Raw genomic sequence first — 123,445 nt, forward strand, 5'->3', positions numbered from 1 at the left:
CTGGACTTGCACTTTCTTTTCAAACTGTGGACTTATTATCCAAAGCAACCTATTACAGTCCAACTTTTATTACTATTACTCTCCAAGCAATGAAAGCTGAGTGCCCGTTGGTTGTTACATACAAGAGTTATTTTTCTCTTCAGAGAGATCTGATAAACGTGGTCCAATGTTTTCTTGCATCCCATTTAGATCACACACAGACAAAATACTATGTTATATTCTGAAAGCTAGCGACTTGTTGGGAGCTGTTGCTCCGAGTTCATTTTATCCCAACCTACAATTTCAGTAAATGATCTTCTATGTATATCATGTGTCAGTTTTAGTTCTGCATGTAGCACAAATGCCAGATATAACATAATAACTTCATACATGTTCTCCATTTTTAAAATTCCCCATTTAAAACATTTGCTCTTATTTTCTGCTCTCTTTGTTACCATAGAAATCAGCTTTCGCAAGTAGCTGTGTGTATCGTGGAACAAACGTGTATGCAGAACAAACATGTCCACTTTGATGCAGACCCTTTGGAAAACAGTTTACATAGATTTATAAAAAATACATTTAATCAACCAAGCTTTTATTCCTACTATTATATTAGAGACGCACTACTATTTATATTGTGATGTACATATTTTTACGCTTATCTGTCAAATTTCACAATCTTGGCTAATGTCTCCCCGCATCTGACTAAATACCAAATCATTCCTGGCGGTGTATAGTCTACAGCCCACACTGCATATTATTGAAGATACATGCCATGTAATATGACTGCATTCATTATGATGTCACAATTGCTCTTCCTGTCCGCATCTGTTCATCAGATGATATTACTTCCGATCTCACTGAGCCTATAATTTTAAATCCTAGCAGACCTTACTGTTGTGGTCACAGACAGTAATGCACATAGGTTCTCAAGACCAGTGAAAGTTATGGAAAATGGATGCCAGTCCTCAGCTATGCTGGAGGGGAACCAGGCACAGTTGAACTAGATGAAGAGGCTAGGGATATGCTATTTTGAAGAGGACCTATGAAATCAGAATATCATTTTGTAGGTTCAACCAACAAATCACTACATTTCTTATTACTGTTTATTAACAATCTAGTTTTGATGCATTCTTTTAATGCATTTTAGGAGTTTTATATGTATTGTCTATTTTGGATAAATATTGGCTAAAAGAAAATGCAGACAAAACTGCTTAATTGTGCTTACTATAATTTTACATTAATAATGCTGGGGATTTTTTATATAAAAATGCATGCTGGCTGATGCTAAAGAAAATGGTGGCACAGATATTGGTGCATGACGCACAGCATAGCACTTTAGGACACGCCCCCTGGTATGCCCCCCTTTTCGGACCCGGCCGAAAAGTGTCTCCTAATGATAAATGCAGAGAAAAGTCCTGGGTACATCTAGGCTAGTGTGCATATATGCATTACATACGCCAAATCATACTCTTGGCAAAAAAAAACATTCCACACAGAATTCCAAGATATCTATGCAGTAGACATAACCCAAAAGTGTGTCCATTTGGCATACATTTTGCAAGTTTACTACTATATATCTGTTATTTTGGAACAGTACTCATTTCAAAGCTAAAGAAAGTTAAACATGTATATTAAAGTACACATATTTTATAATGGAGGTTATTACCAGATAGATTAATCCAAGTAATGTAGATCAAGTGAGTGCCGCTGCTTTATCTACATTACTTGGACTGGACTTGTGGAGCTGAGCACCGCCGACTGTCTGGCGACCAAGGTGTGTAGTGGGAGTTGCATAAACAGAGGTCGGAGAGCCCACTTTGTTCTTTGGTTGTGGTACAGATAGATTAATACATCATGGGTTTAAATTTGCATGGTTTGGATTTGCCGAAAAACAATAAACACAAAAAACGTTTCTTTCTATAACAAATTAGAGATGAGAGAACCTCAAGCACATTTGGGTTTACCTGAACCTGAGAGAGCTCTAGGTTAGCTCATCTCTATTAGAAATGAAAAACGGACAATCCATCAGTAAAGCAAACATTGCCATACAGTGATATATCTTTTAATACAGTGTGCCTGAAATAGTTAAAAAGTAATAGACCCATTGAGGTCAGAGTTAAAGAAAGTGATGTACAAGGTAGACACTTAGACTACTATAGAATTTACCAAAATAAACCATTTATAACTACAACACAGGGTATAGCATTGTACTAAATTTATACGTTTGTATATGACAATGTATGTCCATGTCTATTACCAAGTGCAAGTCTAAATTTGCATAGCTCATACACCGGATATCTCGAACATAGAGATAGTGTTAAGTGTGCTGCTTTATATTACTGTTGTGATAGTATGGATACTATTTCATAGTATTTCTTACTGGAATGATTTTCCAGTAAATAATGTTGTAGAGTGAAGGCTCAAAGCATATACCTAAATAAAACAAAATCTATTGTTTTATCTTTATACACAAATGAGTGACCTTTAGGTTGAAAACAAGAGATGACAGAAATATTAGCAATTCTCTGTGGCTCTTAAACCTGGTGCACGGGGTATCTGTATAAGGAATGAACAGGTAACAGACACACATATCCTAGAGCCTAATGAGGCCCAGCGGCCCCCATGCCACATAAGACTAAATGCATGACACATGACAGGTAGGGGGTCCGGTTGTAGATTTTGCAATCAGGTCCGCCTCTATGAGTGAATCTTTTCTATCTATATATTAAAAGGGTTATCCAGTGAAAATCTTTTATTTTTTCAAATCAACTGGTTTGAGAAAGTTTTATATAGATTTGTTATGTACTTCTATTTAAAAATATCCATTCTTCCCATACCTATCAGCTGCTGTATGTCCTGCAGGAACTGTTTCCTTTTCAGTCTGACACATTCCTCTTTGCTGCCACCTTTGTCCGAGACAGGAACTGTCCAGAGCAGGAGAGGTTTTCTATGGAGATTTGCTGCTGCTCTGGACAGTTCCTGTCTCGAACAGAGATGTCAGCAGAGAGCAATGTGTCAGACTGAAAAAAAACAACATTTCCTGCAGAACATACAGCAGCTGATAAGTATGGGAAGACTTGAGATCTTTTAATAGAAGTAAATTTCAAATCTATATAACTTTCTCAAACCAGTTGATTTGAAAGATAAAGATTTTTTGCTGGCTAACCCCTTTAAAGCTCTTTGTTAGGAAAGAAGAAGATGGAATGGGATGATATATTTTATCTCAACTCAGTTTTGAAGTACAATGATGACAATTGAAATGAGAAAGGAGGTTTAAAACCCCAAAAAGTTTGAAAACTTTTTGAAGGACTACAGAGACCAGAGAATAAACTACACCAGTCAGGGCCTGGAAACACTACTCATTCTATTCACCATTGTCTGGGGTAAAGTTTAATTACAACCATGTTTAAGGTTGCCTGCCATATACATAGCGCTGCAAAGGTATCACTGTAAATAGTGTAAAAAGAGATTTCTAACCACAGACATGTCACAATCCTCTAGGCTGCAATATTAAGATTTCTGGGCTATGGAACATGAAGAGGAATGGAGAAATAAAACTGTGACCTTTTTACGAATTTGTGTTTGTTCTGAGGTTATGTGGACATTGCTGGCCTCTTTTGTTATATCTCAGGAACTGGGCAGATGTATTAGATGTATTACTGGATAACAAAGCTAGTTCAGTAGTTACTGATCAAACCAGAGCTATGGAAACTGTGCTGTAAATAAATGTCAAAACTACATGGGTTCTTGCTATAGTGCCGCTAAGCCCAACCAGTGTACCCCGAGAAGAGATCTTTTCCTTCATACTACATGGGCATATTTTGTCTCCTCTATCTGGGTACCTCCAATGTTTTTCTTGCAATGCCCAGTGGATGCCTGGCACATACTCTGCCCATGATGAAATGGTTTTATTGAGGATTAAATGATGAACCCACTGGCAAACACTGCTTTTTTATATTTAGATGTGATTTGTGTCTCCTGCTATTTCCTGTATTAATCTTACAGCATCTTGTAATACATGACAACAGTTGGTACCTATGTCACTGGAGAAGGTGGCAGACATAAGGAAAGGTTAAAGGAGTATTGATGCTATAGCAGCCATGTTATTCTTGGTGTAAATAAGAGCAAGGTGTTTGAGATGAACTATTTGCTAGATGTATTATTACCTCAGACCTTGAACAATGAAGACGTTTTCTTCATGTACATAGCTTTGTCATTCACCAGTTCAGTATTGCTCTGTGCTCCTGAGTAGCCTACAAAATTTTGCATGTAGTGTATGCCATTCTGCCCACAGGCTTGCAATATTACGTTGCATAGGAGCATTATGGCATTTCACACAAGAGGTGGTTATGTCTTATATAGTGTAATGTATATAATATTAGAGACAGACAATCAGGGGTGGGGTCACTTGTCTGAGACACATAAAGGTGGTCAAACTGTAATGTGCCTCATTATTTTAGCTGATCAGGTAACAATGCAAAACATTACAGGTTTAGCTCATAAGAAGTTGTAAAGTGCCCTTACAATACAACAAGAGAAGGAGCCATCAAAGCCTTGGCTCCTAGTGATAAGGTTCTGCACTAATGTTATATGTATGTTTATTGCTTCTAGGAATATAAGGAAACATTGAAATTTATGAAAATGAGTCATTAGTTCCATCTTATAATAAGAATTAATTTACTAAATAAATGTTACATAATGAAATGTCCCCTTATTTTTTTTATTCTATGGGGCATGAGCAAAGCACAACTTTTTCTCCATGAACAGTATTGTATGAAGGCTTTAATTTCGGTGTACCCTCACTGTCTACTCCATACTGTAACATCACCTCGGTAATCTTGGTTTATTTCTTTACAATTTGCCTTAGCCCCAGTGACAGATTGGTACCAGCCGGGCAGCTGTCTCTCTTTCTCTCTTTCTGATGTTCTTGTAGTTTTTAGCAGTTGTTACACATTTCTTCTGCGCTGTTCTAGTTATGATGTGGAGTTCTATCACGTGCCATAGACTTTTTATTTAAATGTGATATAGTGATATACTGTACTCTTGTCTTTTTCCTTTACTATCCATTTTCTTCTGGGTAAAAGTTGTAGAACTGATGTTGGTTAATAAAACATGGAAGAAAAAACTTGACTTATGCAATCTTTATCATGTGTTTACTTATTTTTCTTTTACTAAACAAATGGTTTCTACAGTGGTTTCCGGGAACTCTCACAGGATCAGCCACATGGTCCTCAGGGTTCTATGGACCGCACCCTAATGGTAGATATTGGGTGCCAACCTAGCCTACATGTTGTGCCAGCAAGTGGATTCATACAGTATATCCATATAGCCATTCCTTGGTTGCCTTATTCTACCAGTTCTGTGTTGTAAAAGGTTACGATATTAGCAAATATACTGCAACGAATATGACTATTATAAGCCAAACTTCCATGTATCTACAGACAGTGGATGTTCAGTTTGCTATTTCATGCTTCTTTGTTGAGTTTTGTTTAGGTGTGATGAGTTTAGTGACCATACTCTGAATCTACCCCACTGCCCCTACCTACTTGAATGATCCACTCTAACTGGTGGCCCACAACCAGGTAATGGGCAATAATACCATAGTAATTGTATGGGCCTCACATTATACAAGTATAGCCAGACAGGGTAAGAGTCAGACAGACATGTGAGAGAAAAAAATCAGTCCAGAGAATAGTCAGAGAACAGACCACAGGTCAGAACCAAAAGATAGCATGATCAAGTGCAATCACTCAGCATTTGAATACCGGTGGCTAACCTAGTTGGATGCAGACCTAGGGAATCCTGAAAAACATGGATACAGCCTTTGGATGTATCCATGTTTTCCAGGACTCCCTCGTGCTGCATCCAGCTTTGTCAGCCACCGGTATTCAAATGCCAAGTGATCGTACTCGAGCAACGCTCATCACTATTTATCAGATGGGGGCTGCGTTCACACTACGTATATTTCAGTCAGTATATTTCAGTCAGTATTGCAACCAAAACCAGGAGTGGATTAAAAACACAGAAAGGATCTGTTCACACAATGTTGAAATGAGTGGATGGCCGCCATATAACAGTAAATAACGGCCATTATTTCAATATAACAGCCGTTGTTTTAAAATAACAGCAAATATTTGCCATTAAATGGCGGCCATCCACTCAATTTCACCATTGTGTGAACAGAGCCTTTCTGTGTTTTTAATCCACTCCTGGTTTTGGTTGCAATACTGACTGAAATATACTGACTGAAATATTCATATACTGACTGAAATATACGTAGTGTGAACGCAGCCTAAAAGTCACTGGCATTTGAGCTGCTGTCAGTTACAGGGATTTTCAAGTACAGTACATATACACAGACGAGTCACATTTATAACCACCAGCTAATATCCAGACTAACCACTGTATGAAGCACAGACTAGACAGGTTGGGAGTGACTCAGTAAGGTCCTAGTAGCTTGTCACCGGTATCTGGAGCCATGCTGACTGCAGTGCATCCCACAGCTGCTTGAAAGTATGTGATAGAGAATCAATAGAGCTAAGGGCCCTATTCCACTGGACGATTATCGTTTGCATATCATTAACGATTAACGATCGCAAACGACCACTATTGCGAAAGACCTGAAAACGTTCACTCATTTCCATTGAACGATAATCGTTACTTATGATCGTAATTGCGATCGTTTTTTCTTCGCTATTTATTCGCTATTGCATTCGTATCTATTGCGAACGACCGAACGATGTCTTATTCAACGCGAACGATTTGCGAACGAGCAACGATAAAAATAGGTCCAGGTCTTATAAAGCGATCAACGATTTCTCGTTCGGTCGTTAATCGTTAACTGCATTTCAACCGAACGATTATCGTTTAGATTCGAACGATTTAACGATAATCTGAACGATAATCGTCCAGTGGAATAGGGCCCTAACACACCATCCAGGTGGTCCCACAGGTGCCCAATTGGTTTCATGTCAAGGAAATTCCAGGGCCACGGTAGAACCTGGAAGTCTTGGTCATGCTGTTCCAACCAATGTCAGAATGCCAATGGCTTTTTACAAGTGCTCAGAGTCAACGTAACAGTACCCATACACCAATAGTGAAACTTATCATTCAGAGCCCCATTCCTGGCCAAAATTGCAGCAATAATTAATGCAAAATTACACAGCCTTTCAAAATGAATCATTGTTAAACTGTCAGTGTTTCATGCTGTCTGTAGTTTGGGTAACATTAAAGGGTTAACAGGTATAAGAAAATTATATTTAAATAAAACTAATAAAATGCACGTCCTGATGCGGGAGGGGGCGTTCAGAGGGGGGCTGTGCAGCGACCCCCCTCTGAACCACCGCAATCCCAGTCGCTGTTTGTAGCTTGGGACCGCGGCGATTAGCGGGCGTGGGCCAATTGCCGCGCCTGCTAATTATACTTTTAAATGCAGCTGTCAAATCTGACAGCTGCATTTAAAAGTATTACTGGCCCCCTTTCCCTGTTGTCTAGTGGGGGATCTCCCCCTCGCAATGCAAGGGGACATCCCTTCTGCTTACCGAGCCAGGACTGAGCGACGCTCCGACATTTGATTCCTCTGGTCTGCTGCAGACCAAAGTAATACAGCAATGATCTGATTAATCATTGCTGTATAAAGTATACTGCAGTAATCTCTATGGGAGACCACTGCAGTGATACTGAAAGTCCCCAAGGGGGACTAAAAGTTAAAGTATAAAGTAAAAAAAAAAGTGTTTATATTAATTAAAAAAAAATCCCCTCCCCTAGTAAAAGTCTGAATCACCCCCCTTTTCCCATTTTATAAATAAAAATAAATAAATAAACATATTTGGTACCGTTGCATGCGTACTCACCCGAACTATTGAATAATTACATTCCTGATCTCGCACGGCAAATGGCATAAGCGCAAAAACCCGCCAAAGTGCAAAATTGTGCATTTTTTGTCACATCAAATAACATTTTTGATAAATCTCTTCCTTATTGTCTAAGTCCCAGGATGCATTGCTTTCCTTCTGCTGTTAATAACAGTCTTACCACCCTGTCTACTCTCCTCCCCCAACACTCCTACCAGTTCCTCACCCAAAGCTGTTGCAGAACATCTCATTTCACTGCAGACTTAGGGCTTATTCCCACATCCTGTATTTTATGGGCCCTATGGATGGGAAAACCCTGTAATGGATTGTTTCCCTGCCCGGTCTGATGTATCAATATCATGCCAGGAGCAGGGAAACTATTTGAATCTCTGCGGTACTGTAGTGACAGAGCCGTGCAGCTGCTTCATTACAAATGCCACGAAGATCCAAACAGTTTCCCCGCTCCGGGCATGATACCAATACATCAGGCCATGCAGGGAAACACTCCATTACAGGGGTAGTAATAAGCCCTAAGGTTTTATTCACGTCAGTATATTTTTGCGGATCCCTTTTTTTTGCAGATGTTCCTGAGCTAACATCTGTAACACCTGCAAATAATGAGGATGCAATTATGTCTATTGACGTGTCTGGGCTGCAAATAGGACATGTCCTGCAGAGAGAGTGATGGGGGGTGAAGGATCTGATCACATGTCCATAAGGTCCTCAACCTTACAGTGTGGAGAGAGGAAAAGGGGCCCACTGAGGCTCTGTTGCCCACGGGCCCACAAAAAGCTGGAGCTGCCCCTGATACTTGGTAAGGTTGAAAAAAGACAAATGTCCATAAAATTTAAACAAGGAGGAAATGGATGTGTAAATTCTATATTCCTAAGCATTAATGTTATTTTGTTTACAAGACATTGGGGGAGATTTATCAAACAAGGTGTGTAATGAAACTGGCTCAGTTGCCCCTAGCAACCAATCAGATTCTAACTTTTCATTCCTCATAGACTCTTTGGAAAATAACAGGTGGAATCTGATTGGTTGCTAGGGGCAACTGAGCCAGTTTCACTTTACACCATGTTTGATAACTCTCCCCCATTGTCTTTTGTTTTAAGAACTTGTCTTTTAAGAACTTTAAGAATAGTTAAACTTGTAGGACTCATCAAGTTAATTATTTTCCTGATATGCCCACTCTTTCATTTACATTGTTGACAGTTCATTGTTTAGGTTACCGACCACCACTGCACACAAGAACTGGAGCACACAGTCCAGCAGCACAGGCATGGGTTCTGGTTAGTGGCCAGGTCCCTGGAAGATGATGCTATGGATACAGCTGGGCTTATATCCACTGGACCAACTATCAGCATGAAGACTGGAAACACAAGACAGAACTAACCTCTGAGCTCATCAGGTCTGCTCCCCTCACCGGTTTATACTACAGGGAAAGGGCTCCTATTGTTTGAGGCCTGAGGTAACTCAGGGGATTGGTCAAAACAGATGGGGAGATTTTTGGCAAGGCCCTAACAGGCTCAGAGGTATGGGAGGAAATCGACAGACTGCCTCTTTAAGCAGGTGGCAGGCAAGAAATATGCAACTAGCCATGTACACACTTAACCCCTGTCCAATGGCGTAGCTAGCATGGAGGCAGGACTGTGGCTACCTCCATGATGCTAGGACACTGGCAGCCAGGGGCAGCATTTCAGGGCCTCCTCACATACACCCCGACACAGCATGTCAGAGCGGAACCAGCACCCCTCTGCCACAGTCGCCTCCCGATGCACCTCTTCCACCGCCTTGGGGGACCGTGCTGGGCCAAGTGAGTATGGAGGGAGGAGTCACATGAATTCTAGTCAAGCCCCTGTCCCTGTCCTTTGGCATATGCTTGTTGTCAGTGAATGAAACAGTAGAAAAAAAACAGAAAATTGCAGTACATATATATTCTTCATCCACAGAATACTAAAGATCAAGATATTTCTACCCTACACATATGCACATACAGCAGCAGCTACAAGCAGGGTTCTAGGACACTGTATATAGATATAGATACACACTATAGCTATATATACACCAGCTTGACCACTGCTGGAAGCTACTGGGGAAAGAGCTGAGAGAGCTCCACAATCCATTTAGAAAATACAGGTTAATAACAACCAGCATATCATAATTTATTTTATATATTTACTCATCATATAAATACTTTTGGTGTAGCTGCTGCCATGCTGTGGCCTGGAGAAAAAAGATACTTACAATGATTGAATGCACATTGTTCAGAACTAAAGCAATATTCGCTGATAGGTAACTGCAGCCACTCATTATGTTGTGGACCCTATGTCTTCCCCATTCTGTGAGAGCAGCAATGGTAAGTGTAATACCATGTCCATACTTGTGTCGTTTGGGGGCAGCCTTCCCCGCCGGTGGTGCTGGCTGGGTTTTGGTGGGGCTTTTTGGGTCTGGTCCTGTGACATGGGGGTTGCAGGGCCGTTCCGTGGCCTCCCTTCCCTGCATGTGCACGCTTTGCGGGGTTGGCGGTCGCTGACCGACACGGTGTGGAGTTAGCGTAGGGACCCGTGTGGACCAGAGGACCTGCGCGGTGGTACACGGGGCAATATGGCTTGACCAATTCATATACAGACACTCTGGTGTTGATTTTTAATATAGGCCTAGCGGCATTAGTATCAGCCATAGATGGGATGTGCAGCCGTTCCATTCTCTCCAGTTCATTATGTTGTGGATTTGTGATTTCACCACTTTCTGTGTATATTGATGAGATCCATGGTGAATCTGCAACAATATTCACAAGTAATTCATGCAGTTTTTGCTAATTATTTAAGACAGATCTGCATGAATAAATTCTAAAGCTTCTGGAAACACCTAATAGGGTGAAAAAGTGTTTAACCCCTAGACGACCCTGGACGTACCTGTACGCCCCAGCCGCCCAGAGTGCATGTCCTGCTATGAAGCCTGCTCAGGAGCAAAGTGTGCTTCATAACAGGTGGGGGTTGGCTACAATCAGCTGGACTCTCAGTATTAATGACAGGCTGCACCGATCGCACTGCAGCCTGTCATTAACCCCATAAACAACACAATCATAGCGTTTAAGTGTAAGTGACAGGAGCAGCTCCTGTCACTTACCGATCGGAACCCCTGCAGTGTGATTTTTCCAATTTCACCAATTTTTATTTTCATAAATAATATTTTGAGGGCCTTGTCATACATGCTATGGTAGATTGAAAGGCACCATTATAAAGTACACTTGTTTCTAAATAAAATAAGCCCTTGCATGGCCCTGTAGAAAGATAGCTCTTAGAAGGGGAGGAGGAAAAAATGAAAATGCAAAAATAAAAAATTGGCGCAGTCCACTGGGTCATTTTGGGCTTGGTCATGAAGGCAGCACCAGCTGTAAATAAGGCCCTGAGAACAGAATATGATAATAAATGGACAATTATTTAACTGGCAGTCTTTCATGCCTCATTGTAATTATTGTTTTGTAATTTATAATGACTATTTACAAGAATTTTATCCCATTCCAAGATACAAGGCAATATTTTCAGATGATCTATTCCTTTTATTATTTATATAATATAGGTGGAAATAACAGTGATATAGTAAGTATTTGTAAACAACTCACTCATATATATATTTTTTTTTTTAAATGCTTTTATTTGTATAGCAACAACTGATTCCGCAGCACTTTACATGTTTTGGGTGTGGAAGGAAACCCACGCAAACGCAGAGAGAACACAGATTTGAACCCAGGACCCCAGTGCTGCAAGACTACAGTGCTAACCACTAAGCCACTTATTTTTACTCTTTATAAATATGAAGGCTGTAAGAAGAGTTATTCATAATATTATTTGCATGCATACACATTCTGGAGTTTCTCAGTGCTATAGACAGGCATGATTATGTAGTGATGAGCGGCATTGGAAGACTTCTTCCTTTCTGTCAATATTCCCATGGAGAAAGATTATAGTCAACCTCAGTACAACATGATGAGGATAGTATACTAGATTGCATTAAGCTGTGCTCATTTGTAAATTGTTTCATTCAGATATACTTTCGGCTTAGCGTCCATTATACTGATAGATCACAAGTCAGTGGTGTCTAGAGCCATGTTACTATAGGACATATTTTCTCTGTCACTGAGAGCAGCTGCCAAAGGCTCTTCCCCATTTCCATTATCTTTATATAAAACACTTGCATCTTCTCTAATTCCCTGCATATAAAAATGGAAGTGTTAGAGAATCAGATATTAACATAGCACTTATAACATAGTACTTATAAGGACATTTCTCATGACTAGAGATGAGCGAACCTCGCGCATGCTCGAGTCCATCCAAACCCGAACTTTCGGCATTTGATTAGCGGTGGCTGCTGAAGTTGGATGAAGCCCTAAGGCTATGTGGAAAACATGGATATAGTCATTGGCTGTATCCATGTTTTCCAGACAACCTTAGAGCTTTATCCAAGTTCAGCAGCCCCAGCTAATCAAATGCCAAACGATCGGGTTCAGATGGACTCAAACCCGAACCCAGTTCGCTCATCTCTACTCATGACTAGATTAATTAAATAAAAGTATTACATTTAGAGGGATTGTCCTCAATATATGATATTTTATTTAACTCTCTGGTACATGAAAAACAATAGTAATATCAGTAGGTTTGTTTTTTAAAAAAAATCCCTGCCTTCTTATGATGTACCCCCTCAACTAAACACTTCTACGGGTATACATTGCAGCAAAGTTTAAAGGGGTTGTTCACCTTTTTTTTTTTTTTTTCAAATCAACTGGTGCCAGAGATTTGTAATTTATTTCTATTAAGTACTTGAAGACAAGTTTTTTTTATCAGCTGCTGTATGTCCTGCAGGAACTGGTGTATTCTCTCCAGTCTTGACACAGTGCTCTCTGCTGCCACCTCTGTCCATGTCAGGAACTGTCCAGAGCAGTAGCAAATCCCCACAGAAAACCTCTCCTGCTTTCCAGACTGGAAAAAATACACCACATAAACATAAGCATGTTTCTGTGTCTTTATTTATGTAAAAATTGCTGGTTTATTGGCCTAGGAGAGAGTCAGATAAACATGCATATCGTTTTCGGAGAGACCTATAGAATAAAGCTATTATGTCAGTTTTACTGTAAAGTGCATAACGTAGACACGGGGAACCCTCTAAAGTTTCCCAATTTCACCCCAAAAATAAAGATGCCATTACAAAGTACACCTGTTCCTGAAAAAAACTAGTCCTCACATGACCCTGTAGATGGAAAAATAATGTCGCTATAGCCCTTAGAAGGCGAGGAGCAAAAATGAAAATCAGCGTGGTCATTAAGGTCATTTGGTGTCATGAAAGAGTTAATTTATTGTCACTCACCTGGTATTCACTTACGAGTATATTGTTATAATCCGAAGTGACACTGTTAAAACATATTACATTATGTCAAAATACTACATACATTATATGGCTGGGTTCACACACAGTATATTTCAGTCAGTATTGTGGTCTTCATATTGCAACCAAAACCAGGAGTGGATTGAAAACACAAAGGCTATGATCACACAATGTTGAAATTGAGTGGATGGCTGCCATATAATGGCAAATATTTGCTGTTATTTTAAAACAACAGCTGTTGTATTGAAATAATGGCAGTTCTTTACCGTTATATGGCGGCCATCCACTCATTATGAGGACCACAATACTGACTGAAATATACTGTGTGTTAACCCTGCCTATACATTATAATATATACACACACACACTATATATATATATATATATATATATATATATATATATATATGTATATATTATGTCACTAATGTTAATTTATGGGGCTACTCACATATGACTATAAAATACACATATATCTTAAATACATGTGCTACTTTTATCAATTTTGTGGATGGAAAAAACTAACCCAAGTCAATGGAAAGGTATTACTATACATATTTTTCCAGATCTGATCCATATTGCATCCATATTTCATTTGTATTTTTGAAGTGTCCTGATACCTGCATCTCAGCTACCATCAGCCTAGAGTTGTCATGTGTGTGAGTAAAATTTTTAAGTGTCTTAAATTATGTCTGGGTATAGTAGGTCCTCTTGTGTATACTGTCATTTTGTTTGGAACGCTGCTATACAATGCTAATATTGTATACCCTGAGGTATTATGGACATGCAATGGTTAATACTGTTTTGTATTGGTCACACACTCTTCTGTGAGTTAAGGTTTACCTATCAGCACATCTGCTGCCTCAATCAGCAGTGAATGCCACTTTTCGCCCGGAAGTTTGGGTATACATGACTACCCTCATTGCGATCCAATGCATTACAGTCTTGGCATGTTTGTAACCATAGATACTTCTGAGCAAAAAATTGAATTTACTGCTAATCGGGTCAGATGTGCTGACAGGTACACGTATAAACTCTTTGTCAGCTTACAGATCACTACTGTCATTTTTTATACACCCTTCATGAAGGACTGTGAGTACCATATAGTACCAAAAGTAGACGTTATATAAAGCAAGTTTGGATTATACATTCATTATTTATTTTTTCGTCCTCATGGAAAACACAGCACTTCCTGTTTTCTGACTATCTTTTTTTCTCAAAGAACAGGAAACAGTCAGAAAACAGGAAGTGCAGTGTATCCCAGGCCATCTGAAGGATCACCGAGAGAAGGCAGTCATGACTCTCTGTACTGGCCGGAATTCCTTTGTTTAGTCTGTTTTTTTCAACAAGCACAAGTCTGCCTTCAGGAAACTGGACCTGGATTTCTGGTAAGTACAGCTTTGTTTTACAGCATGATAACAACAACAAAAAATTAATGTATATGGCAAACTTGCTTCATCTACTGTTAATTTAGATTTTGAAAGTTATAACGACAGGTACACTTTAAGTGATCCAAAGCTTACTGATACACTATACACAATACACTATGGGCATAAAACAGACATTTTCACAAGTAGACTACGTTTTAGTTATTCTGAACTCTCTGGCTAAACTGCAGTATATGTCGGAATACCTTGACCAGTATACCAACATATACTGGCAGGAGATTATATATATATATATATATATATATATATATAATCATGATGTAAACATCTCCTCACTCAAACACATTTTATATAAATATAAAAGGTTCCTTCAATGACTTTGTATATAATGTAGCAGAATGTGTTATACAATATAACCTAAGAGAAATTTTAGTTCTTACCTAGCACTGTCACTGGTAGAGCTTAACGTGTCTATGCCCAGGTCCAACTCAACATTCAGAATAGGATTGGCTCTACAGTATAGTTCATAAATTATGAAAATAGTTCAACATAGAACATTATATTACATTATATTACAGTAATATTAATAAAAATATTTAATATACCACTTCTTATATAGTTTTATCACAACTCTGCAGGAGCTCTGTAATAATGTACATTTGGTTTATGGAGTGCAGATTTTGCAGTAATGGCCTTTGGGCTCCATATAGCATTTGCATAGCCTCGCCCCCCCCCCCCCCCCACAGTGCAACCACAATTTGGAAACAAAATACTTTGAGGCATTTATCTAAGGTGATGTAGTATGCATTTTGACCCAACAGGTATTTTCCAGAAAGAAGTGCATATGTTGGAGAATGCAGATTGCTATGCCATTTCAATACCCAATAAGTTCCTGGTTTTAGGAACACTTTATGTGACCCTATACCTGGACAGGGCTCAGGGCTCATAATTCTTAGGAGTTGCCTAAGCTGTTGTCTGGAGTACCTTTGCAGGGGTTCTTCGAAACTAAATTTGCTACTGCAGATTTGTAATACATTGACTTATTTAATTTTAAAACTCTTATATAACTATAGGGGTCTCAACAATAGCAGATGCAACAGGGCCAGAGAGGCCCCTACCATGTGAGACATGGATCTAGTGGGTTCCTCCACCACCTCCAGCTGGTTCACTATGTAGTGTCCCACCAAAGGTGGTTCCATAAGTCTTTATACCACCCAGGTAAAGTAACTCTCTCAGGTATCACACCAAGTGCTGGTAGCTGCTGATTTCCACTACAGCCACTAGGTGTCTCATTCTCCTGGGCACCGCTGCAGTCCTACAAAAGGTTTAGCCTAACTGTGTTATATGTTTAAACAATCACAGGTGCCTTCACTCTATCTTTCTTGCACTTTCTCACCTTTACTACCTGTCACACCACCCTATATAGGATAGAGGGGTTTCTTGTTTAGGAAAGAGTCAGACAGGTAGGAAGTCAGTCAGACTTTGGAGAGTTAGTCAATTCAGTGAGGTCTAACAGCCAGTATGCAGAGCTGAACCCTAGAGATGGGGTAACCGACTAACCCTTGCCTACACCGAAGATTCTTCTGTCAGTACAGTTACCCCCAAAGGAAAGGAAAGGAGGTTGGTCTACCTGATTTTATGGTTTGTACGGTTTTCTTTCCTCTCTCTCTCTCCTTTCTTTTGCATTGTTAGTTGCATAGTTTATTGTTGCTTTATATGCCATCTCATGTTTAGCCTTTGTACATATAAATGCCTCTGTCTCTTTATGATTCCACAACTGATGTGGGTGTTATTGCCTGTTTGTATTTCTTGAAATACTTAATAAAACATGAAAGGAAGAGGGATTGATCCCCAGTAAAGCAAAGGTGCACTACGCCGAAGTAATTTACTGACACTAGGCTCAACTAGTTGGGGAAATCCTCACTAGTCAGCCCCACTCAGAAACAGAGACCTGGGACTCGTACTACTGTACCTCACTTGGTGGTCTCCGAACTAGTGCAGGCAGAAGGCAGTCAGATACAAGGAAATCTAAACACGAGTATGTGGATTTTTCCGTTAAAGTATTCTATCTAACACACATGCTGGCAGAATACTGTTACTAATAAGACCAAGTCTCCCACCCTGCCCTCACACACGAGTCTTAACTTTTCCTACATTCTCAAGCGTTTCTGAAAGGTCTATCTAAAGTATTATTGTATTTTGCACTAGACACTGGGAGCAGTGTTTTTGTTATATTTTGTATTGCAGTAAAGCTTTTCAAGTAAAGTTATTTAAGTTAGGACTCTGTCATCTATTGCGCTTCACTTTTTACACTGATTTTACACTGTGCTGCCCTCTATGGAATCTCGGACAGAATGTATACACATAGTATACACTCCAGCCGGGATCCCTAAAGGCTCTGCAAGAAACTGACATGTCAGTTTTCTGCAACCGCTATTCATTGAATAGCAGCCACAGAAAATCCTGTCAGTTCAGACAATGGAGCGTGCATCTCCGGCCACACACTCAATTTTATGCATCGAGAAATTTGGATGCGGGCGTGCACAGATGCGCCCTTAAGCGGCACTAAAGATTATTCAGCCGGGATGATCTTATCTGACACCGGTTGTTCCGTGACTCGGCTGGTTCACGGAACTGCCAGTGTCTCACGTTGTGTGAACATAGCCAAAGCCTTCATTGCAAAAAAGTGTTTTTAGATTACTCACCCTTCAGCATTAAATTTATTGGTCCCAGGTATAACTTCCACTCCTTGTGTAATTTCTCCAGTTAAGGACTTTGCAACTTTTGAAGCTTTAATAGCTCGTATTTTTCGTGAATGGCTGTTAAATCAAAAAGGGAAAATGTTAGTCTTTTACATAAATTTTCACCATACTATACTGTGCTATTTTAAACTAACCCTTAGATTTAAATAATTTCCAAAATTCTACATTTATTTTCACATTGACCCTTTAGAATTTGCAGAGACTGCAGGTGCACTCCCCAGTTCTCCCTCTCTCCTGCAAAGAGCAGTGCTAAGCACCGCCCCCACTTCCTGCTTTCCATCCTGGTCTCTCTGTTACTAGAGATGGATTTCCTCTAACCATAAGCAATGGCAGGCAGATTGCAGGGAAGTGAGACAACTAATGGCCAGGGCCTTAGGGGGTACAGAGTCATTTTTGAAATATGAAGTGATTTACAAAAATGTTAGGAATCACATAGGCTATTAAATGGACACAAGTTGCTTGAACGGCATTTAACATTTCAGTGACAAAAAATATTGAGGAAGATAATCTGTCTGAAGAGGGGGGGGGGGGTATAAACTGTCTGTTTTGGTCATAGCAACCAAACAGACCTGTACTTCCAAATAGCAAATGTAAGGAGTGATCGGCACTACAGATCCAGTAAATCACCACGAAATTGGCTGCAATAATGCAATGGCAAACAAGCACAGGATGGTATCACGTCTGGTGGTGCTCACTAAACATAAGAGAAACCATGTCGGCAAATGCAATTCATCCAAAGAGATAGCAGTGGCAACTCACCAATAAGATGACTTGTGCAGATATTTTTATTCAACGCTTGGACATGAACATCGGGCGGACGCCAGACAGGTGCAGGTTACAAGCTCGTTTCGCGCTGTCGCGCTTCAACAGACCCCTCCCACTGGCTACGTCACCCCTGTATAAATACTCCCAACAACAGTGACGTGAACAAACATGTGATCACAATTAAACAACATATACACACAGTTTAAAAACAATGGTACTTGGCAGCTATTCATATTAGGAAGCTACGATCTACCTTCTCGTTAAGGCCGCCTGGACCCTCTGCCCCTGTTCACAAGATCCAAGCCGAGACTGAATGGATCTTGCGAACAGGGGCAGAGGGTCCAGACAGCCTTAACGAGAAGGTAGATCGTAGCTTTCTAATATAAATAGCTGCCAAGTACCATTGTTTTTAAACTGTGTGTATATGTTTAATTGTGATCACGTTTGTTCACGTCACTGTTGTTGGGAGTATTTATACAGGGGTGACGTAGCCAGTGGGAGGGGTCTGTTGAAGCGCGACAGCGCGAAACGAGCTTGTAACCTGCACCCGATGTTCATGTCCAAGCGTTGAATAAAAATATCTGCACAAGTCATCTTATTGGTGAGTTGCCACTGCTATCTCTTTGGATGAATTGCATTTGTGGACCTGTACTTCCACCTGTACTAGGGCTGTTTAAGATATAAAAGCTTCGTTCTGATTTGCTGTTATGGCCACCATTAAGCCAATAGCACCTAACAGAGAATACATCGTTATGAGTCTGCTGTATTCATGAGGGAAACACTCCTCCTGACGCCCTAACCAGGGATTTACAGCTGCCATGTATACGTGCAGATATCACAGCAGCCTTTAGTAAAATATGGAAAGATGCTCCCCTTATGAATACAATGGAGTTATTATAATAAATCTGCTGCATTCTTTGACAGTTCTTTTGTCCTGTTTGGAGACAGCTGACCTCCTCCTATCTCTGCACATGTCATGTCACATCACAACACAGCAAAATCCCAAGTCAGGAAGTCTTTTCTGACTGATATTTCTTATGTATGAGCCTGCCAAAAAATAAATCTCTGGAACTGCTGTGCAAGGGTAAGAACAACAGCTTAGACTTATCAACACTTTTACAAGAAAAGTGGTGTATAAAGGTCACACATTATTTTCATTAAAATATATAATTAAATAAAACCCTCAGGGCTATATTTACATTGACATCGCTAGCTGTTGCATCAGGTTTGCATTGCTCTTTGACAGACAGAATGATGGTATTTTATTTTGAAAACAAAAAGCTAGATAGAAACCTAAGAAACCCATTACACATTATATATCATTATTATTTATTACGCAACAGATACATGATAGTCATCAAGCTTACTGTAATAGAAACTTTGAAAAACGCACATACATTTACATAAATAAAAAAGGTATATACCTTTTCCTCATGCAGACTATGGTGGAAACCATAATGATAATAAGCACAGCTAATACAGCAGCTAAACCAGCAATTATTCCAACAAATATCTTATTTTTATCTTGTATTACTGGCTCTCCAGATCCCTGTAGATGAATAAAACATAAATTATTTTATCATATAAAAGGAGGTAGCCACATATCCCACATGTGACACGAAATGCAAACGGAGAGCACCGCACTAACACTTTTTCACACTGTGCAGTTTGCACACTGCCTTGGTTAACATACAGAAATAAAATTGAAAAATGCTGCAGCACACTGCAAGTGTCAGGACTTAGTGCACAGCACATACTCCCTCCAGTGTATGTACGATAAAAACCTGTTTTAAAGTTTTTTGGTATTGAACTCTGGGGTCACCTTACCGTGCTGAGTTGGTACATTCTATTTGTTCAAATGGTTTGCTAAGAAATATATATATGAAAAACTTTAGAACAGTTTTTTTTATTATATGTACACTGGAGGGAGTATGTGCTGTGCAGTGTGCCCTGACACTTGCAGTTTGCTGCAGCATTTTTCTATTTTTGTCTGTAAGTTAGCCACAGCAGTGTGAACAAGTGCTAGTGGAGTACTGGCTATATGTTTGCTTTTTATGTCATAGAGACATGTCAATAGTTTTGATCGGCCTGAGTGTAAAGACCACAACTGATCAGGAGAACAAGCAGGGAGAAGTTGCATTCAGTGCATTCCTCTCCCGGCTATGTGTCACATTATGTGATGGCTGCATAATGGGAGTCTATGAGACACAGAGCCGGGAGAGAATAACACGGCAGCACAGTCCTCTCCGCTCATTCTACTTATCGGTCAGGGCCTGAACACTCAAACCCTGATCAATAAAAACTTGTCTCTCTGACATGTCAAAAGTTTTTTTTTTCCATGACAGGTACACTTTGAATGTCCTGTATACTAATGTTGGGGCATTTTCAAGATGAAAAAAAAAATTGGCACTGAATGTGAATACTCACAATAATATAGAGACCAAGTTCTAAAAGGCTGGCCAAAACTTCACTGTTATCCTGAATAATTCTATAAAAGATTAAAAAAAAAATAAAAAAAAATCCATAGGGGGAGATTTATCAAAGGGTGTAAAAAAAAAAGACAGAAAATATAGACAAATTTAAGGGCTTAAAATTAAAATAGGGAAGTTAACATTAAAGGGAACCAATCACGGCGAAAATGCCCCTAATGATAAGGAAACGTGCTGGTACATCACCCAGCACGCTCCCCAAACATACCCCTGTACCCTCTGTGCCCTCCTTGATTACACCGTAATCTTACATTTCTGAAGTCCCGCGCTGTATGGTAATTAGGTGTAAGTAGTCACGGTGGGTGTAGCTAGGCAGGGTCCTGGGAAGGTTGAGAGCGCTGTAATCACACAGAGAGGGGCGTGATTGAGACCTGCGCCCCACGTCGGCATCGTGACGACGTCTTTAGCACGCCACACATGTGCAATATGTCAGCGTCTTCTCCCGTCATACAGTGCATGCGCGGCGTGCTAGAGACGTCGCCGCGCTGCCAATGTGGAACGCAGGCCCCCGGGTGACGTCAGCGGAGTGCAGGTCTCAATCAAGCCCCTCTGGGCGTGATTACAGAGCTCACAACTGCCCAGGACCCTGCCTGGCTACACCGACGACCGTGACTAGATCAGACCACCGTGACTACTTAGAGCTAATTACCATACAGCGCGGGAATTCAGAAATGTAAGATTACAGTGTAATCAAGGAGGGCACAGAGGGTACAGGGGTATGTTTGGGAAGCATGCTGGGTGATGTACCAACACGTTTCTTTATCATTAGGGGCATTTTTGCCGTGATTGGTTTCCTTTAACATCAGTTGGACTTTTTCCTGAAAACGTAAAGATATTTCACTATTCATTTCATCCAAGTGGCCTTATTAGTGATGTGAAAAACACTGATATACAGTACATCCTATCTTTCAGGGTGGTGTGGTACTCTCCCCATTATGGAGGCACCCCGTGGCAACAGGCTAGAGATATCTGGATATCCCGTGTTTTGAGACTCGCAACCGAGGCGCCACAGACTCTTGTTTTGCATATTTAAATTTTTGGGGACATCAGTGGAGACCCTTGATTGAGTACTTCATTGAAATTTTTTCACTGATCTCCTTGAGTTCAGTGATTACTGTGTTTTGTTAGCTACAACTATTAAGGCTTTACTGCTGTTTTAATCAGAGACCACCAGTGATCACTATTTATAGCTGGGTTAGTGCTAAACTAACCGACCAGCTAACGCATTGAAGGAGATAGGCTCCATGGACTTATAATGGAGCCTAAAGAAAAGAAGGATGGTACGAGATCTACTACAAATGGCCCTTGCCGAGGTTAACCTCGTGCCCTTTATACCAAAGGGTCAGAAATGGATATACAAAATAGAGAAAGTGGTGCAGTGAGGTCCTCAGGTGTTGGCCAATGTTGGATAATGATATTGTAAACACTAGAGTATAATTAAAAGTGGCAGAATAATAACACAATTAACCAATGTCACAGTATTAAAATCATTTAGTAGTAAGAGATCGGTAGTGTACACAATTATAGAATATAAACACAATTAATAATCATATTTAAAATGTATACGAGATATAGACAATAAATGTAAAGAAAAAATTCACAAAAATGAATATGCACTAAAAAAAAAAAAAAAAAAAAAAAGAATGGGAAAAATAGAAAAAATAAAAATAAAAATAAAAAATGAAAAAATGAAAAATGTCAAATAAAAAATGAAATAAGGTGCGGGGATCGGATAGGTCTCAGTTGATAGGTCCTGATATAACTAAAAGTTTCATCCAAATGATCACTTAATCAGTTAGTTACAGTATTTGATTAGCAGCAATGTATATACTGTATAGCTGTTATGGAGAAATTAGTTGTGAAATCGTGATGCCGTAATTGGATAATTCATCGTTTGTCGGCTTACACGTATAGTCTTTGATTATGCCGGTTCGGGTGAAGTATATAGTTTTAGCAAATAGTCAGTACCAACAGTTGGTTTATTAACTGTATACGTGCTCTTTGTAGTTAACTGGAGAGATACGCTGTGATGCGTGTGGCGGTAAGTTATAGTATTCAAAAGCCGCTAGCTCTGTTAACTTTTGATATAAGTAGGCCACATTGGGTCCGTAATGATAGAGTTACTGGAGAGTGGTAACAAATAATAATGCAGTGTCATAGACACATCTCACCCGTCCTGTGCGGCCGCTCCGTTTCGGACTGTGGAGGTTTAGATGCGAGGTTCGTCCTGGCGGCAGTGGTCCTTGTGCTGGCTGTATAGCGCTGGGAGCGCAGGTTGGCGCTCAATAAGTAGATAAATCGTCTTGCGCTTGCGCAGATAGGACTGTTGCCCGCGGGACCTCGTGTCAGGTTTAGCGCCAGCTACCTTTTATACAGCCCATTTTTTGCATATATATTATTTCCTATGATCATCCATTTGAATCACTCAAATCATCTATACAAATAATAGCACAGAAATTGAATTTTTTGGCGCTAAACCTGACACGAGGTCCCGCGGGCAACAGTCCTATCTGCGCAAGCGCAAGACGATTTATCTACTTATTGAGCGCCAACCTGCGCTCCCAGCGCTATACAGCCAGCACAAAGACCACTGCCGCCAGGACGAACCTCGCATCTAAACCTCCACAGTCCGAAACGGAGCGGCCGCACAGGACGGGTGAGATGTGTCTATGACACTGCATTATTATTTGTTACCACTCTCCAGTAACTCTATCATTACGGACCCAATGTGGCCTACTTATATCAAAAGTTAACAGAGCTAGCGGCTTTTGAATACTATAACTTACCGCCACACGCATCACAGCGTATCTCTCCAGTTAACTACAAAGAGCACGTATACAGTTAATAAACCAACTGTTGGTACTGACTATTTGCTAAAACTATATACTTCACCCGAACCGGCATAATCAAAGACTATACGTGTAAGCCGACAAACGATGAATTATCCAATTACGGCATCACGATTTCACAACTAATTTCTCCATAACAGCTATACAGTATATACATTGCTGCTAATCAAATACTGTAACTAACTGATTAAGTGATCATTTGGATGAAACTTTTAGTTATATCAGGACCTATCAACTGAGACCTATCCGATCCCCGCACCTTATTTCATTTTTTATTTGACATTTTTCATTTTTTCATTTTTTATTTTTATTTTTTCTATTTTTCCCATTCTTTTATTTTTTTTTTTTTTTTTTTTTTTAGTGCATATTCATTTTTGTGAATTTTTTCTTTACATTTATTGTCTATATCTCGTATACATTTTAAATATGATTATTAATTGTGTTTATATTCTATAATTGTGTACACTACCGATCTCTTACTACTAAATGATTTTAATACTGTGACATTGGTTAATTGTGTTATTATTCTGCCACTTTTAATTATACTCTAGTGTTTACAATATCATTATCCAACATTGGCCAACACCTGAGGACCTCACTGCACCACTTTCTCTATTTTATAATGAAGCCTATCTTTTGTAATATGGCGTAGGGAATGCACTTCAGCACTGAAATTCGACCGATCCTAAAGAACCCTGGGTTTTCTTTGTTTTTTTTGCTTATATAGTGCAGCAGAGGCTAAACTATGAAAATAAAGCAGGGGTTCATGTGTATACCCGTGGCCTTCCTGTCTTAGCTGTCATACAGAATGCAGTCTCTTCACTGCCATTCCCCTAATGATCTCATCACCTAGTTTTGATGCATTGTGTTATTGTTATAAAGTTATAGTTTATATCAAAATATAGAACTATTTTATATTTTTTATAGAACTATAGAAAAAAACTCTACAAAACTATTGCCATGAAAACATGCTCATTATTTACCACCTACAGTCATTCCTTTTCATCTGTTCACACATTGTTTTATTTTCACTAAAAGTTACAGCTGTATTTTCCTTTCATTTAACGTTGTTCCATTTAACGTTGAACATAGCCTAATTCAGTATTGATGTGTGATGTTACATGCTCCTCCTCAATAAGTATAATCTTCTGATACCTAACATAACCCTAAATCTATTCTTCTGTTCTCAATCTCTTTCTTTATTCTTTTCACTCTCTCTTTGCTCCACTTGTTTATTCATCTCTTCTTACTATCCACCTCCTTTTTGTTAAATAGTTTAGATGACAACTTTATATTCTTGTACTAGTCTCACAAGAATAGAAATGTAACAAGTTCTATTTATATATTGTTCCCGACTTTGATTATAAACATAGGCCCATAACATGCGGCTATGTGCTTGCTGATGAAAATGACTACTTTTAGAAATGCAATACTCTTAAACACCAACCTGTATAGTTCGTCAGGAGTTATGGCAGTGCCATTTGTGTATATGCAGTAAACTGTCAGGATACTCTGCTCACCAGCTCTGAGAAAGACAGAGAAATTTAAACAATGTTTTGTGGTAATACAAGATAACTTCAAAAGGTTTATTGTATTACAAGTGCTTTTGTTTACATAAAAAAAATGTTCTTTTTGAATCCTTATGATAAACTCACTTGACTTACATAGTCTCAGCACACTAGCATTTAACAAAAGGTATGTTTGCTTCAAATCTATTTAAAATCAGATGCAGAAAATGTGTCTGCGCAAAAACAGATTAATTAGACTAGTGTGCTAGTCCACTATGCATACTAGGCGGGGCAGGCCAAGTGGGGGTTCTCTGTGCGCCCGGGCAATGCCTCCAGTGCTCCTAAGGAGCCAACTTGCCTATCAGTTTTGGTCAAAAGGCTGAAGAACGTCGGGAATAACCACACTGCTAACATGAAGTAGAAGCAACAGGGGAATATCAGGAGGTTCGTTTTGATTGCCTAACTATAATAACTGATTTACAATTCATGAATTCTTCAATTTCTCTGCATGGTCACATGAGTCCTTTCTTTCTATCTTCTGCTGATGTCATGTCTGCTTAGCGTGCATTGCAAAGCACTGTACCTATACATCAGCAGAAGAGAATAAATGGGCAGATCCTTCATAGTCTCATACTGAGCATGTGCTTCTAATCTTGGCAGACACATGCACTGCATGAACAAGCCAGTGCTCCCGCATGATCTATCATGTTGATATACAACACACTCACATATCCAGGTACCATTCTGTCCTACAAATTGCATGCTTAGGTAGACTAAAAGGTCCCCTAGATATGCAAGAACTCACATATCAACATGAAAAGTGCCACATGTGACCTATGCAACTGACTAAACTGGCAGTGCATGCTCAATATGACACTATGGAAGACCAGCCCATTTCTACCTCTTAGATCAGGGATTGGGAACATTCAGCCTCCCAGCTGTTGCAAAACTACAATTACTATCATAACCCCTACATCAAAAAAATCCCCCCAAAAATTATATTGTCCACAACCATAAGTTGGAAAGTTCATCAATTTTATTTCAACAAAAACCAGCCCCCCCATAAAAACACATACACTGAAGACATTTAAAACCCAGGTGAGACTTGGCATATAAAAAGGGCCCTCCACTCTCCCACTCCATTCGCTGGACAAAGCGGTAGCGAAACGCGTTGGAGTGTGGAGGAGTGGAGTCAGGACGCATGGCCACTGGGTCGGTATAGTGTGAGAAGTGGGACTAGTTGGGAGATGTTTGGGCCTGGTTGGGTCTGAGTACAGCTATCGGGACTCCATGCAATTGAACTATTGAGGGACTAGTGCAATACTGCACATGTGAGTTGTTGGTCGATAAGGGCTTGTGCAATATAGGTAATGTACTGATCTATGTGCAATATAACGAATATACAGGCTATGTGCAATTTGATTGGGTTGTTCCCTAATTTTATGATGTTTGAATAGTCCTCTTTAACAATAATCATAGACTTGACTTGATTTTTCACTCCCAGTAGGATCTATCAATTCCCATTTCCCACAAATAGACTGTATTTATTGTGTGTGATATCTATTTCATTGTTTGATTTAATGTTCCTGACTCCCAATTGATGTGGTTTTAAATGTCTTCAGTGTATGAGTTTTTATGGGGGGACTGGTTTTTGTTGAAATAAAATTGATGAACTTTCCAACTTATGGTTGTGGACAATATAATTTTGGGGGGATTTTTTTTGATGTAGGGGTTATATTTATGTGTAAAAAATCTCAGATTGGAGTATTTGGTTAAGGTTTGATGTTCTTATGTAGGTGTAATTTAATACAATTACTATCATGACTAGACAGTCAGGGCCAAACTTTCATGATTATAGTATAGTGGAAAGGTCTTTAATTATTGGAAAACATGTTTCATTTATGGTAAAGAAATGTTATTAATCGGTCATTTGAACAAATCACTAGAGGTTCAAAATTCTTAAATTCAAATTATAATGTACAAATGGTCCCCCAAGTTACAATTCTTTGAGCGGAGAGTATTGGAGAGCTGAGGTGCCTGTGGCATCACTTTGGTGGGACTCTGAGCGGAGTCCGCGGCGGGGGCTCTGTGCGGAATTCCACCTGTTTTACAATTGACATAAAAATGCAGTTGGTACGCGTGTTCCGCAAATAAATTGTGACTGGAAGCTAGGAGATGAATTAGTACCATTGATTGAGGTTAAATTAATGCCCAAAACAACAACAACTAATTATGTGGCATGGAAATGACATTCTGCAGCGGAAATCAGAATCAATCTATCGGATTGCTATCACTGATTAACATTTATTTTTTCCTATGAAAAACCCATTATGTGAACATCCCCTTACTGTATGTTTGGATATATCTGCCACTGACCTCAACTATAATAAAGAAATAAAAACTCTTTACATATCAAATTTGAAGATGCAGGAAACTTCTCTATCATGTACTGAGGTCATATGGATACATTCACTTTACATGCCAAATAATGAGAAAAATACCTTAATGTAAATATATATTCTCTGCTAATCCAAGAAATAATTGTCATCAATATACCTAGATATAAAGTGACACATCCTTTGCATGCTTAGTATATTCTTTCTAAAAGAATCGGAATGTGTAGGCGTTCAAACAGTGGGACCCCATGATGTAAGCTTACCTCTAGCACACCTTGAAAACGGGTTATTCTCACCAGGTAAAATTTCTTTAAGCCATTTTACACAATTACCTGATCTGACATAAACAACTCTGTTTGGGAAAAAACTAATTGACTTACAGTATACCCATAAACTTGTCAGGTACAGCGCCTTTATGAACAGATGGTGGTAAAGTTGTTATTTTTCTCAAACATTGTTAAATTTTTATTCAGTTTTCAATTTGTAACCTATAACTGAATCACACATACTTTGTACTGCCAACTGTTCCTTTCCAAATTTTGAGAACAATATGGTCCGTTTTATATCAAATTAAATCTAGACACCTTTGTTACATATGATAAATGTGTGCTAGTCTACAAATATCACATTTTATTTATTACTCAAGCATCTGAAACAAAAATTAGAGTTTATAAAATGCAGACATTTTGAATGTAAAACAAACAAGTAATCATACCATTTCTGTACTATTTATTTAGCTTACCGGTTGTCTCTCTTTGAGGAGTCCGCAGATTCAATCCCAGCCACAAGCACTGTAGAGCCAGTTGCTAATGTAAGCTGCCTGTTGCATAAATATTACATATAAAATATTACATATAATGCAAAGAAATGGTAATGCAGTCCATCTGAAGAAATCATAAAATGACTTTAAAGCGGGGGGGGGGGGGGGGGGGGGAATTTAAGTTTTAATAAAAAACAGATATGTAAATGAGCTCAGGAGCACTGGTGGCGTTCCTCAGCCCACCTGCTGCCTCCTTCGGTCACTACTACTTATGCATATTCAATCATGCATAAGCGGACGGTCTTTAGGTAGGTGTGAACCAAAAGAGGCAGAGGCCAGGCCAAATGGTGCAATTGGGGTACCAAGGAATACCCCCAGTGCTCCAAACCAGCGCATTTACATACTTTTTTTTTTTTTATTAAAGTTCACAAAAAAGTAGAGCCAACAAAGAAAAGAAGACCGGTGCTAGAAAGATGAGGGATGGCATGCAGAGATATATCAGCAGGTTCATTTACATAAAGCTGCTAATAGTTTCCCTTTAGGGGTCCATTTACACAGAAAGATTATCTGACAGATTATCTGCCAAAGATTTGAAGCCAAAGCCAGAAATAGACTATAAACAGGGAACAGGTCATAAAGGAAAGCCTGAGATTCCTCCTCTTTTCAAATCCATTCCTGGCTTTGGCTTCAAATCTTTGGCAGATAATCTGTCAGATAATCTTTCTGTGTAAATGGGCCCTAAAGAACTAATTGAAGTTCAAGAGAAAAGCATTTTTAATAAAAAAAAAAAACTAAATACAAGAACAAGGGGCCACAATCTTAGGTTAGTTAGGGGGAAAAAAATCAGAAACAACATGGGAAAATATTACTTTACTGAAAAAATAGTCGATGCTTGGAACAAACTTCTAGTAGATGTGGTTGATGAATCTACATTAACTGACATTTAAGTGATATTGTACCCCCCTTTCCAAAGAAGTAGTTCTCCGCACCATTCTTAATCTTATATTTTGGACATTTCATGTCTTACTGTATAAAGGATTTCTTTGTGGTCTCTCCCCTCAAAAATGTATGCTATTGTTGGTGTACAGTGTCGTAGGGGCGGGGCTTAACGGCCGTGGAACCCCCATATTTCCACCCACATCAGAGCATAAATCTGTCCGCGCACAGACTGTGTTCTGTGGACCAGACCTCAGAGCTCCCAGCATCATTATTAGTTATCATGCCGGAAGCTCTCAAACTGTTTAAAAATTTGTACTAGTGTACCGTGCTCTGTTTTGTAAATTAAATTCCACTCTTAGGCTGGGTTAACACACAGTATATGCAACCAAAACCAGGAGTGGATTGAAAACACAGAAAGGCTCTGTTCACACACTGTTGAAATTTAGTGGATGGTCGCCATTTAATGGCAAATATTTGCTCTTATTTTAAAAAAGCGGCTGTTGTATTGAAATAATGGCAGTTATTTACTGTTATATGGCGGCCATCCACTCAATTTCAACATTGTGTGAACAGAGCCTTTCTGTGTTTTCAATCCACTCCTGGTTTTGGTTGCAATATGAGGACCACAATACTGACTGAAATATACTGTTTGTGAACCCAGTCCAAGTAAGATTTTTTTTCACCTTTTTCTCTAACATCTGTTACCTGTTTGATCCCTGCATTGTATAATGTTTTAATCACTCCAAGCTTTCTAAATTCCACCAAATAATTATTATGCCAAAGAGGTGCAAATTCAAGTACTTCTATTTTTAACACTTTTTTTTATCTCCTTCCACCTAAAGATTGTATCACCATCCATTTTTACAATTCTTCTTCTTCTTCTAACTTTCCTGATTGCAACAATTGAAAAATGTCTTGCACTCCATGCTTTCACTTAGCATCTTGTAAAAATTATTATTGTTTCCATAGATAAGCCAAAAGACCTGCAAGGCCAAAAATTACCTATTTATATCTGGTCCCCCCAATGCTCCTCTTCCCATTGGTGCATTTAGTCCTTCTAATTTCATACAAACTCTTCTATGTCCCCATATTAATGTGTTATAGGCCGTCTTTATTCTCTTAAAGTGTCGCTGTCGTTATAACTTTCAAAATCTAAATCAGCAGTAGGTGTCATATAAAGCAAGTATGCAATTTACATTCATTATTTATTTTTTAGTTATCATGGAAAACACAGCACTTCCTGTTTTCTGACTCTTTTTTTTTTTTTCTCAAAAAACAGTCACAGTGAAAAGGCAGTCATGTGATTGACGGACACATTGAGCCATGACTCTCGGTACTGGCTGGAATTCCTGTGTTTAGTCTGTTTTTTTTAACCAGCAAAAGTCTAAAAATCTGCCTTTAGGAGACTGGACCTGGATTTCTGGTAAGTATAGCTTTGTTTTACATCATGATAACAACAAACAAAATAATGAATGTAAATTGCAAACTTGCTTTATATCACATCTACTGTTGATTTAGATTTTGAAAGTTATAACGACAGTGACACTTTAAGAGATTTTACCTCCATCCATACCAGAGTGGAGGCGAGAGATATAGCAATTTTTGGAAACAGACACTTAACCCCCTGATCAGACCTTAACCCCTAGCCTGTGGATAGAGGATAAGTTTTGGGGGCTACAGGACCCCTGCAAAGCCTGTATATTAAATATACATATTCTTACCTGCTGATCATTTGCACATTCTCAGTAAGCTCATCAACAGACCTGGAGAACTGCAGCACCAGTCTATAAGATTCATCTACTGTAAATATCTAGTTTAGAGGGGAAGCATACAATAAGTAAATTATATATTTTAGGTAAAAAAAAAAAATATGATAAGGATGCAAATTAAGTTATTGGGATCCTGATTGGAAACATTAAAAAGCTCATCTTTGCTATTGAGTGATGGCTGTCCAATAAAAACAGCTGTCATTTTGACGGTGTCCAGTATTGTTTTCAAGTCCGTAGAGTGCTCCCACTATCCATCCATAAAAATTACACATTGGGCATCCGTATTGCATCCGTATTTCCGTAAATCTGTTTTTCTGCGCAATACTAGTTAATAAAGTTGATTAGGTTAAAAAAAAACTAGTACCAGTAAGCCCAACCCCTAAAAAAAGTCACAGGATCGTTTGTCAGCCATTTTACTTTGCCATTTCCGGTTTGCTTTAGTGTGACACAGTTCTGTTAATTAGTTCATTCTCTGTCTGTTTGCAAGCACATGTGCTTCTGCAGCTCCTTCTTCTTGGTTGTAGTTGCTTAGAAGCACAACCTTATGACCTATGAGTCATCCGTATCTTTTTACAGAAATATGGAAATACAGATGCCAAACAGGTCACTATCTGTAAAAATAGCTGATCCCATTGATTTCTATGAGAGGAGGATCCTTAACCCCTTAAGGTCAAAGACAATTTTCGTTTTTGCACTTTAGCTTTTTCCACTTTATGTTTTAAAGGCCATAGCCAGTGGCGTAGCGACCGCGGTCGCAGTGGTCGCCGCCGCAACCGGGCCGCTACCAAGGGGGGGCCCGCGAGGCCCCCCCTTGCCACTGTACTGCTCCCCTCCCACTCCCTCTCGTGACCACAAGCAATGTTTTTGCTTGCGATCACAAGAGGCAGGCTGGGACAGGCCCCCGGCTGTCTTGCGGCTCCCCAGAGAGCTCTGTGTGTGCAGGGTAAGTACTTCCGGTGGAGGGAGCATTGCGTTGAAAAAAAAACAGGTCCTGCGAAGCTCCACCCCCTCCACGGGAAGCCCCACCCGCCAATGCGTGTGACTAGGGGACTAAAGAGAAATCATTCAGGTGAGTATAGATTTTTTTGTTTTAAAGGGGATGATGAGGGGTGCAGTGGTATGATGATGAAGGAACAAGAGGATGATGGGGGTGTGGTGGTATGATGATGAAGGAACAAGAGGATGATGAGGGGTGTAGTGGTATGATGATGAAGGAACAAGAGGATGATGAGGGGTGAAGTGGTATGATGATGAAGGAACAAGAGGATGATGGGGGTGTAGTGGTATGATGATGAAGGAACAAGAGGATGATGGGGGTGTAGTGGTATGATGATGAAGGAACAAGAGGATGATGAGGAGTGTAGTGGTACGATGATGAAGGAACAAGAGGATGATGGGGGGTGTAGTGGTATGATGATGAAGGAACACGAGGATGATGGGGGGGTGTAGTGGTATGATGAAGGAACAAGAGGATGATGGGGGATGTAGTGGTATGATGATGAAGGAAAAAAATGATGATGAGGGGTGTAATGATATGATAATGAAGGAACAAGAGGATGATGGGGATGTAGTGGTATGATTATGAAGGAACAAGAGGATGATGAAGGAACAAGAGGATGATGAGGGGTGTAGTGTTATGATGATGAAGGAACAAGAGGATGATGGGGATGTAGTGGTATGATGATGAAGGAACAAGAGGATGATGAGGGGTGTAATGATATGATGATGAAGGAACAAGAGGATGATGAGGGGTGTAATGATATGATGAAGGAACAAGAGGATAATGAGGGGTGTAATGATATGATGAAGGAACAAGAGGATAATGAGGGGTGTAATGATATGATGAAGGAACAAGAGGAGGATGAGGGGTGTAATGATATGATGAAGGAACAAGAGGAGGATGAGGGGTGTAATGATATAATGAAGGAACAAGAGGAGGATGAGGGGTGTAGTGGTATGATGATGAAGGAACAAGAGGATGATGAAGGAACAAGAGGATGATGAGGGGTGTAGTGGTATGATGATGAAAGGGCAGGAGGATGAAGGGGTAGTAGTATTATGATAGAGGAGGTTGTAGTATGATGATGGAGGGGCAGGAGGATGAAAGGGGTAGTAGTATGATGATGTAGGGGCAGGAGGAGGGGACAACATGGGGGAATCTGTAAGGGGGATAAAATGGGGGGCCATCTATATGAGGGGTAATGTGGGGGGCGATCTATATGGGGGATAACATGGGGGCATCTATAAAAGGGACAACACAGGGGGCCATCTATAAGGGGGAAACATTAGGGGCCATCTATAATGTGGACTACACGGGGGGTGTATACAATAGGGGGATATGTACTATAAGGGTGATCACATAGTGTCAGGGCTACCTACTAAATGAGGGTGTAAAGGGGCCAATACAGATGTGTAGTGTGTAGAGAGATGAGGATGGTGAGGAGCGAGGAGCCTAATATCTTTCTCTGGCAGATTCTGTGGATTCGTGGTTCGGAGAAGTTCTCATAATGGCCCAGGGCAGATGGAGAAGATGAAGACGTCCCCTGTGAGTCACTTGATATAACTGCACTGTAATATATATGGTGTATAGAGCCTGTGTACAGTGCGTCCACCTCTATATGACTGTATTAAGTGATATTGGTCTATGTACAGAGGATTTTATTCAGTAACAGCAGTGGTGTTAGTCAGTATGTGGTAGTGTTAATCAGTAGCAGCGGTGGTGTTGGTCAGTATGTGGTGTTATTAGTTAGTATGTGGTAAGGGGGGGCCCAAGTTGACCTCTTGCACCAGGGCCCAAGAGACATTAGCTATGCCCCTGGCCATAGCACTTGCATTTTTTCACCTAGAGACCCACATGAGCCCTTATTTTTTGCGACACCAATTGTACTTTGCAATGACAGACTTTATTTTCCCATAAAATATGCTGCGAAACCGGAAAAAAATCATTTGCGCTGTCAAATTTTAAAAAAAGGAATTTGCTTTTATTTCAGGGAGTTTCATGTTTACGCCATTTACCCTGGGGTAAAACTGACAAGTCGTTACAATTACAACGATATATAAAATGTATAACTTTTATTTTATTTGATGGCTTGTAAAAAATTCAAACCATTGTTAACAAATATATGTTCCTTAAAATCGCTCTATTCCCATGTTTATAACGCTTTTATCCTTTGGTCTATGGGGCTGTGTGAGGTGTCATTTTTTTGCGCCATGACATGCACTTTCTATGCGATATGCGACTTTTTGATCGCTTTTTATTACATTTTTTCTGGATTTGATGCGACCAAAAAAGCGCAATTTTGAACTTTGGAATTTTTTTGCACTGACGCTGTTTACCGTGCGAGATCAGGAATGTGATAATTTAATAGTTCAGGCGATTACGCACACGGCGATACTAAATATGTTTATTTATTTGTTTATTTATGTTTATAAAATGGGAAAAGGGGGGTGATTTGGACTTTTATTAGGGGAGGGGATTTTTTATTAAAGGAGAATTTCGGCCAAAATTTATTTTTGATATGTTGTTACTTATGAAAAGTTATACAAATTTCTAATGTACATTAATTATGGGAAATGCACATATAGGGCTATTTCCCTTAATTTAGTAGATTAGGAAGTGCTAGAATTCTCTCAGATCCAGTGACGTCACGACCAAAGGTGTAATTCCTATGGAGTGTCCAGCAGAGGGCGCTCTATATATAGAAGTCTATGGGACTTTATTGTGTCTATAGATGTCTATGTAAAGTAATGTAATGTAGTGTAGTGTACAGTATGCTTTATTGAATGAATACATCTATGGAATACTTTGGGGAGCAAGGGTACTTGCTCCCCAAAGTATTGCATAAAGGTATTCATTCAATATTTTAGGATATCACAGTAAGCCCGCCGATCCACCGCATTACCGCCATCCGCCGATCCGCCGCATTCTCGCCGATGCGGACTATATACACTGAACTACAGCTCCCATCATCTGCTTATAGTATGAACAGGTGATGGGAGCTGTAGCTGGGTTATGGATATGACTTGCCTGCCGCCGCTGATGCCACTGCTTATGCCGCCGGGCGCAGGGGGGAGACGCTCAGTACACAGGAGCACTCCCCCTCCTCCTCCTTCTTCCGGGATACCTTCCCCCCTATACCACTGCTAACTCCCCGCCTCGCCACCGCTCTCAGCTCTCATATACCGGATCCCGATGCATCCTTTTATTTTTACATTAACTAGAAGTCCCCCTGGGGGACTTGTATATACACAGCACTGATCTCTCATAGAGATCAATGCTGTGTATATACAGTACACAGCAAAGATCCATCAGATCGTGATACATTGCACTGGCCTGCTGCAGACCAGTGCAATGTATTGCCAAGCCGGGATTAACGTCATTGTGATACGGCCTGGCCAGAAGCAAGGATCTCCGTGATCCGTCCCACTAGACACCAGGGATGTGCGAGCAAAGCCTCTAAATGCAGCTGTCCGGTTTGACTGCTGCATTTAGAGGCTTAATTAGCTGGTGCGGCAACGGGACCCGCGCCGGCTAATAGAGGCGCTTCCCGGCTGCACATATCAGCCAGGAGCAGCGCCGTTTAGAGCGGGGTCCCGGCGGGACCCCTCTCTAAACTCCCCCCGCGGCATCATGACGTACCAGGTACGTAATGGGTCACTAAGGGGTTAAAAAAATCTGCACTAGGACACGTCCTTTTTTTTCAGCACTGGTTTGCATCCTTGTAATCTGCTGATAGTCTGAATAGCCCAATAGACATCAATGTGCACTAACTCGAATACGGAAATACACATCAGTATATTACAGGACATGTGAATAAGGCCTTAGGGTATGTTAAGAATTTTAGGTTTTTAATTACAATTACTGAATACAAAGACTGAGACAGTTTATAAATGGAGGAGATGTATAAAGGAAAGACTTCTCTTATTTTCAAAGTTATTCCTGGCTTTGTATTTGATAGTTGCAACTACAACCCTGAATACTGATTATATAAAGGCCCAGTAATGCACTTAAAGTAATTGACCTTTACTACAGAAAATAAAATCGCAAAAAAAGAAAACAAAAATTGGAAAATTTAAAATAGGGCTGGTACTTTGTTCTAGGTCCAGAAAACTGAAGATATACAGTAGGTTCTGGCACCATCTGGTTTGTAGGGCATGTGTTGTGCACAGCTGCGTCAGTCTGATCTAGGCAGGTAGTGTAATATGGAAGTTCCTTAGCTATTTAATAGGGAGGCTATTGATAGCAGGTCTGGGTTGGTTGATTTTTTACTATGTAGAAAAGATAAATCTATTTCACTGACATAATTCTTTCTAGTGAACAGCCAGACAAATTTCTTTTATAGTGGGCAACCAACTGTTGCATTGTGGCAATGGGTTCTCTTTTATGAAAGTATTTTTTTTTGTAATAGACAGTCAGAGTTTGTCTGTATAGAATGTGTTTACCTTGAAAAATTAGCATGTCAGTGAGTTCCTAGGGGAAATGTATAATGTTTATAGCAGACAACCAAAGGTATTTGGGCCTTAGTGCAGTGTTGTTTTGCCATGTGGGTTGATAAAGTATATGCATGTGCCATATTAGTTGTGTGTTCTTGTTCATGGTGGAAGAATAAAGTATTTTTTTACAGCCATTGCTTGTCTGAATGTTATATATGTTGCAATGAAATTATAGAATTCAGGGATTTGTTAAAATCACTAAGGGATTTGATCAAATCACAGGAAATGATGAAATGGCCAAGCCCTTCCATCATTTCCCTGAAGAAAGTCAAGGATTTGATCAAATTCAGGGAATTTGATAGAATGAACGAGTCAGGAGTTGCCCAGCTCTATATTTATTATATTTATAAGTAACACGACAATAGTCATTGAAACAAAAGTTATTTATTTGAAATTAATTAACAGGTAAAGGTAATAGGTAGCTTAACTAATAATTCTTAGGGAGCAGGAGGCATCATCACACACCACACGGGACCAGAGGCGGACAGGGGAGCAGAGCCGGGAGCAGGAGGCGTCATCACACAGCACACGGGACCAGAGGCGGACAGGGGAGCAGAGCTGGGAGCAGGAGGCATCATCACACAGCACATGGGACCGGAGGCGGACAGGGGAGCAGAGCCGGGAGCAGGAGGCGTCATCACACAGCACACGGGACCAGAGGCGGACAGGGGAGCAGAGCTGGGAGCAGGAGGCATCATCACACAGCACACGGGACCGGAGGCGGACAGGGGAGCAGAGCTGGGAGCAGGAGGCATCATCACACAGCACACGGGACCGGAGGCGGACAGGGGAGCAGAGCTGGGAGCAGGAGGCATCATCACACACCACACGGGACCGGAGGCGGACAGGGGAGTAGAGCAGGGAGCAGGAGGCATCATCACACAGCATACGGGACCGGAGGCGGACAGGGGAGCAGAGCTGGGAGCAGGAGGCATCATCACACACCACACAGGACCGGAGGCGGACAGGGGAGCAGAGCTGGGAGCAGGAGGCATCATCACACAGCTCATGGGACTTGCGGCAGACAGGGGAGCAAAGCCAGGAGTAGGAGGCATTATCAGCATCATCACACAGGAAGTGGGGAGCAAGAGGTATGTTCCAGGGGAAATGATAAAATTCCTTTTCATCATTTCCCTGAAAGGGGTAAGGGATTTGATCAAATCCCTGACTTTCTTCAGGGAAATGATGGAAGGGCTTGGCCATTTCATCATTTCCTGGGATTTGATCAAATCCCTTAGTGATCTGATCAAATCCCTGATTCTATCATTTCACTGCAACATTTATATACTTAGGAGTGGATAGTTTGAGTTTTTCTTGGGGGAATAATTTTTCAGTAGGTAGTCATGAGTTCCATGCCCTTTTCTTGCACACCGGCTATGCACTTAAAGAGTCACCATTATTTACTCAATGTAAAACAAAGCAAATATGAACCAATAATAAAACTGAAGATAACTTAGGATCCTTATACTTTGCCCAATGTGGGGCCGTTCAAGGATGCAAGCAGTGCCTTCAGAAGGCATGATTAATCATGCAGCTGGGATGCACAAACAATCACTGTATCTTGGTGGCTGATTGCTGACACTTTTAAACCGGTCAATTATTGGCCGAAGGAACGTATCTAGCAATGCTTCTTGCCAATAAACGGCCATGTAGAAGGAGTATTACATGTTAGCATAGATCTGAATGTTATCATACATTTGAATATCTTAAAGCTTACCGTTATAGATTGGGTAGCACTGAGTGAAGGAACCCCTCTATCCACTACTTTAACTGTGACTTCATACTGACCCTTGAGTGCCCTGTCCAAATTACTTGCAACCCTGTAGGTTGAAAAAGAACATGATGAACTTAAGACATTTCTTGCAAGCAAAAGAAAGTATTCTCCTGAACATTTGGTTGAACACAACAGACCTGACAGAACCTTTATATATGCCATCTTCAGAAATAGTGGTAACACTGAAGATGTTTCCGAGTGACTCACTTCCGCCACTAGCATAATTGAATTGCACTCTGTCAATTGAAAAGCTTAATACAGCATTATCTCCAGTGTCTTTATCTTGAGCCTAAAAAGAAAACAATATAGATGTAACAAATCTTAATGTGTTTAAAATCTTAAATCCAGTATAAACATTAAAAAGGAGTAAATATAGTAAGAAGGGAGTAAATTAAATAAAAAAGTGTTACTTTCCTCATAAATTTCCACTGCTTCCGCACCACCGCTCCAGTCCTCCCTACTGGTCTTTATTTAGTTGGCTGGATCGATAACCTGCACATGTGCCCATATACTGTAAGTGCTTCAGGCAGTCACTGACCTCAGTGGTGGACAAGAAGAGAGTGTTGAGGCCAGTGCTTGGCTGCAGCCTGTAGCTATACAGGCACATTATTATTGCAGGCAAGACAACATAGGCTAGCAGAGAAGACTGGGAGTGGAAGTGAAGTGGCAGGGAATTTGTCAGGTAAGTAATATTTCTTTTGTTACATTCTGCTATTTCCTCTATTTAGTCTGTCTATTTAGAACTTTAGTTATGCTGGATTTACACATGGCAGTTTCTTGGAAAAAAATTTGTGCCAAAACTGAAGAAACAAGCAGTTCAAGTCCCCCTTTATATTTTCCATCCCATTTAAATCCTCTTCTGGCTTTGGCACAAAAATTGTAGTGGCAGTTTTCATTAAAAAAGAAAAAGCCATGTGCAGTCAACATCACTAGCGCTAGACCGGGCCACGCGATTATCGAGTCGTGTAATAGGTTGATCTATTGAAGCAGTTTGGGGCAACCATTATATACTGGACAGCTATACAATAGTTTTGAACATATCATGCCCAATGAAACATAGTATAAAAGGTATACTACTTACCGCCACAGAAGCCACTTCAGTATTAATAACAGCAGTTTCAGGTATAACCACTGTGGAATTAAGAGTATGGTCAGTATGCTTTATAATAACATGGTTTTTAAGGTTGGAAAGTATACATACCTAGTTATTATTCTTTATTTTTAAAACACCCTTGATTCCAGATAGGGGTTAATATAAAGAATGTACACAATACAGAATGTAACATAAAATCAAGAAAAAGGCATAAATAAAGTAAATGACTGGTACACAGGGAGAGAGGACAATTGCTTACAATCTACAAGGTGAGGGGAGGGCTTATAGGATGAGAGGGAGGCACAGTCAACGTAATTAAAGTATATATTCTTCAATCCTTTCAACTATGTTTTTTAGCTCTTAACGAACACTGATTTTTTTGTTAATTAAAATTAAAGGTGATTTCAATAAATGTTGTAGGACTTATTTGGGGGGAAATGGTCAAAAACAGAAAGGAAAAAATACTATTTTTTTTTGCCAACTCTAACTTTTCCATAAATATAATTTACCCTCAAAATGAATCCTATAATTTTGAAAACTCATGTACATTCTAGGCTATGTTCACACACCATAATACAGCGGCCATAGTTAGTACTGTATTTAGCAGCAATCTACGGACGCTGTATTACATGTTCCTGTGGCCAACACTGCCATATCAGCCGACAGCTATACTTTACATTGTGTGCACAGCTATTTTCTACAGCTGCTGTTAGCTGAACTGCGGCCATAGAAAATATATATATATATATATAACTAGAGAAAGTAACAGTTGGTATACACCTTTAAGCTCACATACCAAATGCATCTTTGATTTCAAGAAATTCTGGAACATTATCATTTATGTCTTGTATCACCACTCTCAGGCTCGCTAAACAAGAAAAACAAAGATTAGTATTTAAACAGTAAAGTAATATATTGCTATATCACAGCAAAAATGAAAACTCCTCAAAAGAAATTCCTATACACAATGATAACTATAGATAAAACGTATAGAATAATACAATTATAATAATTTAAAAACATGAGATATAAATATGTGATATATTAAAAGTTAAGCAAATATATATTAGAAATGTCAAAATTAACAAGCTAAATTAATGAGTTTTAGGTGGATGTTAAACCACGACAGCAAACTGACAACATCTATAATGATAAGTAGGTGCACCATTCTGGCTGTATCTGTTTCCAATAAGTGTTAGCTTGTCCTCCACACGTAAAAGCATCACCATAAGATCACACACTTCAAAATCAACTTCTTCAGTATGATTTACAAAGAGCTGTCCGTTGGGTGCAAGCCATAGCCAGTCATAGCATATACTGCCCACATCTTTTCCATTTTTTAAGCAGCTCATTGCAAGTGTCTGGAATTCCAGTTCATGTATAGTATCAGGATCAGATGCACTCAATGTTGCAATTTGTTCTGGTCCACCGGTTCTGTTTTCAAAAATATAGAGATCTACCAGAGAAGAGGAGTTTATTTCTGGTGGCTCATCATTAAGATCAAGCACTTGTACTATGACAGTAGCACTGGCAGTGTTACTGACTCCCTGAATGCCATTGTCCTCAGCACTTATTATCAAGGTGTATAATTGCTGAATTTCATAATTCAACTCCAAATTAGGGTCACTCAGAGTCAGGAGCCCAAGGTATTGACCCAGAGCTTCTTTCTGTCCACGTACAATAAAGTTCCCAGATCCACCTTGGGAAATGCTAAAACTGATACGATTGTTTAATTCAGTCTGATCGTCATCACTGGCTTTCACATTCCCTACATATGCCCCTAAAAGAAAAATACATTTTAATGAACAAATGAACAAACTGTTACCATATTCCATTTAAGACTCTCGTCCTATTACAAAAACAGATTTTAAAAAGTTGAGACAGGGATGTACTCCAATAATAAAACCTTATGGGGGATTTGTATGTATACAGTCCTTTTATGGTAGAATATTACTACTGAGCCGTAGACGCTTTATGTGCTCTCATATGATGCTCCTTGTAGTAATGTTTTACAAAGTTATTTAAAGTAGAGCCCAATAGAAGTCTATGGAGGCCCTATTATGGTTCCATACAACTCTTTAGCTTATTTAGCCATGTTAATGAGTCTTATTAGTGTACATTAAAAAAAAAAATTATAGTATGGCCTTACAGCATTCATTATATTCTATTATATATATATTGAAATGGATGGCTAGACATATGTAGAAGGCTATGTTCACACACATTTATTGATGCGAAAATAAAGAGTGTGATCATAATTAATGGCTGTAATTATCAAAATATGGAAGTATTTTGGCCTTAAAAAAATAAGCCTGAACACAGCTTTAATAAGTGTATTTATATTATATAATATGTATATATATATATATATAAATTACTATGTACTGAGAAGAAAAGAACATTTTTCTTACCTGGTGTGCTTTCATTTACAAAAAAAGTGTATTCTGTTTGATTGAAATTTGGACCATTGTCATTTAAATCCTAAAAAATAATGAAGTGGTCACAATATATTACAATGAGTAATCCATAATTTATAAGACATACAAAGTCTGCCTGGAAAGTAACCACCCATTATAAAAATAATGAGAGCGCTTTGCGCAATTTGGCAGGCGAGGGTGGAATGGATTCACACTTGTGAGCAATGATTACTTCCATGTATTAACCAGTGGGGGCATTGTACACTGTTGTGAGAGCATACAGTGGGGAAAATAAATATTTGACACACTGCCGATTTTGCACGTTTTCCCTCCTACAAAGAATGGAGTGGTCTGTGTAGCGTTTTAGTGAAGGTGCAGGCCACCTAAAATAAGTCCACTGTGATAATGATCTGCTGGATCAGAACACTTTATTTCACGCTTCCACAATGGCTTCCTGTCTAGCATCTCCTCACCCTATTTCAGCTCCTTCGCCCTTAAGGCATCACTGTTGCTGGGCAGAATAAACAGTGAACAGTTAACAGCACTGAGAATACTTTTAACAACATCACAGTCTGTCATTTTATCATAGGTACACTTAAACTGTGAGAGACAGAACCTATTAAAAAAAAACTTCCAGAAAATCTGATTGATTCTAAAATTATTATTTTGCATTCTATTGCATAAAATACGTTTTTGACACAACATAAAAACAAAACACAATATTTGTAACAGAAACCTTTTCAGAGGTCAGATGTTTCCTGTAGTTCTTATTGCACACACTGCAGCAGAAATTTTGTCCCCTCCTCCATATAGATCTTCTCCTGATATTTCAGGTTTTGGGGTGTCACTGGGCAACATTGAGTTTTAGCTCCCTGCAAAGATTTTTTTATTGGGTTCAGGTTTGGAGACTGATTAGTGCAACTAGTGACTAGTAAATAGTGCATCACAGGACAATAAAATGTTTTTTTAATGGAGCCACTCCTTAGTTGCCCTGGCTGTGTGTTTCGGGTCATGGTCATGAAGACCCAGCCACCACCCATTTTCAATACTTCATCCTCCCTTCAAAACGGAGCAGTCGTCCCACCCCCTTCCCAGAAATGCAATCCCAAAGTATGAGGTTTCCACTCTCACGCTTCATGGTTGGTACTGTGTTCTTGGGGTTGTACTCATGCTTCTTCTTCCTTCATACACAGCAAGTGTAGTTGATACCAAAAGGTCTATTTTGGTCTCATCTGACCACATGACCTTCTATCATGTCTCCTCTTGATCATCCATATGGTCATTGGCATACTTCAAACAGGCCTGGACATGTGCTGGTGTGAGCTAGGGGTCCTTGCATGCCCTGCAGGATTTTAATCCATGACAGCATGGTGTATTACTTGCTGAAATGTTTGAGACTCTGGTCCCAGCTCTTTTCAAGTCATTGATCAGATCCTCCTGTGTGGTCCTGGACTGATCCCTTACCTTTTTTAGAACCATCCTTACCCAACAAGGCGACATCTTGCATGGAGCTTTGGACTGAGGAAGAGTGAAAGTCATCTTGTTTTTATTTAATTTTCTAATAAATGTGCCAACAGTTGTTGCCACCAAGCTGCTTGCCCTGTAGCTCATCCCAGCCTTGTGCTGGTATATAATTTTGTCCCTGGTCTCTTTAGACAGCTCTTTGGTCCTGGCCATTGTGGAGAGATTGGAGTGTGGTTGTTTGCATGGACAGGTGTTTTTTTTACATAGGTGACAAGTTCAAACAGGTGCAATTTATACAGGGGCAGAGTAGGAGGAGTTTCTTAAAGAAGAACTGACAGGTCTATGAGAGCCTTGCTGGTTGGTAGGTGATCAAATACTTATTTCATGCAATAAGATGCACATAAATTATTTAAAAATCATACAGTGTGATTTTCTGGATTTTTAATATACATTCCGTCTCTCACAGTTAAAATATACCTACAATAAAAATTACAGACCTCTCCATTCTTTGTAGGTGGTAAAACTTAGAAAATCGGCAGTGTGTCAAATACTTATTTTCCCCACTGTATGAACAGTATGGCAAATGTATTCAAAATAATCTAGTAGTAGAGCAATAAATCTGCATTAGAGTTGTGTTAGCCTTTAACATTCCTCCACAGAAACTATTTGGATTATTCAGAAGACTTTTGGAGGTGATGCCAATAAAAATATGGAACAAATGTTTCAAAGATGGAAAAGAGTCTGTTGAAAATAATCCACATTCTGCTTGCAACAAGAAGAACACCTGAGAATGCTGAACATGGCTGAAGAGCTAGAAGATGGCCTGGGGATTCCGAAAAATAATGTGTCTGGGATAGAAGGGACACTAGAAGAACTATCTTCTTCAATAAATGTGTCAGATTCACCTGACCTCCGTTACTGCATTTTCCCCATCTCAATGTTCCTCTGACCTAGGGGACACCTCCTGGGTTTTCAGGGGAATGGATATGTAGAAACGTTGGGTCGCACCTCTGCACACTGTGGTGAGCATGCAGACAATCAAGAGGCAGAAGTGCCAAGGTCCCATCCCTCCTTAGCCTGTGTATTAAAGCCTCCAGTTTTTACTAGATAAGTGATCAAAACTATGGCAACTGCAGTTCAGTATTTAGAACAATACAGATGTTAAATAATGCACTTGGGGAAAAGGAATCCTCTATCCAAGTATCACATTGGCAGTTCTGTGTTGGCAAAGACTTCACAAGAGAAGGATTTAGGGGTAGTGATTTCTAGCATGCAACAAAATGAGTGACAAGTTAAGCAAGGCAGCAGGGAAAGCTCATCAAATGCTGCATGGCTGGATGCATAACGAGTAGAAAGATGAAGATTGTGATTCTGCTGTATAGAGCATTTGTGAGAGAACATTTGAAATACTGTGTTACTGAAATACCCCACTTCTGGAGACCTCACCTACAAAAAGGTATTCACAGAACTTCATTAAATTTAAATGTATATTTTTTTCTTTATACATCACTTTACATTAATGCCACCATCACTTGTGTTTAGATCACCAGAGCCGTCTAATCTCTTAAATTCCTGGTTCCCCGCTCTGATCTAGCACTGCAGCACAGCAGTATTGATACAGAGCAGTTCCTACCATTCGTCTGAACCAGAGCAGTTGGTCTGAACCCAAGTGTGCAGCATTTGATTAGCAATGGCTGAAGAAGTTGGATGCAGCCTTAAAGAGAACCAATAATGGACGGAAATCAAAAAAATGTTTTTTTCCCTATTTAGATGTAAATTATTATTTTATTAATATTTGTAAATATAATTCATTATTTTTATAGCTCCGTTTTTTAAATATTCACTTTTTACTTTCCTGTCTCGCGCCAGCTCTTTTAAAAAAAGCCGGCGTAAGACACGAAGCTCCCGTCATGCAGAGCGGCGAGGCCGGGCGCCACCATCTTAATGACTTCACTTGCGTTCCACCGCTGGAATGCAAGTGACGTCATCAAGATGGCGGCGCCCGGCCTTGCTGCAGCGGACAAGAGGATCGGGTAAAGTATAAGATACAGACTGCAAAGACAGTTTGTATCTTCATAAATAGACAAAATAAAGATACAGACTGCCTTTGCAGTCTGTATCTTAAACTTTACCTAATCCTCTTGTTCAGTGCAGCAAGGCCGGGCACCGCCATCTTGATTACATCACTTGCGTTCCAGCGGTGGAATGCATTACTGCACCGGAACAAGTGGATTAGGTAACGTATAATATACAGACTGCAAATGCAGTCTGTATCTTCATAAATAGACTTCATAAAGATACAGACTGCATTTGCAGTCTGTATCTTATACTTTATCTACTCCTTTATTCCAGTGCAGTAATGCCGGCCACTGCCATCTTGATGACGTCACTTGCGTTCCAGCGATGCGTTCCAGCGTGACGTCATCAAGATGGTGGCGCCCCGGCATTACTGCACTGAAGAAGAAGATTAGGTAAAGTATAGGATACAGACTGCAAAGGCAGTCTGTATCTTCAGGAATAGAATTAGGGAGAGATGACCTTTGATAATAGGGACAGTGAGTTTTAGGTGATAGGTTCTCTTTAAGGCTGCCTGGAAAACCTGGATACAGCCATAGGCTGGGTTCACACTACGTATGATTCCGGCCGTTCTGTGACCCGGCCATGTCACAGAACTGCCGGCGTCAGTGAAGATCATCCCGGCCAGTAAACTCTTATCTATGTGCGCCAGCATCCTATTTCACCATTGAACACAATGTAGAGTGCGGATGGAGCCGCATGCTCCATTGTGTGACCTGTCAGGCTTGTGCGGCCGCTATTCAATGAATAGCAGCCACACAAAACTGATATGTTAGTTTTTTGTCCGGCCGCTAGGGATCCTGACCGGAGCGTATACTATGTGTATAAGCTCCGGTCTGGATTCCTTCTGGCTTCAGTACAACGTAAGTTTTGTATTAATCACGGCTGTTGTTGCAAATTGGCAACAACAGCTGTGATTAATACAAAACTTACGTTGTGTGCACATAGCCTGAGGCTGTATCTTTGTTTTCCAGGACTCCCTAGGGCTGCATCCAACTTCTGCAACCACTGGTAATTAAATGCCGTTCACCAAGGTTCGGACAAACTGAACGTGCTTGAGATTCCCCCAGCTCTAATAATTGTAACATATAGTTAAACAAAATAGAACTACATTACCTCAACATTGATGGTTACAGTAACATTAGATGATAAAGTAGGAACTCCCAAATCATACAATTTCACAGTCAGTATAATACGTCCATTCTGTGATATATTAATGGCTTCTCGATCTAAAGGATGAAGGCTTGTGATGAGTCCTGTGGTGACATTAATGCTGAAATTTCCACTGTATTCACTTGGTAGGATCTCATACTCAATCACACTGTTATTGTTTCCTGGTTCATCATCATCCGTTGCCTAAGAAAAGCATAACTAATGTGTGAGAAGATACTGTAACTGGGTGTGTATATAGCAAAGTGACTCGGAAAGGAGTTCATCTGGTTTGTTACCTCAAGCTGGATCTTGACATCATCGGTGTTCTCATTTACAAATATATTATATACTCCTACTGCAGTTGGAGTACAGTCATTAATATCTATTAACTCAATTTCGAGAAGCGTGGTCCCAGTGGCATTCATTCCATCCTGTGCTCTTAAGGTTGCATAATAGAAAGGGGTTCGCTCTCGATCAAGAAGATCTCCATTCACCACTATAATATTCCCAGTAGATGGATTCACCTGAAACAAGCTCAGTCTGGAAAGATTACATGAAAACTGGAATTAGCTTTATGATTGTCCGTTGGTTTAGGATTTAGTATTAATCATAATAATCTACATTAGCCTTGATTCTTTCAGCAGTTATGGGGATTTACCAAAAGAAAACTTAAAGAGGTTCTTTAATTAAAACTTACTTGTCCCCAATACATAGGGGACAAGTAACATAGAATGAAGCCTATGGGACAGACAGATGTTCAAGCGGCCAGAGTTGTAAATGTACTACGTGAAGAAAACAGGCGTGTTTATATTTATACCATAGCTACAAAGCACCTAAGACATTTTCCAACATATAAAAATGTCAGTCTCACATGGCTTTGAATTCAACTCATAACAGTTTAATTGTTATGGTGAGTCCCTTTATGAGAATTCTTTTGCCCACTGTATTGTGCTGAATTGCTGTTGCACCACTCGTACTGTGCATCAATAGTAACAGAGATTCCTAAAGACCAGTCATATAAGGATCTGCTAAAAATTATGGTGGGCATTATCACAATTAACTAGTAGTACATTTGTTGCAGCCCTTGACCATGGTAGGGTTCATGTTCACCTATAGGCTATGTTCACACATAGTATTTCCGTCAGCCTTTTGGTCAGTCTCTTTTCAACCAGAACCAGGAATGGGTTAAAAACACAGAAAATGTGCAAACCTTTCCATTATAATTTTGCTCTGTTAATTCCACTCCTGGCTTTGGTTGAAAAAAATACTGACCAAAAGGAAAGTCTGCATCTGCTATTATGTATATTCTATGCATCACTATATTTTCCAGTCAAAATGATGGGTGCCATGAGAGTATTCAACAGTTTAAGTAAATTGCCACGGCACTGCTAGGCCTTATTGTGCTCAACACGCACCACTCCGCATAAAAAGCAACAAGGACTGTGCGTACAGCACAGTAAAGTGTGAACTTTAACACTACTCACAGCCTGAATAAAGGTGATGCAGGCAACAAAGATATGTTCTGAATGCTTTTATCTTTATTTATCCATCTGTGCCGCTAGCTCAGTAGGCTTTAGAAATTCTTCCATACCTCATCATACTTACATAGATTCTGGCAATAAAGAATAAGTAATCCTCCCATATTCTCCAGAGTCTGGGTCAGTTGCCTAAAACAATACAATCATATAGGTTATGGTATAAAACAGTATCATAGGGATTTACCATTTTGTGTTATAATTGTTTTTTTACAGTTTTCACTATAAGGCTATGTTCACACGGCGTAGGAGACCGGCCGTTCCGTGACCCGGCCGGGTCACAGAACAGCCGGTCTCTGCAAAGATCATCCCGGCCGGTACTTAAGTACCGGCCAGAAGATCTTTCCGGCTGCAGTGTTCTGATGCGGGCGCATCAGCGTGCGCATGTATCAGAACTCCCTATAACACACAATGAAGCAAGCGGACGGAGCCGCTCGCTTTATTGTGTGAACTGACATGGGTTTCTACGGCCGCACTGTCCTTGGTCAGGTGACCAGCATGTTGCAGTATGTGAATTAGAGCTCTCTCTTGTAAAATGCCATACAGCTGTGTGTCCATCACATGTACAAGACACACATTTTATCCAATGGAAGGAGTCCAGTTAAATAAAAGCAGAAATGATATTGTACTTTTTTTTATATAGTGCTTAAAGTCTCCCTGTCAGGACATATAGAAAAAATATAAAACCCCAGCAAATATATAGTTAATGCTGATTTAATCGATCAGTGCTGGATAAGTATACTGCACTGGTCTCTATGAGATATCAGTACAGTAATAATAAAAGTCCCCCAGGGGGACTAAAAGTTAAAGTGTGGTGTAAAAAATAAATAATATGATTCATGTGGGTCTGGAGGTGAAAAAATACAAGCACTATGTCCTTTTAAACACAAGGAAGAAAAAAATGAAAGTGTAAACATGAAAATTAGTCCAGAGGGAAAGGTGTTAAAGATTACATTCTCTAACATACGTATGTCATTTACAACAAACTTCATATTTGTCAGTGAAATTGTGGAAATACATGTAAAGTAAAACATCTCTTTAACGAACAAGGATTTATATTTAAAAAAAAATCTGTTTTAAATGTCACCATTAAATGGAAAAGTCGTTTTTAATTTGCTTACTGTAATAGTCGCAAGAATGGATCCATTAAGACAGTGCTCTTCAATTGCAAGTTTATATGTTGCATGAGTAAACTCTGGAGTGTGATCATTTATGTCTATAAGACTGATAGTCACAACAGCAAATGAACAACAGTCATCCACCAACCCTGTGTCATTGGCAACCACCTACGATGAACAATAAAAAAAATTACAGTGTTTATTAAGACCACAATCAACTTTCAGAGATTCAGATAAGGAGAATATGGAAAATGCCAATTTTGGACCTCTGCCGACTCACCACATGGATGGCAGCAGAATTAAAAGCTAGAGGGATTTACCTACTTTAACTGCCCATGTTCTTTAAATGTAGCCATCACCATGCATGTTGCAGATTAAATTGCCCTTTGTTCAGAAAAAAAAGTCATAGGCAACAAAAATAGGTTGTGTGGCCAGCTATATGCTTAAAGTGTACCTGTCGTTATAACTTTCAAAAATGAAATCAACAGCAGATGTGCAATAAAGCAAGCCTTCATTTTACATTCATCATTTTTTTTAGATATCATGGAAAACAGGGCACTTCCTGTGTTCCAACTCTTTTTTTTTAGAGTCTAAACACAGGAAGTCCTGTGTTTCCCAAGCCATCCATGCTCATAGTCATGTGATTGATGGACGCATTGAAGCATGACTCTCTGTACTGGCCAGGACTTCATGTGTTTAGTCTCTTTTTTTCAACCAGCATACGACTAAAAATCTGCCTTCAGGAGACTGGACCTGGATTTCTGGTAAGTACAGCTTTATTTTACAGCATAATGACAAACAATAATGAATGTAAATTGCAAACTTGCTTTATTTCACATATACTGTTGTTTTAGACTTTGAAAGTTATAACTTCAGGTACACTTAAGCATAGACAGACATATTTAATTGCTTTAACAAGCTTTTTTGCTGGATCAGTTGTTCCATTGTATATCTTTTACTGTAGAAATTGTAACATGTTTACAAAAATGGTGATAATCTGCATTGAAAAATCCAATATATCCCAGTGGTTAGAAAAGATTGTTAGGTCACAATAGATTATTAGCATTTTTGTTTGAAAACCTTTTTTATACGAGTATTATAATTGTTGTATTTGTATTGACTCCATGTTTTGACCCACCCAAACTGCTCTTGCAGTATCATAGATGTCTGGATCAGTGATCATCATACCTCAACCTCCATCTGGTGAACCTTTTCATAGTCTATAGCTATAGGGTCTTTGACTAGGATCTGAACCATTCCGGTATTTGTAATTTGTAACGGGCTGACTGTAAAATAATCAGCATCTGGCCCCCGCAGAGACAGGGTAAAAGCTCCATTCTGGTCCTGTAATAACATAGAGTAAAAGTCTTAACATTAAGAAAAGACATTAGATACAGTGATAAACATTTATAGATTTTAGAAATATCAGACAATCAATAGGGGTTATCCATTATTTTAAGAACATTTCCTGCAATCAGGTGTACTTGTGTACTAGGCAGTGCAAAGTAATAATTTCCTTTACTAAAAGAGAGGATGGATCTGAAGCTAGAAGGCCTTTATTAAGCCTCAGCTATAATACATTCGAAAAGTCTTCAGATTTTAATTTGCATTGTGCTAAAATAAAGATGAATCACGTCCTCCCCCCCCCATCAATCTACTCTAATCTAATTTTACATGGACATTTATTCAGACCCTTTGCTATGACACTTGCAGTTTAGCTGTAAAAGGCTTCCTATTTCTCTTGATCATCTCTAAAACAAATTGCTACACTAAAAAGTTCCTAAGAGCCTCCACAATTCTTACATGGAAGAAGTTTGCAACAACCCAGACTCTTCCTAAAGCTAGCCACTCCACCAACCTAAGTAATTGGGGGAGAAGATCTTGGTAAGAGAGGTGACCAAGAATCCAATGGCCACTCTGACTGGGCTCTAAAGATTCTGTGTTATTCAGATGGAACAAAATTCCAGAAGGTCAACCATCACTGCAGCACTCCACCAATCTGGGCTTTACAGTAGAAAAAAAGCCTCTTCTTAGTAAAAGACACATAAAACCTACCTGGAAAGCACCTAAAGTCTCAAACTGCATTAAACATGGTTGCCTGAGCTGATCCAACCAATATTGAACTTTTTGGCCTCAATTGTAAGCATCACGCCTGTTGAAAACCAGGCACTGCTCATCTCTAATGTTGATCGGACTTGCCAAACTGTTCGAATTCAGCAACACTTTCCGAATCTGAATGCTTGGCCTTTGACTTCAAGCATCTGGAGAAGTTATATGCTGCCCTAGGGAGTCCTGAAATAAATGATTACAGCCATAGGGAGTCAAATGCCGGGTTTGGAGAACATTGCCAAACCCGAATATTTCTGCATGTCTGCTCAACATTACTCATTACTTCCTCAATACCACCCATACAGTGAAGCATAGTAATGGCAGCATCATGATATTGGGAATTTTTCAGCAGCTGGGACATGCAGGCTGGCCAGGGTTTAGATAAAGCTAAAAGGAGCAAAGTACAGAAATATTCTCAAATCGTCACTGACATTTATAATATCTTTACACTTGTCATAATAAAAACCTGATCCAAAGCCCTTTGGACCTCAGCCTGGGCTAACAGGACAATGACCTTAAGCACATATTCAAGACAACACGGGAGTGCAGAGTTAACATATAATACACCCAGAGCCGCTTCTGCCATGAGGCGAAATGAGTTTATTGCTTAGGGCGGCAGCTTTGAAGAGCCACTGAAGGGCGGCAGGTTTTATAGAGTGGCCATAAATTATACTGTCTGATACACACCACAGGCTTCATTGACCCCATGACCTGCAAATGATAGCTGGACAAAGACACAGAATGCAAGGAAGTTAGGACTGGGAACACAGGTGTGGGCACAGGTTTCGGAGCAGGCAGCAGCATTAAAAACCTAGGATTGGCCCTGAATACACCCCTCCCGCATGCTCTTCCATCCTGCTCAGCCTGTTGAACGGTGATCCCATCCATAATATGGCCATGAAGCATATTGTGACCATGCTTTTCTCTTGGTGTCTTCTATTAAAATATACAAGCTCCGTGAAGGAAACTGAGGGAGGTGCAATCAGACTCCAAACTTGGAGGCCACAACACAAACCCTCCTGTGCATTTCTGCTTATTGCCTTCTCTGCGAAACACAAACAGGACAGTAGAAATGAACACCGGTGGCATGCTCAGTGGCAGCACCGACAGCCTACCTCTTCCTGACTGGAGTTGCTGACATGTATTATGGCAATGGGCAAAGTCATTGTCAAAGTAATTTATTTATGTGCAAATCAGAAAGGTAAAGGCTTTTCTCCTCCGTGATCAACAAAATCTGCACACTGGGCCACCGCTAACAGGCGAGCCTTGTGTGGGCAGAGCGTGTGTAATGTCACAGGAGAGAGGTGTCCCGAGGCCTTTCTGATACTGTCGGACCACAGCAAAAGTGTTTTTTTTTTAGGGGGAATAAAGCCACCAACAATAGAAACAAAGGTATGGCATGCCTGACTGCAATATTCGCGGACACACTGCTTAAACACATTCACTTTTAAGTTCAGCCCTGAGATTAAAGGTAATGGTTGAGAACAGGACTAGTTACCTACCTTGTCAGGATCATGAGCAGTGATGGACAGATTTGCCACAGGTACCCGGACAGAAGAATGTTCCTCAATCTCTCCATAGAACCTTTTTTCAGGAGTAGCCGTGAAATCACAGTCAGTCACATCACAATTGTAGAACTGGGGCTTATTGTCATTAATGTCTATAATACGGATGGTAACACTAGTATTGGCTGTTGCATTCTGTCCATGAATATTTAGGTTTTTTTCTTGGGCCTGTAGGAAAAATTTAAGGTATTAACTTTATAAAAAATATGATTGATCAGGTAGGGGACGTGGCTCTTTATCACACCACTAAATGGTCTGCCCTAAATCGAATCAGCAGTGTCACAAATACCCATGGGGCCCTATAACACAATTTACGAAGAAACATAAAAGAATATTGTCATCTGGTCCATCTGGTCTGGCCTAAATGTTAACCACATCTGCAGGATTTTTTTTCCAAGCATCTACTACTCAGAGAATAAGATTTTCTATCCTTCCCTCCTGACTCTCATTTAACCCTTTAAAATATTTAACATTTTTAATCATGTGTCCCCTTTTTTCTTTAGACTAAACAGATTTAGTTCTTTAAATTGACACTTCAGCTGCTCTCCATTTAATAGCCTGTGTCATTATTAACATATCTGCAAATCACTTAATTTACCAAAAAATTCCTCATTAGCCCACACAAATTGCATTAAAATCTTGGCCAATAGGTGTCTATTCTCTAAAAATATGCTGTTTACTGTCTGTTGTTAGGAGATTTCTGTCCCTAGCAACAGCTAGATTAGAACAAATTACATGATGTGGGAATAGGGCTTAGAAAGACAATGAATTTGAAGGTCAATGAGTATGTGCGTCCTTTATTTAAGTTATACTTACCAAAACCTGTAAGATAACTTGTTCTCCATCTTCCAACAGAGCTTCCCGGTCTATGTTACCTGCTACATGGATTTCACCACTCATGCCATCTATGTCAAAAAGATGAGACTTAGGGGAACCTATAGATAGAAAAGTTAAAATAGTATGTTTAAAAACCAATAATATGCATTTAAAGTTGTGTTTCCAGATTACAAGTAGTTGTGTTAGGTTTTTTATTTTTTCAGGCATTTTTAATTGGCTAAAATATTGGAATAGTCTGTATATTTTCTGGAACGAATATCCAAGTTGTGTTCTTTGAACACTATACTAATAAATGTTAATGTTTGCAATTTTGTTTATAGTTTAGACAATTAAAAAAAAACTTTTAAAAAACGTAAGCTTCACTGTGAGAACTTGCACAGCCTTAGGAAAAATATACACTGGGGGAATATGAAGCAAATAGCAGCAAATGAACAGTAAGTTCTTGAAGTTGATGTGTACATCCCAGCTCCCTGCATATCAGACAGTGTGTCTGCAGGCCGAGCAGAATGCCAGTGCCGATCCTTTTTCACTGTCAAAAGCACCAACATTGGCCAAATGAGAATCAAAACAGCACCATAATGTAATGGAAGAAGTTGGCCGTGTCTGATAAACCACTTTTTCCTCTACATCATGGACGGCCTTATTCATGTAAATCTCTTACCTGGAGAAGAGGTGGCACAAGGTTATACTAAGAGAAGAAGGCAAGCCAGCAGAGGCAGTGTGATGCTCTGGACAATGTTTTTCAGAGAAACCTTAGGTTACTTAAGCTTACTTTAAATGTACCACCTACTGTGTCTAAACATTGTACAGTTCAAGTACACCCTCAATCATCTGAATAATGTGCCATTTCTCACATTAATATAATGCGTCAGCAATAATTGTTTAGGGATGGCTTGATGAACAAGAGAGGTTCCCCACTGTGGATTTACCCTACCTGTGAAGTTACCCTAAAGGATAGCTTGCTAACACATTGGCACTTGATACCAAATGGCACTTTTATAGATTTAGTAAAATCCATGCCTTGATGAGTCTTGGCTGTTTTAGCAGGATGCAATGTTAGGTGTTTTTAATGTTATGACTGATTGGTGTATATCATAATAAATTCTGCTCAGGGGCGCATTAGCTTTTTCTATAGGCCCACTAACAATGGCAGTACTAGCGGAGTGTTTATAGTACAGGATAGATTACATTATATTTACCAAGTACCTGTAAAGTTTCATGAAAAATTATCAGGCAGCATTTTGCTCACTTTTCATTTTCTAAATTACATCCACTTTGAATTTGATGCCTAAATACCTTAACAGAGACACCATTGTCTCCGCTCTCTGCTGTTTGTACCTGTAAATTAGGAGGCAGAGCTTCCTGATCCATCTCCAGCTTGAGCCCCAGTGTAATGTTCTTCTATGGTGCAAGGCTGGAGACGGGTGTCATCAAGGGGTTAAAGTATAAAATAATGTACTACCCCTCTTCCTCCCAATTCAATTCACAACATTACCCCAGACCTCAATCAGACCCCTAAATGTAAATACAGACACTGGACCCCAAAATATATATATTTTTTGCAAATCATGGCAAAACTATAGCCAGAAGACAATACACCACTGAAAGAATAAGTCTGTTTGGGCAGCCATTGGCCTCCAGGAGCTCAGGGCCCTGGGCTACCGCCCAAAACTGACCTGTTATAATCCACTTCTGTGTCTGCTCTCTAGAGATTACATACTTACTTTCAATGTAATAAAGGATTTCATCTCTGATTCCCCTGTCTCCATCAACAGCAGAAACTTTCAATATGCTTTGGCCCTGTATAACAACATAATGGTAATAATGTGAGCACTCCATGGTTGTAACCATCTCAATGATTCTTCAGGGATTTACTTAACATATAACCCAAACCTTACTGAGGTAAACCAAGTGTATTCTATTTATGTGTGGTAAACATAAAAGAAGCTAAAACAGATTACTGCAGCATTGATTTTTTTTTCCTTATGGAAAATTTTTTTTTCGTAAAAAATAATATTTTATATTTCATGAAATTTTATGCTGACATATACTGTAGCATTTCCTGAGGGTATCCTTTATCTGTGCATGTCTTAAAATGCAAATCTGGGGTACCCTGACATTAGGGGAGAATTTTAACATTTCATTTTTGTTTGCTTTCTTTGTATACCGAGGTCTCATCACCTATTTTACTGACATTAATTAAAAGTTAAGTTTTATTCCTGTATCTGTGGTCTATTGTTTACTGATATGCTTTTTGGATCATTGATTTGATACTACAGAGAGGTACAGATACCCTAAATCTGTCTATTTCCATGCGATACCTCCTATAAAACCAGCCATGGATAGATCTGCCATGAACCACTGACTAAAATATGATCAGTTTCACACAGGTTTGGCTTACAATTACTGATGCAAAATAAAATACTGACCAAATAAGGCCATGTGAAAATGGTCTAAGGCTGGAGCACTATGGAGAAGGTTTACTCCTAGATGCTTCTATGTACCAGGGTGTCATCATATGTTAAAAAAAGAGACTTCATGGGGTTTCATGTCATTCTGCATAACAGGATATTACTTACCAATGGAGCATGTTCCAAAATGGAAGCCGTATAAGGTGCACCAATAAATTCTGGATCCAAATCTGGAACATCCACCACCCTCATAGAAACATAAGCTGTAGTGCTTTGCTTTATGAACATATTATTCAATGTTCCTCCTTGGTCCTGTAAGTTCATAGGGCACGTGTTCACATACAAAAAAAAAGTGTTTACTCATTGTTTCAATCACATACTTATTAAACACTTTCCAGACACTGCATTAGGATCAGGATTATGCTAAAAAGTAACACCTTCCATGCAAATGAAGGCACACAAATACATCTGGGTTTTTTTTCCTTAAAGGGGTAGTGCGGCGCAAAACATTTATTCACAAAATAACACACATTACAAAGTTATACAACTTTGTAATGTGTGTTATTTTTGTGAATGGCCCCCTTCCCCGTGTTCCCCCCCCACCCCGGAAGTCTAGAGCGGTTCAGTTGGCCTCCCGAAGATGTCGTCATTGTCCCAAGATGGCGGCCGGGGGTCGACACGAATGCGGTGAGTATAATGCACCACACTTCCGGGGTGGGGGGGAACACGGGGAAGAAGGCCATTCACATACATAACACACATTACAAAGTTGTATAACTTTGTAATGTGTGTTATTTTGTGAATAAATGTTTTGCGCTGCACTACCCCTTTAAGCTATGAGCTGACATAGATCTCCACACCAAGTGGTAAAAGCGGTATATGTTAACATTTGTATTTAGTATATTCTTCCAAGTGTACTTAAACGTTAATTAAAGGTATAAAGAAGAGATAAGAAAATAAAGGATTGCCATCTACAAGTGGATTACCGTTGCATTTATAATTAACTGGTAGAAGGTGCTCTTTGTGTTGAAATCTAAAGTGCCATTCAGTTTAATATAGGCGATCTTAAAATCTGGGTCCTCAATGGCGCTAATGTAGAATAGATCCGTGTCCGAACTTGGTATAACCTGGAGAACAAAAGTAATAGGTACAGATAAATTAATAAAATTCATAGGTACAAAAGGCTGCAACACGCTTCGACACACTAACATCTCAGTCACTGCTTAGACTTTTGTAAGCTAAAATGCATTGCAGCCTTTTGTACCTATGAATTTTATTAATTTATCTGTGGAATAAATAAACAAGATTTTATGGGACTGCCATGCAGTGGACTTGTGCTTCTCTTGATGATACATATCATAGCACATACTATTTTTGAAGTATTGAATATTGTAGCAGTCATTCAGCTCAGTAGAAGAAAATTACAAAGACATTTACACAACCCAATAGGACACTCTCTTGAATCATATTTGACCATAGTAATCTATTGGTATGTCTCAGTATAAAAAAGGGGTTATCCAGCATTACACAACTTTTAATATATTGCTGTTATCATATAGAAAACAATAAAGAGCCTATACTTACCTGTCCACGCTCAACCGGTGATGAGTGCGGGGGTAAAAAAGGAGGCGTTGCAGTCAGTGGGACACCGGTGAAACTGAAACCTTCTTTGAAATGTTTGTACAATGCTGGAACAAAGCACTTTAAAAGAAACCAATCATCCCAATTGGAGCACTGTATAAAGCTCCTGTGCAGCTCCCGGCAGGTACCAGCAGCAGCAACTTTATATAGGAGAATATTAGATTTAATACCTGGGCATACAGCAGGGAGAAGCGCAGCAGGTAGTTATCTTGGCGGCTCCTAGCCTGTGTCTAGTCACCGCTCTCTCCCTGTCAGCTTGCTCGGGAAAGGAGGGGGGGGGAATTGACAGGTAGAGGGATCAGTAATGGGCCTCTCTGCCTGTCACTCATCCCCGCCGACACACTGACAGAGAGAGAGCGGCAATTAGACATGGACGGGGAGCCACCCATATCACCACCTGCCGGTATAAAGCTGCTGCTGCGGACGGTATGTGTCCGCAGTTTTTATCAACCCAGAATTTGAATTTAAAGCTGCATTAAAACACAGCTTTTCATATATTTCCCCCCTTAATCTTTCCTTGATATAGGTCCTCTATTTTATGAGTCTTTCCAGGCTTTGACTTGATTACATAAAAAAACTTGACAGCAGTAATGCAGCTTTATTTTATTTTGCTTTGTGCTGTATAAGGTCTAGGACCCCCAATAGTAAGTGATGAAACATATTAGAAATAGGAAAATACATTTGAAATCAGAATACAGAGTGAGGGTACAGTACAAAAGTAGAATTTGATTTAACTTTTACCTCTTGAATTGAAAAAGTCACTGGTACACGTCTGTCATTGTCATAGTCTTCTGCTGTGACCTTGCAGATAACAGAACCAAGTGTTGTATCCTGCAGCAAAAAAAAAAAAAACATTTTTGTCAAATTACTATACTTCCAGTGTTCAAAATACTGCGGACTAATGTCCACTAATGTATGGGCTGAAGACTGTTGTTGATGTTGTTCTAATATAAAGGCTGGGTTCACAAGTAGCATTTTGGTGAGTATTTAAGCCAAAAGTTAGAAGTGGGTTTAGAACAGAGGAACAATGCAAGTCCTTCCATTATAGTCTTGTTGCTTCCACTTCTGAATTTGGCTAAAAATGCCAAAATATTGATTAAATACCAACCAAAATGTTTCACACATGTTTCATACTTGGCTCAGTATTTTCTATCAGTACTGGTAAGTCAAAATCATAAGTGGAACCTTCATAGAAAAAAACATTTACAATTTATCACCTTTTCCACTAGTCTAATGGGTGGGCAGTAGGGTGTGGCAAGGTGTGCGTGATTAATCATTGTTTAGGCCTGCAAACAGGTGTAAATCATTACAGAAATTTACCCTTGCTCTGCATAATATATAGATTATAGGGCCTGCCAAATTTACTAAGTGTTATTTTGCTGCTGTAACTGTATTGTGTGGGGCCCTTTTTGGGCTTTTATGTGCATTAAAAAAGGCCAAAAAAGGTGCAAGAACTGCGGGGAAATGGCACAAAAAAAGTCTGCAAAGATCAGTGAAATACAGTGGAGGAGATTTATCAAACTGGTCTAAAGTAGAACTGGCTCAGTTGCCCCTAGCAACCAATCAGATTCCTTTCATTTTCCAAAAAGTTTGTGAGGAAAGAAAACTGGAATCTGATTGGTTGCTAGGGGCAATTGAGCCAGGTCTACTTTACATCAGTTTAATAAATCTTCCCCATAGTTTATATTTTGGAGAAGAAAATGTTGGTCAAGTAAAATTTCAACCTGTTGGAAATCATTCACCAAAGAGCAAATCTATAGTATAGGTCCATCTTAAAGGATTTAAGATACACCTACAGTATATTATTTATTTTGCGATGACCTTTGGCTAGAAAGTTCTGCCAAAAAAGTTGATCACAGGAGAGAGGGTAGCCTCTCTCTATTCTGGCTAATTGATGGAGTTTCTAAACTTATGATTTACCTAATCTATCTAATTTCAGAATTAGATAATTAGTCAACTAAAACACCTTACTGTTTGTATGAAAACTATTGTTTTGCTTACCTCACGGACCTCTACTGCATAGGGAAGCCCATAAAATACAGGTGCATTATCATTGCAATCTGAAACTTGAACATATAATTGCCTGTTATCCTTAAAGAAAAGAAAAAATCATGTATTAGCCATGACACTTTGCAAAGAAGAGTAACCAAATTGCTAAAAGGAAAATATAGTTAGGGGTGGTGTCTCAAATAAAACTACATCTATAGTGATGCATTGTATTAAATGAAACATTACAAATTTACAAGCACTTCTTAAAATGTATCTGTGCAATATGTATGTACTGTATCTTGTCAATATGTATGTACTGTATCAGCGCAATAACTGCTGTTATAGGACTCAAGTCTAAATTACTCTATAAGAATGAAGGCTGAATTAGTCTATAGGATTAAAGCATAATCCAGGCAGTTGCAGGCAAGTAACAGCTGGCACCTGCTGCTTGTATTCAATGACTGCTGAGCTGTTGTTTTTAAGGGTCTTTTCACACGTCAGTATATTTTTTACTCCGCAAATTTGAGTCTGCTATTTTTTATTAGCAATCTGCAAATTTCCATCCGTATTGCATCTATATTGCATCCATTTTTGTTTTTTTTTGCTGATCCACAAAAATGAAAAAAATTAGTTAATAATAGTGATGAGCGAGTACTAAAATGCTTGGGTGCTCGTTACTCGAGTCGAGTATTTCCCGATACTCGAGTGCTCGTTTCAAGTATGAACCCCTTTGAAGTCAATGGGAGACTCGAGCATTTTTTGAGGGGACTCAAGTTCGGTAGAGAGAAGGTCGTGTGAAAACCTGTTAACCTCAGAAATTGATGGAAACACAACGGAAATGGACAGAAAACAGCAGGGGCAGCATGTATGCATGCCTTTGAGGCTGCCTAATGGCACCATTATGCCTAATTCTGTGCAACAGCCTGGTTAAAACAGAGGTAGGCATAGGGACCACCCAAAAACTCAGCCTGACACCGCATAGCGGTGAGGACAGAGTGAACAAGGTAGAAGCGGTAGCCAGTCAGCCTTCCAAAAATTATACCAGACCTAGCATGGCAGTGAGCTCACAGAGAACCATTAAAAGTGAGTGAGGAAGAAAGTGAGCCTCCCCAAAATTAGGCCAAAAACTGCATGGCATTGAGCACACAGAGAACTGCCGGGATCAGCAGTAGCCAACATGGAGGCCAGGCAGGAGCAACAGTAACCAACATGGAGGCCAGGCAGGAGCAACAGTAACCAACATGGAGGCCAGGCAGGAGCAACAGTAGTTAACATGAGGCAAGGCAGGATCAGCAGTAGCCAACATGGAGGCAAGGGCAGGCACCACAGTAGTCAGAAGTAGTCAACATGGATGCCAGTAAAGGCCCAGCAGTAGCCAACATGGAGGCAAGGGCAGCACGGTGGCTCAGTGGTTAGCACTGTAGCCTTGCAGCGCTGGAGTCCAAGGACAACATCTGCAAAAAGTTTGTATGTTCTCTCCGTGTTTGCGTGGGTTTCCTCCGGATACTCTGGTTTCCTCCCACACCCAAAACATACAGATAGGTTAAGCGCTGCGGAATCTGTGTGCGCTATACAAATAATAAAAAAAAAAAAAAAAAAAACAAGGGCAGGCAGAGCAGTAGTCAACATGGATGCCAGTAAAGGCTCAGCAATAGTCAACATGGATGCCAGTTAAGGCCCATCAAAAAGGAGGCAAGGGCAGGCCCAGCAGTAGTCAACATGGATGCCAGTAAAGGCCCAGCAGTAGTCAACATGGATGCCTAAAACTAGGCCAGACACTGCAGGGCCTTGAACACACAGATAACCATTACAAGTAAGTGAGGCAGCAAGTGAGCCTCACAAAAATTAGGCCAGGAGCAGCATGGCATTGAGCACCCAGAGAACCATTACAATTCAGTGAGGAAGCAAGTGAGCCTCCCAAAAATTGGAGTGAGTCCAGGGGCTGGGATATGTAGTGGACATGAACCCGGGTGCTGACAGCTAACTGGCTAGGCCAGTTGTCAGTCAGCACTCACCATCGAGGGTACACTTGATGCCTCTCGACCAGGGGTGGTGAGGCCCGGCCACGGCTAGACAAAAAAAAAAAAAATAGCGGGCTGGTTAGCGGGGGCGCGATTGGCGGGCCCCCGTCAACCAGTCCCGCTCCTCCACAAACGTAGTGTCACGTCAGAGCATGGCAGTGAGGACACAGAGAACCATTGGGAGTGAGTAGGAAATTGAGCCTCCCAATAATTAGGCCAGACCCTGCATGGCGGAAGAAGACTTGGCAGTTGGCTGAGAATTGTAGGAAGAGGAGGAGGAGGAGGAGGAGGAGAGGAGATACCAAGAATCTTCATGTTCAGCTGCTTTCCCCGGGTGGACAGTTGGATTCAGGTGAAATCCAGGCTTTGTTCATTTTTATAAATGTCAGCCTGTCAGCGCTGTCAGTGGACAGGCGGGTGCGCTTATCAGTGATGATGGCACCAGCTGCACTGAAGACCTGCTCTGACAACACGCTAGCGGCAGGGCAGGCCAGCACCTCCAAGGCGTAAAGCGACAGTTGGGGCCACAAATCCAGCTTTGAAACCCAGTAGTTGTAGGTAGCAGAGTGATCGACGGTGGTATGGTCAGCAAGGTACTCCTTCACCATGTTCCTGAAGGCTTCCCCCCTACTCTGTCTAGACTGGGGACGGTTGACATAGTCTTGCTGGGGTGCCTTGAAACTGTCAAAGGCCTTGGAGAGTGTTCCCCTGCCCCTTGACAAGCTGCCTGCTCCACCGCTCCTCTCCCCCGCTCTTTGGCCCACAGAACTACGTCCTCTGGCGCTAGTGGTGTCAGATGGGAAGTACATTTTCAGCTTCTGCACCAGGGCCTGTTGATATTTATTCACTCTCATACTGCGTTCCTCGGCAGGAATGACAGTGGAAAAGTTTGGTTTCTACCAAGGGTCCAGGAGAGTGAACACCCAGTAATCTGTGTTGTCCAAAACCAGTAGTCAACATTGATGCCAGTTAAGGCCCAGCAGTAGTCCACATGGATGCCAGTTAAGGACCAGCAACAAGGATGCAAGGGCAGGCACACCAGTAGTCAACATGGATGCCAGTTAAGGACCAGCAACAAGGATGCAAGGGCAGGCACACCAGTACTCAACATGGATGCCAGTTAAGGCCCAGCAGTAGTCTACATGGATGCCAGTTGAGGACCAGCAACAAGGATGCAAGGGAAGGCACACCAGTAGTCAACATGGATGCCAGTTAAGGCCCAGCAGTAGTCTACATGGATGCCAGTTAAGGACCAGCAACAACGAGGCAAGGGCAGGCATACCAGTAGTCTACATGGGTGCCAGTTAAGGCCCAGCAGTAGCCAACAACCCCCAGCACCCTTTCGATTTTCAATTTAACTTTAGCAGTTGGGGTAACATTTCCTGCATAATGTAACTACTCACTTCTACCCCCGCCACCACCCTTTCAATTTTCAATTTGACTGCATTCCCTGCATAATGTGACTCACCACCTCTCCCCCCACCGCTGTTTTGATTTTAAATTTGACTTTCATCCTTGAGGATCTGGCAATTGTCTCATGCGAAGGGATCATCACTTGAGGGGTAGTGTACTACAAATCCCAGCAATACAGTGTAGTACCCACTAGTTTAGGGAGGGCTGTACGGTATAATCTGGTAGTGGCTGGACCTAGACACACGCTGGGATACCCCCTTACAATGAGCAGTGAAGTTTTATGCAGGTGTACTACAAATCCCAGCAATACAGTGTAGTACCCACTAGTTTAGGGGGGGGGCTGTACGGTACAATCTGGTATTGGCCGGAACTATACACACACGCTGTGACACCCCCTTACAATGAGCAGTGAAGTTCTATGCAGGATGCACTACATATCCCAGCTATACAGTGCAGTACATACTAGTTTAGGGGGGGCTTGACGGTGTTATCTGTGTGGGCAACAACTGTACACACTTTGTCACCCCAATACAATGAGCAGTGAAGTAAGTTCTATGCAGGATGCACTACATATCCCAGCTATACAGTGCAATACACACTAGTTTAGGTGGTGCTATCTGGTATGGGCAACAACTGTACACATTTTGTCACCCCAATACAATGAGCAGTGAAGTAAGTTCTATGCAGGATGCACTACATATCCCAGCTATACAGTGCAGTATACACTAGGTTAGGGGGGGGCTTGATGGTGCTATCTGGTATGGGCAACAACTGTACACACTTTGTCACCCCAATACAATGATCAGTGAAGTAAGTTCTATGCAAGATGCACTACATATCCCAGCTATACAGTGCAGTACACACTAGGTTAGGGGGGCTTGACAGTGCTATCTGGTATGGGCAACAACTGTACACACTTTGTCACCTTAATAGAATGAGCAGTGAAGTAAGTTCTATGCAGGATGCACTACAAATCCCAGCTATACAGTGCAGTACACACTAGTTTAGGGGGGGGGGGCTTGATGGTGCTATCTGGTATGGGCAACAACTGTACACACTTTGTCACCCCAATACAATGAGCAGTGAAGTAAGTTTTATGCAGGATGCACTATATATCCCAGCTATACAGTGCAGTACATACTAGTTTAGGGGGGGCTTGACGGTGCTATCTGGTATGGGCAACAACTGTACACACTTTGTCACCCCAATACAATGAGCAGTAAAGTAAGTTCTATGCTGGATGCACTACAACTCCCAGCTATACAGTGCAGTACACACTAGGTTAGGGGGGGCTTGACGGTGCTTTCTGGTATAGGCAACAACTGTACACACTTTGTCACCCCAATACAATGAGCAGTGAAGTAAGTTTTATGCAGGATGCACTACATATCCCAGCTATACAGTGCAGTACATACTAGTTTAGGGGGGGCTTGACGGTGCTATCTGGTATGGGCAACAACTGTACACATTTTGTCACCCCAATACAATGAGCAGTAAAGTAAGTTCTATGCTGGATGCACTACAACTCCCAGCTATACAGTGCAGTACACACTAGGTTAGGGGGGGCTTGACGGTGCTTTCTGGTATGGGCAACAACTGTACACATTTTGTCCCCCCAATACAATGAGCAGTGAATTAAGTTCTATGCAGGATGCACTACATATCCCAGCTATACAGTGCAGTACACACTAGTTTAGGGGGGCTTGACAGTGCTATCTGGTATGGGCAACAACTGTACACACTTTATCACCCTAATACAACGAGCAGTGAAGTAAGTTCTATGTACTACAACTCCCAGCTATACAGTGCAATACACACTAGTTTAGGTGGTGCTATCTGGTGTGGGCAACAACTGTACACACTTTGTCACGCCAATACGATGAGCAGTGAAGTAATTTCTATGTGGGATGCACTACAACTCCCAGCTATACAGTGCAGTACACACTAGTTTAGGTGGTGCTATCTGGTATGGGCAACAACTGTACACAATTTGTCACCCCAATACAATGAGCAGTGAAGTAAGTTCTATGCTGGATGCACTACAACTCCCAGCTATACAGTGCAGTACACACTAGTTTAGGGGGGGCTTGACGGTGCTATCTGGTATGGGCAACAACTGTACACACTTTATCACCCTAATACAACGAGCAGTGAAGTAAGTTCTATGTACTACAACTCCCAGCTATACAGTGCAGTACACACTAGTTTAGGGGGGGCTTGACGGTGCTATCTGGTATGGGCAACAACTGTACACACTTTATCACCCTAATACAACGAGCAGTGAAGTAAGTTCTATGTACTACAACTCCCAGCTATACAGTGCAATACACACTAGTTTAGGTGGTGCTATCTGGTGTGGGCAACAACTGTACACACTTTGTCACGCCAATACGATGAGCAGTGAAGTAATTTCTATGCGGGATGCACTACAACTCCCAGCTATACAGTGCAGTACACACTAGTTTAGGTGGTGCTATCTGGTATGGGCAACAACTGTACACAATTTGTCACCCCAATACAATATGAGCAGTGAAGTAAGTTCTATGCGAGATGCACTACAACTCCCAGCTATACAGTGCAGCACACCAGGACCACCAGCCCCAAAATCAAAAAGGAGCACACTGAGCACTTCTTAGGGGTGTGTATGCAACACCTAATGTCCCATTTCTGCCAGCAGCCGGTCACCACAGTGTGCTGGTTAAATTGCGGTAGCAGCACTGCAACTCCCAGCCAGCAGTCTGTAGTAATAGTATTGATAAAAGCTTTTAAGCCCTGAAAAGGGCTGTTTGTTTATATTGCTAGTATATACCCTGCCTACTGGAAAGCTAAATCCTACAATGACACTCTCCCTGACCAGCAGCAGCTCTGTCCCTGATCTCTCACAGCATGCGTCTGAAGTGAGCACTGCCGGCGCAGAATTTTATATGGCAGGGTCATCTGATCTGGCCAACCAATCGCTGCTATGGACATGTATGAGTCCCACGTCATCGCAGGATGTACCAAAGAGTCTCCTGCATGTTTATTGGCTGAGAAATAGCGCGCAAACTTACAGGAAACGGATGATGAGATTTCCTCGAGTATCGCGAGATGCTCGTCCGAGTAACGAGTACCATCGAGTACCCTAATACTCGATCGAGTACCAAGCTCGGACGAGCACGTTCGCTCATCTCTAGTTAATAATCATCTAGTCACTATTTGCAAAAAATACGGATCCTTTAGGGTTCTATTGGTTTGTCCATGGAGGAATTTCAGTCTGCACTTTTTTTTTCTGGTACGGATCACAGCCCTTTTCACAACTATGAATGTGTGAATGGGGCCAATGGAATACATTGACCTATTTTCTGTCCGTAATTGCAGACAGAATTGCTGACATGTGAATAGGGTCGTAGGTTTGTCACTTTTTCTTCATTTTTAAAAGACCGTGGCACTTGCAATTTGCCACCTACAGACTCATATGGGGTCTTATTTTTTGCGACACAAATTGTATTTTGCAAAGAGGGGGTGTTGTCCAGTACAAATTATAGGCAATTTATATAACTTTAAAGACGTAATCCAGACAGGGAGTATTTTTTGCTACATGGACAGAAATGGGCTGTTTTAACATAATAAAACAAACTTACGTCTTTTGCTCCAGTGCCACAGGCGCAATATCCGCTATAATCCTTCCGCTACATCCCCTTGTTGAGCCATTACCAGGTGCTGGGGGCATCACATTGCAGGTTCACCCAGCCAATCAACAGCTGAGGCAGGAATCCGCTACAGCCACTGATTGGCTGGGTGGGCCTGCAACGCCGCAGCCCCAGTGGTGATTGCAGCTGCAGCGCTGGAGCCAGGGAGGTAAGTTTGCTTTACTGTGTTAAAACAGCCAATCCCCAGCCATATAGCAAAAATACCACTTGCCTGAAATATCTCTTTATTTATTTATTTTACAGCTTTTAAAAAATTCAAATTGCTCCTTATAATGATCCTTACGCTTTAATTTTTTGGTCTATGGACTATTTGGCTACTTGATGGCTCATTTTTTGCACCATGATCTGTACTTTTTATCAGTAACTTGCTTGCTTTTTGAACACTTTTTATTAAAAATTTTCTGGCAGTGATGTGACCAAAAATCGTCTATTTTGCACTTTGGCAGGTTTTTGCTACTACCCGGTTTACCACATGAGATCAGGAATGTACACTTTTTCTTTTACACTTTTTCTTTGTCAATTAGCAATACACTGATTGCTCATAGAGATTAATGCAGTGCATATGTGCTGCATTGATATATAAAATCTGTGCTCAATTGGACATGGGAAAATGTTCTGCCTTGTGAGCGTGTTACCATACCATGTAGCACAGAAACAAACCACGTTTGCATTGTTAATGCCGTATTTGTGTTCTCTTAGGGTATGTGCACACTACTTAAAACAGACGAAAAGTCTGTCACGTAATCCGTCGCTCGCACGTGCGCTCGCAGACAGCAGAGGGCGCGCGCATCTCCGCCCATGTCATAGACTCCATTCTATGCACTGGCGGATTCCTTCCTCCGTCCAAAGAATGAACTTGATCATTCTTTGGACGGAGGAAGGAATCCGCCTGTGCATAGAATGGAGTCTATCACATGAGCAAAGACGCGCGTGTCCGCGAGCGGGCGCGAACGACGGATTACTTGACGGAGTGTCCATCTGTTTTAAGCAGTGTGCACATACCCTCACATCGGAGACACTGTCTTGAACTGAGCAAAACGGCAAGATCAAGGTACTTGTGTACTTATATTATTCCATAGCACACTCTATTGAACTGTATGATTGTTTTTGTTTTTTTGGTTTTTTTTTTGAGCTGTTGCCTCCTGAAAAAGTCGTTGACTCCTGGAGATACTGCTGTTATATAAAAACTGGCATGGACCATTTATCCAATTACCAAGCAACTACTTACTGATTCTTGTCCATCAGTTACTGTCTGAGTGATAATAAGTTCTTTTTTACTCTAAAGAAAAAGAAAGGCAGATAATTATTACACATACTAAATACTAACTTGTGACACTAGTGTTACAGTGGTTATTAGGAACATTACAGCTTTGTTCACACACCCTCTCTTTTTTGGCCGACCATTACTAGTATAATCACAGCTATCATTACAAAATAACAGCCGTTATTTTACCTCAAAAATGCCATCGTCAAACAGCCGAGGAAAGACAGTGTGTGAACAAAGCCTCCTAGTTATGTAAAGCAAATATTCCCTGGGGGGGGGGGTAACCTTGTTCAGGAGATGAGTGAAACAGCAACCAATCAGATTTCAGATTACATTTTTAAAAGACTAAAAACTATAAGAACTGCTCTGCAACCCTGACACAGCTGTCTGCAGATGGGAAATCTTTCCTATTGGAGAGATTGTTTGGCTTGGCATAGATCCATAGTCAATGTTCAAAGTCTCCTAGATGGAGTAAAACACTTGAAGGGACTTGAAGGGAAATTTCTATGCCTGAGAGATGTGTTAGCTATTGTGCATATCCTTTCTTTTCAGAATTCCCAGTGAAGCAGGAATGGCCTTTAAAGTGTCACTGTCGTGAATTTTTTTTTTGCAGAAATCAATAGTCCAGGCGATTTTAAGAAACTTTGTAATTGGGTTTATTATCCGAAAAATGCATTTTTATCATGAAAAAGCAGTTTGAAGCTCTCCCCCCTGTCTTCATTGTTCTCCTATGGAGAGAGCTAAAGAAAAGACCAAAACAGGACAACAAAGAGTTAATCTACAAATACCTCACCTGTTATCTGTTCTGACCATCACCAGTGACCTGTCTGAGCTCAGATTACAGCTGTCACCCAGCTCCGTGCCTGTAATCCTCTGTTATCTGCTTTCTGCTGCCGGCTAACTCCCTCCTTCCTCCTCCCCCCTCCCCTCTCCCTAGAACAGACAGGGGACGTCTCCTGCAACAAGTCACAATTTTCAGATTTTTCAGAGTGGATGAAAAAGAGGAAGGAGGGGGGGACCTGGGAAAAGGCTTTTTACATGCAGATAATGGCAGATTTGGCTAATAAACCCAATTACAAAGTTTCTTAAAATCGCCTGGACTATTGATTTCTGCACAAAAAAAAAATACGACAGTGACTCTTTAAGTCTTCACACATCTTTATGACTGTCTCTCCTTAAAGAGAAGCAATGCAGCATGGTATAGAGGTACTGTGCAGCTCGCACAGCATACCAGCCGTGGCTGCAGCAGTAGCTTTATTAGGATGAAAAGAAGTTTTATTATGTTGAACAAGGGCATGGGAGGAGCGGTAACTAGTCATCTGGGTGGCGAGCCGTGCAGTGATTGACCCGTTAGTGTCCTCTCTGCCTGTCAATCAGCACTGTGTGCTGACAGGCAGAGAGCCGTGATTAATCATGGGCCCCTCCCCGCCCAGAACACTAGTTGCCACCCCTCTCGGCCTCACACAGCAACTTCTTTTTCACCTGTATAAAGCTACTGCTGCAGCTGCGGCTGGAATGCTCTGCAAGCTGCACAGTAGATCTATATTGTGCTGCAGGGAATAATATCATTTGATTGGTTCCCTTTAAGGAGAATTAGTATCCCTATGACTTCTCTCTGTTTAAAATAGAGAACTGTTAAAAGAAGACATAATACATTGTGTTGGAGAAAAGAAGATGAAATGTGACTATATGCTTTCTCATCATAACAGCAATGTTTTTTAAGAACTTACCTCATAATCTAACATGAGAACGAGAGTCAGGTTACCATTGCTTACATTGCAAGAAAAATAGAAGGAATCTTGTCCAGCTATGCCGTAGGTCAGAATATCCCCATCCTTATCTGTAGCAGATATTGTAAATACAACTGAACCTGTTTGAGAGAAACTCTGTGTGAAAATCACTTAGTTACAGCTTATTGTTATAAAGTGATTTATTGCATGACATGTCTTTACAGAAAGATGGGCACAATTTAGAGCCCCTTGTACCCCTCATCTATTTATTGAGAGCAAGTGTTTTAGCCACACCCATTACAAACCCATCCAAACACACAATCATGGAATCTGCATGGAGAAACACTGGTAATAGTATGTGTCATACTAAATAGATGAGTGCTTTAAAATGTAGCACTTTAACTTCCGGTTCCGGCGCCATGCTGTAGGGACGTGTGTAGACACAGCTCCGTGCTCGCCGCGCCTGCTTACCTGCCTTATACCCGCACTACTGCTCCTAATGACCCCAGTCATAGACAAATCGCTCAGGGGAGACTTTATGGACCGCTTTGTGCAAGCAATGGGTCCTAAAAAGCAAGGCAAGTCCGTGGGCAAAGCCGTGAAGGAGGAGGCGCGAGGCGCCAAAATGGCGGACAGGCCGCCGGCTGCTGACTATAGAGATAACTCTCCCACACGTTCTGACAATGAGACATTAGATGGAGAAGACGCCCCAAACCTGGACTATGAACGGCTGGCATCGGCGGTTGCTAGCCGCCTCCTACCTACGATTCAGTCCACACTTACCACCACAGTGACGGCCACCCTAAAGAAGCTGCAGGCTGAGGTCACACAGCATAGCGGACGCCTGGATGAGGCAGAAGCCCGTATCTTACAGCTAGAGGAAGGTATGGATTCAGTTGTTCCCACATCAAGAGATCTAATTGCTGATAACCGCAGACTGTTGTGCAAAATCCAAAATATGGAAGACCGCTCATGGCGGAATAACCTACGGGTTATAGGGGTCCCAGAAACGGTAGCCCTACAAGATCTTGTGACGCTATGTGAAGTCACCATACCTTCCCTACTGGTAGAACGGGCACATAGACTGGGTGCTGACATGAGACACCAACCCAGTGGAGTATCGCTCCCAGCTCTCCAGCATCGCCCCCGACCCCGCCAAGTCATTGTCCGGTACTTGGACTACTCCGATAAGGCAGAAATCTTACGGACATTCAGACGCCATCGTGATGGGATTTTATATGACAATGTTAAATTACTGATCTTTGCGGATTATTCCACAGAAACTACTAGACAACGTAAGCAGTTCTCCCTGGTGTGTTCCATACTTTACAAGAGGAAAATTAGATTTGCACTCCTCCATCCTGCCACACTTCGGGTCTTTCATCTAGATGGCTCGTTCTCAACATACCGATCCCCGGATACAGCCAAGGAAGACCTGGAAAAATTAACCAACAAAACACAGTAATCACTGAACTCAAGGAGAACAGCGAAAAAAAATTCCAATGAAGTACTCAATCAAGAGTCTCCACTGATGCCCCAAAAATTTTAATATGCAAAACAAGAGTCCGTGGAGCCTCAGTTATGAGTCTCAAAACACGGGATAGCCAGATATCTCTAGTCTGTTGCCAACGGGGTGCCTCCATGATGGGGAGAGCACCACACCACCCCGATAAATAACCCCTCAAGTCCCACTCGGTTGCGAGTATTGGAACATAGACAGGGAAACAACAGGGTGGCCCCTTTTGTCAATGTCTAACTCAAGGTGCGAGTATTGCGATCATGACAAGGGCTTGCAAAGGCAGGCCTCCACCCACAGACAGCCGTTTCGGGGTATTTGCCCCTCGTCAGTGTGGGGTAGGATTCTGGCTAGTTGGGGCAATGACAAATCAACCAACAAAACACAGTAATCACTGAATTTAAGGAGAACAGCGGAAAAAATTCCAATGAAGTACTCAATCAAGAGTCTCCACTGATGCCCCCAAAAATTTTAATATGCAAAACAAGAGTCCGTGGAGCCTCAGTTACGAGTCTCAAAACACGGGATAGCCAGATATCTCTAGCCTGTTGCCAACGGGGTGCCTCCATGATGGGGAGAGCACCACCCCGATAAATAACCCCTCAAGTCCCACTCGGTTGCGAGTATTGGAACATAGACAGGGAAACAACAGGGTGGCCCCTTTTGTCAATGTCTAACTCAAGGTGTGAGTATTGCGATCATGACAAGGGCTTGCAAAGGCAGGCCTCCACCCACAGACAGCCGTTTCGGGGTATTTGCCCCTAATCAGTGTGGGGTAGGATTCTGGCTAGTTGGGGCAATGACAAATTAACCAACAAAACACAGTAATCACTGAACTCAAGGAGAACAGCGAAAAAAATTCCAATAAAGTACTCAATCAAGAGTCTCCACTGATGCCCCAAAAAATTTTAATATGCAAAACAAGAGCCCGTGGAGCCTCAGTTATGAGGCTCAAAACACGGGATAGCCAGATATCTCTAGCCTGTTGCCAACGGGGTGCCTCCATGATGGGGAGAGCACCACACCACCCCAATAAATAACCCCTCAAGTCCCACTAGGTTGCGAGTATTGGAACATAGACAGGCAAACAACAGGGTGGCCCCTTTTGTCAATGTCTAACTCAAGGTGCGAGTATTGCGATCATGACAAGGGCTTGCAAAGGCAGGCCTCCACCCACAGACAGCCGTTTCGGGGTATTTGCCCCTCGTCAGTGTGGGGTAGGATTCTGGCTAGTTGGGGCAATGACAAATCAACCAACAAAACACAGTAATCACTGAACTCAAGGAGAACAGCGAAAAAAATTCCAATGAAGTACTCAATCAAGAGTCTCCACTGATGCCCCCAAAAATTTTAATATGTTCCAATACTCGCAACCGAGTGGGACTTGAGGGGTTATTTATCGGGGTGGTGTGGTGCTCTCCCCATCATGGAGGCACCCCGTTGGCAACAGGCTAGAGATATCTGGCTATCCCGTGTTTTGAGACTCGTAACTGAGGCTCCACGGACTCTTCTTTTGCAAGGAAGACCTGGGCCTTTACGAAGATCCCCAAATGCGAGACGAGCAAAGACCCACCCGGCGCCGAGCTTCCCTATCACCCGAACGCCGCCGAGAAACTCGAGCCTCTCCGCCCTCGGGAGACTCGGAATGGTTCTCTGCACCCAAGGAGCAGCGTCGCAGGAGATCCTCTCTGCCACCCTGAAGCCCACGGGGTCCCGGAGGGTGAGGAAGCCATGGACATGATCCTACAGGAGGGTGACTGTTAACCTATGGTTGAGTTTGATAGGCGGACACTCCCATGTTTATATTTATGATGTATATTCACATAGTTTGGGGTTGTTTGTTTTCTAGTTCTGCAGTTGGTGGGCGCGGTGAGAGGTAGCTGATAGCCTGTGCTAGATATTATGATGAGGACAATGCCTTACAGCATGGAAAGAAGTGGAGTCAACGGACGCCGCTCTCTGGTCGCTATACAAGCGATACAGCCGCCAGAGCAGCTGGTCTGGTTACCTGTGTTGGGGGGGTGGGGGAGGGATTGTTGGGGGTATGTTGGGTGGGCACAGGGTGGGTTGCTCGCTGAGGGAGGTTTCACCTCTTATCTCCATAGGTATGAGATCAATAATGCTCCAAGCTAATGCTACGCCTGCTCTCTTGGAATATAAAAGGGCTTAGGTCACCCCAGAAGCGACATATGGTCCTCAAATACCTAAAGAAATTTAAACCTGACTTGGTTCTGCTGCAGGAGACCCATCTGGGCGAGGGGGATTTCTTTTGTCTAAAGAAACTGTGGGTGAGAGATGTCTATGGGTCCCCTGCAGTGGATCGCAAGGGTGGAGTAGTAATCCTAGTCAGTAGAGCCTTCAATGGAGAAGTCCTGGGTTCTGATCAGGATACGGAAGGCCGCATCTGCTCCTTAAAGGTGAGATTATTAACTGAAGAGGTTGGGATTTACAACATATATGGCCCGAATGGGAATAATACCGCCTTTTATACTATGCTTACCTACCGACTCCTTGCTGACCCTACGCCTAACAAATTGGTTGCAGGAGACTTCAATGAGGTTATGTCCGTTTTGGAAGACAGAACACATAGTCGCTCTGTCTCTACGCCTTTGCCTCAAAGAACTACTCCTCTAGAACTCTTAACTCATAATGTGGGACTGTCTGACACGTGGAGATATTTACATCCCGACTCCCCCATGATTCCTGGTCCAGGATTGATTATATCCTGTCCTCTCACTCCCTTCTACCTAAACTACTATCCCATACTATAGAGGAAATGGTCATTTCTAAGTTTTACTTAAAGGCTGGTGATTGGAGTATGCTACCCATAATGCGTCCCACGCTGACCAACCCCAGTTATTCTGGGATGCGGCGAAATCTGTCTTGTGGGGCCGTATTATGGCGTATAAGTACTCCCTCCAGAAAAAGCTTGCGTTTAATATCAGCAAATATAGCACAACTCTTAGGGAGGCATACACTCACTTCCAGAATGCCCCATCCGACCTGACAAGGACAGCTTGGCAGCGGGCACGTGCTGACTATGAACAATGGATGGAGAGGAAAGTGGCACTAAACAGATCATATATCGATGCCCTTCTGTTTAGACACGGCAATAAGGCAGGCCGTATTCTGGCCAGATTTGCTAAGGGCCCCCTTCCTCTACAATGTATTACAGCACTGCAAGACGTAGGGGGAACAACACAGTCATCCGAAAGAAGTGCTCTCTGTCCTCCAGGGGTTTTATCAAAATCTCTACACTGCTCCTAACTCTTCCCCTGTGGGGGACAAGGCCTCCTGGTTGAACTGTAATCTACCTTCCCTGTCAGAGGAACAAGTTTCCTTTCTTAATTCCCCGATCTCCTTAGAAGAATTATCAGGAGTTATTAAACACCTAAAATCACATAAGGCACCAGGTCCCGACGGATTTTCTGGTGATTTTTATAAAATCCTCAACCAGGTATTCCCCCTACCTTGCTAGCACTTTATAAAACCTATCTGGACGGCACTCCAATACCTGGCCCATCAAATACGGCACACATTAAAGTGCTTTTAAAACCAGGCAAGGACCCCAAACTGTCGGGATCCTACCGCCCTATATCTTTGTTAAACTTAGATTTAAAAATAATTTCTAAGGTTCTGGCAGACCGGTTGTCTCTGGTTATGCCAGAACTTATTTCGCCAGTCCAGGTAGGATTTGTTAGGAATAGGGCAGCAGTCATGAATATAAGAAAAGTACTGGCGGTTTTAGATGAGGTCAGATTTCGGCCTCAGGATCATCCATCCCCAGCTCTCCTGTCTATTGACGCTGAAAAAGCTTTTGATGGTGTGAGCTGGGGATGGATGTTGGAGGTGATGGGGAGGATGGGCTTCACTGGCCCCTTTATGGCCTATATTAGGGGACTATATAGTACTCCCTTTGCTAGGATTCATCTGCCTGGCTTCCTTTCTCCATCTTTTCCCCTCTTCCGGGGAACACGCCAGGGGTGCCCGCTGTCCCCATTACTTTTCAATTTGGCAATAGAGCCCCTCTCTAGAAAACTGCAACTGGCGCCAGACACAGCGGGAGTGAGGATAGGAGCAGGGGAGGTGCGTGTGGCTCTATTTGCTGACGATCTTCTTGTCTTCCTGGATGACTACATGAGGGACACAGACAAGGTGCTCAGATTTCTGGAACAATTTGGTAGCTACTCGGGCTTTAAAGTCAATGCTGACAAAAGTGAATTATTGTCCCTGTCCTCCAGGTCGTCGGCCAGGTCGACACCAACTAGAAGTCTGCCAGTTAAGTGGGCATCTTCCTCAATTACTTATTTGGGAATTAAGGTGGGTAGGGAATCGGGCTACCTTTACACTATGAACTTCTCCCCAATAATTAGGAGGATTCTCGGGGATCTCCAGAAATGGTCAAAACTACCACTCTCGCTATTGGCACGTGTTACTTTGCTGAAAATGATGGGTTTTGCCAAACTCTTATACCCACTGCAGACAGTCCCACTACTTCTTAAGCACACTGATGTTACATGTCTGGCCTCTTTCATATGGGCCTCGAAGAGGCCTCGGATAGCGCAGAAAAAATTAACTCTCCCTAAAGAACAAGGAGGCCTTAACCTCCCTGATGTGCGTCTTTACAATTTAGCCTGCATATTACGTCATGGGATAGATTGGGTGAAACGCACAAGCTCTTATTCCAATTATGATTTAGAATCCCAATTGGTAGCTCCTTGGTCACTGAACAGTTTACTCCATACAAAGTATGGCGCTTTACCTGTTATGGTTAAACAAAGCCTCCTCTTGAGGGATACGGTCAAGGCCTGGCAACATAGTCGGAAACTTATGGGTCTCCCATTTCTGGTTAGTGCACATATGGAGCTTTGGAGACACCCAGAATTTTCCCAAGGCCAGCAAAACCCTATGTTTCGAGAGTGGAGAACAAAGTGCATAAAAGAGGCTTCCGATCTCATGAATGTTTCGGAAAGGAGATATCTGTCATTTCTAGAAGTACAGGAGGCCTTTGCCCTCTCACCTAACCATTTTCTCACTTTCCAACAGATTCATGGGTTTCTACTTTCTAGACTGCGAAATTTACAGAATGAGCCGACATCTAATCCAATATCTGCTTATATCCGCACCTCTATGTCCACTCATTCTGTATCTTTCTTGCATAATACTCTACGCCATGCTGCGCTTAAAGGGGTTGAAGCATCTTTGTTTAAATATTGGAGAGACAAGCTGCCTCTCCCCAAGCTGCCAGCTCAAATTCTTAAGGGCTGGAACACGGTGAGAAAGGCCATTATATGTGAAAAATGGAGGGAATCACAGTTCCGTATTTTACATCATGCCACTTATAGGTTTACTCTTCCGAGGACCCCGGAACGTCCGGACCGGATTATAGCATGCCCAAACTGTGGCGAACCTAAGACGGATCTATATCATGGGCTATTTACTTGTCCTTTGGTCAGAACGTTCTGGGGAGACCTTGTCTCCTTACTCCAGGAGAAATTGCAAGTGGCTATTCCAGTAGACCCCCATCTGATGATACTGCACATCCCTCCTGATGAGGGCAGATTGTCTCTACTGATCCATACTTTTGTTGTGGTGGCAAAACGCTGTCTTTTATCTAGATGGCTGGTTCAGGACATGCCCACTGTTGGACAGGTGATACAGCAGGTCAAGTATTATCTATATATGGAACAATTGGAAGCTGAGCCATCTAGGGAAAAGAGGGCCAGGCCCTTCTTTACAAAGTGGAAAAGGTTCATAATCTTTTTTCTAGACCCCACTGAACGCCAAAAGGTGGGCAGGCCCTTTCGCAAAACTAAATGGTATCTTATGGCAGATATTGCTGACACCCTTGGTGACCTACGCTTACCTGATTAGAGTGTTGGAGTAGTACAACTGGAGTGAGGGGGGGGTCCTCTGTCATGAGCTGGGGAAGGGGGGGAGGGAGGGGGGGGTTATATTGATTAGTTTATTTGACATATGTTGTGTATGTTGACAAAGTTGGAGACACCTTGTTTCTTCATATTTTTTAATTTTACTGTGTAAACTGGAAAATTTGAATAAAAATGATGTTTGCAAAAAAAAAAAAAAGTAGCACTTTTACAGGATGTCACATTTGCAGGTGGTATGGAATGACGGTCGGCTGTCCAGGCATGTGCAGCAGCATGTGTCCTCTCTGCATGTAGTATAGATCCGGCCACTAGAGGGGGAGCATAAGCACCTTCCCCTTCCCCGATTTTAAGAATCTCTGTAATAGGTTTTATTACGGTGCGTTCACACATACAGGATACGCAGCGGATTTCACACTGGGAGTTTGCAGCAAGATTTTCATTCCACTGCAGATATCTAACCCGGCCGATTTAACGCCACCACCACCCGTGGCCCCTGGCCCGGAGCATACATTACCTGCTTGGCGCCTCACACACAGCCGCAGAGCCGAGCAGGTAATGTATGCTCCGGGCCAGGGGCTGCGGTTGACAGGGGGTTAAAGGGTCCAGGTTACATATCCGAAGTGGAATGAAAATTCCGGTGTGGATATGTAACCCCATAGACCTTCACATGTACAGGATCCGCAGCGGATCTCGCAGCGTGAAATCCGCTGCGGATCCTGTACGTGTGAACGCACCCTTGGGGGAAAAAACTCTTTCTGTACTCAAAAAGCTTTTTTACACCCTCAACCCCCGCCCTCACTCCTTATCTGCTCATTAGCAGGCAAATCCGTTTACATTACAAAGTGAGCAAAGTGAACACGGGTTTGCTGAGTCAATTATAATCTGGGGGGCTGGGGGGGGGGCAAGGAAAATTAGTGAGCAGGGAGAGCAAGGAAGCAGATGTACAGTTTGGAGATTGTCTGGGCACATAAAACGCTGGATTCAGAGGTCAGAAACGTCCTGCTAAGATATGCTATTGCTGTTTTTACAAGAGCCTTTTGTACCTGTATTACCCAGCTACAGTGTTCCTGTACCTTCCGTCCTGGTTCCTGTGTTCCTGCTGTGGTGTTTTCATGTCCTGGTGTTCCTGCTGTCTGGCCCTGCACTCCCAGTTGGTTCCTGTATTCCTGCGTGCTCTCATCCTGAGTTTGACCCTCACCCAGCTACTCATCCCTGCACCAAGTTACCTGCATTGTGTGGCCTGCACCTGTATCTTTGTCCAGCATTTGTTACCTGCATCTAGTATTTAAAGGGAACCTGTCACCCCCCATGCCGGGGTGAAAGCCACCCGACCCCCTCTAGAGCCCCGGATACTTAAACCATCTCGCCAAGTCCCGCTCCTGGAGCCGGACCCGGGACAGAGATATCCTTGTCGGAAGCCCGGCGCGCGCTGCTTAGATGAGTCTGATGCCCATAGAGAATGAATGGAGGTGTCATTCTCTATGGGCGTCAGACTCATCTCCGCAGCCCGCGCTGGTCTTCCGACAAGGATATCTCTGTCCCGGGACCAGCTCCAGGAGTGGGACTTGGCAAGATGGGGTAAGTATCCGGGGCTCTAGCGGGGGGTCGGGCGGCCTTCACCCCAGCACCTGGCAACTTGGATGTTTACCACCCTTGCCATCTAGTCTGCTTGGGCCAGTTGCCACATGTTCCGTTTATCTCAAGAGGTAGTGACCTGGCGTGTCCTCCGGGAAAGTCTATCTCCACCATCACAAGTATCTTGTGAAGAACGAAGGAAATGCTTAGACAATGCCCTTAGGGATAGGCAGTCATGTGGCACCGTAAGCTCACGCCTGCTGATCCTGTGAGGCAGACCTACCAACATCAGAGCCTGATGGCTCACAAATGACTTGTAGCTTACTATGCACAAATTCTCACTAACACATACCAAAATCTTATGAGCACCTTTCTGAGAGTTAAACAGTCTGTTATAGTTTCAAAAGCCCTTATTGACAGAAAAGAGTTTAGAGTGTGATGTTTAGCTCATATATATGCACTAGCCAAGACTTGTTATAGTTTTAATAGATAGAAAGATAGATAGATAGATAGATAGATAGATAGATAGATAGATAGATAGATAGATATGAGCCTTTATTAGGCCTCCAGTTGCTAAGACATAGTTGCCAACAGTCCCAGTTTAGCTGGGATTGTCCCAATTATTAAGAGACAGTCCCTGCAAAATCATGTCCTGGATATGTCCCTGCACAAGTGCCAGTCGTCGGTTATCTGGGTGTAGTTGACAAGATTTCCCAGCTGCCCTGCACTGCGCAGTAGACTACGTAGACCTTTTCACTCTGGTAGCTTTTCCTACTGGGATCGATTCCTCTAGTAACAGGAGATCCCCCTGCACGTTTTTGAGTGGTTTTTGTGCCCTAGGCAGTGTATAGCCCCCACATACAGTATAGCTTCCTGGATGCCCCCACACAGTGTATAGCAGGGTCTCTAAACTTTTTACACAGAGGACCAGTTCACTGTCCCTAGAGCGATGGAGGGCCGGACTATATGCTGCTGCTATATCTGGTCCGCAGGAAGCCATTGCCGCTGGAGGATGACACTGTCTCTGCCCATGAGGAGAAGGTGGAGTGGAAGCTCATACTGCTCATCTGTCTCTGATCCAGAAGAGGAGCATTGGGGGTGGCTTAGGATGGTGGAGTTGTAGTTGTACCACAGCCACACAGGAGCATGCTGGGAGCTGTAGTTCTACCACAGCCACAGAATCATGCTAGGAGTTGTAGTTCTACCAGTCACCCAGGATCATGCCGGGAGTGGAACCTCTGTATTTTGTTGAGCAAACTCGTTACTATGTAAAAATGTAATGATCATGTGATGATCATATGATCATGTGTCAGTCCAGGTTCATCCTCGTGGATGCAGGTATTGTTAATCACCACTCACCCAAGGTGGTCAGAGCTCTCTCTAGTTGAGTGTCCAAGGGTCTGGATAGGCACCCTTCTCTTTAGTAGCCCACTGCCACTAAAGTCAAGTCCATTCTATATATCTACCATTGATAAGCTGTGATCAGGGCCACTGTGATCAGGGCAGATGGTCTATATGCTACTAGATGTAGCACACAGAGGTTCTATATACAATTGGGACAGCACAGAAGAGGTCTATTTACTACTGGGGGCAGCACACAAGGGGTCTATATACTACTGGGGGCAGCAAACAGGGGGTCTACATTAATGGGGCAGCACACAAGGGTTATATACTACTGGGGCAGCACACAAAGAGTATATACTACTGGGGGCAGCAAAAAAGGGGTATATACTACTGAGGGCAGCGCACAAGGGTATATACTACTGGGGGCAGCACATAGCGGTCTATACTACTGGGGGCAGCACACAGGGGTCTATACTACATTGGGGCTGCACAGAGGGGCCTGATACTATATGGGGACTGAACAAAGGGGTCTATATTATATAGGGACCTTACTACTACAGTATACTGGGGCACAGAGCAAATCTAATTATTAGGTAGGGGAACAGGGACACCTTAAAACTATGGGGCACAGAGGGGTGTAACTACTATGTAGGGGTACAGGGGACCTAACTACTTTATGTTTTGAAGCCTAAAATGTTTCTCTGGCAGATTCAGGAGACAGATTCACAGCCAGGAGAAGACTTCAAGGTAGCCCACGTTGGATGGAGAGAAAAAGGAAAAGTGAAAGAAGACTCTGATCATAGAAGACGCCACCTGTGAAGAACCGATTCTGATAACGCTGGGTTTGGGGAGGGGGCACCAACAAGGGAGAGGGGCCCACTCTTGAGGGATTTGCAACAGGGCCCACCAGTGTATTAAAACGGCCCTGGCTGTTACATATCTAAGGCAGTGATGGCTAACCTTGACACTCCAGCTGTTGCAAAACTACAATTCCCATCATGCCTGAACAACCAAAGATTTGGCTTTGGCTGCCCAGGTATGATGGGAATTGTAGTTTTGCAACAGCTGGAGTGTCAAGGTTAGCCATCACTGTACTAAGGTATATTCAAGTCTCAAGTATTATTTCAAGTCCCCGTCCAAGGGATCTCAGCACAAGTATTAACAACTGTACTGTTTGCACGGTATTGGAGAAAGAACTGTATTGCGTCTACGGCACTTAAGAATATCATCTCGCCCAGCTACATAACATCTAGCCCCAGGTTACTGCATTTATATAGGTCATGTTTGATGTTTTTTTTTAATGTAAATCTTTAGAAAGACATCACAGAAGCATTGTCATGTTTTAACACTCTGGGATTTATAATTTCTCCCACCAATACTGAGTGGTAAAATTTTTGATAACCTGATAACAGGAGCGTAGCTAATGTCTCTTGGGCCCTGGTGCAAGAGGTCAACTTGGGCCCCCCCCTTCCTTGATGCTATTGGTGTGTGTATATGTATATCTATATCTATATCTATATCAAGACCAATATTACCAATAATACCAGTATATAGGAAATATTATCACCATAAATATTACCGCCATACTGTTAGTAACCAAATCCTGTGTACTGAGACCAATATTGCCAATAATACCAGTATACAAGGGGCAAATATAACCACCACAACCACTACCATCTCCACCATATTGTTACTGACCAAATTCAGTATACTAAATCCTATAAAACACAGTACCAGATTTCAAGTAACAAATAATACCACCACATACTGACTAACACCACCACATACTGACTAACACCACCACTGCTACTGACTAATACCACCACATAGTGACTAACACCACCGCTGCTACTGAATAACATCCACTGTACACAGATCAATATCACCTCATACAGTCATATAGAGGTGGACACAGCTCTACACAAGTTCTGTACAACATATACATTACACTGCAGTTATATCAAGTGACTCACAGAGGAGGTCTTCTCTGATCGGAGTTCTTCCCTTTTCATTTTCTTCTCCCTCTGCCCTGGGCCATTATGAGAACTTCTCCGAGCCACGAATCCACAGAATCTGCCAGACAGACATATTATGCTCCTCACTTTGGCACCATCCTCATCTCTATACTAACTGCACATCTGTAATAGCTCTCATTTAGTGGGTAGGCTGACTCTATGTGACCCCCTTATAGTATATGCATCCCTCTGTGCATGCCCTATTGTATACACCCCCCTGTAGTCCCTCTTATAGATGGCCCCCCAATGTTTTCCCCTTATAGGTAGTCCCCCTGTGTTGTCCCTCTTATAGATGCCCCCCATGTTATCCCCCTTATAGATGCCCCCCATGTTATCCCCCTCATAAATGCCCCCATATTATCCCCCATATAAATGCCCCTCCATGTTAGCCCCCTTATAGATGGCCCCTGTTATGCCTCTTATAGATGCCCCCATGTTATCCCCATCATAGATGCCCCCTACAATATCCCCCTCATAGATGCCCCCCATGATATCCCCCTCATAGATGCCCTTCATGATATCCTCCTCATAGATGCCCCCCATATCCCCCTCATAGATGCCCCCAGTCTATGCAAAGCACATTAAATAAAAAAAAAAAAACACAACTCACCTGACAACTCACTCCCCCGTCGTGGCTCTTCTCTCCTGCAGTCCAGTCTGGCAGGCTGACGCGCGGCTCCCCGGCTATATTCGGTCGCATCCCTGGCAGCACAGGCAGCAGGGAGATCTGTGTGCATCGGGGCTGTTTCTTCCAGCACAGGGAGCGCGTGTTAGTGACGCTCCCTGTGCCAGAAGTACTTCCCTGGCGCATACAGAGCTCACTAGTGCAACTGCTGCCGGGGATGGGGCCGGATGGAGGCGGGGAGCAGCGGGTCAGCCGGGGGCCAAACTGGACTGCCTCTTGTGATCGATAGCTAAACAGTGCTTGCGGTCACAAGAGGGAGTGGGAGGGGGCAGTGCAGTGGCAAGGGGGGGCCTTGTGGGCCTCCCCTTGGTAGCGGCCCAGTCACAGCAGCGACTGCTGCGACCGCGGTAGCTACGCCACTGCCTGATACATTTGTGAGTGAACAAACAAGATGGTTTGCTTTACTGCAAAAATCTCCTTTGGTAAATGTTTTTGTGTTTGCACTAAAACTGTTTCAATAAAAGTGACTGATGAGTAAATGACTGGCCAGAGCAATTTTATTCTGATTAAATAAATATTTCACTGTGGATAAGAACTGCAATAAATCGTTCAATTAATTACTATGTAAAATGTCACTTACCAACTGGGGTATCTTCTGGTAACACTAGTACAATACTTCCTCCAATAACAGGTTTGTTGTTTGCAGCGACTGAAAAACAATATTACCTCTTAAGTTCTGGAGAAACAGAAGACCTAGGAAAACAAGTAGCCTAAATATTATCTACACACCAAACACTGAAGTGCACAAATGGAGGGCTAGGCTCACATTTGACAAGTGTCCTACCCAAGTCATGGCCATTTATTTCAATGGTCCAAATATTATCTACTAGTGAGTATATTCGATCTATTTCTCAGGGTATACTGGCAGATGGACATGTGTTTGAGTCCCACAGACTTATAGTACACACTAAGAATTGGACCAAACCCAGTCATTAGTAGACTACATTTGGCTCATTGAAATGAATAGCCACAACTCAATTACGCAGCAGTATACATTGGCATAACATTATGCTGACGTAGACAAAGCACATAGGCCCAGATTTATCAAAGGGTGTAAAATTTTGATTGGTGCAAACTGCCCACAGCAACCAATTACAGCTCAGCTTTCAGCTCTGGTGACATGAAAGCTGAGCTGTAATTGGTTGCTGTTGGCATTTTGCACCAGTCTAAATTTTACACCCTTTGATAAATCCCCCCCCCCCCCCATAGAGTATTTATGACATGCAAACATACCCTGCAGATACTAAAACAGCTGATCAGATTCCAAACTATAATACAAATAAAAGAGAAAAAAGTATTACCTTGGCCGCCACCATTTATTAGGAGGAAAGGGAGCAGGAAGAGGATCCAAATCATCGTTCCAGCATGAGTGTCCTATAATCAGAAAGCGTTTTATACGAGATCACAGAAAATTACTTTCTGTCATAGTCTGATGTATATTTACTCTACAATTAAATATTACTCGCTTCTCTTTTCCCTAAAACTACAGACCTAGTTAAAAATGTCATGCACATGGAGCAAATGTATACAAAAAGGCCCACATATATTAAGACTGGCACTATGCTCAAAAAAGATAGAGAAAAGGACACGGGCATTACTTAAAGAGCTGAAATTCACATTCCAAACTGCTGACATTGTTATGGCCCTATTCCACGGGCCGTCTAGAGGAGCAAACGAGCGCTCTCAGCGCTTGTTTGCTCCTCGTTCCCCGCTCGCTGCCGCCGCTATTCAACGCGGCTGCAGCGAGCGGGTGAGTGCGGGAGGGGCGGCAGGGAGCTGCGGGGGGGCTGCCTGGGGGATAGCTGATCGTCCTGGCAGCTCATAGGATATAGCAGTGTCTGCTGCCGATGCTCCTATTCAACAGAGCGACGGCAGAAGATCGTTGCTGTATCCAGGCCCGCTTCTGCCATGAGGCAGGCTGAGGCTTCCGCCTCAGGCGGCAGCTCTTGGGGTCCTGCAGGGGGCGGCAGAACCTTCCCTGACACCAGTGGCGTCTGCGTCTGGCATTTGCACTCCGGGGCTGGGTCCAGCTCCCCCCAGCTCAGCCCCTTTACAACCACATCCATTTAGCAGACGTGCCATGCGCAGGCACGTCTGTTACAGCACACTTCTGATGGCTGACGTCACTTTTCCGACGCACCTCAGAGGAGCCGGAAGGGGAAGGAGATGAGGGAAGCCAGGCCCCAGAAGAAGGAAGACACAGCTGAGGAGAAGAGTAAGTGTTCTTTAATTTATTATTGTGTCCACTTGGAGGCTGCACAGTGAGCGGGTGGGCAGGGGGGATGCTGCAGAGTGAGTGGCACTGGCGCCCCCCCCCCCCCCCCCCCCACCCAAGCACAGCATGGCCTAGCTCCGCTCACCCCTCCTGCCCCACAGAGACAGTGTCTCACTGTGGCCTCTCAGACCAGCACGATCCGTACCCCTCCTTCACCCCCTGCCTCTCTGCCTTACCTCACAGACAGGGTCTCAGTACGGCTGCAGCGTTTCCTGGACCCTGTGCTGGAGCGACCATGCCAGAGCCTGTCAGAGTACTTAACCCCTTCATGTACTGCAGTGTGTAAGTCACACAGACTTCACTTACAGGCTGCAGCACAAAGGGTTAAAGAGCTTCAGAGAATTAGAGGTCTGCTTCTTCACTTCTTGTACAGTGATAACCCCTGACCTCCGATCTCCAGCTGCCAGTAGGTAGAAAAATGTGCGGGCTCCGTGCAGAGGTCAGGGGTCACCAGTGCAGCGCAGTGAAGAAGACCTCTCCTTCTCTTATGCCCTTTAATTATATTTGTGCTGCAGCCTGTAAGTGAAGTTTTTGTCACTTACACCCTGCAGTACATAAGAGGTTCATACACTGGTTCTTTATAAAGTAGGAGGCTTATGTGGTTCTGCAGCAGCTGAGGTGTATGATGAGGTTCTGCAGCAGCTGAGGTGTATGATGAGGTTCTGCAGCAGCTGAGGTTTATGATGAGGTTCTGCAGCAGCTGAGGTGTATGATGAGGTTCTGCAGCAGCTGAGGTGTATGATGAGGTTCTGCAGCAGCTGAGGTGTATTATGAGGTTCTGCAGCAGCTGAGGTGTAGTATGAGGTTCTGCAGCAGCTGAGGTGTATTATGAGGTTCTGCAGCAGCTGAGGTGTATGATGAGGTTCTGCAGCAGCTGAGGTGTATGATGAGGTTCTGCAGCAGCTGAGGTTTATGATGAGGTTCTGCAGCAGCTGAGGTGTATGATGAGGTTCTGCAGCAGCTGAGGTGTATGATGAGGTTCTGCAGCAGCTGAGGTGTATTATGAGGTTCTGCAGCAGCTGAGGTGTAGTATGAGGTTCTGCAGCAGCTGAGGTGTATTATGAGGTTCTGCAGCAGCTGAGGTGTAGTATGAGGTTCTGCAGCAGCTGAGGTGTATTATGAGGTTCTGCAGAACATCATAATACACAATGAGAAAATAGTTGCTACACAATTTATTCTAGCATGGGGGGGGGCGCCATTTTAATTTTCGCCTCAGGCAGCAGAAAAGCTAGAATCGGCCCTGGCTGTATCAGTCGCTTGTTTTTCAACATGTTTAAAAACAAGCGACTGCAACGATCAGCCGACATGAACGATGTCGGCTGATCGTTGCACTCAATTCCACAGGACGATTATCGTCCATAGCGGCCGATAATTGTTCCGTGGAATAGGGCCTTTAGATAGATGCTAGAACAAGGAGACATATAGTACCTTTCATAAATTCAGCTGTGTTTCATAGAAGCTTGGTGAAGTGCAGCAAGCATAAATGTCTTCTCTCCCCTGCCAGCACTGACCCTGCTTGATTGAAATTCAGCTGGGAGCTGTGCCTCAAGCAGGGTTTAAGGCCCCGTTCCCACTGAGCAAAGGTAGCGGAATTCTGCGACGGAATTGTCCGCCACGGAATGCCGTTAGCCTCCCGCTCATAATGGGAGTCTATGGGAGGCGCGCGCTCCTGCTCTGTACGCGCTGAAGAATGAACATGTTCATTCTTCAGCGCGGACAGGGCAGGAGCGCGCGCCGTCATTTGGAGTCCAACTAATGGCCCTTATTTCATATATGACGGCTGTGATTGTAGTGGCTGTCACTATGAAATAATGGCCGTTAGTTGGACTCTTAAAGAACAACCATTAAACAGCCAAAAAAAGATTTAACCCAGCATCTTTTGGGGCAAAAGTGGTGCATTTTGAAAGCAGCAATAATATCAACAAAATAAAGGAGCGAGTGTGTAAAAGCAGTGACCCGTTTCTGCTGCTGAATGGCTAAGCAGGCCTGCAATGTCACATCCCAGGTCCCTTCTGATCACAAGGAAGCGGCGGGCTGTGAACGTCAGCATTGCAGCCAGGGAAGTATGTGGATGCTATTGTTTTCACCTACCCCCTTCGCGGGCATATAGAAAAATGTGACCTGCCCAGAATTCTCCTTTAATGTCACCTAAAGGGGTATTCCCATCTGGGGTAGTTATGTCCTATCCACAGTATGCACAAGACAGGGCATAGCTAAAAGATAACGGGGGTTTGATGACATTGGAACTTCATTAATTTTCTACAGAGCTGCCAAAGAGAGGCGAATGCAGCTTTTGGCTCTCTTCAACGGCTTCATAGAGAATTAATGGAGCTACAGCAAACACACACAGCCCACAGATATGGTCAGGAGGATTTTGGGGACCCTGTTCTCGAGATCACTGGGACATTGATGGGACCCATGTGATCTCTTAGTTAAGCCCTATGCTGTGCATTCTGTGAATTGGGCATTAGCACCTCAGATGAGAATACCCCTTAAATAATACCTAATTACACAATGTGTCACTTTTAAAAATCAAACTGCTGGGCACAGCTGAAAACACAAGCCACATTTACGAGACTTTTTATTTATTCCCTACATTGTTTTTGATTGTCAACAGTGTTATTTGGGGTGTTTTTGTCTGTGTCCAGATGTTAAACTCTATAAAAATGAGCTACCCACAGAATGTTATTTGCTGCAGTTTTTAGGCATTTTATTATGTAGCATTCACTATGTATAGCATTCTTGTGTTTTTCACATAAACATAACTAAAAAAAAAACATTGTAAAAATTCATGCCATTTACAAGAAAAACAAATAACGCAAGGGCTATGTTCCCACTTCGTAAAAAAAAGTACAACCGTCTTTCTGCATCATTTTAGCGCCAAATGACTTTCGTCTATCCTTATGATGGCTGCAAATAATGTTCATGAACATCATTTTGCGTAGTGGGAACAGAGGCAAAAATTGTGTGTGAAGGAGGCTTAAAATACTATAAACAGCTATGCATGGCACATTATATCCTGCAACATATGAGCTTTTACAATTCTGCTAATAATGTGTACAAAGTAGACATGCCTAGATTATTATACTGTAACACATGTGACACAAGTAAATATGACTATATGCCATTCATCAGAAAAAGAACAGAGAAAGTCATGCAAGGCATTTAGGAAAGTCAGTGAAAGGAGAAGTACTGGTCACTTACTGATCAGGACCCCTGCAGTGTGAATGCATGGGTCCCGATCACTTTCCCTGAAAGACAGAGGAAGAATACTTGTCTCTGTTCTGTTGGATCAACAATCTTCTCATAGAGTCTGCCTCAGGCAGTTTATTATGTAGCACTATATCAAAAGCTTTTAAGTGCCCCTTCAAGAAGCCTGTGGGGGCAGAGCAGAAAGCAAACCTACCACTGACTGGCTGACAGCCAACACTAGGCTTGATTTCTCATGAAGGGCAGGAACTAGTTATGCTCCTTTAGTGGACTATGATTTCTGCACTGCTTCCAGCAGGTATTACAAATCTCCTGGTAACATGTAGTTTTGAGTGCTAGAGCATGTGCTAGAGATGTTCATTTCTACTTATAGTGTGGGCAAAAAGCAGCAACTGCAAAATAGCCAGTGTTGCCCTACTTACAGTAACTGTTTAAATGCCACTGTCACCTTTGACAGTCAGGAGAAGTCAGACGAGGAAGTAAAAAATCATTATGGGCAGAAGGTGGGGGGGGAATAAAAAAATGTCACCGTCCCAGTACCCGCCCATAGCCGCATCTCAAATCTGGACCTCGCCGGCTGTCTTCTGAGCTTTCAGCAGGCTAAGTCACAACCCAGCTGACAAATGCCCCACTCAGCCAGTCAGTGTCTGGGGCGGGACACCACTGCAGTCACTGATTGGTTGAGTGAACTAAATCCCTACCATCTTTGACGTGGAACCCTGGACCGAGGAAAAGATGACAACCAGCGGAGCCCGGGAGCTCCGGGATGCTATGTGGGCACTGGGAGCGGTAAGCAAAGTGTCATTTTTATTTTCCCCCCACCCACTGCCCTAATGATTTTTTAGCCTCCCCCCTTCAGCCAGCCTTTTCCTTTAAACAGTTAAAGAGCTGGCATTGAAGATGACACTGTGCCAGCGTTTGATGGCAGCTGTCGTTTGTAGAATGCTCGGCTCCCAAGCCCACTCCATAAATCCTTCATGCTGCCATAAAAATGACATTTATTTAGATGTCAATGTCGAGGTACATGTCCCAATTAAGTGGAAAATTGTATCACTCATTTGGCAATTAATTTGTGTATTTTCAGGAGGAATAACAGGGGAGCAACAGAATACAAAGAGCTAGGAAACAATGCACCAGGATTGGTTTTTGCCCGGCAAATGTAAGCATTTCGGACTCTTAGGCTAGGTTTACCCTGGCGTTATTCTCTCTGCCATAGTTCCATTTAGCTGTTCCGTTTTTTAACAACATAAATGTAATCTGACGTATCCGTCCAAAGCCCCATTACTTTCTATGTATTTTTATTGTGCTCCGTTTGTCATAGTTGTACTCCCTTCACATGTATTCCGTCAGTGTTGCGCTTTTGTGAACGGAAAAAAAAATCCTGCATGCAGCTTTTTTTCCTCCATTTGAAAAAACGGAACACAAACGGAAAGGTGAACATTTTGCAATCAGTTTGCATCAGTCTGCTCATCAGTTTTTGCTTATCCATTCAATAGGGAAAAACGTTAGTGTGAACCCAGCCTTAATCTGTTAGCACAGATCAAGGTAACTGTAACTGCAAGTGCACAGCAGCTAATGGATGGCATAGGCACAGCTCTGGTAATAAACAGCTGGACTACTGTTGCAAAGGACCAAATTGTGGCTAGTTCCAATTCTGGATATTTAACTCCCTAGATGCTGTAGTCAATAGAGACTGCAGGTAGGTAGTTGACGAAAGGAGAGGGCTCCCTGGGTATACCATGCCCCTAACCTCCCAAAACAGCTTGACAACTGCCCTGTGTCTGCATTGTATGGAGGCCAGAGTCTGATTTTCTGATGTCAGGTATAAAACATTGCAGTGCAGAACTGTAATGAAATATATTATCACAGATCAAATGATCACATAGTCCCTTGATGCTTTTCAGATAATTAATCCTTAATCTTAGCCTTATGATTAAGGATTAATTATCCCAAATGTATCAGTAATTGATTTTTGAGTTCCATGGCTTGTTTATGCTTTTAGGCTGCGTTCACACTACGTATATTTCAGTCAGTATATGTATATTTCAGTCAGTATATTTCAGTCAGTATTGTGGTCCTCATATTGCAACCAAAACCAGGAGTGGATTAAAAACACAGAAAGGCTCTGTTCACGCAATGGTGAAATTGAGTGGATGGCCGCCATAAAACAGTAAATAACTGCCATTATTTCAATACAACAGCCGTTGTTTTAAAATAGCAGCACATATTTGCCATTAAATGACGGCCATCCACTCAATTTCAACATTGTGTGAACAGATCCTTTCTGTGTTTTTAATCCACTCCTGGTTTTGGTTGCAATACTGACTGAAATATACTGACTGAAATATGCGTAGTGTGAACACAGTATATTTCAGGCAGTATTTGGTCCTCATGTCAGGTCCTCATAGCAACCAAAACCAGGAGTGGATTAAAAACACAGAAAGGCTCTGTTCACACAATGTTGCAATTGAGTGGATGGCCGCCATATAACAGTAAATAACTGCCATTATTTCAATATAACAGCCGTTGTTTTAAAATAATAGCAAATATTTGCCATTAAATGGCGGCCATCCACTCAATTACAACATTGTGTGAACAGAGCCTTTCTGTGTTTTCAATCCACTACTGGTTTTGGTTGCAATGAGGACCTGATATGAGGACCAAATACTGCCTGAAATATACTGTGTGTGAACCCAGCCTTACTGTGCATTCCTATGTTTCTGTATGTAATTCCTTCTGATCAAATACAACTGTATTATTATGAAAAAAAAAACAAAAGGTACACATAATTATCACTGCATCGGTAACAAGGTAAGCTATAAAACTACCGTGTTATATAACCCACATAGAGAACATTAAAAAAAAGTTACTGCTTTTCGTCAATCCCATCTCCCAAAAACTAAATAAGAAGTGATCAAAATAGTGCCAATGAAAATGTCAACTCATCTCACAAAAAAACAAGAACTCATACAACTTTGTCAATAAAAAGATATAGTCCTCAGAATGAGAACAATATTTAAAAATGATTTTTAATAGCGGTAGCAAAACATAAACACACTATATGAATTTGGTATTGCCATTATTAGACTGGACCGCAAAATAAAGTAATTGCGTCATTTATACCACATGCAGACCACAATAAAAACATAGGCTCCCTAACACAACCGTATCTGTTATGGATCCATTGTTACGGACATTATATAGGATAAATATAAATATAACATAAATATAGGACATCCAAGCTTGAAAAATATTTTTTTAAAATTAAAATTTTTTAAATAAGGCTGGATTCACACTGTGTTTTTGCTGTACATTTTTTCACCCATTTTATGCAAAAAACAGATGAAAAACGGATGTATGTGTGCATCTGTATTGATCCATTTTTCCATTCATTTCCATTATAAAAATAAACGTATCAAAACACTTAAACTTTTCACTGTTGATTGCCCCCTTCTAGCTTTGTATGTTTGTGATAAAAAAAAATCAAATAAAGAATGTTTAAAAAAAAAACTTTTTGAAACACGATCAACCAGCTTTGTTTTTTTTACTTAAAAGGGATGAAAAAAAGGGACTGTAAAAACACAGTGTTTACCCAGCCTATATTTTTTATTACCAGCATTTAGGATACCATAGAAACATTTCTACTTATGATAGGAGGTTTCTCCAACCATAACATTTATTCTCTAGAACACCATCTGAATCTTTTACAATAGGCTTCCCTATAAGACTTAAAAATACTAGAAAAATATATTGTACAAATAGTAGAAATTAAGGAGATCATCAGAAATGCTTGCAGGGAAAAAAAACACAATGAAAACACTTAAAATTTGTGAGTAGGAAGAAGGCCATAGATTAAAATACCACATGCATTGGATCCAATTGGAAGAAAAGCCGAAAAGAAGAACAAATAATTCACATTTTCCTGGGATTCGAAGAGCAACATCAAAATCATTCTCAAATACCACATTTATGATTTTAGCTTTGACAATTCAAATTTCCCCAAAAAAAGTTTCTAACCTGTAACTGTGAGACAGCTGTTTCTTTTTCCTGGTGCCGGAGCAAGTAATAACAATGTCAGGACCTTTGTATCCTTTGCTCACTCCATCTCATCTTGCATACATCAATCATTAACTGTAGATAATGAACAAGAATAATTACCATCTCCACCCACTTAAAGAAAGCAGCTTGGGCTCTATAACCAGACAAGTCAGAGAACTTCCTCTATCTAAAGTAATTATAACACCACTCATTTCACTCTCATGTGGCAGCAGATGATAACTAAACAGTGTATTATACTATATACTCATAAATATATAAAATAAAGCCAAACACAGCAACAGACTTGCCCTTTGGGCTTGGCCACTGACCAATGGATATCTCCATGAGGGCAAACAATCACATTTGGACCCAGCAGCTCTTAATTATAACTGCATCCTCTGCAGAGAACACAGCCAGTCAGAGTAGGGACAGGAAGCTGTGCGTTTTAGTTTTTTAGGTGGCCTAACTACAGTGTGGGGGCACAGTGTAGGTGTCTAAATACAGTGTGGGGCACAGTGTGGTGGCCTTACTACAGTATGGGAGCAGAGTGCGGGAACATATATGCCTATTTTGATGCATCCTATGATTTTATTAGCTTTGGCAACTGCTGCCTGGTACTGGTCATAAATTTAAGTTTACTGTAAACAAATGCTGAATATCTTTGTAATATTAAAGGATAAGTCCGGTGAAACATAAAGTGTTTTTTCCCTGCACTTACTACTGCATCAAGGCTTCACTTCCTGGATAAAATGGTGATGTCACGACCCAACTCCCAGAGCTGTGCGGGCTGTGGCTGCTGGAGAGGATGATGGCAGGGGGACACTGAGGGACACAGGGCACTGGAGGGACACTGACCATCCCTCTACCATCATCCTCTCCAGCAGCCACAGCCCGCACAGCTCTGGGAGTCGGGTCGTGACATCAAGACATCGTGGCGGCAGAACTACCACCATAGCAGCCGTAGTGGTTGCTAAGGGGCCCTGCGCCCTATGCATGAGATCTCTCCCCGGTTAACCATGCAGGACTTTAGTTCTGCCACTAGTTAACCGGGGAGAAACTGTCCTCCTGTGATTTCGGGACGGGCCCACACCTTCCCTTATGGGGCCCGGCCCAGCATCTTACAGTTGTAGGCTCCTGCTGGTGCTTCCTGCTTCCTCCAGAAAGCACTGTTACACAGGACGCCGCCGACACCGCTGCCACACTCTCTCCTACCCCACGTAATGGACGCAGGTCCCCTCTGCTCTGCCGTACACTTACGGGGGGCGGAGTCATAGTTCGGGGGGGGGGCAAAGTCATAGTCCGGGGGCAGAGTCATAGTCTGGGGTGGAGTCATAGTCCCGGGGAAGTGTCACACCATTATTGAGGAGGATGGATGGGAGCACCGACTTGAGCTGGGCCACAGATTGATTATTGACTGCTTTGTGCAGCAGCCAGGTTAGGCTAACTTCTCCTATAAGTTGGTGGTGAAGCTCAGGGCTAACTAAGGGGTGCTAATAATATGCAGGTCACACTGTGTGTGTGTGTGTGTGTGTGTGTGTGGTGGAGGCAAAGTCATAATATGCAGGCCACATTGTGTTTGTGTGTGGTGGAGGCTAAGTCATAATATGCATGCCCCACTATGTGTGCGTGTATGTGGTGGTGGTGGGGGCTAAATCATAATATGCAGGCCACACTGTGTGTGTGTGTGTGTGTGTGTATGGGGGGGGGGGGGGCGCTAAATCATAATATGCAGGCCACACTGTGTGTGTGTGTGTGGGGGGGGGGGGGGCTAAATCATAATATGCAGGCCATATGTGTGTGTGTATGGGGGGGATCATTCATAATATGCAGGCCACACTGTGGTTGTGTGTGTGTGGTGGTGGTGGGGGCTAAATCATAATATGCAGGCCACACTGCATGTGTATGGGGGGGCTAATTAATAATATGCAGGCCACACTGTGTTTGTGTGTGTTTGGGGGGGGGGGGGGGGAGGCTGGGGGCTAGATCATAATATACAGGCCAAACGGTGTGTGTTTGTGTATAGGGGTGGGGCTAATTCATAATATGCAGGCCACACTGTGTTTGTGTGTGTTTGGGGGGGGGGGAGGCTGGGGGCTAGATCATAATATACAGGCCAAACGGTGTGTGTTTGTGTATAGGGGTGGGGCTAATTCATAATATGCAGGCCACACTGTGTTTGGGGGGGAGGCTGGGGGCTAAATCATAATATACAGGTCAAACTGTGTGTGTTTGTGTATAGGGGTGGGGCTAATTCATAATATGCAGGCCACACTGTGTTTGTGTGTGTTTGGGGGGGGGGGGAGGCTGGGGGCTAAATCATAATATACAGGCCAAACTGTGTGTGTTTGTGTATGGGGTGGGGCTAATTCATAATATGCAGGCCACACTGTGTGTGTATGGGGGGTGGGGGCTAAATCATAATATGCAGGCCACACTGCATATTATTGCTGCTTATTACTACCTCTTCATCATCCTCCTGCCTCTCTATCATTATACTACTATCCCCTTCATCCTCCTGCCCATCCATCATCATAGTACTACCCCCTTCATCCTCCTGCCCTTCAATCATAGTACTACCCCTCTCATCCTCCTGCCCCTCCATCATTCTACTACTTTCCCCTTCATCCTCCTCCTGTCCCTTCATCATCATACCAGTACACTCTTCAGCATCCTCTTGTCTCTTCATCTGTATTTAAAACAAAAAAAAAAAAAAAAACTATACTTACCTCAGCAGTATGGTTCCTCTAGTCCCCCAGGGACTCCTCTCCCTGTTCTGCATGAGCAACATTACTTACACTGTGTGTGTTGTGGGGGCTAAATCATAATATGGCGGCCACAATGTGTGTGTGTATTGGGGGGGGGGCTAAATCATAATATTCAGGCCACAATGTGTGTGTATGGGGAGGGGGGCTAAATCATAATATCAGGCCACACTGTGTGTGTATGGGGGGGGTGCTAAATCATAATATTCAGACCACACTGTGTGTCACCAGACGACCCTGGGCATAACTGTACGTCCTGGGTGTTTATCCCGCTATGAAGCACGCTTCGGAGTGGAGCGCGCTTCATAGCAGGTGGGGGCCGGCTGCAGTGAGTAGTCGGGCCCTCACCGTTAATGACAGGCTGCAGCGATCGCGCTGCAGCCTGCCATAAACCCTTTAAACCCCTTAAACCGATCAAGTGTAAGTGACAGGTGCATAAACTCCTTAAAGGGGTAGTGCGGTGATAAACAATTATTCACAAAATAACACACATTACAAAGTTATACAACTTTGTAATGTATGTTATGTATGTGAATGGCCCCCTTCCCCGTGTTTCTCCCCACCCACGCTAGACCCGGAAGTGTGGTGCATTATACTCACCTCATCTCTTGTTGACCCCCGTCCGCCATTACTTACATGTTATGTAAGTAAATGACCCCCTTTCCCCGTGTTCCCCCAACCCCGGAAGTGTTGGTGCATTATACTTACGTGTTCGCTGACGACCCCGGCCGCCATCTTGTGTCGACGACTTCATCTTCGGAGCCGAACCCCTCCAGCCGTCCCTCATGCCGGCACCCCCCTGCCGCTCTCAGCTGATGACGCGGCAGAGGGGGGGTCGGCATGAGGGACGGCTGGAGCAGTTCGGCCATCCTCCTGAAGATGATGTCGTCGACACAAGATGGCAGCCAGGGTCAACAGCGACAAGTATAATGCACCAACACTTCCGGGGTGGGGGAAACACGGGAAAGGGGACTATTCACTTACATAACACACATTACAAAGTTGTATAACTTTGTAATGTGTGTTATTTAGTGAATTAAAGTTAAAGCAGCACTACCCCTTTCATAAAGATTTTTATACTAGGCGTTGTGATGCTCTGGAAGCGGATAGCGTTGCCGAGAAATCCCTGCTTCCTTTCTTCACAATCATTATGCTAATGAGCAGAGATTAGTCTGATATCCATAGGAAATCACTGATCAGTGATTCCATGGCATCACCAGACCTGAGAGGGTAAGTATAAAATTTTTATTAAAGGGTATGGTGCTGTTTGCGCCGGTATGACAGCTTCCCTTTAAATGGAATGTATCAGCTAGATTTTTTTTTTATTGATTACAGCCAGATATTAAAACATGTTCCTTTTTATTAATCTGTTTTTATTTTCTTACTATAATTTTTATTTTATTTTATTTCCGTACATTGTTATGGGGGCTGCCATAGAAAGATTTACAGCAGGTCTCTTGGACATGATCTTAAACATTATTTTATACTTCAGATAGTAAAATAAAAATTTAGAAAAATTCTTTAAAAACATGTTTAACATAAAAACTTGGGGGGACATTTATCAAACTAATTGCGCCTGTTTTTAGTCTAATATATCTAGTTTGCACTAGACTATCCAAATTAAGTGACTTTTTGAATTAGATTTTATGTTGTTAATTAGATCGAAAGTGCGCCAGAATTCTTTTTTAGCTAAATTTATCAACTGCACAATTTTTAAGAAAAGGCGCATACATTGGCGCATCGTTACGTCTGCTCCGAACCAGGTGAGTTTATTAGACTTATTAAAAGACCATTATTTTTAAAACACATTTACTATGCTATTAGACAATTTACATAAATTTGACTAAACACATTAGATTGGAAATTATGCCAAAACATCTTTGACAAAATCGTGTTTTTAGATTTGTTAGTAAATATCCCCCTAGATTTAAACAATGGGTCATCTTCTAATGACACATTCCTTTAATTGTGGTGGCGCTACAGAGATTGCAGGATTTAGTGCCACCTTACCACACAGATTACAGATGATGAACCCCTTTATTGACATTTTTTGCTGCATAGATAATGCACTAGCAGGAATGACAAACCTTGACAGTATGACAGTGCGCATACCTTGAAAAAAAAAAAAAAAGATAAAGCAGATAAAGAGAGCTGTAAAACCAGGAAACAAGCCTGCAATAAATGTAACTATAAGTGTGAATCATGTCCAAAGGCCACAAGTCTCCATACGCATGTTAATGACAAGAATAGGTTAATTGCATAGCAATAATGAGCTCATACTTTATCTTTTAGGGTGTGTTCCCACTATTCAAGTTCTATGATGCATTTTTAAAGCCAAGAGCAAATCATTACTGGAGGACATGTATGAAAGAAAAGCCTGAGGCTTCTTATTCATTCACAGCTTTGGCTTAAAAAAAAATAATTAAAAAAGAACCTTAAGGCTGTGTTCACATATAGTATTTCCGTCAGTCTATTGGTCAGTCTTTTTTCAACTAAAATCATAAGTGGAACTGATGGGGGGAAATATAGTAGAAATATTTGCACAGTTTATGTGTTTTCAACCCACTACTGGTTTTGGTTGAAGAAAGACTGACCAAAAGACTGACGGAAATATTATGTGTGAACCTAGCCTAAAGGGGAACTCTAGCAAACCCAGAAAAAAATAAAATGCACAAAAAGCATATAGGTGCACACACCAATCCCCCACCGATAATTTGACATCTTTCTCACTTGTTTACGCTAGCCTAGAGATGAATGATAGTGTCCTAAATAAACATCACAATTAATTGAACATGTAACCTCATTTACGATTATTGAAAGATTATTATGCCTGCCTTTTGTATACATCACCAACCTTTTTGGCATGCCAAACTATAGAATTTTTTTTCAGTTATTTTTTTCTGGGTTAATTGCACTAAAGCTTGTTTCTGTGCAGCTTGTTTCAGCACAGAAACAAGATTGCTGTAAAAGTTGGATTTCTGGGCTGTGGGCCTTAAACTACCTGTTCAAAAGAATGATGGTATATGTCATATATTTGACAAAGACCCCTGAGAGGTTCGAAACGTTGTATATGCTTGGTTGCTGAATAAAGTCTGAAGATTTTCACTCCAGTGGATGCTGTCGGACCCCTTCTTTTTCAATAGAAGTGTCTTGAACGTTATCTTTTATTACAAGGTAATATTAAAAATGTTAAAGTATTCCAGCTTGGGACACATGACTAGTGTCAGCTGTATATGCAAGATAGGCCGATAATAGGCATACATACACTTTATATAGAAGGGGGTTTACTTTCTAGTAACATTTATGGTAAGCAAGAACATAGAATATATATGGTCAGGTACTGTAATATACTGTTTACACTCTAGCGCATGGTTACTTACTTAATCATCTATTGGTGGGATACTGTTGGGTGGAGGGCTTTGGGGCTTGCAATGTTTTCTTATAAGGATAGTGTATGGGAGAATAATATTTGATTAAAATATTTCCCTGCCATGTGGCACACTACATAAACATATAAACATTCTGCAACTTCAGGCTAAAACCTAAACTTACTTGAATATATACAGTTTTCCCATGGCCTCAGCATCACAGCAGTGCCCATTCTAATGTAGACAATGTTCTCCACCCGTTTCCAGAACATTGAGGGGCCACTTAAAGGAAAAGGGCAGTCGACCTGAAGATGCAGACGTTGTCTCCACACTGTATTTCCTTTTATTTATTTATTTTTTTGCAACCATAGTAGGTTCAATTAGAGAGCCTCAATGGAAAGAAATTGTGACTTTCCAACTATAACTCGGAGCATATGTTAACAGAAGTAGACATTTAGTGCATGCTGGGATTTGTAGTTTTCTTTCTGTAAGTTTTCAGATCTCAGAATATGTTAGGCATTGCAGTTTAAAAACAGTCAATATACAACCCCTTTAACCCTTAGGCGACCCTGGACGTACCCTTACGTCCAGGGCCGCATCCCCGTGTTCAGAGTGGGGCCGCGCGGCGGCCGCGCTCTGAACCGCCACGATCCCGGGTGCCTCATGTAGCCCGGGATCGCGGCTATTAGTGGGCACGGTCCGATCGCCGTGCCCGCTAATCAGGTAATCGGAGGCAGCTGTCAAAGATGACAGCTGCCTCCGATTACCGGCTGCATATGATCGGTGGTGGTATAGTGGGGAGATCGCTCCTCCGGGACGTTGTCCCGGAGGAGCGATCTCCGATACTGAAGCCGGCCGGGGACCGCTCCAAGATGGCGCCGTCCCCGGCTCGGCACTCGTTTGTTTCCGGCTGCAGCAGCCGAAAGCAAACGAGTGCCGATCTCATGGATCTCTGCAACATATCTATGCTGCAGAGATCTCAATGAGAGATCACAGTGTATAAACTAGAAGTCCCCCAGGGGGGCTTCTAGTATATGTGTAAAAAAAAAAAAAAAAAAAAAAGGTTGTTAATAGTAAAAAGCCCCCTCCCCTAATAAAAGTCTGAATCACCCCCCTTTTCCCATCGCCCGAACTATTAATTAATCACATTCCTGATCTCGAACGGTAAACGGTGTGAGCGCAAAAAAATCCCAAAGTGCAAAATTGTGCATTTTTGATCGCATCAAATCCAGAAAAATTGTAATAAAAAGCGATCAAAAAGTCGTATATGCGCAATCAAGGTACCGATAGAAAGAACACATCATGGCACAAAAAATGACAACTGACACAGCCCCATAGACCAAAGGATAAAAGCGTTATAAGCCTGGGAATGGAGCGATTTTAAGTGACGTATATTTGTTAACAATGGTTTGAATTTTTTACAGGCCATCCGATACAAGAAAAGTTATACATGTTATATATCGTTTTAATCGTAACAACTTGAGGAACATGCATAACAAGTCAGTTTTACCCCAAGGCGAATGGCGTAAAAACACATACCCCCCAAATAAAAGAAATGCGTTTTTTAATTTCAATTTCACCACACCTTGATTTTTTTTCTGGTTTTGCAGTGTACTTTATGCAAAAATTCAGCCTGTTATTGCAAAGTACAATTAGTGACGCAAAAAATAAGGGCTCATGTGGGTTTCTAGGTGGAAAAATGCAAGTGCTATGGTCTTTTAAAAACAAGGAGGAAAAAAAGAAAATGCAAAAATTGAAATTGGCCGGGTCCTCTAAGGGTTAATAACCACATGATGTATTATAACTATATTAAAACTACAACACCCAATGTATCCTAACAGCTGCAAACTTTCACAACTGTGAAGACATTAGTTGTGAATAAACAGACATCCCCTTTCATAACCAGACGTACTGGACTGATGCTAGATAAACAAGATAGGGCAACATATTAGTAGTTGCAACTCCACTAACTACATTATTTGTATTAAATCTAAATTTAAAAAAAAAAACAAAACAAAAAAAAAAACATTTCAAATCAATGTATATTAGAAATATTAAAAATGATAAATATATTTTAAAAATATTTTATATGATATATATCATTGTGCTGCATAACATGATATCCAGATTTTCAGTTATTATAAGTGACATTCCTTTGTTTTTGGAAACTACAACTTTATTCCTATACAAAGTGTATGTACAGTAACATGATCAGCATATAAACAATACAACTCACGGTCACCAGTGTTGATGCTGACATCCCGGATCCATCATGGCTGTCTTCTCCCTGTGGATCTTGCATCATTTGCAATGTCCAGTGCAGAACAGATTGAGTATAATGGGGGTGAGTTATAAAACTGTCCTTGTTGCCTTGTTGGAGGGATGGAGAAGATGCAATTAGATACTCTTTTAGGGTGCCTTCACACACAACGTATCCGCAGCGGATTTCTTGTTGCAAATTTGCAGCGAAATCCACTGCGGATACTTGCCCATGCATTTTAATGGGCTGACATACTCGCAGCGGGATTGTGGATACGTTGTGCGTGAAGGCACCCTTACACATATTTCTCCTCAAGTGGCAGAGTCTGTTATAGCAAGTATGTTATCGTAACTTAATCACATTCATGTAGCACTGTTTTTAGGAAAATTTTATACCAAACAAGACTTTATACAGGCACATATAACTGTGTAAACTCCTCTTTGGCATGTGATGCTGTTACCATGCAGTATTTACATTCTACCATTAGATGGCAGTGCAATCACTAAAAACAACCTTCTGGTTACGCATCTATTCATTCTGTCAGAGATCAGTTTTCATAGTCAGAGCTAAAACATGATTTGTGACAGGAATTATTTTAATTGGACAGGTTTCTAAGACATCCGTTGTGGTTCATGGAGGCCCTCTAGTGGTGAATTATGAGCACTAATTTGCTGTCTAATGCTGCTGAAATTCAGCAGTCATATGATGTAAAAAGTTAAAAGAACATTCTCATCTGAGCATTTATGGTATATCCACAGGCTAATTCACAGACGGAGCCACCAAATACAGTTAGGATGCTAAGCCCTCTGTCATCTCAGTCAGAAATAAATTCAGAACACATTAAGAGTTTGTTTCGAAACTTGCAATATATTCATAATTTTCTTCAAGAAGATATAAAGAACAGTTTTTTCTTACGAAATAGTGCACAGCAAACACCTTTAATGCTGGGCGGTATTAAGCACTACTCACCTCTCCCTGTGCCCTTGAAGCACCACATGACAGGCTCCCGCACCCCTGCTGGAAGTCATTTTTACAATTTTGTCATAACTTGGGGAAACATGCCCGACCTGGCTAATGGATTGTCTGCTCAGCCAATCAGTGACTGCAGCAGTGTCCTGTCCCAGTCACTGATTGGCTGAGCAGGCAATCCATCAGCTGAATCATGACAGCGGCGGTGAAGGAGATCCAGAAGCCTGGTAGGAGTCCCAATGTGGTAAAGCAGCATGATGGAAAATTATCATTTTCGGTGGATTTCTCCTTTAACATACAGAATGTATCAAAAAGTAATTAAATAATATGAATAAATGACAGACTGGTACACAGGGAAAGAGGACCCTGTCTGTGAGGGCTTACAATCTATAAGGTCAGGGAAGGGAAACAGTAGGTGAGACGAGCAGCTGGTGATAGTGCAGTGAGGTGGCAGCAAAATTGTTGTATGCTGTAGTCTAACCTAATATTGTCTAAAGATATGGGTTTTCAAATTGCTTTCGAAGAAATCCTACCAGGGGCATTCCTAATAATGAAGAGGGAGGGACGGAGGGGCAATGCAGGCCTAGGGCTCAGACACTAAAGGCCACACCATTTTGACACAGGGCTGCAAGTTGTTTTTTATTTTTAGGACAATAACTGCATCACCTGCTGGATGGACCCCAGACAGATCTTGGATTAAAAGCAGCCATCCAATGGTACAATCGGTTGGGGGGGGGGCACATTGTTGGTACAAAGTCGCTACGAATATCTGATCACTTTAACTTAAAAATCACTGCTGGTAGCAAATTAACTGAATTATATGCACAAGCCAAAAAGACAGAAATAGCTGCACATCGCACCCATGGCTGACACGAAAGCTTATTCAGCTACATTTAAAACCAACATCAGAAGTTAGTATATAATTTGGCCAAACCATATTGCCTCATGCACCACGTGCAGGTCTTCTGATACACGAGTCCCTAACCAAAACACATCACTGTGCCGGTCAGCGACCACAATCCCCGCAATACATGCGCAAGCAGAGAAGGGGGGCCATGGAATGGCCCTGCAACCCCATTGTCACAGTACCAGAATTAACTGAATTATATAACTTTGAGGCAATTTAAAAGAAACACATAACTTGTTTGCTATGGGTAATGACTACTTAAAGTGGTCACAGTCCAATTAGACCAGTGCTTCTCAAACTTTTTCTACTGGAGCCTCACCAAACAGACCAAGGCAATGCCCGTGCCTCACCAGACTGACCAAGAGGGTGCCTGGGCCTTAAATTAATAATGTTGCTAAAATGGAGATATTTGCAAAGAGCAAAAGGACTACAGATCATAGTTGCTTTGTGAAAACTGGTTCCTTAGTTGGGCCTCACCAACAACTAGGGGGCTCCTCACTGGTGAGGCCCGCATCACAGTTTGAGAAGCACTGAATTACACTATACTCTACTAAGAGGGAAGATACCTGGAAGGATATTAGCAGGAGCATGATCACCGACATGAAAGTCGATCAAGCACCGTATGTGGAAAAGGGACAGGGAGTACAATCAGACAAGAGAGGGATACAGGGTAACCAGTCTGGGCTGGGGCAGAAGGGTGACTAGTCTATGGTGGGCGGCAGGGGAATACAGAGTGACCAGTCTAGGGTGGGGGTAAAGGGATACAGGGTAACCAGTCTAATACAGGGTGACCAGTCTAGGGTGAGGGCAGGGGAATACAGGAAGACCAATCTGGGGTGAGGGTAGGGATACAAGAAAGCAGGGTCATGGGAGCAGTGTGTTTGTGTGTGAGGAAAGGGGATATTTTGGTGTAATTTGGGGCCTGCATTAATTTTGGGGTCTAGTATCTGTATTTAGAAACTGGTTGAAGTCTGGAATAATGTTATGAATTGAACTTTAATCCCTTGATGACACCCGTCTCCAGCCTTGCACCATAGAAGAACATTGAACTGTGGCTCAAGTTGGAGATGGATCAGGAAGCTCTGCCTCCTAATTCACAGATACAAACAGGTACACCAAAGTAAAAATGGAAGTAATTTAGAAAATATAAAAAGTGAGCACAGTGCTCTCTGATAATTTTTCTTAAAAGTTTACAGGTACATGGTAAATATGACATTATTTAACCTGTACTATGAACACCACGCTAGTGCTGCCATAGTTAAAGTCGGGTGTACAGCCCAGGGCCTATGGTAAAGTTAATACGCCCTTCGATATAAACCTGGTGGAGTTCAGCTGGTGAGATGACTTGTTTAAAAGGGAACTATTAGCTGGTTAGAGGAATCACAGGAGGCACATAGGATGATGGTATGTCTCTTTCCTTCATCCTCTGCGTTGTTCCGGTACATTTAGCAGTTAGTAGAAGGCTATCAGCAGGTTAGCATTGTCTAACCTGCCGATAGTTCCCGTTTAACTATTGGAGTGCCAGAACTTGTTGAACTTTTTAAACATACTGGAATTTGCATGTAACGTGTTTTCCTAGCAGACACTTCTGGGAATCTGGATCTTAAAGTAGGCTTCAGCAGACTTAGGAAAGCATAGACACAACTACGGCTGGCTGGCTGACAGGAAGGAGATAATAGACATGAGCCCTGGTCAGAGGCCAGGCTCCTGAAGACTGATTAGACTTGTCTAAATTCACAGCAAAGTGAGTTTGCAGTGAAATCCGCTGCAAATCCCTTACTGTCATTCTGAATCCAGCGATTTACATACTCGCAGTGGGATGAAAATTCTATCTGTATAATAGTTCCCCTGGACTAAGTCATATCTAAATATGGATGCTGAAAGGTGGAGCGCCATTAGTGTGGGAGGTTAGTGCGGGCATCCTCCCAAAGCGGCCTCAGAAGCACTGTGCGCATGTCAGCGTGCATGTGACGTGCCAAACGTACGTTCCAGCTCATAGTTGCCGAAAGAAGTGCACGGTGCCGGACATCACCCGTAGCACCCATCTGTCCCCATAAATAGCCATTTGAGAGGGTAGTTGAACCATGCCTTCCTGATAAAGCAGTAGTACAGCGAAACGTGTGTTGAGGGGGACTGATGGTGAAACGGTTGAGCTGCACATATGGGTGAGTGTGTGATATATTATGGTGATTATGCTTTTCACTGTAAATAGGCTGTGATTTCTGCCCAACTTTGGGCTCGGCTTTATACATGTTTTTGGGGAAAGCAAATGAATAAAAGAGGGTCATTAACACACCACCATTGACTATGTGAGTTATATTTTAAATATGCAAGAAAGGGGTCCATGGCGCCTTGGTAGCGACTCTCAAAATATGGGAATAGCCAGATATCCCTCCAGGGAAAGAAACTTGTTGCCAATGGGTGCCTCCCAGTTGGGAGATCACCAAACCACCATGATACGTAGCCCCTTAAGTCCCATTTGGTTGGGAGTATTTGGACACAAAGAGGGAAATACCAGGGAGGCCCCTTTTGCGTCAAAGTCTGAGTTGCGAGTATTGCAACATGACAAGGATTTACCAAAGCCAGGCATCCCTGAAACAGCTGTCTGTAATCCTTTGTCATGTTACAATACTCTCAACTCAGTTAGACTTTGACGCAATACCCTGGTACGTGGGGCTGCTGATAAGTCTTTGGCTTTGTGTTCTTTATTTTTTTCTATGGTAACAAATGTTACATCACCTGACAGCCTTATGTGTCTAATATATGTTTTAAAAATTTTGTGTATGTAGCTTATGGCAACAGTGATCTAGGCTTGCAGAAAAACAAAATGGTGGAGCCCAAGACAATATTCACAGCAAATGAGAGCAGAGGAGTGATAAAATTCTTGTTTCTGCTAGTAAAGTCTGTGAAGGATTTTCATGGTGATATGTTGCAGACATTGGGGGATCAATGCCCTTCCTATTCTACAGGTAAGAGCTGGGTTGCCAAATTTAAAACAGGCCTCTTCAGCACCAATTATGAGAAACGTCCTGAAGGCCATGAGTGATGGTTGTTCTGGAGATCATCGATGCTGTGCACATATCTCATACCGGAGAATCTGAGAATTTTAGCTAAAGGAATAGCAGACATCATGGGGAGTTCTTGTGAACGTCTTTGTGTCATTATCCATGAACATTTGAACATGAACAAGCTATCTGTAAAGTGGGTCCCCAAATGTTTGACAACAGACCAAAAAAGCATGCGAGTGCAAACTTCCTGGTGCATTTGTCAGCGTTCTCAGACTGATAACTTACTGGATCGACTGCTCACTATGATGAGACCTGAATGTATTTGTATGACCCTTAAACCAAGGAGCAGTCAAAAGAGTGGAGGCACAGTGGTTCTTCTGGTCCAAAGAAGTTCAGGATGCAAAAATCAGCCACTAAGGTGATGGAGTCTGTGTTCTGGGATAAGGAGGGTATGCTCATAGTAGGGATGTCACGATACCAGAATTTTGAGTTCGATACCGATACCATCTTTTTTTTTCCGATACTCAATACCATTTCGATACTTTTGAAAAAAAGCACTTAAAATACAAATATAATGAGATTCCCCCCCCCCTCACCCAGACTGGGTATGATGCCCCCATGCACCACATTTTTATTTATGTGACTTTTTGATCACTTTTTTTGTTACTTTTAATGGTTCGGACAATTCCGCATGCAATGATGCCAAATGTTTATTTTTTGACATGAATAAAAGGGAAAGGCGGGGATTATTAGAACTTTTATTCTGAAATTTTTTTAATTGTCATCTGCCTCATAGGGGTTTTCGCCTTCCCCTGGATCAGCACAGTAGGATTTCCCTAGGGTTTTTTTTACACTTTTTAATTCCCTTGTACCTCCCAGCATACCTTCTTGTGCACTACAACTCCCAGCATACCTCCTTGTCCACAAAGAGGTATGGTGGGGTTGTAGTACACAAGAAGGTATGTTGGGAGGTACAGTGGTGCAGCAGCAGCCTCCCAACACAACAACTCCCAGCATACATCTTTGTGCACAAGAATGTATGCTGGGAGTTGTAGTGCACAGAGGTATCCTGGGGGTTGTTGTGGTGCCAGGAGGCTGCTGCTGCACAACTGCAACTCCCAGCATACCTTCTTGTGCACTACAACTCCCAGCATATCTTCTTGTGCACAAAGAGGTATGCTGGGGGTTGTAATGCACAAAGAGGTATGCTGGGAGTTGTTGTGATGGGAGGCTGCTGCTGCACAACTACAACTCCCAACATATTTCCTTATTTGTTATAACTCCCAGCATACCTTCTTGTGCACTACAACCCCCAGCATACCTCCTTGTGCACAAGAAGATATGCTGGGAGTTGTAGTGCACAAGAAGGTATGCTGGGAGTTGTAGTGGACAAGGAGATATGCTGGGAGTTGTGTCGGAAGGCTGCTGCTGCACAACTGCAACTCCCAACATCTTCTTGTGCACTAGAACCCCCAGCATACCTCTTTGTGCAAAGAGGTATGCTGAGAGTTGTAGTGCACTAGAAGGTATGGTGAGAGTTGTAGTTGTGCAGCAGCAGCCTCCCGATCCCAGCATACCTCCGTGCACTACAACTCCTAGCATACCTTCTTGTGCTGGGAGGGGACTGGCCGGTGTGAGGGACCGCAAAGTGCAGCGGCGGGTCCCGGGGGACAGAGGGGAGGGGTGGATGAAGGGCTGGACTGGCGGTGCAGAGGTGGCTGCCGGGGCTGACAATGGGGGGCAGGACTGGAAGGACGCAGCCGCGGCGGGGGAATAGTTAAATAACTGCCACCCGTAATATCGCGGGCTGCAGTCATTAGCAGTGGGGGCCGCTCCATATACAGCAGACTTCTGCTGCATATGGAGTGGCTCTGGGGGAGGGGGGGTTAAATGCCGCTGTCAGTTGTGACAGCGGCATCTACCCTGTAAAATAGCCGGCACTAGCGATCGCTATGTGCCGGTTATTTGAAGTTGGCGCCACCGGGAGCGGAGAGCGCGCGGGCGGAGGAGGGGACACCAGGGGGCGGCACACAGAGAACACGGCCGGCGCTCAGCTAGCTGCCGGCCGTGGTCTCTGCGCTGTACTTTATATTAAGCTGCGCTATTATGCAGCTTAACATAAAGTATCGATACCAGGAAATCCTGCTACCGAACCGTTTTTCTTCCCGAAATATCGATAGTAGTATCGATATTTCGGTGCATCGTGCAACGCTAGCTCATAGTGGACTACCTTCAAAATGGTTCCACATCAATGCAAGGTATTACATTCATCTTTTGTATTACATTCATCATTTGGATAAATTGAAGGCAGCTCTGAAGGCCAAAAGGCGAGACAAGCTTTCCAAAGGAATCTTGTTCCTGCAAGACAACGCCTCCGCTCACACTGCACAAGCAACCATGGCAAAATTGGTGGAGCTAGGCTTCCACCTGGTTTACCACCCATCTTATTCACCAGATCTAGCTTCTTCCGATTATCATCTGTTTTCAAACCTGAAAAAACACCACAAGGGAAGCAAATTTCACACCATTTCTGACACCATGGCTTCTATGGGCACAACCTAAATCCTTACATTTTTTGCAAGGCTTACAGAACTTGGAATAGTGATGTAAGAAGTGTGTTGAAACCAGTGGAAAGTATGTGGAATAAATGTAAAGTTTCATCTTCCTATCTCGTTTCTCATTGGGTAAAGCCAAAGACTTATCAGCACCCCCTCTTATTTCCCTTTTTGTGTCCCAATACTTAAGTCCCGAGTGGGACCCAAGGCGCTGCATATGAGGGTAGTTTGGTGATTTCCCCACTGGGAGGCACCTATTAGCAGCAGGTTTCTTTTCCTGGAGGGATTTCTGGCTATTCCTGTGTTTTGAGACTCGCAACCGAGGCTCCACGTACCCCTTTCTTGCATTTTCAAATTTTATAGGGGGCAATGTATCAATGAAGACTCTTGAGTAAGTGCTCCATTGGATTTTTTTTTACTGGTCTTCCTGAGCTCAATGATTGTTGTTTTTGTTGATTTATATTTTGTGAACAGCATAATTGTATTGTGCTGCCCACCTGCTCATGAGAGTCTGTTTTTTTCTTCCTCTATATCATACTGAGGGGGTTATCCAAGTCGTCTTCTGTCAATTCCTGCAGAGTTTCCTCCTCAGTGTCCTCTTCCAGCATTGTCAGACTCACTACAAACCGTGAGAACAGGGGTTCATTTACAACAACCAAAACCAACCAAGGCTGTCAGAACCCCCTACAGCAAAATGCCTTGCTATTTGGACAGGTCCCCTCTAGGTAGTCCCCCTTGTCACCTATCTCTAAGGACCCTATTACACCACCAGATATCTGACAGATTATCTGACAGATTTTTGCAGCCAAAGGAATTAATTTGAAAAGAAAAGAAATCCAGTCTTTCCTTTATGACCTGTTCTCTGTTTAACCCCTTCAGGACCAGGCTAATTTTCATTTTTGCATTTTCATTTTTTCCTCCTTGTGCTTAAAACCATGGCACTTGCATTTTTACACCTACAGACCCACATGAGCCCTTATTTTTTGCATCACTAATTGTACTTTGCAATGACAGGCTGAACTTTTGCATAAAATATGCTGCGAAACCAGAAAAAAATTATATGCGCAGTGAAAAAAAAACACAATTCTTTTTCTTTGGGGGGGTTTCGTTTTTACGCCATGTGTCCTATGGGAAAACTGAAATGTTATATATGTTCCTCAAGTTGTTACGATTACAACGATATGTAACATGTTTATATTATCTGATGGCCTGTAAAAAATTCAAACCATTGTTACCGAATATATGTTCCTTAAAATCGTTCCATTCCCAGGCTTATAGCGCTTTTATCCTTTGGTCTATGGGGCTGTGTGAGGTGTAATTTTTTTGTGTCATGATGTGTTCTTTCTATCAGTACCTTGATTGCGCATATACAACTTTTTGATCGCTTTTTATTACAATTTTTTCTGGATTTGATGCGATCAAAAATGCGCAATTTTGCACTTTAGGATTTTTTTGCGCTTACGCCGTTTACAGTGTGAGATCAGGAATTTGATTAATTAATAGTTCGGGCGATTACGTGCACGGCGATACCAAATATGTTTATTTATTTATTTTTATTTATAACATGGGAAAAGGGGGGTGATTCTGACTTTTATTAGGGGAGGGGGCTTTTTATTAATAACATCACTTTTTTTTTTAACTTTTACACTTATACTAGAAGCCCCCCTGGGGCAACTTAAAGGGAAATCTGACAGATCAAATCCTCAAGTGACTAAAACTGCACCTTGCGAACAAAGACTGTGTGTCTCATGTACCGTATCTTTGAGAGACTGTTCCAGTAAAGTTATCGGTTTTGCAACTACCCCGAATCTGTGTCTTTAAGTTTCATACTATTGCAGCGCACAAGGATAATGGGAAACTTCAAGGGCAGTGTGTGTTGAGTCCCAGAGAGTGCTAACTACCACTCTGAGCCCTCAGACAAGTGATGCAGCAGTACCGCAACATCTAACTTCTGTATACAACATTCTGCACCCCTGTGTCACCACACATGTACTGGGCTCCGTGCTCCTTCCTGCTCTCATTGCCATCTGCTGCCTGCTTGCACTAATTTTACACACAGCTGACTGGGAACCAACATCTCATCTTTGATCCTACTACATGCTGGATTTACATCTTTGAGGGCAATTGTAATCCTTTGCATTGTTTCAATTGACAGCTGTCTTGTTGGGGCCATGCTGTCTTTTACCCAAGTCCCAGAGCCCAATAAGGTGTTAAAAATTTTCCCTTTTAACACAAAGTAGTTATGTTGAATCTGATTTTATTAAAGGTTTTTTTGAAAAAGCAGAACAAAGTAATAAGTAGAAAGTCATTTCCAATCATAACAAATAATAACATCATCTACAATCCAATAATGCAACAGTTCACAAAAGAGTTGCCAGCCTACAATCTCTGGATTGTTTGCAACTGGAGCAGGCCCCTGCCAGGCCCAATTACGAAAGAAAAAAACAAATTCTAAAGGCAGTGCTTAGGAAACCAACAGGAAGTAAAGAGAAAAAGAAGCAAAAATGAAACAAAGGGGAAAGGAGGGGAAAAACAACGGGACAACATTGAGAGTGCATAATACTGCAGCCACACCACCAGAAGCGTAAATTCGCTTTCGAATAACATGACAAGACAAGAAGATAAAAAATAAAGGGGGGGGGGGGCTAAAGCAGACACCTGTATCTTCTCTCCGTCTGAGGTCAGTGAACCAGAAACCGCGATAATATGGAGACCATCTCCGCGTACAGTCAGGCCAAAAATAGATGACTCAGGGAACTCAACGCATTAGCTGTGGGAAGTCGGGAGAATCTTTAAACAAGATCCATCCCCTCCACACCTTAGAGTGGGCCGCATTACGGTCGTGATCTTCCGCAATAAGCTCCTCATATCTGCAAATTGCATTCAGTTCCGCCAGCCATTCCGTCATGGAGGGGCATGTCGAGGTCTTCCAATGCCTGGGAATGAGCAGGCGTGCTGCCGTCAGGAAGTGTCTCAAAATGCCCTTTTTGATCGAAGAGATGGAGCCCGGGAGCAAACTCAGTAAGGCACATTGTGGAGTGTTAGTAAGTTCTCTCCCAGAATAGGCCTCATGCACCCGAAACACTCTATCCCAGAAAGGTTTAATCACAGGGCATGCCCACCATATGTGCAAAATTCCCCCATCCGAGGACCTGCACCTCCAACAAGCTCCAGAAGCGGATAGGTACATGCGCTGAGTGTCCGCGGGGCACCTATACCACCGCGACAAAATTTTATAGTTCTTTTCATTTGCGTGCGAGGCCATGGAGAGACCATGAGTGAGAGTACAGATTTTCTGGATCTGTTCCTCCGAGAAGGTCATAGAGCAGTCGGTCTCCCATTTCGCAAAGAAATGGGCCCGGCCTGCATTACTGAGTGATTGAAGCAGCTGATAGTCTAGAAAGAATCCGTGGCCCCGACGCATCAGAAAGGACCCAGTTATCGAAAGCTGAGAGAGTCCTAGGAAGAGCCGCTCTGGACACAAGAGCTTGGAAAAAGGACTGTAGTTGACTGTATTCCAGCCAGGAGATTGAAGCATCAGGATATGCGGATCTAAGTGACTCCAAAGTGGGCAAAACCCCCTGAGGAAACTCCTGAGTCAAGCGCACTCCCGAAGAACTGTCCCACACCAAAAAGGTGTGTCTCAACATTCCAGGCTGAAACCCAGGATTCCCAAATAATGGAGACATCAAGCCAGGTTGAGAGGAGATACCATGTCTGGACACCCACTTGTCCCAAATGCAAAAAACGTGTGGGGCAAGGAACGGCCACGAGGTCGGATCCCCTCGATCGGCAGGAGAGAGCCACGGAGCCATTAGAATGTTAGAGGGGGCAAGCGATCTCTCTATTGCCACCCACAACTTCGCCCGGTCAGCATGCGTCCAATCCAGCAGACGAATGAGAACGGCTGCCTCATGGTAGAGCTGGAGGTCGGGGACTCCCACGCCCCCCAGGTGTTTCGGTTTAGACAAGATTCCACGCCGTATTCTTGGACGTGATGCTGACCAGACGAAGCGCGTGAAGGCGCGTTGCAGCGTTCTAAAATAGGAAGCAGCCACATGAATGGGAACAGCCTGAAATAGATATAGGAACCTCGGGAGGATGTCCATTTTGAGCACTGCCATACGGCCAAACCACGACAGATATTTCGTGTGGTAAGTCGATAGCATGGATAAGATCTTAGTCTGTAGCGGGGCATAGTTAAGAGGGAAGAGAAGGTGCAGCTGGGAAGGAATTTGGACACCGAGGTATGTAATGCACTCCTCCCTCCACTTAAAAGCAAAGCCATGACGGAGGCCATCTAGAGTACTGGGAGAGAGGGATACATTAAGCGCCTCAGTTTTGGAGAGATTGGCCTGGAAATTGCTCAGTCTACCGAATCAATCGAATTCAGAAAGGATAGTGGGGATGGACACCTGGGGTGAGGTCACATAAAGTAGCAAATCGTCTGCGTATAAAGCCAGTTTGTGGTGGTCCTGTCCAATAGCAAGTCCCTTTACATCAGGGTTGCGCCTCAAAGCCACAGCAAGATGTTCCATAGTGAGAACGTACAATAGGGGCGACAGGGGGCAGCCCTGTCTCGTGCCGTTCCGGATGCAGAAGACCTCAGACAGGATGCCATTTGCTCGAACTCTGGCGCTGGGATTCGCATACAGAGCCATGACCCGATCTATGAAAGACTGGCTGGCCCCGATCTGTGCTAATGAAGAACGCAGAAACCGCCAGTGCACCCTGTCGAAGGCCTTCTCAGCATCAACAGAAAGAAGGCAGAGAGGAGTTTTTGTTCTCTGGGCGTGAGCGATCAGAGTGATTGCACGTAGGGTGTTATCCCTAGCCTCTCGGCCAGAGACAAATCCCACCTGATCCAAGTGGATCACATCAGGAATCACAGTCCCCAGGCGGTTAGCTAGTAGTTTGGAATAGAGCTTGATGTTGCAGTTGAGCAAGGAAATGGGGCGATAGCTCCCACAGACTAGGGGATCTTTGTTTGGCTTGGGCAGGACCACCACATGGGCCTCCAGGGATTGGCGGGGAAAGGGGCATGTGGGCGATATGCTACTAAAGGCTTTGAATATCAATGGCGCTAATGTGGACTTAAAGGCCTTATAGAATGGGGCGGTAAACCCGTCTGGTCCGGGGCTCTTGCCATTTTTAAGGGCAGAAATAGCAGCCTCAATTTTGGTAACAGAGAAAGGAGAATCCAGCAGCTCTATCGCATCAGAATCAAGCCTGGGCAGAGCAGTCTCGTTAACGTAGTCCCGAAATCTGGCCTCCAGAGCAGAGCTGGGCATATCGGAGTAAGCTCCGCGAATATATTGTATAGGTCCTTAAAAAAGGCCCCAAAAGTATTTGCTATAGCTCTAGGATTATGGATCAATGCTCCACTCGGGAGGCACAGAGACGGTATATACATGGAGGAGGTGTGCGGATGAAGGAATCTGGCTAAAGCTCTGCCACATTTATTTGCTTGTTCATACAGGTAACTGCGGAATCTCTCCCGTCTGCGGGTTGCGGTTAGAGATATTAGGTCTTTAATGCGTTCCCTCAAGGAGGAGATCTGGACCCATAGGTCAGGAGTAGAAGATGTCTTATGGGATTTAACCGCCGCATTCAGTTCCTCACACAGTAGTTTAAGTTTGGCACCTCTTTCCCTCTTAAGCCGTGCCCCCTGTTGAATAAAGACGCCCCTGAGGACGCATTTAAGGGCCTCCCACTGTAGAGGTGGGGCAGTCTGATCCGACTCATGCGTGGCTATAAATGTGGCTATCGTCCTCTCAACCTCAGCTTTACATACCGCATCCTTCAATAAAGTCTTGTTGAGACGCCAGGTCCATTCCCGCGGTTCTCCCCCTGGAACAGCAACGGACAAGTATACGGGCGCATGGTCCGACCACACTGCCATTCCTATTGAAGCGGAGGGGTGAGGAAGGAGAGTTAGTTGTGAAACAAAGAACATGTCCAATCTGCTGTGCGTGTTATGAGCAGGAGAGAAGTAAGTGTAGTCCCGGTCGGTCGGGTGGAGGATCCTCCACACATCAACCAGGCGGTGTAGGTGTAGCGCCTGCAGCGCTTGAGTTCTGGACGAGCGAGGGACCACCGATCGCCCCGTGGAGGTATCAAGAGGGGGATCCAAGGCCAGGTTAAAATCCCCTCCCAGAATGAACACCCCTTCTATGAAGTAGTCCACTTCCAACAAGATGTCTATTAATACAGACCCCTGATTAACATTGGGGAGATAAACGTTACCTATGGCGTATTTAGTATTAGCTATTCGGACTTTTAGGAACGCGAATCTACCCTCAGGGCTCACTAGTGTGTCTAGGACCTGGTGCTGTAAGGACTTGTGGAGGGCGATTGAAACACCCCTGGACTTAGAGCTTGGAAAAGAACTGTGTAGCCAATAGTTGTAGTGAGGAGAGCGCATTGTCGGGATATGGTTGGTTTGGAAGTGTGTCTCCTGGAGCAACAGAACATGTACCTGTTGTCTATGCATAGAGTATGTGACGTGAGAGCACTTCAAAGGTTCATTGAGCCCCCGGGCATTCAGGGAGGCAAGTTTCAGTGATAGGAGGGCCATTGCTAGCCACCAAAACCTCAGACGGAGAGGAGAAAGCAGACAAAACAACCACAGCACAAAACAAAGACAATACATAGACAGAAGGGGGGGGGGGAAAGGGGGGGGGGGAGAGAGGGGGATAGAGACACTAGAACGTAATGGGAGCCAACAGACTGGCACCCACAGCTGCAAGAGAACTAACCTCTTGCAGAAAGGTACTCCCGTCAAATCGGGAACAACGCCACAGGCGTCAACCTAGGTAGGGGAAACATAAATGCTGTGCAAAAACGTAATCATCCAATGAAACTTAAGGCAATAACCGTGTGCAGAGTAAAACGGACTAACAGGCACTGGCCAAACTATTCTATCCATAGCTGCCCACCGATGCCCCGAAAAAGTATTCTCAGCATATGAGCGGACCCAGTCAGAAGAGAAATCAAAAGGCAAGAGAACAAACAAACAGGAAGCCATGATAGAACGAAGCAACAAGTGAAATAAGGCACATTCGCTTGGTAGTGGACAAGTAAGGGGAGAGGCCCCTTATTCCGCCAAGGTGGTCACAGGAAAGTCAGAGCATGGTACGGTGGCGTCTTCAGCGAGCCGCATCTGAAGCCGCAGCAGCCTCAGTAGCCGATCCAGGGGCCGAGCGTCCCGGGAGAGAAGGCATCAGGGACCAGTTGGGAAGAGACACCGGCGGTAGATCAAGCGCCGAAAGAAATTCAGAAAACCCAGCCAGATCACGAAGCTCATGGCGCCGACCATTCCTGCGCACAATCAGATGAAATGGGAAGCCCCATGCATAAGGGATTTCTTTGTCTCTCAAGAGTTCCAGCAATGGTTTCAAGGCTTTCCTTTGCCGAAGAGTGTTGCGGGACAAATCCTGAAGCAGGGTCAGGGAGAGATCCCCATAATCAACAGAGTCCAAGTTGCGGACCGCCCGCATTATTGCCTCCTTGACCCTGTAGTGATGTAAGCGGCAGATGACATCCCGCGGTCTGGCAGGGTCTTGACTAACTGGTCCCAAAGTCCTGTGTGCCGGGTCAATTTCCATGTTATCGGAGATGGGCCGATTTAAGATCTGGCTAAAGATATCCTGAAGTGTCGGCACCAGATCTGAGGATTTTACAGCCTCGGGCAACCCCCGCACCCTAATGTTGTTGCGTCTGCTGCGATTTTTAGCATCATCTTGTAGGCGATATAATTGTTGGATATGCTAATCATGCGCCTCGTATTTAGCTTGTATGTCAGAGACTTGAGAGGAAAGGGAGTCGTGGCCACAGGCCAATTCATCCACCTTGGTGTCCAACTCCTGCACAGCAGCTTTGACAGAAGAAATCTCTTGTTTATAAGAATTTTCCAGACGCTCAATAAATTTCTCCATTTCATGCCTGGTTGGCAATTGTTTGACATGTTCCTTCCAGTCCCAGCTCATGTCATTATCAGGGGCAGCAGCAGAGGTGACCCCCATCTGGGAGGAGCTGAAGAAGGGTTGAGGGAGGCAGCCCCCATAGTGGCCTGCCTATTTGCACTATCTTTCTGTTTTTGGCCAGATCCTTTAGCAGCCATAGTTAACAAACTTGCTGGCTTTACTGTGTGGAGGGGAGAGAAAGAGGAAAGAAGTGGCCAGTCCTCCTCAGATAGGAACAGGAACTGATCAGGGCTGCTGCGCTCCTGGGGAGCAGAAGTGGAAAGTGGAGGATCTGCAGGGAGACCAGGTGCCGACAGGCAAGATGGCGCCCGCCCCAGATCACTGGAAGGAGCCTCTGCGGTATCCGCAAGCGCACCGGGAGCCGACAGCAGAGTGCCTGGAGGGCGCAGAGAAGCCGGTGAGCTATGCTGGGGAAGCGGGAGGGTAGAGTAGGGATGTGACTCACCGCCAGCTGTTCGGGTTAGTAGTGGGTCCGGTGCGGCGCCCTGTAATGGCGGCGCTGAGTCCTGTAATGGCGGCTGAGCTGCAGCTGGCTGTGAGAGCACGGGCTGCTGCTGTGAGGTGGCGGGTTGCCGATCGGGTGGCAGGAGGATGCGGTCCTGAAGAGGAGCAGGGGGCAACAACGGAGCCCACAGGAGTCCCAGGAAGAGCGGCACCACAGGCAGGGTCCTCTGGGAAAGATGGCGGCCGCACTGCAGAGGAGGACCGGCGGGAGGCTGGGAGGGAGAGGAAACTGTCCAGGCTGCCTTGCCGGGTACCCGAACGGAGCAGTCTCTTCTGTGGGGTGAGTCCTTTAGATTTCTTGCTCATAGAGCCGGCTAGAGTAGGTGAGGGAGGATGAAAAGCCAGGATATTTTCCCCTAATGGAGGGAGCTCCAGAAAGATGCAACCTTACACTGCCATTGCCAGGACACGCCCCCTAACACAAAGTAGTTAGTACATTTAAACTTATGTGGTATTCACTGTAGAAATGCAAATTCTAAGATGATACCATCGTTTTCCCACTGCCATCTTAACCTGTGTTAACCAAGGTATTTAAAGAAAAACTGACAGCAGGTTAGGAAAATCTAACCTGCTGTTACACTTCCATGAGGCAAGAGATGCTAGGAAAGAGATGCTGTTTTAGGGTGGTATTACACGGGCCGATGGGGGCCCGATAATACCTGTAAATGAGCGCCGATCTGCTAGATTGGCGCTCATTTACTGGGCCTATTACACTGCCCGATAATTGTTTAACAAGGACTGCAAGGACATCATTACCGATACCCTTGCAGCCCTTGCTTAAACTATATACTTTACCTATGCACGCTCCAGGGCTGCTCCTGCGGTCCGCTTCTTCCTGGGTCCCGCGCGCTCTAGCTTCTGAGTGGCCTGTCAGCTCACAGACCGCTCAGCCAATCACAGGCCGCGGCGGTCGCCGGCCGCATACCGCTATTACACTTAGCGATGCGCGGTCGGCACCCGACAAATATAGGTTCTAACCTATATCAACGATCAGCCGATGACAACGATCATCGGCTGATTGTTGTATTTATTACACTGAGCGATAATCTGCCAAATCGAGCCGATTCGGCCAATTTTCGTTCTGTGTAATAGTACCCTTAGTGTAGTGTCCCAGTACAGGTGTAACACTACCTTTTTATTCCACCTGTTGAAAGGTATCTCTGTCAGGTGTCACACTTTGGGATGAATGGTGACATTTTGCACTTTCACCACTAGGTGTCTCACTCTCCCCTACTCTCATTGCATAGCTAAAGGAGTAGAAAGGTTAGCTATGTTCTTGTGTTGCTTTATGTTGTCCAATCGGTGACTTGAGTGCCTCACACTGCTCTACCTATCAAACACTTAGGGCCCTATTCTAAACGATAATCGTTCGGTTGAATAGCAGTTAAACAACGAACGAAAAATCGTTGATCGCTTAACAAGAGATGGACCTATTTTTATCGTTGCTCGGTCGTTCGCATTTACAACAAACGCAATAGCGACAACAAGACCACCACAAGGACGTTCATAAGTAACGATTATCGTTCCATGTAAATGGGTGAACGATTTCAGGCCGTTCGTAATAGCGGTCGTTTGAAATTGTTTATCGTTAACGATTATGCGAACAATAATCGTCCCGTGGAATAGGTCCCTTACACTTTTTTCTAGCACTTTCCCCACCAATAGGAGGTTAGTTGCGGTCACCCCTATATAGGATATTTATATAGGAGGTGAACGGTGCAGTGAGGGCCGTAGTACTGCCCCCAGTGCACAAAACCACTTTAAGGGGTTGGCCACTTTATATTAAAATAGTTCAGTGTACAGTATTAGGCTATGTTCACACTACATAAAACTTTTTTGCGGGGTGGAAAAATGCCTTAGTTTCAATGGGATCCCGGCCGGAGCATATACACATCGTATACGCTCTGCCAGTTCACACTATGAAGCGAGCGGCTCCGGCCGCTCGCTCCATAGTGTGCAGGGGGAAGCTCTGATGCGGGCGCTCGCTGATGATATAGAGAAAAAAAATTATATATTGGTAAACGTATTATTTATTTTAGCCACATTTATGCCTCTGCTCTCCATCTCCCATGAGCTGCTTTCTATGCCCTTCCCTATCTGTACAGACTGCACCTTACTGCCCCTTCATATGCCTTAGGCTACATTCACATGTCAGTATTTTTCATCCGTTTTCCCGGACCAGGAAATACAGAATCCATTTATAACCCATTATTTTCAATGGTGCTATTCATACATACAGTTATGTTGTAATACGGTCCGTAATTTGGAACGGACACCCTCATAGAAGTCTATGGAGAGCACAAAATTTGCGGAGTACATTGCAATCCGCAAAACCATCCATATCACGGATGCGTTTTGTTGTTGTGCAGGAAGCTCCTCCTGCCAGAAATATCCTGCCTGATAGAATTGACTGTAAACAGGCCCCCGAACAACCAGGTGACCTTTTTTTTTTTTTTTTGGGGGGGGGGGGGGGGGGGGTGTTGGGACAGCTAATTACATCATTTTTGCCATACCCTCTTTTTTTCTTCACTACACCTTTTTTTGCGGATCTCCAAAAACGGATACAAATACGGAACACAATACGAATGTCTGGACCTTAATGGACCCTGGAGTAAGACCTTTGTCAAACCCCTCTTGAAAAAACTCTAAGAGTTGAGGAGTAGAAGGTTTAGTAGAACACCATCCTTTATCTGTACACCAAGCCTGGAATATTCTCCAAATGCGCGCGTATGAAGCGTTTGTGGAGTCGCTGCGTGCATGGGATAGAGTCCGGAGAACAGTCTCTGAAAAAGTTTCAGGACCTAATAAGGTCCTCTCAGTCTCCAGGCCGTGAGGTTGAGGCTGGCTAGATCTTGACACAGATGTTGTCCCTGAGATATCAGGTCGTGATGTAACGGTAGTCTCCAGAACTCGCCCCTGCTCATGTTCATGAGCAGGGTGAACCAAGATCTCTTCGGCCAAAACGGCGTAATTATGATCACTGACGCCTGGTCCAACCTGATCTTCACCAGAACTCTGGGGATCATCGATATGGGCGGAAAGATGTATGCCATCTGGAAATTCCATGGAATTGACATCGCATCCACCGTCGTCGGCTGGTCGGCTGAGTACAGGGAGCAAAAGTTCCTCAGTTTGGCATTGTTTGTTGATGCCATGAGATCTATCTGAGGAACTCCCCATCTTTCGGTTAACTGCAGGAACACCTTCCTCGAAAGCGACCATTCCCCTGGCACTGTTAGTCCCCGACTCAAACGATCTGCCAGAGTGTTGTGAATACCTCTGATATGAAGAGCAGATAGTTTGGCTAACCGGGGTTCCGCCCATTTGAAGATGTATTCCACTTCTCTGAGAAGTAGAGGTGACCTGGTACCTCCCTGCTTGTTGATATAGGCGACACAAGCAGTGTTGTCCGTCCTGATCCTTACCGCCTTCTGTAACAGTTTTGGAGCGAAGTGTAGAAGGGCTAGATAAATAGCCCTGAGTTCCCGTACGTTTGATGGAAGGGATGACTCCTGGATATTCCATGTCCCTGACGCCGTACTCTCTTCTAGATGTGCACCCCATCCCGAACCTGAAGCGTCTGTGGTGATCGTGATCCAATGGGGTTCGGTTATGGAGGCTCCATGCTTCACCTGTCTCCACCATGTTAGAGACTGTCGAGTTTCCGTCGATAGGACATGAATAGTATCCAAGTCTTCTAGGCTCCGGTTCCATTTCGTCAGGACTTCTCTCTGGAGGTACCTCATATGCCATAGTGCCCATGGGACCGCCTCTGTGGCTGATGAAAGGAGTCCCAGGAATCTCATTAGGGTCCGAAGAGACACCTGACGCGGAGGAATGAGAAACTGGGCTCCTCTCTGTATACGTACCAGCCTGGGTGTTGAGAGGAACAGCTTCATCTGCGTGGAATCTATGATGAAACCCAAAAAAGTCTTTATTTTGGATGGCACCAATTCTGACTTCTCCTGGTTGATCAGCCACCCTAACTGCTGAAGGATGTCCAAGACATAATTCAGCTGAACGCTCAGAAGATTCTGAGTCTGAGCCATAATCAACCAGTCGTCTAGGTAGGGAATGATCTTTATTCCCTGGAGTCTGAAGATAACCATCATGGCCGACACTACCTTTGTGAACACAAAGGGGGCCGATGTAATGCCGAAAGGAAGAACCTTGAACTGAAGATGTCTTACCTTCCCTTGTAGCTGGATGGCAATCCTCAGATATTTTCTGTGCGCTGGCAGAATAGGTATGTGGAGGTATGCGTCCTGGAGGTCTATGGATACCATAAAGTCGCCCTCCTGGAGGACGGTCTTTACGGATCTGATATTTTCCATGCGAAATCTCTGTTTTATCATGAACCCGTTTAAGTAACGCAGATCGATAATAAGCCTCCACTTTCCGGACGGCTTTGGTACGAGAAAAATCGGAGAGTATACTCCCAGACCGACGTCTGACAGAGGGACTTCCTCCAGGGCTTCTATGTCCAACAGGTGAAAGATTTCTTTCTCTATAACGGGATGTTTGACCGGGCCTAAATGATGAGACACCAGAAACCTTGGGGGGGGAGGAAGAAACAAAGGAAGCACATAACCACTTTGAATAATGCTTATTACCCACACATCCTTTATTAATTTTTTCCAGGCGGGAAGAAACATAGTGAGACGCCCCCCCACAGGTATGCCTCTGGCGTCAGAAATCCGGCTTCTTGGCAGAATCCTTTTGCTGCTTGCCTGCACCTCTTCTATTATAGTATTTTCCTCTTCCTCGGGATTGGTAACGACTCTTTCCGCGCTGAGGAGATCTGCCTCTACGAAAGGATCCGCGCGGTTTCCTATACGAACCACCGACGTAAGAAAGGGGTAATGACTTACCCTTCTTGTCCGACATCTCCTCCATGATTTTATCCAACTCTGATCCAAAGAGTCGTCCCGGCTGATACTCCAAATTACACAGCTGGAACTTAGAGTTGGAATCGCCAGCCCATGGCCTTAACCATAGGGCCCGGCGACCAGCAGTTGACAGGGCCATAGACTTAGCTGCCAAGCGGGTCTCCTGTGAAGCTGCGTCGCATAAAAAATCAACCCCCATGTTGACTTTTTTGAATGAACGGAGGACCTTGTCCCGGTTCACTCCCGACTCAAGATCCTCCTGTACCTTAGCCAACCATCTTCTAAGGCTTCTGGATACTTCAAATGCCGATATAGCAACTGCCCCTTGGGCAGCTGCGGCTGTGTATGATCTTTTAAAGGCTACTTCAATTCTCCTATCCATTGGATCTTTGAGATTCGAACCATCATCAGCGGGCAAGACAGTATTCTTAGACAATTTGGCTATGGCAGTATCTACTTTAGGAGGATCGGCCCAATCCTTGCATTGGTCCTCCTTGAGGACATACAAGGTTTTAAACTTTTTACTTAGAACCGGCGCTTTTTCCGGTTTCTTCCACTCAGTAAAGAGCATAGACATGGATGTTTCCCCAATAGAAAAAGCCCTAGGCTTTCTCGAAGCTGAGGCTACGTCCTCGATTTCTTCAGGGTGAATTTCAGCCTGAACAGCTCTGCGTAGCTTGTAGATGCTGTCCATAGGGAAATAACCCTTGAAAATTTCCTTTTCATCCTCAGAAGGTGAAGATGAATCAGACGAGGAGGAAGACCCCACTTCATCTATCACCTTAAATTCTGACCCCTAGGGTAAAAAAACATAGCTTAGCTAGGGTAATAATCCCTGCTGTGCACCCAAATAATATATACTCACAGGGTGTGAGGCAGAAGGTGAAATGCTACGCTTAGACTTCTTCTTATGACGGCAGTCCCTGTTAGCAAGGGATTTCTCTACATAATCCTTCACCCAAATTACCACATCCTGAGTATCAGGTTCTCCAGTACTTTTTGGGCGGCATGAAGTACAACGTACTGTAATACACATATGAATTGATAAGACATCATGAATATGAAAAATTGGAACCTTATGGTTGATAGTAGTGCGTACGATATTCGTATCCATCCGGCAAGGGATTTTCGCAATCAGCACAGACCAGATGTTTGCGCTTGGAGGTTCTTTTACCCGTCGGGCTAGTTTCCATAGCGGACATCTAACAACAGAAAGGTTACATCAGAAATAAAAACTTATATAAGTACAGGCCTTGCCTGAACTAACAGAGGGTGTCATACCCTGAAGCAGCCACTAGATGGCAGCAGAGTACTTACATTCCAAATAGTTTGCAGGAGTCTCAGAGAGAAAACACAGCGGCGCTGGAGCACAGTCACACACTATATATCCTAGGTAGGACTCAGGAGTCAGACCTAGTCCTACCTGAATGAAGAGTCCCATTTAAATGGGATGGAGCCTGGCAGCGAGGCCGACGCCGCCGCCGCTCGAGCCGGCCACTTCCGGCCCTCCTGATGACGTCTGTTACCTGCGCCGCGTCAGTGGAACGCATGTGGAACGCATGCGCATGCGCAGACGAAGTACGCAGATAACGCGACCAAGATGGCCACCGCAAGCCGGACGCTTCTGCCCCACACTGAAAGATGAACTGTACAACTGTACCGCCATCAGCGGGGCCCGCAAGCAAACCGGCCTAAGAACATGCAGAAACCAGGTAACTGGGTCCTGCTCTTAAAGGAATAAACCCACTACCTAGTAAAGGAGGGAGCAAGGTCCCCTGGGGCTAGTCACTAGGACGAAGAAAAAAGACTGATGTGTGTATGGGGGGGGGGCTTATTTATACTTCCTGTGGAGGGATTAATAAAGCTTTACTATTGTTTTCATTAAAAATTCCTTCGTCCCAGGGGCTCGCAGGGGCGAAAATACCCCTATCGTTGTGATGCCAATGGGACGTAAGGGAAACATCATTTTTGCCATACCCTCTTTTTTTCTTCACTACACCTTTTTTTGCGGATCTCCAAAAACGGATACAAATACGGAACACAATACGAATGTAAA

The 123,445-nt window shown here is 42.8% G+C and overlaps 1 protein-coding gene across 1 annotated transcript; it reads right to left on the minus strand.

The window, feature by feature from the left end:
* Positions 1 to 11,446: 11,446 nt before the first annotated feature.
* On the minus strand, positions 11,447 to 92,263 carry CDHR2 (cadherin related family member 2). The gene is made up of 32 exons (XM_069972752.1): positions 92,162 to 92,263; positions 83,961 to 84,033; positions 83,240 to 83,308; positions 69,637 to 69,776; positions 67,871 to 67,921; positions 59,532 to 59,621; positions 58,272 to 58,361; positions 56,876 to 57,016; positions 56,058 to 56,201; positions 55,203 to 55,278; positions 53,458 to 53,576; positions 52,579 to 52,809; positions 50,156 to 50,311; positions 48,971 to 49,135; positions 47,920 to 47,981; positions 46,611 to 46,854; positions 46,279 to 46,518; positions 41,617 to 41,686; positions 40,371 to 40,985; positions 40,002 to 40,073; positions 39,194 to 39,243; positions 38,250 to 38,401; positions 38,056 to 38,158; positions 30,798 to 30,886; positions 28,120 to 28,197; positions 24,921 to 24,998; positions 20,563 to 20,623; positions 19,560 to 19,684; positions 17,314 to 17,427; positions 15,049 to 15,120; positions 13,203 to 13,245; positions 11,447 to 12,051 (listed from the first exon to the last, which is right to left on the minus strand). Exons 2-32 carry the CDS (start codon positions 84,013 to 84,015, stop codon positions 11,923 to 11,925), a joined length of 3,924 nt encoding a protein of 1,307 aa, XP_069828853.1. The 5' UTR covers positions 84,016 to 84,033; positions 92,162 to 92,263; the 3' UTR covers positions 11,447 to 11,922.
* Positions 92,264 to 123,445: the final 31,182 nt, after the last annotated feature.

This window comes from Dendropsophus ebraccatus, chromosome 1 (assembly GCF_027789765.1).
Source record: "Dendropsophus ebraccatus isolate aDenEbr1 chromosome 1, aDenEbr1.pat, whole genome shotgun sequence".
NCBI classification, from domain to species: Eukaryota; Metazoa; Chordata; class Amphibia; order Anura; family Hylidae; genus Dendropsophus; species Dendropsophus ebraccatus.

What these genes read in the sequence shown, in the direction of transcription:
- CDHR2 (XM_069972752.1), bottom strand. Translation starts at nt 84,015, where the DNA reads ATGATTTGGATCCTCTTCCTGCTCCCTTTCCTCCTAATAAATGGTGGC. An exon ending in AAGTTATCTTACAGGTTTTG is followed by an intron (nt 52,810 to 53,457) that starts GTAAGTATAACT and finishes TTTTTCCTACAG; the next exon opens with GCCCAAGAAAAAAACCTAAA. An exon ending in AATGTGCAAATGATCAGCAG is followed by an intron (nt 28,198 to 30,797) that starts GTAAGAATATGT and finishes TTTATGCAACAG; the next exon opens with GCAGCTTACATTAGCAACTG.